General features: G+C 58.9%; 1 protein-coding gene, 1 long non-coding RNA gene and 2 pseudogenes across 2 annotated transcripts in view; 2 read left to right on the top strand and 2 right to left on the bottom strand.

The window, feature by feature from the left end:
* Nucleotides 1-12112, bottom strand: part of LOC139604551 (Fc receptor-like protein 4) — a 12509-nt gene extending 397 nt beyond the window's left edge. Inside the window, exons 1-9 of the mRNA XM_071455680.1 lie at nucleotides 12082-12112; nucleotides 11848-11868; nucleotides 11529-11759; nucleotides 11012-11269; nucleotides 5973-6242; nucleotides 5582-5884; nucleotides 5416-5502; nucleotides 1418-1675; nucleotides 519-830 (exon numbers count right to left, since the gene is read on the bottom strand). Of these exons, the coding sequence (XP_071311781.1) occupies nucleotides 519-830; nucleotides 1418-1675; nucleotides 5416-5502; nucleotides 5582-5884; nucleotides 5973-6242; nucleotides 11012-11269; nucleotides 11529-11759; nucleotides 11848-11868; nucleotides 12082-12112 (1771 nt within the window). The remainder of the gene's footprint in view (nucleotides 1-518; nucleotides 831-1417; nucleotides 1676-5415; nucleotides 5503-5581; nucleotides 5885-5972; nucleotides 6243-11011; nucleotides 11270-11528; nucleotides 11760-11847; nucleotides 11869-12081) is intronic.
* Nucleotides 12113-52276: 40164 nt separating this feature from the next.
* LOC139604519 (uncharacterized) lies at nucleotides 52277-53108 on the top strand. Its single transcript, XR_011684006.1, has 2 exons — nucleotides 52277-52394; nucleotides 52809-53108. It is a non-coding gene; the product is annotated as an uncharacterized lncRNA (long non-coding RNA).
* A 5695-nt stretch (nucleotides 53109-58803) lies between these two features.
* Nucleotides 58804-69795, top strand: LOC139604550 (Fc receptor-like protein 2; annotated as a pseudogene).
* A 2760-nt stretch (nucleotides 69796-72555) lies between these two features.
* LOC139604549 (Fc receptor-like protein 5) lies at nucleotides 72556-120618 on the bottom strand (annotated as a pseudogene).
* Between the last annotated feature and the right edge of the window lie 19944 nt (nucleotides 120619-140562).

Here is a 140562-nt window from a genome sequence, read left to right as displayed (position 1 = left end):
AGGAGGGGATGGGTGACTGTTGGGTCCCAGGGCCCTGAATATTATCAGGATTCCTAAACTCCCAAGGTACCCCCAAGAATCCCCGAAGCCCCCCAGAAATCATTAACCTCTCCCGACCCCCTGACCAAGTCAGCCTCAAGAACCCAAAGCCTGCCAAGGACAGAAAACCCATCACCCCCAGGGCCCCTGAAAGAAACCCCAACATCACTGCAGGACCTTCCAGCACCTCACCATACTCCACAGGACCCCCAGCCAAAGTCACAATTTTGGGGCTGTGGGTGCTTCCCTATTGCTTCCCAACTCTGGGGGCCTCAGGAGCTCCGTGGGACCCCCGTCCCCGTTGTCACCCACCCACACGGTGCCACCGGTGCCAGGCCACAATGACACCCACAAGCAGGAGCAGGAACAAAAGGGCCCCACCGACCCCTGCCGCCACTGCAAGAAACAGAGGGGGACACATCAGGGTCACCCATCACCCCAAGGGTCCTGCACCCTACAGTGACCCCGTGTAAACCCACCTATGTCCCTGTGTGTCCCTTTGTCCTGCGGTGTCACCTCCAGGGCCAGCTCAGGGCTGAGTGCCCGGAACACGCGGTGCCTGTCCTGTCCCAGCTGGTTGGTGGCCATGCACTGGTAGGTGCCCCAATGTCCCGCATCGATGTCCCTGAGCTCCAGGAGGGGACCCTGGGCCACCTCCTGCCTGTTGTGCAGCCAGGTGAAGGTGACAGGGGCTGAGACCACCTGCACTGAGCAGTGCAGGGTCATGTTTTCACCTGCATGCACCTGGCGTGACAGGGGACTGGGAGTGATGGTGGCATTGGCCACGGGCACTGTGGGGACAGAGACAGGGCTGAGGCCACAGGGAGGGCCTGGCAGCTGGTGTGGGGGGATAGGGACAGGGGGGATGGGTGTGGTGGGGGATTTTGGGTATGGGGTCACACCACAGAGGGGGGAGGGGACAAGGGGAGTGATGGAAGGACCCAAGAAAGGTGTCAGGGGGACATGGAGGTACCCAACCAGAAGACACAAGCAGGCCGTGGGGGCTCCCCATGCCCATCCCCACACTCACTGCGCACCGTGACACAGAGCCAGGTGCTGCTATTCCACACGGCCCCTCCTCAGAGTGCACCTGGCAGCTGTAATTCCCCAAGTGGGAGACCCCCAGGGCGGGCACCAGCACCTGCGAGAACCCCTGCAGGCCACCCACCACATGCCCGTCCCGGTAGAACACGTGCAGGAGGGGGGCTCGGGGCCACAGGGGGCTGGGGGTGCTGAGGCAGCTGAGAGTCATGGGGGACCCCAGGGTGGGCTTGGGGGGACCCTCCAGCACAGGCAGCAGAGGGGAGGGGGATTTGTGAGCCTGAGTCCCTGGGGAGGGGCTGTGGAGTTGTCAGGGTGGCAGCAGTGGGGTGCTCACCGTGCCCTGTCACTGTCACTGGCGCTGACTCCTTCCACCCCCAGGGTTTCACCCAGGCTTTGCAGCAAGAGCTGCCCCTGTGGTTCAGCTGCAGAGGGGACAGGGACAGCTCGGTCCAATTGGGGACCACCTGCAGCTCTTTCTCCTCATGGTAGAAGGACACTGAGGTGAACGTTCTCTTCTGCCAGCCCCAGCAGCGCAGTGTCACCGTGTCCCCCTCCTGCAGTGCCCATGCTGGCACCTGCAGCACCAGCCACTCTGGGGGACAGAGGGGTCCTGTCACATCTCAGGCATCTGGAGGGTCCCCATGTCACAAGGATGCCCCCACACAAGCTGGGGACAGGCTGTGGGCAGGGTGGGGACAGGATGGGGACAAGGCTTGGTGGGACACAGTGGGACATGGGGCTTCTAGGAGTGTGGGGGGCTCAGGGGGTTTGGGGATGTGGGGATGGGCGTCCAGGGGAATGGGGGGTCTCAGGGATGGGGTCCCTGGGAATGGGGGTGCTGAGGAGGGGGAGTCACTGGGAATGGGGGTCCCCAGGGCTGAGGGGACTCAGGGATGGGAGTGCCAGAGGAATGTGGGCTCCAGGGATTTGGGGTAATGGGATGGGGATGCTGGGGGAAAGGGGGATCCCGTGGCAATGGGGGTTCCTGGGAGAATCAAGATGCCAGGAGAAGGAGGATTTCAGGGGATGGAATGAACAGGAGAGGGTTCCTTGGGAATGGGGGGTCCTGGGCCATGGAGATCCTGGGGAATGTGAGTACTGGGATACGGGTTCCAGAGAGGGGGAGACATAAGAAATGGGGTACCCATGATTTGATTTCCAGGGGAATGGAGGTCCCAGGGATGGGCAATTGCTGGATGGGCCCAGAGGTCTCAGCTCCTTCCCTGGGATCCTCAGATTTTGGGTCACCCAGAGCCCAGCACAGTCCCCACAAGGTGCCGGCGGCCTGAGGGTCACCCAAAACAGATTCCGAGAGGCTCTGGGTCTGTGGAGCTGCTGCAGAGGTGAGAATTCTGTTGGTAGAAAAAGGCCTGGCTGTGGTTTGCTCAGCCCGACAAGAAGCACAAAGCCCAACGGGAGCCCAAGCAGTGGCTCTGGGAGGGCCTTTGATGGTTTTCAGAGCAGGGCTGGCTGGAAAGTGCCCCTGCAGGAGCAGCTGTGGGGGAACCAGTCCGGAAATGCAGCAATTGATCATTTGTTCCTCTTTGTAAGGGACAGAGAGAACCACAAAACTACTGCACAACCCACAACATTCTGCTCAACAACCTGACCCGGACCATCCTTCATGAACAAAACCTGCAGCATTCTGGAACCTCCTGGAAAGAATGGGTTTAGGTTTGGAATGTGTCCACCAGATAAGAGGGAAAGCTGTGGGAATACCAAGCAGGGGCTCTGCCTGCGGCCATGGTGGGGCAGTGGGGAGTGACCCTGTCTGGATTCCAGGTGTCCCCAAAGCTGCTCCATCCCTGCCCTCCTCACCTGAGTGAAAGGCTGAGGGTTTGCAGGAATTGTGGTGTAAAGCCACCAGAGGTGCTGCTGTGGACCCGAGACATGCCTGGGGTCAGGTGCTGCCTTCCTTCCATTCAGGATCATGGAGAGCGATTGTGGGTGTTGTGCAGGGAGTGTGCCTGGCCCCGGGACACTGCTACGCTGCCAGTGGGCACTGGGATCCAACCTGCTGCCTTGGCGGCTTCTGCCCACTGCCAGTGGTGGTGCCGGGACCGATTGGTGGCCGTGAGTTTGCAAAAGGAGCGATTTGCCCTCCTGCCTCCCGCCCGAGGCCGCCATGGCCCCTGAGGGGATGGAGCTGGAGCGGGGCGCCCCCTGCTGGCCGGGAGTGCTCCCTGCAGCGCCCCCTGCTGGCCGCGGTTATAACTGCCACAAAAACCAACAGCGCTGAGCGGGAGGGAAAGTTCTGGGTTTGTGTTGTTTGTTCTGTTCTGCTTTATAAATTTCCCAGTAAAGAGCTGTTATTCCTTTTCCAACACTTTTGCCTGGAAGCCCCATCATTTTTGAAATTAAAAAGATTTTTAGACATGTGTCTTCTTTCCATTCCAGGAGCATTCTCACTTTCTTTGGTAGATATTTAAATGAGTTGCCAACTCCTGGGTTCCAGTGTGGATGGGACAGACACTCCACAAGAAGACACGGTCAGGGACTTGGCCACCTCATGCTTTGTCCTTTGAGCCAGTTGGGCCACCAAGGGCCCTCTCCATAGCTGGCACTTCTGATCATGCGGCCACTCAGGAGCTGGATTTGGCAAAGCATCACACTGTCCCCAGTGTGCCACGGCTGAGAGACTGATGGACAGACAGGGCCTCATCTCACCAAAAGGAAGGCCTGACCCACCCCGGCCACATACAGCTGTTCCAAAATGTATCCTGACATCAAACTTTTCTTGTCTCTGACACCTGCCCTGTGCCATGGCCTGATCCCGACCGGGGGATCAGGGGAACAGGGCAGAGGAGGTGTTTGGGACATTGGAGAAGAGAATCCAGAGCTCCTAAAGGCTGTGTTGGCCATCAGAGCAAGGAAGCTCGAGTGCCCTGCCAGGTTCCTCTGGTGGAGGAAACGTGCTGGGGACAGCGTCTGGGCTTTGTTCCTTATTGGGGGCTTTCCCTGGAAATTGTTCCTTGTCTGACTATTTGGACACTGAACCTTGTTGCTGTTTCTGTTGGTTTTGTTCTCTCGTTGGTGATTCAGCAAATTGTTCTTCTCTCAGCCCTTTGGGATCTTTGTGCCTCCACTGGGAGGGTGAGGGGCATCAGCCCCTGGGTTTCATTGGCAGCCCAGAACTGGAGAATCCCATTCCCAAAGCCCGACAAAGCTGAACAAACACCATCTCTGCCAGTTTAACCAAAAAGCTGCATTTTGGACCAAATAAGAAGGAAATGGCTCCTGTGCCCCCTGGCACAGGGAGGAACCTGGGGGGCCATGGGTGTACTGGATGCACTGGGATAGGGAAAGGAGAGCACTGGGGGCCCTGTGCAGCCCCCCCAACTCGTGATCATCACCCCAGGCAGGATGGGCCACAACGGGAGCCATGGGATGGGGACTCCCAATGTCCCCCAGTGTCACAGCACGTTCCCATGGATGTCACTGGTGTCCTGCAGTTGCCCGTGTGGTCCTGGCAGCTCTGCCTGGGTCACCTGGGGGTCCTTGGGGGGGACAGTAAGGGACACCTGGCTGGGGGTGACACCCATGGGTGACATGTCCGTGTCCCCACCCATCCCCCATACTCACCCCCTGCCCCCTCGGTGTCCAGCCCCTCCCCCTCCTCCAGGGGATAAGAGGGTTCTGGGGGGCCCTGTGGGGATAAGGGGGGGTCTGAGGGGTGTCTGGGGAAGGGGGTCAAGGAGAGCCATGGCTGGAGCTCCCCACTCACCTGTCCTGGGATTTCCTGAGAGCTGCAAGAAAAAGAGGATGGGGTGATCATGGGGTGCCCTGGGCCCCAACCCCACCTGGGGCTTTTAATGCCCACTGGACCCCTGAGCCCCCACCAGACACTGATTTCTACTGGACTCCCAGGCCCCTGCACCCCAAACCACCCCTGAGGAGCCCCAGAACACCTGAGCCACCCAGGTACTCCAACCCCCTCCCCAGGACCCCTGAACTGCCTCAGGACCCTGATTCTTCACACAGCCCCTGAGCACCCCTCAAGCCCCCAAAAACCCCAAGAATGGAATGCAGGGAAGCCTCCAAACAGCTCCAGGATCCCTGGAGAGCTCTCAACATCCCTGCACAACTCTCCAACACCTCCCTAAAAGCCCCCAGGAGATCCCAGAGTCACCCCAATATTCCTCAAGGCCCTTCCTGGGACAGCCCAGGACCCTCCAAAATGTCCCCAAACCTGTGAGCACCCCAAGCAAAGGTCACTGGGGGCTCAGCTTCCTCCAGGTCAGGAGCTTTGGGTGATGCCCCAAGTGCCCCCCCAGTGTGTGGGGCTTCCCCCCAGTTCCTGTAGGACCTCGTGCCCCCCCCATTGTCACCCACCCCAGCGGTGCCAGCAGTGACAGCCCCCGATGACAGCCAGGAGCAGGAGCAGGAACAGGAGGGTCCTGCTGACATTCACAGCCACTGCTGGGGACAGAGGGGACACATTGGGGTCACCTGGAACCCTGGAGGTCCTGAACACCCCGGTGACCCCGTGTGACCCCACCTGTGCCCCAGGGTGAGCCAGGTGTCACCTCCAGGGCCAGCTCAGGGCTGAGTGCCCGGAACACACGGTGCCCGTCCTGTCCCAGCTGGTTGGTGGCCAAGCACTGGTAGGTGCCCCAATGTCCCACATCGATGTCACTGAGCTCCAGGAGGGGACCCCGGGCCACCTCCTGCCCATTGTGCAGCCAGGTGAAGGTGGCAGGGACTGAGCCCACCTGCACTGAGCAGTGCAGGGTCACAGGGTCACCTGCACGCACCTGGTGTGACAGGGGACCAGGGGTGATGGTGGCATTGGCCACGGGCACTGTGGGGACACAGACGGGGCTGGCACCGGGCGAGGTGGGATGAGGGTGCCATGGGGGGGTCACTCCCAGCTCGAGGGTCCCGCTCACCCAGGACGGTGACATTCAGGGGGTCACTCTTGGCCACGCTGTCCCCGTCGCTGACCCGGCACCGGTACTGGCCGCTGTCATTGTCCCCAGCCTGGCTCAGCTCCAGGCAGGGGCCGGTGCCCAGCGGTGCCCCCGAGCCCTCCCGGTACCAGGAGAAGGACAGGGGACCTGTCCCCACGGCCCCTGTGCAGCTCAGCACCAGGCTGTCCCCAAGTGCCACCTGTCCCCCGGGGGGCTGTGCTGACAGGGACACCCCCGAGAGCGGGACACCTATGGGGGGACACAGGAGGGATTGGGGACCCAGGGGAGGTGGGGGACATGGAGGGGAAAGAAGGGGATTGGAGGGGAGCAGAGAGGATCCCAGTGAGCAGAAGGGGACTCTGGGAGGCACAATGGGACCTGGGGACAATGGCGGGACCCTGTGGAAAGGGGGAGAGACCCAGGCAGGGATGGGGAACCAGATGAGAGACTGAGGAGCCTCAGGGAATGATTTGGGGTTTAGAGATGGGTGGGAGGACCCAGGGAAGGCACAGAGACCAGAGGGTAGAGCAGGGACCTTGGAAGGGGTGGGGAATCCAGGGAGGGCTGGGGAGGACAAAGAGAGGAATGAGGGATGTGCAGGGGGAACTCGGCAGTCATGGGGGAAACCAAGAGGGACTTGGGAAATTTGGGGTGACCCAGGGAGGAGTAAAGGGAGGGATGAAGGATTCAGGCAGTGCTGGGGAAACCCTCAAAGGATGTTGGGCTTCCCTCTCCCCATCCTTGCACTCACTGTGCACTGTCACTGTCACCCAGTTCGACATGCTCCACTGTGACACCACCCGGCCCGCGCAGTGGTAGAGGCCACTGTGGTGCAGTTGCAGAGGGGACAGGGACAACTCGGTCCTATCATGGAGCCCCTCCAGTTTCCTCCCCTCCTGGTAGAAGGACACCAAGGTGACCGTGCTGTTCCAAGAGCGCCGGCAGCGCAGTGTCACCGTGTCCCCCTCCAGCAGCAGCCACACAGGCACCTGCAGCACCAGCCAGTCCAGGGGACAGAGGGGTCCTGCCACACACAATGGCACCGGGACTCCCCATTCCGTGACACCCAGCACACCAGGGGTCCTCATTTCCCACATGGTTTTCCCCACTCTGGGATGCTCTGGGATGTCCCCAGAGCAGGGCACAGGCTCAGGTCACACAGGAGGTGACCCATGGAGTAGAGCCCACCCGGAGCCCTCGAGGTCCCTGCAGGTGCCAGGCTGGGGACACCCAAACCCCCCTCACGATTTAAGACTGTTACAAGGGGGCTGAGCCCGGTGCCAAGTCTGCCACACTCATAGGTGCCACTCTCAGAGACACTGAAGTTGTTGCATTGCTCCTGTCCCCAGTGCTGCCCGTCCTTGTACCAGGTGGTGGCACTGGCGGTCCCCGAGCCCTGGCAGGTCAGTGTCACCCGGTCCCACAGCACTGCCGGCCTCCAGGGGGGCTCCACCAGGAGCTGGGTGGTCTGGGCACCTGTGGGTGACAGGGGACACCAGCCTGCCAGGGCCAGCGTGGGGCTGGGGACAGCGGGGTGGGGCCATGGAATCCCCCGAGGACTCACCAGCGAGGCCGAGGGTCTGGGCTGGAAGGGAGAAGGGACAGGGCTGGGTGGGGGTGGCACTGTGGGGACAGCAGCACAAGGGCATGGGGTTTAGGGGCTGTTCCCAAAAAGTCTCAGGGGCGGGCACCTGTGAGGGAAGCAGTCCAGAAATGCAGCAATTGATCATTTGTTCCTCTTTGTAAGGGACAGAGAGAACCACAAAACTACTGCACAACCCACAACATTCTGCTCAACAACTTGACCCGGACAATCCTTCTTGAACAAAACCTGCAGCATTCTGGAACCACCTGGAAAGAATGGGTTTGGGTTTGGAATGTGTCCACCAGATAATAGGAAAGCTGTGGGAATACCAAGCAGGGGCTCTGCCTGCGGCCATGGTGGGGCAGTGGGGAGTGACCCTTGCCTGGATTCCAGGTGTCCCCAAAGCTGCTCCATCCCTGCCCTCCTCACCTGAGTGAAAGGCTGAGGGTTTGCAGGAATTGTGGCACAAAGCCACCAGAGGTGCTGCTGTAGGCCCGACACCTGCCTGGGGTCAGGTGCTGCCTTCCTCCCATTCGGGATCATGGAGAGCGGTCGCGGGTGTTGTGCAGGGCGTGTGCCTGGCCCCAGGACACTGCTACCCTGCCAGTGGGCACTGGGATCCAACCTGCTGCCTTGGCGGCTTCTGCCCGCTGCCGGTGGTGGTGCCGGGACCGATTGGTGGCTGTGAGTTTGCAAAAGGAGCGATTTCCCCTCCTCCCTCCCGCCCGAGGCCACCATGGCCCCTGAGGGGATGGAGCTGGAGCGGGGCGCCCCCTGCTGGCCGGGAGTGCTCCCTGCAGCGCCCCCTGCTGGCCGCGGTTATAACTGCCACAAAAACCAACAGCGCTGAGCGGGAGGGAAAGATCTGGGTTTCTGTTGTTGCTTCTCTTCTGGTTTATAAATTTCCTAGAAAACAGCTATTATTCCTTTTCCTACACTTTTGCCTGGAAGCCCCATCAGTTTTGAAATTAAAAAGATTTTTAGACATGTGTCTTCTTTCCATTCCAGGAACATTCTCACTTTCCTTGGTAGATATTTCTCATTTAAATGAGTTGCCAGCTGCTGGCTTCCAGCGTGGATGGGACAGACATGGTCAGGGACTTGGCCACCTCATGCTTTGTCCTTTGAGCCAGTTGGGCCAGCAACGGCCCTCGCCCAAGTTGGCACTCCTGGTCACCCGGCCACTCAGGAGTTGGCTTTTGCAGAGCATCACACTGTCCCCAGTGTGCCATGGCTGACAGACTGATGGACAGGCGGGGCCCTGTCTCACCAAAAGCAAGGCCTGACCCACCCCTGCTACACACAGGTGTTCCAAAATATCTCCAGACATCAAACTTTTCCTGTCTCTGACACCCCACCCTGTGCCATGGCCTGATCCTGACTGCCCTGGGAAAGCAGGCGGCTCCAGAATCCCCACAGGGCATTTCTGACATCCTCGTGTGGGGAACAGGGCAGAGGAGGTGTTTGGGATAGGGGAGAAGAGAATCCAGAGCCTCCTGAAGACCACTTTGACCATCAGAGCAAGGAAGGTACAGAGCCCTGCCAGGTTCCTCTGGTGGAGGAAACCTCCTGGGGGAAATGTCTGGGCTCTGTTCCTTATTGAGGGCTTTCCCTGGAAATTGTTCCTTGTGTGGCAATTTGGACACTTAACCTTGTTGCTGTTTCTGTTGGTTTTATTCTCTCTCATTGCTGTTTCAGGAAAGTATTCTTCTTTCAGCCCTTTGGGATCTTTGTGTCCCCACGGGGAGGGATTGGGGCAGTTTTTAGTGGCAACACAGACATGAGTGGGTGCCCATGGGTGGGGACCCCCAGTGCCACCAGTTCCGCCAAGTGTCACAGCACATTCCCGTAGATGTCACCGGGTTCCCGCGGTCGCCCCTGGGGTCCCCGCAGCTCCGCGTAGGTCACCTGGGGATCCTGGAGGGTGGTGGCACTGGGGGACGCTGCGAGAGACACGGGCTGTGGGATCTGGGTGGGGTGGCACTGGTGGGTGACGTGTCCCTCTGCGTCTGTCCCCCCCATACTCACGCCCTGCTCTCTTGGTGACCATGACATGGGTGTACAGCACCTCCCTCTCCTCTGGGGGGGCCGAGGGATCCGGGGGGGCGCTGAGGGAATAAAGGGGATGTGGGGGAGGAAATGGGAGGTCTTGAGGCTTGGGGAAAAAGGAGAGCGGTTGGTTTGAGCCTCCCACTCACCTTTCCTGGTTCTTCCTGGCAGCTGCAGAGGAAAGAGGGGAGGGGTGACTCTTGGGTCTCCAGGGCCCTGACTGCTTTCAGGATTCCTGAACTCCCATGGGACCCTCAGTCTTCAACAGGACCCTCATGCATCCCTGGAGCTCCCCAGAATTCATGAACATCCTCAGTGCCCCGAATCAACTCAGCCTTAAGTACCCAAAGCCCAGGAGTGACAGAGACCCCCCAAACACCCCCAGGGCCCCTGAAAGAACCCTCAACATCCCTGAACAACCCTCCTGCACCTCCCCAAGCTCTACAGCACCCCCAGCCAATGTCACAACTCTGGGATTGTGAATGCCACACTATCGTTCCCCAATTATGGGGGCCTCTTCAGTCCCCTGGGACCCCCGTCCCCCCATTGTCACCCACCCACACGGTGCCACCAGTTCCAGGCCACAATGACACCCACGAGCAGGAGCAGGAACAAAAGGGCCCCACCGACCCCTGCGGCCACTGCAAGAAACAGAGGGGGATCATTCAGGGTCACCCATCACCCCAGGGGTCCTGCACTCCCTGGTGACCCTGTGGGACCCCACCTGTGTCCCTGTGTGTCCCTGTGTCCTGCGGTGTCACGTCAAGGGCACCGGGGGTGATGGTGGCATCGGCCATGGGCACTGCGGGGACAGAGACAGGGCTGAGGGCACAGGGAGGGGCTGGAAGCCAGTGTGGGGGGACAGGGATGAGGGATGGGTGTGATGGGGGATGTCAGGAATGGGGTCATAACACAGAAGGGTGTGGGCACAAGGGGAGTAATAGAAGGAGCAAGGAAATTTTTGTTGGGGACTTGGAGATGCCCAATCAGGGGACCCCTGTGCCCATCCCGCACTCCCTGTGCACCATGACATGGAGCCAGGTGCTGCTTTTCCCCATACCCCCCCCGCTCAGGGTGCAGCTGGCAGCTGTAATTCCCGGAGTGGGAGACCCCCAGGGTGGGCACCAGCAGCTGTGGGGACCTCTGCAGGTCTCCCACCATCTTCCCATCCCGGTAGAACACGTGCAGGAGGGGGCTTGGGACTGCAGGGGGCTGGGGGTGCTGAGGCAGCTGAGAGTCAGGGGGACCCCTGGGTGGGCTGGGGGGACCCACCAGCACCAGCACCAAGAAGAGCTCAGGGAAGGAGAGGGGAGAGGGAATTTGGTCCCCGAGTCCCTAGGGGGGGGCTTTGGGGGTGTCAGGGTTGGGACTTTGTGGTGCTCACCGTGCACTGTCACTGTCACTGGTGGTGACTCCCTCCACCCCCAGGATCCCACCTTGCCCCTGCAGCTGTAGTGGCCACTGTGGCTCAGCTGCAGAGGGGACAGGGACAGCTCAGTGACATCGGGGAACACGCCCAGTTCCTTCCCCTCCTGGTAGAAGGACACCGAGGTGACCGTGCTGTTCCAATAGCCCCGGCAGCGCAGTGTCACCGTGTCCCCCTCCAGCAGCGCCTGCGCCGGCACCTGCAGCACCAGCCAGTCTGGGGGACAGAGGGGATTCATCACATCACAGGGATCTCAAGGGTCCCACTGACATCGGGACCCTCACTGAGTCACACCCAGTGCACCAGAGGTCATCAATTCCACAAACAGGGTCCTCTCGCTCCGGGATGCTCTGGGATGTCCCCAGAGCAGGGGATGGGCTCGGGTCACACAGGAGGTGACCCATGGAGCGGAGCCCACCCAGACCCCTTGGGGTCCCCATGGGTGCCAGGCTGGGGACAGCCAAAGCCCCCTCACCTTCTGAGACAATCACAGGGGGGCTGAGCCCAGTGCCAGGTCTGTCACACTGGTAGGTGCCTTTCATGATGACAGTGACATTGGTGCGTCCCTGCTGCCCCCAGCGCTGCCCGTCCTTGTACCAGGTGGTGGCACCGGTGGATCCCGAGCTTTGGCAGGTCAGTGTCACCCAGTCCCATGGAAACGGTGGTGTCCAGGGGGGCTTCACCAGGATCTGGGTGGTCTGGGCACCTGCGGGTGACAGGGGACACCAGCCTGCCAGGGCCAGTGTGGGGCTGGGTACAGAAGGGTGGGGCCATGGCATCCCCTGAGGACTCACGAGCGAGGCTGAGGGTCTGGGCTGGAAAGGAGAAGGAAGGGACAGGGCTGGGTGGGGGTGGCACTGTGCGGTCAGAGGCATGGGGGCAAGGGGCAGTGGGGGCTGGCCCTGAAAAAGGTCTCAGTGGGGGCATTGTTGTGGCACAGATGTCTCGAGGACAGGGACCCCACAGCCCCCCTGTGCCCCCTCCCCTCCCCATCCCTGGGGTGTCAGGCCCATGCTGGGGGCACTCACCCCACAGGAGCAGCACCACCTTCCCGGCCATCCCGGTGTCCCCAGCCATGTGCACTGGCTGTCACTCGCTGCTGTGGCCACCGCTCCCCTGGTTGGCGGCTCTTTGGATGAAGGGGAAGGAAGCGAGGTCACGTCCGTCCCCATGCGTAGGAGGCCCTTGGTGGGGGCAGGGTGGCCACAAGCTGGGCACAGGCTGTGGGCAGGGTGGAGACAGCCTGGGGACATGGTGGGGGATGCTATTGCCAGGAGTGGGGGGGCTCAGGGGATGTGGGGAACCCAGGATGGGTGTCCAGCAGAATGGGAGTCCACTGCAATTGGGGTTTCCATGCCTGGGGGGATTCAGGGATGGGGGTGCTGTGGGAACATGGTCCCCAGGGATTTGGGGTCATAGCATGTGGGTGCCAGGGCTGGGGGTGCAGGGGGAAAAAGGGGACCCTTGGGAATAAGGGTTCTGGGGAAGAAGCAGCCCATGGGATGGGATCAAGGCAATGGTGGTGCTGGGCAATGTCAGTCCTGGGATGAGGGTCCCCAGGGAGGAGAGACCAAGGCAATGCGGGGTCCCATGGTTGGGTTCGCAGGGGAATGGGGGTGCCAGGGATGGGCAGTGGCTGGGTGGCCACGGGGGTCACAGCTCCTTCCTGGGGTGCCTCAGATTTTGGGGTAACTCAGAGCCCAGCACAGTCCCCACCCTGGGGCACCCCATGGATCTCCTGGGAGGTTCTGTGTCTCTGCCCCACTCACCCCTGGGCTTTTTCCTGTCTCCCCACATTTCCTGGCTGAACCATCCCAGGGAACAGCTGGGAGAATCCCAGGAAGGGAAAAAAGGGGTTGGGGGGTGCAGGCAGCGGTTTCAGGGCTGTGGCGGATGGGGCTCCCTGTCTGTGACCCCCCAACTCTTTCTCTTTCCTGCAGCGGTTTGTGCTGAGGCAGGGACATGAATTCTGTCCAGGGGGCACATCCAGAGGGGTCCAGCCTTTAGGGAAAAGGGCAGCTCTGCTGTGCTGACATCCGGGTCTTGTCCCAGGCTCTTGTCCCTGGGAGCTCCTCCTCGTTCTGGGGGTGCCACATCCTTGGGGATTCCTTTCCCAGAGGTGGCACATCCTGGGGTCCTCTGTCCTGGCTGGGCCTTCAGCATTCCCGCTGTCCCCAGTGGGGCCCTGTGACCTCTGGGGTGCCCGAATTAAGGAGGCATCTTTTATGACCTTGCCCTGATGATGGTAAGTCCCAGGATCAAGCTGGTTGAATTCCCTGACGCCCAATTGCTTTGGACAATTTTGGGGTCATATTTTGGTCTCTGATTTTGAGATGACTCAGAGCCCAGCACAGACCCCACCCTGGGGCACCCCAGGCTTGTCCTGGGAGGCTCTGGGTCCCTGCTTCACAAATCCCTGGGCTTTTTCCTGTCACCCAAATTTCCTGTCTTAGCAATCTCAGGAAACACTTGATGCCCAATTGACTGTGACAAAATTATACATCCATAGAAAAAAGGCATAAATCTTTTCCTATACCATTATTTTCCCAATAAAAAACAAACTCCTCAAAAATCAAACTGACAAGGTATAAAATGCTCTGGTTTGTAGAATCCTTTTAATCATTGTTTTCCCAACAAGAGAAAATCAAAACACAATAAAAACACAAATAAGTGGACATAAAAACCACAAGAAAACCACAAACAAATCACAGTGAAATGAGACTTTTTGGTTCCCTTTAGCAGCCCCCTGCTGCATCCCACAGCAGCGTTTGCTTGTGGATAACACAGAGGGTGGAATCTCCTTGAGTGTCCAACAGCTCCATGGGATTGTTCCCTGCCTGCTGGGCAGCAACCCAGCCCCTAAGGAAGCCTTTTCTTGGGCCATATTAAGGAACTCTTCCCATTTTGCTCGTTCCCACCCTGAAACTTGATTGACTTCCCATGGAAAAAGGGGAGAAGCTCTGTCCATGCTTGGGGCAGTGCACAGGAATCTGTGGAAATGCCCCTGTGTGCCTCAGGGTCTGATTCCCTGGTAAATCCACTCCAGCCTGCCCTGAATTCCCCTGCCTGGGCACTCCCTGCTCCTGCTGTGACAGCCCTGTTCCCCAGCCCTTCGTGTGCAGCCCCTGCTCAATATTTTGACACTTTTCCCTCTCTTCTGGTGTGCACATCCAGAACACAAACATTCTTTCCATGAGGTTCCAAAGGGCTGCAGGTTTTGTTCTAGAATGAGGGTCCAGGTCAGCTTGTTGAGAAAATCGGTGTGGGATTTGCAGCAGTCCTGGGGCTCTCTCAGTCCCTTGTTGAGAGGGACAAAATGATCAATTGCGGCATTTCCGGACTGGTTGCCCCAGAGCTGCCGCTGCACGGGGGGTTTCCAGCCAGCCCTGCTCTGAAAACCATCAAAGGCCCTCACAGAGCCACTGCTTGGGCTCCCTTTGGGTTTGTGCTTCTTGCAGGCCTGAGCAAACCACAGGCAGGGCCTTTTTCCACCCACAGAATTCTCCCCTCTGCAGCAGCTCTAAAGCTGCCAGAATCAAAGCCAAGGGGACAGGGGGGACCCTCAGGTGCTGGCTGCCACCTGGGGCTGGGCAGAGCAGGGCTGGGCAATGGCCATCCCTGTGCAGTGGGGCTGGGCCATGGCTGGGCCCCAGCCTTGCATTGACAGGGGTCCCCAGGATGTGCCACCCCTGGGACAGGCACCCGGCCAGGAATGTGCAGGGACATTTCCAGAACTGCCACACCTGGGACAGGAGCCCCCCATGACTGGATGTGTCACCCCCTGGGACAGGATCCCCCCAGGACAGGAGCCTCTGGATGTGCCCCCCCAGGACAGAACCCCCCCTTTCCCATCTGACTCTCAGCACAAACGGCCTCTTCCTTCTTGTCCGGGAAAAGGAAAGTGAAAGTGTTGAGGGCGCACAGCCCAACACCTCCATCCCCCCCAGCCTCCCCACCATTCCCTGCACCTCCTTCTCCCCATTACCCCCTCCCCTGGGTCCCCCCAACCCAATCACTGCTCAGGTGCTTCCCAGGATTGCTGAGCCAGGAATCTGGGGTGAGGGGACATGGCAAAAAGTGAGGAGAATAAGCAAAAAAGAGAAATAAAGAGAGGAAAAGTCAGGGGCAGGGGAGGTCACAGAGGCTGAGCTACCCAGGACCCCCATGCAATGCCTGGCCAGGAAATGAGCACCCCAGGGGTGATTTTGCAGGGCCCTGGGTCACTCCAAAATCTGAGGCATCCAGGGAAGGAGCTCTGACCCCCAGGCCCCCCCAGCCACCGCCCATCCCTGGCACCCCCATTCCCCTGCGACCCCAACCTTGGGACCCAATTTCCTTCTGTCCCCCCTTCCCTGAGACCCCCATCCCTGGACTGCAATTCCCCAGGATCACCAACTCCAAGGAACCCCCTCCCAGTAATTCCAGTCCCTGGGACACCCCTTCCCTTGGGGATCTTGATTTCCCCTGTGCCCCCATTCTCACAGGGACCCCCTTGCCCCTGGCACCCCCATGCCATGGCCCCCATCCCATGATCACAAATCCCTGGAGGCCACGTTGTTCTGGGACCCTCATTCCCAAGTCTGAGTCCACCCAACCCTTGGGACGCCCATTTCCCTGGCACCCCATCCCTGGGCACCCCATTCCCCTGGACGCCCAACCCTGGTTCCCTACACATCCTTAGACCCCAGATTCTGGCAACACCATGTCCCCACCATGTCCCAGCATCCCCCCCATGTCCCACAGCCTCCCCACCCTGCCCCCACCAAGGGCCACCTACGCATGGGGACGGACGTGACCTCGCTTCCTTCCCCTTCATCCCAAGAGCCGCCAGCCAGGGGAGCGGTGGCCACAGCAGCGAGTGACAGCCAGTGCACATGGCTGGGGACACCGGGATGGCTGGGAAGGTGGCGCTGCTCCTGTGGGGTGAGTGCCCCGGGCATGGGCCTGACACCCCGGGGATAGGGAGGGGAGGGGGCACAGGGGGGCTGCGGGATCCCCTGAGGTCCCCAATGCCAGCAGAGCCTGAGCAGGGCATGGAGCCCAGTGTGACCAGAGTTGTGGGGTGGCTTTAGGGACAGGAACAGGGGATCTGGGATGTGGGGACAGGAACAGGGGGGTAGAGATGTGGGAACAAGGATGTGGCAGAAGGAGCCTTGGGGCTTGGGTAGCTGTGGGGACAGGGACAGGGAACAGGGATGCAGGGACAGGGACAAGGGCCATGTTGCATGGGGATGTGCCGGAAGAACAGGTGCCATTGAAATGGGATGATGGGCACAGGGCCATGGATTTATGGCTGTGGGGACAGGTGCTCTAGGGCTGGTGAAGCTGACGTGTGCAAACATGGGGTGTCCACAGTGTCCCCATGACCCTCACCCAGCCCTGTCCCTTCTCCCTTCCAGCCCAGACCCTCGGCCTCGCTGGTGAGTCCTCAGGGGATGCCATGGCCCCACCCCACTGTCCCCAGCCCCACGCTGGCCCTGGCAGGCTGGTGTCCCCTGTCACCCACAGGTGCCCAGACCACCCAGCTCCTGGTGGAGCCCCCCTGGAGGCCGGCGGTGCTGTGGGACCGGGTGACACTGACCTGCCAGGGCTCGGGGACCACCGGTGCCACCACCTGGTACAAGGACGGGCAGCACTGGGGGCAGGAGGGGCCTGAACACCTCACTATCACCGAGAGTGGCACCTACACATGTGACAGACCTGAAATCAGTCTCAGTCCCCCTGTGAGTGTCTCAGACAGTGAGGGGGGTTTGGGTGTCCCCAGCCTGGCACCCAGGGGACCCCGAGGGCTCTCAGTGGGCTCCACTCCATGGTTCACCTCCTGGTGTAACCAGAGCCTGTGCCCTGCTATGGGGACATCCCAGATTATCCTAGTGTTGGGGAAACCATGTTGGAATTGGGGACCCCTGGTGCACTGGGTGTAAATCAAATGGGGTCCCGGTGCCATCGGGTGTGACAGGACCCCTCTGTCCCCCAGGCCCGCTGGTGCTGCAGGTGCCGGCACAGGCGCTGCTGGAGGGGGACACGGTGACACTGCGCTGCCAGGGCTCTTGGAACTACACGGTCACCTCAGTGTCCTTCTACCGTGAGGAGAAGGGTCCAGGCGGGTTCCATGATGGCACCGAGCTGTCCCTGTCCCCTCTGCAGCTGCACCACAGCGGTCGCTACAGCTGCAGGGTCTGGTGAAATCCTGGAGATCAGGGAGGTCATGAAATTCAGCATTGGTGACAGTGACAGGGCACGGTGAGCACCCCACAGCTGCCACCCTGACACCCCCACAGCCCCTCCCCAGGGATTCAGGCTCACAAATTCCCCTCCCCTCTCCTTCCCAGAGCCTGGGCGGGCTCCATGATGGCACGGGGAAGGGCATGGGGAGCCCCCACAGCCTCCTCAGCTCTCCCAGGCCTTCAGGGGATGCCCAGTCCTTCCAGACACCTGCCCTGTGGCCCCAACCTTTCCCAGATCCTACCCTTGCTCCCCTGCTCCCTTCTCATGTCCCTCTCAGGGTCCCCCACCCCTAGAGGGCTACCCCCATCCTACCCCTACACATTTTATGTGTCCTGCCATCCCTGCCCTGGGTCCCTCCCCAGGTGCCCCCATTCCTGGCTTGTGCCTCCCCATCCCTCTCTGAGTCCCCTCACCCCTCCCAGCATCCCCCCCACCCCTCTCTGAGATCACCACACATTCCCCAGGTCACATCATTCCCTCCCTGAGTCCCCATACCCACCCTGGTGTCATCCGCCCCCCTCTCCAGGGGTCCCTTGGGGTTCCTTTCCAAGCCCCACCAATCTCTGCGCCCCCTCTCCCTCACTGGGGTCTCCCTGCCCTTCCCCTACCACCCCCCTGGGTCCCTCACTGTCCCTTGCTGTCCTCCCCTCCCACAGGGGTCCTGCCCTCCGGGGTGTCCCTGTCAGCACAGCCCCGCGGGGGACAGGTGGCACTCAGGGACCACCTGGTTCTGAGCTGCACGGTGGCCACGGGGACAGGTCCCCTGTCCTTCTCCTGGCACTGAGAGGGCTCGGGGGCACTGCTGGGCACTGGCTGCTGCCTGGGGCTGTGTCACACTGGGGACAATGACAGCGGCCAGTACCGGTGCCAGGTCAGCAATGGGGACAGTGTGGCCGAGAGTGACCCCCTGAATGTCACTGTCCTGGCTGAGCGGGACCCTCTGGCTGGGGATGAGTCCACCCATGGCACTCCCATCCCACTTCACCAGGTGCCAGCCACGTCTTTGTCACCACAGTGCCCGTGGCCAATGCCACCATCACCCCTGGTCCCATGGCACACCAGGTGCGTGCAGGTGGCCTGAGCCCCTGTCACCTTCATCTGTCACCTCAGCTGACCCGATGACCCTGCACTGCTCAGTGCAGGTGGGCTCAGCCCCTGTCACCTTCACCTGGCTGCAGAACAGGCTGGAGGTGCCCCCAGAGTCCCCTCCCGGAGCTTGGAGACATCAGTGTGGGACATTCAGGCACCTACCAGTGCGTGGCCACCAACCAGCTGGGACAGGACGGGCACCGCGTGTTCCGGGCACTCAGCCCTGAGCTGGCCCTGGAGGTGACACCACGGGGACACTGCAACAAAGGGGGGGTCCCACAGGGTCACCAGGGAGTGCAGGACCCCTGGGGTGATGGGTGACCCTGATGTGTCCCCCTCTGTTTCTTGCAGTGGCCGCAGGGGTCAGTGGGGCCCTTTTGTTCCTGCTTCTGCTCGTGGTGTCATTGTGGCCTACCACCGGTGGCACTGTGTGGGTAGGTGACAATGGGGGCACAGGCGTCCCAGGGAGCTGTAGAGGCACCCAATGTTGGACAATGATTGGGCAGCACCCACAGCCTCAAAACCGTGGCATTTTCTGGGGGTCCTTTAGGGTTTGGGGAGGTGCTGGAGGGTCCTGCAGGGATGCTGGGGGTTCTCTCAGAGGCCCTTGGGGCAGTTAGGAGGTCTCTGTCCCTGCTGGGCTTTGGGTTCCTGAGGCTGAGTTGGCTGGGGACACTGGGGATGTTCCTGAATTCTGGGAGCCTTCAGGAATGCTTGAGGGTTCTGTTGCAAGTTGAGCGTCCCGTGGGGGGTCAGGAATCCTGGGAGGGGTCACGTCCCTTCGATCCCATACTCACATCTCCCCTCTTTCCTCTGCAGCTGCCAGGAAGCACCAGGAAAGGTTGGTAAAGGGCTCCCGACTTCAGTCCCATTTTACCCCCACCCCCAAGATCTCCCATTCCCTCCCCCACATCCCCTTTGTTCCCTCAGGGCCCTCCCGGATCCCCCGCCCCCCCCAGAGGAGGGGGAGGTGCTGTACACCCACGTCGTGGTCACCAAGAGGGCAGGGGGTGAGTACGGGGGGGACACACGCAGAGGGACACGTCACCCACCAGTGTCACCCCACCCAGATCCCACAGCCCGTGTCTCTCGCAGCGTCCCCCCGTGCCACCACCCTCCAGGATGCCCAGGTGACCTACACGGAGCTGCAGGGACCCCAGGGGTGACCGCGGGAACCCGGTGACATCTACAGGAATGTGCTGTGACACTGGGGGTGAATTGGGGGCACTGGGGGTCCCCACCAATGGACACCCACTCGTGTCTGTGTTGCCACTAAAAACTGTCCTAATCCCTCCCCATGGGGGGACAAAGATCCCAAAAGAGCTAAAAGATGAACAATTTCCTGAAACAGCAATGAGACAGAATAAAACCAAGAGCAACAGCAACAAGGTTCAGAGTCCAAAGGATCACAGAAGGAACAATTTCCAGGGAAAGCCCCCAAAATGGAACAAAGCCCTGACATTTCCCCCAGCACATTTCCTCCACCACAGGAGTCTTGCAGGGGCCTGGACCTTGCTTGCTCTGATGGCCAAAGTGGCCTTCAGGAGGCTCGGGATTCTCTTCTCCCCTGTCCCAAACCATCCTCTGCCCTGTTCCCCCCACGAGGACGTCAGAAAGGCCCTGTGAGGGTTCCAGGGTCTCCCTCTTTTCCAGTGCAGTCGGGATCAGGCCATGGCACAGCGTGGGGTGTCAGAGACAGGAAAAGTTTGATATCTGGAGACATTTTGGAACACTTGTGTGTTGCAGGGGTGGGTCAGGCCTTGCTTTTGGTGAGACAGGGCCCCGTCTGGCCCTCAGTCTGTCAGCCATGGCACACTGGGGACAATGTGATGCTCTGCCAAAACCAGCTCCTGAATGGCCGGGTGACCAGAAGTGCCAGCTATGGAGAGGGCCCTTGGTGGCCCAACTGGCTTAAAAGGCAGAGCATGAGGCGGCCAAGTCTCAGACCGTGTGTCCTCTTGGGTTGTCTTTCCCATCCAGGCTGGAACCCAGGAGTTGGCAAATCGTTTAAATGAGAAATATCTGCAAAGTTAATGGGAGCGTTCCTGGAATGGAAAGAAGACCCCTGTCTAAAACTTTTTTTAATTTCAAAACTGATGGGGCTTCCAGGCAAAAGTGTAGGAAAAGGAATAGCAGCTCTTTACTGGGAAATTTATAAACCAGAAAAGAACCAACAACACAAACCCAGATCTTTCCCTCCCGCTCAGCGCTGTTGGTTTTTGTGGCAGTTATAACCGCGGCCAGCAGGGGGCGCTGCAGGGAGCACTCCCGGCCAGCAGGGGGCGCCCCGCTCCAGCTCCATCCCCTCAGGGGCCATGGCGGCCTCGGGCCGCAAGGGAGGAGGGGAAATCGCTCCTTTTGCAAACTCACGGCCACCAATCGGTCCCGGCACCACCACCGGCAGCGGGCAGAAGCCGCCAAGGCAGCAGGTTGGATCCCAGTGCCCACTGGCAGCGTAGCAGTGTCCCGGGGCCAGGCACACGCCCTGCACAACACCCGCGACTGCTCTCCATGATCCCGAATGGAAGGAAGGCAGAGCCTGAGCCCAGGCAGGTGTCGTGTCCACAGCAGCACCTCTGGTGGCTTTGTGCCACAATTCCTGCAAACCCTCAGCCTTTCACTCAGATGAGGAGGGCAGGGATGGAGCAGCTTTGGGGACACCTGGAATCCAGGCAAGGGTCACTCCCCACAGCCCCACCATGGCCGCGGGCAGAGCCCCTGCTCGGTATTCCCACAGCTTTCCCTCTTATCTGGTGGACACATTCCAAACCCAAACCCATTCTTTCCAGGAGGTTCCAGAAGGCTGCAGGTTTTGTTCAAGAAGGATGGTCCGGGTCAAGCTGTTGAGCAGAATGTTGTGGGTTGTGCAGTAGTTTTGTGGTTCTCTCTGTCCCTTACAAAGAGGAACAAATGAACAATTGCTGCATTTCAGGACTGGTTCCCTCACAGGTGCCCGCCCCTGCAGGGGCACTTTCCAGCCAGCCCTGCTCTGAAAACCATCAAAGGCCTTCGCTTGGGCTCCCGTTGGGCTTTGTGCTTCTTGCCGGGCTGAGCAAACCACAGCCAGGCCTTTTTCTACCAACAGAATTCTCACCTCTGCAGCAGCTCCACAGACCCAGAGCCTCTCGGAATCTGTTTTGGGTGACCCTCAGGCCGCCGGCACCTTGTGGGGACTGTGCTGGGCTCTGGGTGACCCAAAATCTGAGGATCCCAGGGAAGGAGCTGAGACCTCTGGGCCCATCCAGCAATTGCCCATCCCTGGGACCTCCATTCCCCTGGAAATCAAATCATGGGTACCCCATTTCTTATGTCTCCCCCTCTCTGGAACCCGTATCCCAGTACTCACATTCCCCAGGATCTCCATGGCCCAAGCCCCCCCATTCCCAAGGAAACCTCTCCTGTTCATTCCATCCCCTGAAATCCTCCTTCCCCTGGCACCTTGATTCTCTCAGGAACCCCCATTGCCACGGGATCCCTCTTTCCCCCAGCATCCCCATCCCATGACCCCAAATCCCTGGAGCCCACATTCCTCTTGCACTCCCATCCCTGAGTCCCCTCAGCCCTGGGGACCCCCATTCCCAGTGACTCCCCCTCCTCAGCACTCCCATTCCCAGGGACCCCATCCCTGAGACCCCCCATTCCCCTGGACACCCATCCAAACATCCCCAAACCCCCTGAGCCCTCCACAATCCTGGGAGCCCCATCTCCCACCGTGTCCCAACCAGCCTTATCCCCATCCTGTCCCCACCCTGCCCACAGCCTGTCCCCAGCTTGTGGCCACCCTGCCCCCACCAAGGGCCACCTATACATGGTGATGAGACCTGACCTTGCTTCCTTCCCCTTTGGCCAAAGAGCCACCACCCAGGGGACAACCACCCCTGGCAGCGAGTGACAGCCAGTGCACATGGCTGGGGACACCGGGATGGCCGGGAAGGTGGCACTGCTCCTGTGGGGTGAGTGCCCCGGGCACGGGCCTGACACCCCGGGTGGGAAGGGGAGGGGGCACAGGGGGGCTGCGGGGTCCCCTGATGTCCCCAATGCCAGCAGGGTATGGAGGCAGTGTGACCAGAGCTGTGGGGTAGCTTTGAGGACAGAAACAAGAGACAGGAATGTGGGGACAGGGGGATGAAGATGTGGGGACAAGGATGTGGCAGAAGGAACCTTGGGGCATGGGCAGCTGTGGGGACAGGGACACAGGGCTGCAGGGACAGGGACAAGGGGACAAGCACCATGTGTTTGGGCCATAGGGACAGGTGCCACCAAAATGGGATCATGGGCACAGGGCCATGGGCATGTTGCTGTGGGTCTGGCAGGGGTGACCTGTGGTAGCACAGGGTCCCCATGCCTGAGCAAGGGTTGGCTGCTGTGTCCCTGTCCTTGAGACCTCTGTGCCACACCAGTGCGCCCATTGAGACTGTTTGGGAACAGCCCCTAAACCCCATGTCCTCATGCTGCTTTCCCCACAGTGCCACCCCCACCCAGCCCTGTCCCTTCTCCCTTCCAGCCCAGACCCTCGGCCTCACTGGTGAGTCCTCGGGGGATGCCATGGCCCCACCCCGCTGTCCCCAGCCCCACACTGGCCCTGGCAGGCTGGTGTCCCCTGTCACCCACAGGTGCCCAGACCACCCAGCTCCTGGTGGAGCCCCCTGGAGGCCGGCGGTGCTGTGGGACCGGGTGACCCTGACCTGCCAGGGCTCGGGGACCGCCAGTGCCACCACCCGGTAGAAGGACAGGCAGCGCTGGGGGCAGGAGCAACGTGACAACTTCAGTGTCACTGAGAGTGGCACCTATGAGTGTGGCAGACCTGGCACCGGGCTCAGCTCCCCCGTAACAGTCTTAAATGGTGAGGGGGGTTTGGGTGTCCTCAGCCTGGCACCTGCAGGGACCTCGAGGGCTCCGGGTGGGCTCTACTCCATGGGTCACCTCCTGTGTGACCTGAGCCTGTGCCCTGCTCTGGGGACATCCCAGAGCATCCCAGAGTGGGGAAAACCATGTGGGAAATGAGGACCCCTGGTGTGCTGGGTGTCACCGAATGGGGAGTCTTGGTGCCATCGGGTGTGACTGGACCCCTCTGTCCCCCGGACTGGATGGTGCTGCAGGTGCCTGCGTTGCTGCTGCTGGAGGGGGACACAGTGACACTGCGCTGCCGGGGCTCTTGGAACAGCACGGTCACCTTGGTGTCCTTCTACCACGAGGGGAGGAAACTGGAGGGGCTCCATGATAGGACCGAGTTGTCCCGTCCCCCCTGCAGCTGCACCACAGTGGCCTCTACCACTGCGCGGGCCGGGTGGTGTCACAGTGGAGCATGTCGAACTGGGTGACAGTGACAGTGCACAGTGAGTGCAAGGATGGGGAGAGGGAAGCCCAACATCCTCTGAGGGTTTCCCCACCACTGCCTGAATCCTTCATCCCTCCCTTTACTCCTCCCTGGCTCACCCCACATTTCCCAAGTCCCTATTAGTTTCCCCCATGACTGCCCAGTTCCCCCTGCACATCCCTCATCCCTCTCTTTGTCCTCCCCAGCCCTCCCTGGATTCCCCACCCCTTCCAAGGTCCCTGCTCTACCCTCTGGTCTCCCTGCATTCCCTGGGTCCTCCCGCCCATCTCTTAACCCCAAATCATTCCCTGAGGCTCATTAGTCTCTCGTCTGGATCCCCATCCCTGCCTGGGTCTCTCCCTTTCCACGGGGTCTCGCCATTGTCCCCAGGTCCCAACATGACTCCCAGGGTCTCCTTCTGCTCAGTGGGATCCTCTCTGCTGCCCTCCAATCCCCTTCTTTCCCCTCCTCTGTCCCCCAACCCCCTGGGTCCCCAAACCCTCCTGTGTCCCCCCCATAGTGGTTCTGCTCTCAGGGGTGTCACTGTCAGCAGAGCCCCCGGGGGACAGGTGGCACTCGGGGACAGCCTGGTGCTGAGCTGCTCAGTGACCATGGGAACAGGTGCCCTGTCCTTCTCCTGGTACCGGGAGGGCTCGGGGGCACTGCTGGGCACTGGCTGCTGCCTGGGGCTGTGTCACACTGGGGACAATGACAGCGGCCAGTACCGGTGCCGGGTCAGCGACGGGGACAGCGTGGCCGAGTGTGACCCCATGAATGTCACTGTCCTGGGTGAGCGGGACCCTCGGGCTGGGGGTGACCCAACCGCAGCACCCCCATCCCACCTCGCCCGGTGCCAGCCCCGTCTGTGTCCCCACAGTGCCTGTGGCCAATGCCACCATCACCCCCGGTACCCAGGCACACCAGGTGCATGCAGGTGACAACGTGACCCTTCACTGCACAATGCAGGTGGGCTCAGTCCCTGTCACCTTCACCTGGCTGCACAATGGGAAGGAGGTGGCCCAGGGTGCCCTCCTGGGGCTCAGGGACATCGATGTGGGACATTAAGGCACCTACCAGTGCGTGGCCACCAACCAGCTGGGACAGGACGGGCACCGCGTGTTCCGGGCACTCAGCCCTGAGCTGGCCCTGGAGGTGACACCTGGCTCACCCTGGGGCACAGGTGGGGTCACACAGGGTCACCGGGGTGTTCAGGACCTCCAGGGTTCCAGGTGACCCCAATGTGTCCCCTCTGTCCCCAGCAGTGGCTGTGAATGTCAGCAGGACCCTCCTGTTCCTGCTCCTGCTCCTGGCTGTCATCGGGGGCTGTCACTGCTGGCACCGCCGGGGTGGGTGACAATGGGGGGTCACGAGGTCCTACAGGAACTGGGGGGAAGCCCCACACACTGGGGGGGCACTTGGGGCATCACCCAAAGCTCCTGACCTGGAGGAAGCTGAGCCCCCAGTGACCTTTGCTTGGGGTGCTCACAGGTTTGGGGACATTTTGGAGGGTCCTGGGCTGTCCCAGGAAGGGCCTTGAGGAATATTGGGGTGACTCTGGGATCTCCTGGGGGCTTTTAGGGAGGTGTTGGAGAGTTGTGCAGGGATGTTGAGAGCTCTCCAGGGATCCTGGAGCTGTTTGGAGGCTTCCCTGCATTCCATTCTTGGGGTTTTTGGGGGCTTGAGGGGTGCTCAGGGGCTGTGTGAAGAATCAGGGTCCTGAGGCAGTTCAGGGGTCCTGGGGAGGGGGTTGGAGTACCTGGGTGGCTCAGGTGTTCTGGAACTCCTCAGGGGTGGTTTGGGGTGCAGGGGCCTGGGAGTCCAGTAGAAATCAGTGTCTGGTGGGGGGTCAGGGGTCCAGTGGGCATTAAAGGCCCCAGGTGGGGTTGGGGCCCAGGGCACCCCATGATCACCCCGTCCTCTTTTTCTTGCAGCTCTCAGGAAATCCCAGGACAGGTGAGTGGGGAGCTCCAGCCATGGCTCTCCTTGACCCCCTTCCCCAGACACCCCTCAGACCCCCCCTTATCCCCACAGGGCCCCCCAGAACCCTCTTATCCCCTGGAGGAGGGGGAGGGGCTGGACACCGAGGGGGCAGGGGGTGAGTATGGGGGATGGGTGGGGACACGGACATGTCACCCATGGGTGTCACCCCCAGCCAGGTGTCCCTTGCTATCCCCCCCCAAGGACCCCCAGGTGACCCAGGCAGAGCTGCCAGGACCACACGGGCAACTGCAGGACACCAGTGACATCCATGGGAACGTGCTGTGACACTGGGGGACATTGGGAGTCCCCATCCCATGGCTCCCGTTGTGGCCCATCCTGCCTGGGGTGATGATCACGAGTTGGGGGGGCTGCACAGGGCCCCCAGTGCTCTCCTTTCCCTATCCCAGTGCATCCAGTACACCCATGGCCCCCCAGGTTCCTCCCTGTGCCAGGGGGCACAGGAGCCATTTCCTTCTTATTTGGTCCAAAATGCAGCTTTTTGGTTAAACTGGCAGAGATGGTGTTTGTTCAGCTTTGTCGGGCTTTGGGAATGGGATTCTCCAGTTCTGGGCTGCCAATGAAACCCAGGGGCTGATGCCCCTCACCCTCCCAGTGGAGGCACAAAGATCCAAAACAGCTGAGAGAAGAACAATTTGCTGAATCACCAACGAGAGAACAAAACCAACAGAAACAGCAACAAGGTTCAGCCTCCAAACAGTCACACAAGGAACGATTTCCAGGGAAAGCCCCCAATAAGGAACAAACCCCAGACGCTGTCCCCAGCACGTTTCCTCCACCAGAGGAACCTGGCAGTGCCTCAACCTTCCTTGTTCTGATGGCCAACTCAGCCTTTAGGAGGCTCTGGATCCTCTTCTCCCCTGTCCCAAACCCATCCTCTGCCCTCTTCTCCACACGAGGATGTCACAAAGGCCCCGTGGGGGTTCCGGAGCCTCCCCCTTTTCCAGGGCAGTCGGGATCAGGCCATGGCACAGGGAAGGGTGTCAGAGACAGGAAAAGTTTGATGTCTGGAGACATTTTGGAACACCTCCATGTGGCAGGGGTGGGTCAGGCCTTGCTTTTGGTGAGACAGGGCCCCGCCTGTCCATCAGTCTGTCAGCCGTGGCACACTGGGGATAGTGTGATGCTCTGCCAAATTCAGCTCCTGAGTGGCCGGGTGACCAGGAGTGCAAGCTGGGGAGATGGCCCTTGGTGGCCCAACTGGCTTAAAAGGCAGAGCATAAGGTGACCGTGTCCTTGGTCCTGTCTCCTTTTGGGGTGTCTGTCCCCAACCGAGGAGTTGGCATCTAGTTTAAATGAGAAATATCTGCCAAGGAAAGTGGGAACCTTCCTGGAATGGAAAGAAGACACGTGTGTAATATTTTCTTTAATTTCAAAAATGATGGGGCTTCCAGGCAAAAGTGTAGGAAAAGGAATAATAGCTGTTTTCTAGGAAATTTATAAACCAGAAGAGAAGCAACAACAGAAACCCAGAACTTTCCCTCCCGCTCAGCGCTGTTGGTTTTTGTGGCAGTTATAACCGCGGCCAGCAGGGGGCGCTGCAGGGAGCACTCCCGGCCAGCAGGGGGCGCCCCGCTCCAGCTCCATCCCCTCAGGGGCCATGGCGGCCTCGGCCGGGAGGCAGGAGGGCAAATCGCTCCTTTTGCAAACTCACGGCCACCAATCGGTCCCGGCACCACCACCGGCAGCGGGCAGAAGCCGCCAAGGCAGCAGGTTGGATCCCAGTGCCCACTGGCAGCGTAGCAGTGTCCTGGGGCCAGGCAAACGCCCTGCACAACACCCGCGACCGCTCTCCATGTTCCCAAATGGAAGGAAGGCAGCGCCTGACCCCAGGCAGGTGTCGTGTCCACAGCAGCACCTCTGGTGGCTTTACACCACAATTCCTGAAAATCTTCAGCCTTTCACTCAGATGAGGAGGGCAGGGATGGAGCAGCTTTGGGGACACCTGGAATCCAGACAGGGTCACTCCCCACTGCCCCACCATGGCTGTGGGTTAGAGCCCCTGCTCGGTATTCCCGCACATTTCCCTGTTGTCTTGGAGCCGAATCAGAACCCAATTTTTCTTCCCGGGCCATTCCAAAGGGCTGCAGGTTTGAGACAGGAAGGACGTGGGTCCAGGTCAGGTTTTTGAGCAGATTGTTGTCTTTGCAGGGTTTCTGGGGCTCTCTCAGATCCTTGCTGCAAGGGACCTAATGATCAGTTTGTGCATTTCCAGACTGCTTGCCTCTTAGCTGCCCCTGCACGCGGCAGTTTCCAGCCAGCCCTGCTCTGAAAACCATCAAAGACCCTCACAAAGCCACTGCTTGGGCTCCCATTGGGTTCTGTTCTTCTTGCAGGGCTGAGCAAACCACAGGCAGGGCCTTTTTCCACCCACAGAATTCTCACCTCTGCAGCAGCTCTAAAGCTGCCAGAATCAAAGCCAAGGGGGCAGGGGGGACCCTCAGGGCCTGGCTGCCACCTGGGGCTGGGCAGAGCAGGGCTGGGCAATGGCCATCCCTGTGCAGTGGGGCTGGGCCATGGCTGGGCCCCAGCCTTGCATTGACAGGGGTCCCCAGGATGTGCCACCCCTGGGACAGGCACCCGGCCAGGAATGTGCAGGGACATTTCCGGAACTGCCATACCCAGGACAGGACCCCCCCATGCTAGGCTGTGTCACCCCCTGGGACAGGATCCTCTCATGAGAGGACCCCCCCTGGATTTGCTGCTCAGGACAGAACCCTCCACCCCCATGATACTCAGCACAAACGGCCTCTTCCTTCTTCTGCAGGAGAGAGAAAGTGTTGGGGGGCACAGCTCAACACTCCCATCCCCCACAGCCTCCCCACCCTTCCCTGCACCCCCCACTTCCCCGTTTCCCCCCTCCTCTGAGTCATCCCAACTCATTCCCTGCTCAGGTGCTCTCCAGGATTGCTGAGCTGGGAACGGGGCATGATGGGACCTGGCAGAAAAGTGAGGAAAATAAGAAAAAAGTTAAATAAAGACTCAAAAAAGTCAAGGGCACAGCAGCAGAGCTACCCAGGACCCCTATGCCCAGGAAACGAGCACCCCAGGGGAGCAGTGCTAGGCCCTGAGTCACCCCAAAATCTGAGGCACCCAGGGAAGGAGCTGTGACCCACCAGCCCACCCAAGCAATTGTCCATCCCTGGCACCCCCTCCCCCTGGCACCCCAACCATATGATCCCCACTCCTTCCATCCCAACTTCCCCTGGCCACCATCCCAGGGCTGGCAGTCCCCAGGATCTTAATTTGCAAGGAACCCCAACTTGGTAATTCCGGCCTCTGGGATCCCCCTTCCCCTGGGGGCCTTGGTTCCACCAGGAATCTCATTCCCATGGCATGCCAATCCCTCGGCCCCATCCCATGATCACAAATCCCTGGAGGCCAGGTTGTTCTGGGACCCTCACCCCAAGCCTGAGTCCACCAAATCCTTGGGTCCCCCATTCCCCACAGACGCCATCCCCGGGCCTCCCATTACCCTGAACACTCATCCCTGGCCCCCTATACCGCCTCAGCCTCAAAATTCTGGCAACACCATGTCCCCACCATGTCCCACCATCACAAACATGTGCCACCATCACCCCCATGTCCCATCAGGTCCCCACCCTGCCCCCATCCTGTACCCACCCTCCTCCCACCAAGGCCCAACTACACGTGGGGACAGACGTGACCTCGCTCCTTTCCCTTCATCCAAAGAGCCACCAGCCAGGGGAGCGGTGGCCACAGCAGCGAGTGACAGCCAGTGCACATGGCTGGGGTGTCACGATCCATCCTTACGAACGAGTTTCGAGATGGTTCGTGGATTGATCTCAGAGTGGAAAAAAAAAACTGACACAGCACAGGGGATTTGCAGCAATAATCAAAACAAATGCACCTTTATTGAATGACCATAGCAAAATGCGATAGAGAGATTAAGGGAGAGAAAAAGAGAAAGAGAGAGAAAAAAGAGAGAGAAAGAGGGGGAATATAGCTACCAAACGTAGAGACGACGTCCTTTGGTGCAGTCCAGCTGAGGATCTGCCTGTTTCATCGGGGAGATCTCAGAGGTGCAATTCATCTGGACTCCAATTCTACTCTCTTTCAATGGGGGAAGGGGGAATGGTATTGTCAAAGGGTACACACAGTCCATGTTCTCAGCAGTAGGCGAGAGCCATTGTGTTCATGGTCCAATGCTCACACCTGCAACATCCATCTTGCTTTGGTCAGCTTGCCTCCCCCCGCACATCTCCACCGGGTTGGGGGTTTCAGTCCCAGTCCTTGGAAGGAGGAGAGGGGGCCTTCTCACAAAGGGGTTTCATGTCTCGGTCTTTGATGGAAAGGCTTCTTACATCTCAGTCTGTCTGTCACAGTGGTTGCAAATGAGTGAGAAGGGTCTTCTGCAGGGGACCACCCAGAACTCAGGAAAAGTCCAGCCAGGCCTAGAGGTGGGACAGCTCCCAAGGCTATTGTTGCAAAAAGGGCATGGTGCCCCCTTCTTCTTGTCATTGGGTTCAGTGTAGCATACAGCAAACAACACCTGTGAAAACAAAAACTTAGCAATGCTCTCAGGTCTCAGGGGCTTGTTGGCATGTGACTTTCTCCTTCAGAACCAGAGATTTTAGACAGGGGGGGTCTTCTCTTCAGTGGTTCCCCAATGACGATCGTGAGGCAGATGAGGGAAAATTTGGACTGACTCTCACAGGACTCCCAAAACTCCTCACCATTTAAGACTGTCCCAGGGGGGCTGAGCCCAGTTCTGGGTCTGTCACACATGTAGGTGTCACTCTCAGTGACACTGAAGGGGTCGCATCCCTCCTGCCTCTAGTGCCGCCCGTCCTTGTACCAGGTGGTGGCACCGGCGGTCCCCGAGCCCTGGCAGGTCAGGGTCACCCGGTCCCACAGCACCGCCGGCCTCCAGGGGGGCTCCACCAGGAGCTGGGTGGTCTGGGCACCTGTGGGTGACAGGGGACACCAGCCTGCCAGGGCCAGCGTGGGGCTGGGGACAGCGGGGTGGGGCCATGGCATCCCCCGAGGACTCACCAGCGAGGCCGAGGGTCTGGGCTGGAAGGGAGAAGGGACAGGGCTGGGTGAGGGTGGCACCATGGGGACAGAGGCACGATGGCACTGGGTGTGGGGGCTGTCCCCAGAAGGTCTCAGTGGGGGCACTGGTGTGGCACAGAGGTCTCGAGGACAGGGACACAGAAGCCAACCCCTGCTCAGGCATGCAGACCCTGTGCTGGCACAGCTCACCCCTGCCAGCCCCACAGCAACATCCCCATGGCCCTGTGCCCATGGTCCCATTCCAGTGGCACCTGTCCCCATGGCCCAAATACATGGTGCTTGTCCCCTTGTCCCTGTCCCTGCATGTCTGTGTCCCTGTCCCCACAGCTGCCCTGGCCCCAAGGTTCCTTCTGCCACATCATTGTCCCAAAATCTCCATCCCATGCTCCTGTGCACTCATCACAGTCCCCCTGTTCCTGTCCTCCTGTTCCTGTCCCCACGGCCATCCCACAGCTCTGGTCACACTGGGCTCCATGTCCTGGTGGCCCTGGGGATCACAAGGAACTGCGCAGCCCCCCTGTGCCCCCTACCCACTCATCTCTCCCTCACCAGAGCCCATCCCCAGGGCGTCAGATGCCTGCCCAGGGCACTCACCCCACAGGAGCAGTGCCACCTTCCCGGCCATCCCAGTGTCCCCAGCCATGTGCACTGGCTGTCACTCGCTGCCAGGGGTGGCTGTCCCCTGGGTGGTGGCTCTTTGGCCAAAGGGGAAGGAAGCAAGGTCAGGTCTCGTCCTCATGTGTAGGTGGCACCTGGTGGGGGCAGGGTGGCCACAAGCTGGGGACAGGCTGTGGGCAGGGTGGGGACAGGATGGGGACAAGGCTGGGTGGGACAAGATGGGACATGGGATTCCCAAGAGTGGGGGGCTCAGGGGGTTTGGGAATGGGGAATGGGTGTCCTGGGGTATGGGAGGTCCCAGGGATGGGGTCCCTGGGAATGGGGGTGCTGAGGAGGGAGAATCACTGGCAATGGGGGTGCCATGGGAATGGGGGTGCCATGGGCTGGGGGGACTCAGGGATGGGAGTCCCAGGGGAACATGGGCTCCAGGGATTTGGGGTCATGGGATGGGGATGCTGGGGGAATGGGGGGGTCCCATGGGAGTGGGGGTCCTGGGAGAATCAAGGTCCTGGAGGAAGGAGGATTGCAGGAGATGAAATGAACAGGAGAGGGTTCCTTGGGAATGGGGTCCTGGGCCATGGAGATCTTGGGGAATGTCAGTATTAGGATGGGGGTCCCAGGGAGGGGGGGACACAAGGAAAGGGGGTCCCATGGTTGGTTCCCATGGGAATGGAGGTCTCAGGGATGGGCAATTGCTGGGTGGGCCTGTGGGTCAAAGCGCCTTCCCTGGGTGCCTTAGATTTTGGGGTGACCCAAGCCCAGCACAGGCCTCACAAGGTGCCGGCGGCCTGGGCGTCACCCCAGACAGATTCTGAGGGGCTCTGAGTCTATGGAGGTGCCGCAGAGGTGAGAATTCTGTGGGGGAAAAAGGCCTGCCTGTGGTTTGCTCAGCCCTGCAAGAAGCACAAACCCCAAAGGGAGCCCAAGCAGTGGCTCTGTGAGGGCCTTTGGTGGTTTTCAGAGCAGGGCTGGCTGGAAACCCCCCTGCAAGGGCAGCTCTGGAGGAAGCAGTCCGGAAATGCAGCAATTGATCACTTTGTCCCTAGCAGCAAGGGTCTGAGATAGCTCCCTAACGTCTGCAAACACAATAATGTTTTGCACAACAACCTGACTGGGTCCCTCCTCCTTCCTGTCTCAAACCTGAAGCCCTATGGAATGTCCTGGGAAGAATATTTGGGTTCTTGCTTGGCTGCCAGACAAGAGGGAAAAGTGAGGGAATACAGAGCACTGGCTCTGCCGGCGGCCGTGGTGGGGCTGTGGGCAGGGACCCTGTCTGGATTCCAGGTGTTCCCAGAGCTGCTCCATCCCTGCCCTCCTCACCTGCACAGGGCACAGGGAATAGACAGGGCTCTGCCCCACCCCTGCCCCTGCCCCTTCCAGGGTACCCCTCCACTTCCCGGAGCTGTGGGGTCCTTACCCTGGCAACGCTCGGTCCCGACATATCGCGACAGTGGCTTCGGACACGCTGCCACAGTCGGTTTGGACACCCCGGGACCGTCCCGGCACTCGCAGCGCGATGGCAGCTGGGCCCCTTCCCAGTGCTCCGGGACCACCATTGCGGTCCCTCCTTTCCACAGACCCCACCGCAGGGTCTCTGCTCCCCCCTGTCCCGGGGTCTCCCCTCCGCCGTTTCGCTCCCTCCACGCTCGGGGCTCTCCAGGGGGGTCCCGGTCCCTCCATCCCGGCCTCTCCCACCCGCTGCCCCCCGGCCCCTCCGGCCGCGCCCCCCGACAGCCCCGGGGCCGGCACCGGCAGAGGCTGCCGAGCTCCTGCAGGATGAGACGTTCCTGGGGCAGTGCCGGCTGAGCGGGGCCCGGCTCCCTCACGCCGTCCTTGCCCGCAGCACTCGGGCTCCAGCAGCCCCGGGCTGCTCCTTCGGGATGTGCGGACCGCTCCTGGAGCGCTGCCCTTTGTCGGGAACGAGCCCGAGAGTGCCTAAATCATCCCCAAGGCCTGGGCTGGGACCTCCTGTGAGGCTGTGCCCGAGCCCTGAGGGGTTTGGGAGCCCCATGGGTGTCACTGCTCTGTCCCAAAGTCTGAGTGAAGCATGAATGGCAAGCGGTGCCCCACCATGGTCCAGCTCCGTGGGGCTCACCTGAGCACCCTGCGGAATTTCTGGCACTCCTGCTCCACCTACATGGCCAGGTGCTGTTCCCATGGGGCCCCTGCTCCAGCCGCTCCCACCTCAGCTGATGCTCCCGTTCGGCCTTCCTGGCTGGGAAGCAGCGGCCACATGGGACAGGCACTGAATCATCCCCAGCACCAGCAAAAACCTTCCGGGCAGTCAAAAAATCTCCTTTTGGGCAGAGCTGGCAGCATCTAACCCCCAAATGGTATCAAATACTGCCTTGTGTAGCCCAAAATCCCCAGCAGAGGCAGCGGAGCCCTATGTTTGTGCACAGGGATGCTTTAGGAGCATGGCTAAACTTTGAGAACCTCAGCCCTAATTACAACACCTCCTTAAGGGTCTGCAGCCCCCAGAGCACAACAGGGGCATTGGCCCAACCAGCTCCCATTTTGCCCCATTTTGCCCTCCCAAGGCACAGCTCCCGGCCGGAGCTGTCCCTGTGCTCCAGCTGCAGCAGCAGAGACCTTGGAACTGTGGCTCTGCTCTCCATCTCCTCCTTCACCCCCTGCAGCTGCTGTGTTGGGACCAGCAGTGGCCCAGGAAGAGCAGGAACTCCAAACGTGCTCTGGAGCCCCCTGAGGAGCCCCAGCAGAGTCAGCACTGAGCAGCAGCTTTTCTGAACATTCCAGAGCAATTCAACATTTCCAGAGCGGCTGTGACAGGGCTGAAAGAGGAAAAGGGAGAGAAAGGCTGAGAATTTTCAGGAATTGTGGGGTAAAACCACCAGAGGTGCTGCTGTGGACCCGAGACCTGCCTGGGGTCGGGTGCTGCCTTCCTTCCATTCGGGATCATGGAGAGCAGTCGCGGGTGTTGTGCAGGGCGTGTGCCTGGCCCTGGGACACTGCTACGCTGCCAGTGGGCACTGGGATCCAACCTGCTGCCTTGGCGGCTTCTGCCCACTGCCGGTGGTGGTGCCGGGACCGATTGGTGGCCGTGAGTTTGCAAAAGGAGCGATTTGCCCTCCTGCCTCCCGGCCGAGGCCGCCATGGCCCCTGAGGGGATGGAGCTGGAGCGGGGCGCCCCCTGCTGGCCGGGAGTGCTCCCTGCAGCGCCCCCTGCTGGCCGCGGTTATAACTGCCACAAAAACCAACAGCGCTGAGCAGGAGGGAAAGTTCTGCGTTTGTGTTGTTTGTTCTGTTCTGCTTTATAAATTTCCCCGTAAAGAGCTGCTATTCTTTTTCTGACACTTTTTCCTGTAAGTCCAAAGATTTTGAAATTAAAAAAAAGTTTTAAAAGTGGGTCTTCTTTCCATTCCAGCAAGGATCCTGCTGGCATTGGCAGATATTTCTCTTGTAAACAAAGACAGCTGACAACTGGGTTCCAGTGTGGATGGGACAGACAGTGGCAAAAGAAGACACGGTCAGGGACTTGGCCAGCACAGACTCTGCCTTTTAAGCCAGTTGGGCCACCAAGGGCCCTCTCCATAGGTGGCACTTCTGGTCACTTAGCCACACCAGACCTGGGTTTGGCAGAGCGTCACACTGTCCCTAATGTGCAATGGCTGACAGACTGATGGACAGACGGGGCCCTGTCTCACCATAAGCAAGGCCTGACCCACCCTTGCCACACACAGATGTTACAAAACATCTCAAGACATGAAACCTTTCTTGTCTCTGACACCCCACCCTGTGCCATGGCCTGATCCCAACTGCCCTGGAAAAGGGGAAGGCTGTGGAACACCCACAGGACCTTTGTGACATCATAATGTGGGGAATGGGGCAGAGGAGGGGTGAATCCAGGGGTGAACACAGCAGCTGCAGGGGGTGAATCCAGAGCCTCCTGAAGGCCGCTTTGGCTATCAGAGCAAGGAAGGTCCAAGGCCTTGACAGGTTCCTCTAGTGGAGGAAACCTGCAAGGGAGAGTGTCCAGGGTTTGTTCCTTTTGGGGGCATTCCCAGGAAATTGTTATTTTTGTGAAAATTTGCATTCTGAACCTTGTTGCTGTTGCTGTTGGTTTTATTCTCTCTCATTGCTGTTTCAGGAAATTGTTCTTCTTTCAGCCCTTTGGCATCTTTGTGCCTCCACAGGGAGGGAGGGAGAGGGGCAGTTTTTAGTGGCAGCACACACACGAGTGGGTGCCCATGAGTGGGGACCCCCAGTGCCCCCAGTTCCCCCCAGTGTCACGGCGCAACCTCATTGATGTCACTGGGCTTTCGTAGTCGCCCCTGGGGTCCCAGCAGCTCCATGTAGGTCACCCAGGGTTACTGGGTGTCGGTGATGCCTGGGGGCCCTACAAGACACACTGGTTGTGGGGACCAAGGTGGGGAGGTGACACTGGTAGGGGATGTGTCACCGTCCCCTCATCCACAGTACTCACACTGCGCATGTTTGGTGCTCACAACGTGTGTGTTTACAGAACCTCCCCCTCCTCTGGGGGGACTGGGGGATCCAGTGGGGGCCTGTGGGGATAAAGACAATGTGTGGGAGGTGTTGGAGATTTGTGACATGGGGGAAAAAGGGGAGCTCCAGGAGGGGACCCAGGGCCAACTCCTGCCCATTGTGCAGCCAGGTGAAGGTGACAGGGGCTGAGCCCACCTGCACCGAGCAGCGCAGGGTAACGGGGGTGCACACACCTGGTGTGACAGGGTACCAAGGGTGATGTTGGCATCAGCCACGAGCACTGTGGGGACAGAAACAGGGCTGAGGCCACAGGGAGGGGCTGGCAGCCGGTGTGGGGGGATAGGGACAAGGGGGGATGGGTGTGATGGGGGATTTCAGGGATGGGGTCACAACAGGGAGGGTTGAGAGGACACAGGGCAGAGGCAGGGGGACCCAAGAAAGGTGTCTGGGTGACATGGGGGTACCCAGAAAGGGGAGCTGAGGAGGCTGTGGGGGCTCCCCATGCCCATCCCCGCACTCACTGCGCACCGTGACACGGAGCCGGGCGCTGCTCTTTTGCACAGCACCCCCCTCGGAGTGCAGCTGGCAGCTGTAATTCCCCGAGTGGGAGACCCCCACGGAGGGCACCAGCAGCTGCAGGGACCCCTGCAGGCCCCCCACCACCTGCCTGTCCCGGTAGAACACGTGCAGGAGGGGGGCTCGGGGCCTCAGGGGGCTGGGGGTGCTGAGGCAGCTGAGAGTCAGGGGGGACCCCTGGGTGGGTTCGGGGGTACCCTCCAGCACCAGCACCCGGACAAGCTCAGGGGAGAAGATGGGGGACTGTGGGCACAGTGATCCCGAGTCCCTGGGGAAGCGCTGTGGGGCTGTCAGGGTGGTGGCTGTGAGGTGCTCACCATGCACTGTCACTGTCACTGGTGTTGACTCCTCCCATCCCCATGATACCCCGTCCTTCACCCAGATCTTGCAGCGGTAGTGGCTGCTGTGGTTCAGCTGCAGAGGGGACAGGGACAGCTCTGTCCCATTGTGGAACCCCCTCAGTTCCGTCTCCCCGCGGTAGAAGAACACCGAATCAACTGATATTTCTCGCCTGTACTGGCAGCGCAGTGTCAGCGTTTCTCCCTCCAGCAATGCCCGCGCTGGCACCTGCAGCACCACCTGGTCTGTGGAGCAGAGGGGTGCCGTCACATCACAGGGGTCTGGAGGGTCCTGATGTCACCGGGACCCCCATATTGGGTAACAGCCAGTGCACCAGGCTTCCCCAATTTCAGCACAAGGGTCCCACAACACTGGGATGCTCTGGGATGTCCCTGTGTGTAGGGCATGGGCTCTGGTCACACTAGAGGGTGACCCATGGGGTGGAGCCAACCAGAGTCCTCGGGGTTCCCGTGGGTTCCAGGCTGGGGACACAAATCGCCCTCACTGTCTGAGACAATCACGGGGTAGCTGAGCCCACTTCTGGGTCTGTCATGCCTGTAGGTGCCACTCTTGGTGACAGTGAAGTTACTGCCTCCCTCCTGACTCCAGTGCAGCCCATCCTTGTACCAGGTGGTGGTACTGGCGGTCCCCGGCATGTCAGTGTCACCCGGTCCCACAGCACCACCGGCCTCCAGGAGGGCTCCACCAGGAGCTGGGTGGTCTGGGCACCTGTGGGTGACAGGGGACACCAGCCTGCCAGGGCCAGTGTGGGGCTGGGGACAGCGGGGTGGGGCCATGGCATCCCCCGAGGACTCACCAGCGAGGCTGAGGGTCTGGGCTGGAAGGGAGAAGGGACAGGGCTGGGTGGGGGTCATGGGGACACTGTGGACACCCCATGTTTGCACTGGCCACCTCCACCAGCCCTACAGCACCTGTCCCCATGGCCAAGTCCCCATGATCCTGTGCCAACAAACCCATTCCAATGGCACCTCTCCCCATGGCCCATCTGCATGCAACGTGGCCCTTGTCCCTGTCCCTGCATCCCTGTTCCCCTGTCCCTGTCCCCACAGCTACCGCAGCCCCAAGGCTCCTTCTGCCACATCCTTGTCCCCATATGTCTATTCCCCTGTTCCTGTCTCCACATCCCAGTTCTCCAGTTCCTGTCCCCAATGCCACCCCAAAACTCTGGTCTCACTGGGCTCTATGCCCTGCTCTGGCTCTGCTGGCATTGGGGACCTCACGGCACTCCACAGGCCCCCCTGTGCCCACTCCCCTCCCCATTTCCTGGGTTTCAGTCCCATGCCCGGGGCACTCACCCCACAGCAGCGAGTGGTAGCTGTGGTCACTTGTTCCCTGGCTGGCGGCTCTTCCGATGAAGGGGAAGGAAGCGAGGTCACGTCTGTCCCCACGTGTAAGTGGCCCTTGGTGGGGGCAGGGTGGGGATAGGCCTTGGCCAGTGTGCGGACATGATGGGGTAGTCTGGGGACATGATGGGGGATGGTGTTTCCCAGAGTGGGGGGCTCAGGGGATGTGGGGAACCAAGGATGGGTGTCCAGGAGAATGGGGGTCCACTGCAATTGGGGTTTCCATGCCTGGGGGGATTCAGGGATGGGGGTGCTGTGGGAACATGGTCCCCAGGGATTTGGGGTCATGGCAAGTGGGTGCCAGGGCTGGGGGTTCAGGGGGAAAAAGGGGACCCTCGGGAATAGGGGCTCTGGGGAAGAAGCAGCCCATGGGATGGGATCAAGGCAATGGTGGTACTGGGCAAGGGCAGTCCTGGGATGGGGGTCCCCAGGGAGGAGGGACCAAGGCAATGGGGGTCCCATGGTTGGGTTCCCAGGGGAATGGGGGTGCCAGGGATGGGCAGTGGCTGGGTGGGCACGGGGGTCACAGCTCCTTTCCAGGGTGCCTCAGATTTTGGGGTGACTCAGAGCCCAGCACAGCCCCCACCCTGCAGCACCCCAGGGCTGTCCTGGTAGGCTCTGGGTGTCTGCCCCATCACCCCTGGGCTTTTTCCTGTCACCCCCAGTTTCCTGGTTCAGCCATCCTAAGGAACACCTGAGCAGGTAACAGATCAGGGGATCCCAGGAAGAGGAAAAAGGGGGTGGGAGGGGGTGCAGGCAGTGACTGGGGGCCTGCGGGGGATGGGGCTTTATGGCTGTGATCCTCCAATACTTTCACTTTCTCTTTCCTGCAGCAGAAGGCAGAGGTTGTTTTTGCTGAGGCAAGGACCTGGATTCTGTCCTGGGGGGCACATCCAGAGGGGTCCAGCCCTGAGGAAAAAGGGCAGCTCTGCTGTAGTGACACCTGGGTCTTGTCGCAGGCTCTTGTTCCAGGGGGGTTATCCTCGTTCTGTGGGAGACACGTCTTTTGAGATTCCTGTCATAGAGGTGGCACATCCTGGGGACCTCTGTCCTGGGGGGGGCCCTGAGCATTCCTGCTGTCCCTAGTAGGGCCTGTGACCTCTGGGTTGCCCAAACTTAAGGTGTGCCTGTTACAACGTTGCCCTGATGATGGTAAATCCCAGAAAAAATTTGGTTGAATTCCGTGGTGCCCAAATGCTTGAGACCAAATTATACATCCAAAAAATAAAGGCAAAAACCATTCCTACAACATTTTTCCCAATAAAAATAAACTCCGTAAAAATCAACCTGACAAGGTATAAAATGCTTTGGTTTATAGAATCTTTTTAAAAGTTGCTTTCTGAACAAGTCACTCATAATAAAATCAGAACCAAATTGCAAAGAAATGAGACTTTTTGGTTCCCTTTAAAAGCCCCCTGCTGCATCCCACAGCAGCGTTTGCTTGTGGATAACACAGAGTGGAATCTCCCTGAGTGTCCAACAGCTCCATGGGATTGTTCCCTGCCTGCTGGGCAGCAACCCAGCCCCTAAGGAAGCCTTTTCTTGGGCCATATTTAGGAACTCTCCCCATGTTTCTCATTCCCACCCTGAAACTGGATCGACTTCCCATGGATTCCGCGCCCAAAAATGGGAGAAGCTCTGTCCATGCTTGGGACAGTGCACAGGAATCTGTGGAAATGCCCCTGTGTGCCTCAGGGTCTGATTCCCTGGTAAATCCACTCCAGCCTGCCCTGAATTCCCCTGCCTGGGCACTCCCTGCTCCTGTTGTGACACCCCTGTTCCCCAGCCCCTCGTGTGCAGCCCCTGCTCAATATTTCCACATTTTCCCTCTCTTCTGGTGTGCACATCCAGAACCCAAATATTCTTTCTGGGTGGTACCAAAGGGCAGGAGGTTTTGTTCTAGAAGGAGGGTCCAGGTCAGGTTGTTGAACAGATTGTTGTTGTCTTTGCAGTAGCTCTGAGGCTCTCTCAGTCCCTTGCTGAGAGGGACAAAATGATCAATTGCTGCATTTCTGGGCTGGTTCCCTCACAGCTGCCCCTTCAGGGGCAGTTTTCAGCCAGCCCTGCTCTGAAAACAATCAAAGGCCCTCCCAGAGCCACTGCTTGGGCTCCCTTTGGGTTTGTGCTTCTTGCAGGGCTGAGCAAACCACAGGCAGGGCCTTTTTCCACCCACAGAATTCTCCCCTCTGCAGCAGCTCTAAAGCTGCCAGAATCAAAGCCAAGGGGGCAGGGGGGACCCTCAGGGCCTGGTTGCCACCTGGGGCTGGGCAGAGCAGGGCTGGGCAATGGCCATCCCTGTGCAGTGGGGCTGGGCCATGGCTGGGCCCCAGCCTTGCATTGACAGGGGTCCCCAGGATGTGCCACCCCTGGGACAGGCACCCGGCCAGGAATGTGCAGGGACATTTCTGGAACTGCCACACCTGGGACAGGACCCCCCATGCCAGGATGTGTCACCCCCTGGACTGGTGACACCCCCAGGTGAACTCCAGAACAGGAACAGAACTCCAGAACCTTAGAGGACAGAACCCTCCTGGATGTGCTCCCTCAGGAACAGAGACTGCCCCCCTTTCCCATCTGACTCTCAGCACAAATGGCCTCCCTCTCCTCCAGGACAAAGAAAGTGTTGAGGGAGCACAGCCCAACACCTCCATCCCCCAAAGATTCCCCACCCTTCCCTGCGTCCCCTGCTCCCCATTTTCCGCCTCTCCCCTGGATCCCCCAACCCCTTCCCATCTCAGGTGCCTCTCAGGATTGCTGAGCCAGGAAGTTGGGCTGATGGGATATGACAAAAAGTAACGAGAATAAGGAAAAAAGAGAAATAAGGAGAGGAAAAAGTCAGGGCCAGGGGAGGACACAAGAGGCAGAGCTACCCAGGACCCTCATGCAATACCTGGCCAGGAAATGAACACCCTAGGGGTGATTTTGTGGGGCCCCACATCACCCCAAAATCTGAGGCACCCAGGGAAGGAGCTGTGACCCCCAGGCCCCCCCAGCCAGCGCCCATCCCTGGCACCCCCATTTCCCTGCGACCCCAACCTTGGGACCTAATTTCCTTCTGTCCCCCCTTCCCTGAGACCCCCATCCCTGGACTGCAATTCCCCAGGATCTCCAACCCCAAGGAACCCCATCCCAGTAATTCCAGTCCCTGGGACACCCCTTCCCTTGGGGACCTTGATTTCCCCTGTGCCCCCATTCTCACAGGGACCCCCTTGCCCCTGGCACCCCCATGCCATTGCCCCCATTCCATGGTCACAAATCCCTGGAGGCCACGTTGTTCTGGGACCCTCATTCCCAAGTCTGAGTCCACCCAACCCTTGGGACGCCCATTTCCCTGGGACCCCATCCCTGGCTCCCTACACAGCCTTAGACTGAGATTCTGGCAACACCATGTCCCCACCATGTCCCACCCTGCCTCCCATGTCCCACAGCGTCCCCACCCTGCCCCCACCAAGGGCCACCTACACCTGGGGACAGATGTGACCTCGCTTCCTTCCCCTTCATCCCAAGAGCCGCCAGCCAGGGGAGCGGTGGCCACAGCAGCGAGTGACAGCCAGTGCACATGGCTGGGGACACCGGGATGGCCGGGAAGGTGGCGCTGCTCCTGTGGGGTGAGTGCCCCGGGCATGGGCCTGACACCCCAGGGATAGGGAGGGGAGGGGGCACAGGGGGGCTGCGGGGTCCCCTGGGGTCCCCAATGCCAGCAGAGCCAGAGCAGGACATGGAGACCAGTGCGACCAGAGTTGTGGGGTGGCTTTAGGGACAGGAACAGGGGAACTGGGATGTGGGGACAGGAACAGGGGGAAAGAGATGTGAGGACAAGGATGTGGCAGAAGGAGCCTGGGGGCTTGGGTAGCTGTGGGGACAGGGCTGCAGGGGAACAGGGATGCAGGGACAGGGACAAGGGCCACGTTGCATGGGGATGGGCCGGGAGAACAGGTGCCATTAGAATGGGATGATGGGCACAGGGCCATGGATTTATGGCTGTGGGGACAGGTGCTGTAGGGCTGGTGGAGGTGACGTGCAAACATGGGGTGTCCACAGTGTCCCCATGACCCTCACCCAGCCCTGTCCCTTCTCCCTTCCAGCCCAGACCCTCGGCCTCGCTGGTGAATCCTCAGGGGATGCCATGGTCCCACCCCGCTGTCCCCAGCCCCACACTGGCCCTGGCAGGCTGGTGTCCCCTGTCACCCACAGGTGCCCAGACCACCCAGCTCCTGGTGGAGCCCCCCTGGAGGCCGGCGGTGCTGTGGGACCGGGTGACACTGACCTGCCAGGGCTCGGGGTCCGCCAGTGCCACCACCTGGTACAAGGATGGGCAGCGCTGGGGGCAGGAGAGAGGCAACAACTTCACTGTCACCGAGAGTGGCACCTACACATGTGACAGACCTGGCAGTGGGCTCAGCCGCCCTGTGAACGTCTCAAATGGTGAGGACATTTTGCGTCCCCAGCCTGGCACCCACGGGAACCCCGAGGTCTCTGGATGGCTCCACCCCATGGGTCACCCTCTAGTGTGACCAGAGCCCATGCCCTACACACAGGGACATCCCAGATCATCCCAGTGTTGTGGGACCCTTGTGCTGAAATTGGGGAAGCCTGGTGCACTGGCTGTTACCCAATATGGGGGTCCCGGTGACATCAGGACCCTCCAGACCCCTGTGATGTGACGGCACCCCTCTGCTCCACAGACCAAGTGGTGCTGCAGGTGCCGACACGGGCACTGATGGAGGGAGAAACGCTGACACTGCGCTGCCGGACAGGCAGGACAATTTGGTCACTTCGCTGTTCTTCTACCGCGAGGAGACAGAACTTAGAGGGCTCCACAATGAGATGAAGCTGTCTCTGTCCCCTCTGCAGCTGAACCACAGTGGCCTCTACCTCTGCAAGGCCTGGGTGAACAACAGTGTATGGGAGGAATCAATGCCGGTGACAGTGACAGTGCATGGTGAGCACCTCACAGCCACCACCCTGACAGCCCCACAGCGCTTCCCCAGGGACTCAGGATCACTGTGCCCACAGTCCCCCCTCTCCTGCCCTAAGCTTGTCTGGGTGGCGGTGCTGGAGGGTCCCCTCAAACCCACCATGGGGTCCCCCCTGACTCTCAGCTGCTTCAGCACCCTCAGCCCCCTGCGGCCCAGAGCCCCCCTCCTGTACATGTTCTACCGGGACTGGCAGGTGGTGGGGGGCCTGTAGAGGTGCCTGCAGCTGCTGGTGCCCGCTGTGGGGGTCTCCCACTTGGGGAATTACAGCTGCCAGGTCTGCTCCGAGGGGGGGTCCATGCGGAAGAGCAGCACCCGGCTCTGCATCACGGTGTGCAGTGAGTGCGGGGATGGGCATGGGTAGGCCCCACAGCCTCCTCGGCTTCCATGCCTGGCTTCCTTCATGTCCTGTAGACACCTTTCTTGGGTTCCCCCTGCCTCTGCCCTGTGTCCCCTCATCCCTCCGTGCTCTGACCCCATCCCTGACATCCCCCATCACACCCATCCCCCCATCCCTATCTCTCCACACCGGCTGCCAGCACCTCCCTCCAGCCTCAGCCCTGTCTGTGTCTCCCCAGTGCCTGTGGCCAATGCCACTATCACCCTCATTCCCCTGTCACACCAGTTGCACCCAGGTGACTCCATGACCCTGCACTGCTCGGTGCAGGTGGGCTCAGCCCCTGTCAACTTCACCTGGCTGCACAACGGGCAGGAGGTGGCCCAGGGTCCCCTCATGAAACTCAGGGCCTTTGATGAAGGACATTCAGGCACCTACCAGTGCGTGGCCACCAACCAGCTGGATGGGCACCAGGCACTTAGCCCAGAGCTGACACTGAAGCCAACACCATGGAGACACAGGGATACAGGTAAGGTTACACAGGGTCACCTGTGAGTGCAGGACCCCTGGGGTGATGGGTGATTCTGATGTGTCCCCCTCTGTTTCTTGCAGTGGCCGCAGGGGTCCGTTGGACCCTTTTCTTCCTGCTCCTGCTCGTGGGTGTCATTTTGGCCTGGCACCCGTGGCACCGTGTGGGTGGGTGACAATGGGGGACGGGGGGTCCCAGGGAGCTGTAGAGGCCCCCAGAGTTGGGGAGCAATAGGGCGGAACCCACAGCACCAGAATTGTGACCTTGCCTGGGGGTCCTGTAGGGTTTGGGGAGGTGCTGGAAGGTCCTGCATGGATGTTGGGAGTTCTTTCAGGGGCCCTGGAGGCTTCTGGGGGGGTCTCTCTCCCTGGTGTGCTTTAGGTTCTGGATGCTGAGTTGGTTGGGGGCACTGGGGAGCTTCATGAGTTCTGGGGGGCTCCAGAAATGCTTGGGGCTCCTGAGGGAAATAGAGGGTTCTGTAGGGGTCAGGAATCCTGAGAGGCATCAGGGCCCTGGGGACCCTACAGTCACCCCTCCCCTCTTTCCTTTGCAGCTACAAGGAAGCACCAGGAAAGGTGAGTAGGGGTGTCCAGCCATTACTCCCCCACCCCACAACTCTCCATCCCCTCCCCTTTATCCCCTTTATCCCCACAGCCCCCCCCGCCCCCGAGCCCCTGGCCCGTTCACAGGAGGGGGAGGTGCTGTACACCCACGTTATGAGCACCAAAACGGCGCAGCATGAGTACTGTGGATGGGGGAGACAGTGACACGTCACCCACTGGTGTCACCCCCCCACCTTGGTCTCCACAACCAGTGTCTCTTCCAGGGCTCCCCCGCATCGCTGTCCCTCAGGCACCTCAGGTCACCTACACGGAGCTGCGGGGACCCCACGGGAGACAACAGGAGTCCAGTGACATCAATGAGATTGTGCCATGACACGGGGGGGGACTGGGGGGCACTGGGGGTCCCCACCCATGGGTATCCACTCGTGTCTGTGCTGGCACTAAAACTGCCCCTCCTGCTCCCCGCGGAGGCACAAAGATCCCAAAGGGCTGAGAGAAGAACAATTTCCTGAAACAACAGCCAGAGAGAATAAAACCAACAGCAACAAGGTTGAGAGTCCAGAGGGTCACAAAGGAATGATTTCCTGGGAAAGCTCCCGAAACAGAGCCAAATCCCAGATGATTCCCCCAGCATGTTTCCTCCACCAGAAAAACCTGGCAGGGGCCTGGACCTTCCTTGCTCTGATAGCCAAAGCAGCCTTCAGGAGGCTCTGGATTCTCTTGTTCCCTGTCCCAAACCCCTCGTCTGCCGTGTTCCCCACACGAGGCTCTCACAAAATCCCTGTGGCGTTTCCAGAGCCTCCCCCTTTGCCAGGGCAGTTGGGATCAGGCCATGGCACAGGGCGTGGTGTCAGAGACAAGAAAAGTTTGATGTCTGGAGACATTTTGGAACAGCTGCGTGTGGTAGGGGTGGGTCAGGCCATGCTTTTGGTGAGACAGGGCCCCGTCTGTCCATAATTGCATCAGCCATGGCACACTGGGGACAGTTTGAGGCTCTGCCAAAGGCAGCTCCTGAGTGGCCACGTGATCAGAAGTGCCAACTGGGGAGAGGATTCTTGGTGGCCGAACTGGTTTAAAAGGCAGAGCATGACATGGCCAAGTCCCTGATCCTCTCTTCATTTGGAGGGTCTGTCCCATCCCCACTGAAACCCAGGAGTTGTTAAGCGTCTTGGTTTACAAGAGAAATATCTACCAAAGAAAGTAGGAACATTGCTGGAATAAGAAGACCCATCTTTAAAGTATTTTTATTTCAAAAATGATGGGGCCTCTAGGCAAAAGAGTATGAAAATTAAAAACTGTTATTTATGAGGATAGTTATAAAATAGAAGAGAACAAACAACACAAAACCAGGATTTTCCCTTCTGCTTTTTAGCCTTTAGTGGCAGTTATAACCGCGGCCAGCAGGGGGCGCTGCAGGAGCACTCCCGGCCAGCAGGGGGCGCCCCGCTCCAGCTCCATCCCCTCAGGGGCCATGGCGGCCTCGGCCGGGAGGGAGGAGGGCAAATCGCTCCTTTTGCAAACTCACGGCCACCAATCGGTCCCGGCACCACCACCGGCAGCGGGCAGAAGCCGCCAAGGCAGCAGGTTGGATCCCAGTGCCCACTGGCAGCGTAGCAGTTTCCCGGGGCCAGGCACACGCCCTGCACAACACCCGCGACCGCTCTCCATGATCCCGAATGGAAGGAAGGCAGAGCCTGACCCCAGGCAGGTGTTGGATGCACAGCAGCACCTCTGGTGGCTTTACACCACAATTCCTGCAAACCCTCAGCCTTTCACACAGGTGAGCAGGGCAGGAATGGAGCAACTTTGGGGCCACCTGGAATCCAGACAGGGTCACTCCCCACAATGGCCAGAGTTCCTGCTCGATATTTCCACACTTTTCTCTCTTATCTGATGACCACAGCCTGAGGCCAAACATTCTTTCCATGAGGTTTCAGAAGGCCACAGGTTTTGTTTAAGAAAGAAGGCCCACTTCAGCTTGTTAAGCAGAGAGTTGTTGTCTTTGCAGTAGTTCTGGGGCTCCCTCAGTCCCTTGCCAAGAGGGACAAAATGATCAATTGCTGCATTTCTGGACTGGTTCCCTCTCAGCTGCCCCTGCAGGGGCAGTTTCCCAGCCAGCCCTGCTCTGAAAACAATCAAAGGCCCTCACAGAGCCACTGCTTGGGCTCCCTTTGGGCTTTGTGCTTCTTGCTGGGCTGAGCAAACCACAGGCAGGGCCTTTTTCCACCCACAGAATTCTCACCTCTGCAGCAGCTCTAAAGCTGCCAGAATCAAAGCCAAGGGGGCAGGGGGGACCCTCATGTCCTGGCTGCCACCTGGGTCTGGGCAGAGCAGGGCTGGGCAATGGCCATCCCTGTGCAGTGGGGCTGGGCCATGGCTGGGCCATGGCTGGGCCCCAATATTAAATGGACACCCCAACAACATCAGCTACTCCACAATACACATCACTGTCCCAACACTAAAAACATCACAATATTTAATCAACAATATCATCAATAATATCAATTCATATAATATCCAGCATAAGTCAACTTCCATTAACTTGTTTCTCACAGTACATACCAGTAAAGAACTCTTATTCCTGTTCTCACATCTTTGCCTAAAAGCCCCGTAATTTCAATGTGACAATAATTCAGAGTGATGGGGGTTGTATTTTCCATTCCAATGGCGGTTCCCACCTTGTTCAGCTTCCTTGACAGTGCAGAACAAAGAAACACCATTTCTGCCAGTTTAACCAAAGAGTTGTATTTTTGTCCCAGGAGCAGGGAACCAGGTCCTGTACCCCTTTGGAACTGGGACGGCCACCAGTAAGCCACCTTAGTGGGAGCACTGGGAGGGGGATTGCAGAGCCCCTAAGCACACTGGGGTTAAGAGGAACAAATCTGAATTTGATTTATGTCTTAACATATGCTACACATGACTGAATAATTACTCTGTGGTTGTCCATGTGCTGGGAACCCTGTCCCTGGCGAGGCTTCACACAAAGAGAATCAGGGGAGAGAAAACTTCAGTGATCGGGCTGTGAGTGACCCACACTGGCTGGTGGGACAGATGCCCGGGAAAAATGTCTGGGAAAAAATGCCCAGGAAATCGGGCTGTGGGAGGAGCCTTTGCAAATCAAAGCAGCAAACTGTGACACAACAGGAGCGTTTTGCTTTGGGTTTCTTGGAGGGATCAGGGGCTTGCTCGGAGGGTCAGCTTGGCCCTCCTCCCCTGTGGGATTGACATTCTCTGAACGTGGGAGAAGCAGTGAGAGAAGCAAAGAATGATCCAAAGAGTTCTTATCTCAGTTACTGCTCCTGTGATTTTCACAAGTGGAATGCATTGTGGAAGATTGTTTACCTGAAGGGAATTGGTAACTGGATTCTGGTGTGTGTGTTTTGATTCATTGACCAATTGAGTCCAGGTGTGTGCGTGTCAGGACTGTTGGCTGACAGTCATGAGATTGTGTGCAGTGGAGTGCAGTTGAGTGCTTGGCAGATTCAGTTTACATGTAATGTAATATGGCATAGAATAATAGAGTATAATATAGTAAATAATTAGCCTTCTGAAAAGATGGAGTCAGATGCATCATTCCTCCCAGTTGTCAGGCAAAAATATCACCAATACTCCCCCCCCTCACCTTTTCCTCCCGGTGGTCCTTCTTCCCTGTCCGCACCCGTTCTTCCCTGCTTCGCTGCTTCCACGAGGCAGCTCATTCCTGCTCCTCCTGGACGTTCTTTCATTGCTTCCCCGATGGAGCGGATGCTGCCTGCACCCACCCGCCGCCTCTGCCGCGTTTCCCACGCTGCCCACAGCCCCGAGCCTGCTGCACCTGCCCACGGCAGCCCCAGCCTGCAGCAGCCAGCCCAGAGCCACCAGTGCCCAGCACCAGCCCGCAGCCAGCCCGCAGCAGCCCCTGCAGCCATCGCTCGCAATGCCAGAGACACGCAGGTGCCATCTGTAATGAGTTAATGTCTTAGTTTGTTCATCAAAATTATAGAAGCGGGAAAAGCCAATAATAGAAAAACCGCAAGAATAGATGTGACCAACTAATATGTTGCAAGATGAATATAACGGGCTAATATATTGCAAAATAACTGTCATAAGGCTTAAACCACAAACTGTCAGAAGCTAATATGTTGAAAGGCTAAGCAAATGTGTAACTATATGTAGCTATGTGCCTATATATGGTAAAGGCTATTGTAAGACCTCGAGGGAGAGGACGGGAGCCTTCGTCCAGGCGACCACCACAAGGCAGAATAAGACCCCCTAGCAACTATCGGCGCAGACGCAGAGAACACCAGAAGGACACCCAACAACAACAGATAAAAGGGAGGACTGAACTGCCAAGTGGCGTGGGCCGATGGTGGAGCGGTGACTCCCCGGCTACACCCACTTCTCCCGGGTGGGTGCAAGCCTTTTGTTGGCTGCACCCAGTGCTGTAATTTGCCTATTATCGCTTGCTCTATCAATTAATAAATTACATTTTATTGGGACTCTCTTGTCGGTGGTTGGTTCCTCACCGCAACTTATAACAAATTGGTGCCGTGACTCGGATCGGGAAAATTCGTGGAGAAGAGAACCTGTCGGGGAAGCGCCCCACGTCACGGTGGCCCCAAGGTTGCCATTCTCCAGGACCCCCGACCAACAAACCCAAATTCGATGATAGGCAAACTGAGGCCGGTAACCCCATAATCTTTGTGCACAAATTCTGGACAGGATGCGGCGAGGAGCGTGAGTATAAGCCCTGGGTAGATCCAGTTGGGGTTGGGATCCTGGAGTGTGGCACTCCCAGAGCGCAGTGTTTGAGACGTCCTCTGGACGGTGTGAGTGCGGACCCCTTATAGTGCGGTTCCCAAGTACCCGCGAGGGACTGGGCCACGAACGGGGGGAAGCGAGAGAGTGTGTGAAAGAAGACGCTCCGGGAGGGGATAAGGGGAGAGTAAACCTTCTAAAGATACTCCGGAAGATGGGACAGGGGAAGAGCAAGCCCTCTAATCCCATAAAGAAAAGACCTTGTATAGGGCTCCCCTCAATACCTCCAGATAGCCCTTTAGGCTTGATAATTAAGTATGATCCATTATTGTATGGAGGTTTGGGGAGGGAAACAGATCAGGGCAGATAGCTTTTACTGGCCTGTGTTTGGAGCATTTGAGGATTGGATCTGTCAAGCCCTGAACACATATGTTAATTCAAAGGAACCATTTAGTGCGGAGGGAAGTGAATATGCTGCCCTATGGATTGTTGGTGAGACATGTTTCTCCCTATTTGTATTGAAATCTGAGAAAAAGAAGAAGAGATCAGGAGATAATTGGGAAATGCCTGATCCTTCTCCCCCACCTTATTTACCACCCCCAGAAAATCCTGATGCACCACCCCCTCCTGTTGGGCAAGCTTTGCTGAAAGTGCAATTTGTAGCCGAGGCATGGGTGGATATTAGAAGAAAGTTAGGGAAGATGGAGGATTGGCAGGACAGAGGCTTAGATGAATTGTTAAGGGAAGCCCAGAAGGTGTATGTCAGAAGGGAAGATGAAAGTCACAAGCAAATGAGGATAATGGTGGAAGCAGTACGAGAGGGTCAAGAGAGGGGGCAAATGAGTCAGAGGGTTCCAGGTATGCAAAAGAAAGATCCAGCAAGAGAAAAGGGGGGTGGGGTCGTTTGCTATTACTGCGGGAAGAAAGGACACGTGAGACAGGAATGCCACGAAAGGCAAGCAGATGAGAAACAGTTTCGGGACTAGGGGTGTCAGGGGCTCTACTTGCTGGGAAAAGAGAAACAACGGAGCCCCTGGTAAAGCTTAAAATAGGTCCCCAGCAACAGGTATACGAATTCCTTGTGGATTCGGGTGCCGAACGATCTACGGTATAAACTCTCCCTAAAGGATGTAATCTGTCTGCAGAAGTAGTGCAGGTAGTGGGAGCTAAGGGGGAACCCTTTGGTGTACCTATGATAAAAGATATGGTAATTGAAGGGCCTTCTAAAATAGGAATAGGGTCCTTATTGTTGGTCCCAGAAGCCGATTATAATCTTTTGGGGCGGGACCTTATGATTGAATTAGGAATAGGGATAGAGATAATTGAAGATAAATTAAGCGTAAAATTATGCCCTTTAAGGATCAGTGATGAAGAAGAAATTAACCCAGAAGTTTGGTACGCTCCAGACACTGTGGGCAGATTGGATATTCCTCCTTTTGAGGTAACCATTAAAAATCCCAAAATTCCTATCAGGGTAAAGCAATACCCTCTATCCAGCGAAGGGAGGAAGGGATTAAAACCAGAAATTGAACTGCTATTGCGGCAGGGGTTGCTTGAACCCTGTATGTCACCCTTCAATACTCCCATACTACCTGTTAGAAAATCAGATGGGAGCTATAGGTTAGTACATGATTTGAGAGAAATTAATAAAAGAACAGTTGAAAGGTTCCCTGTGGTAGCTAATCCATATACCTTACTCAGTAAATTGGGGCCTGAGGACAGGTATTACACAGTGGTAGATCTTCAGGACGAATTTTGGGCTTGCCCACTTAAGGAAACATCACGAGATTATTTTGCATTTGAATGGGAAGACCCAGACACAAACCGCAAGCAACAACTTCGATGGACAGTATTGCCCCAGGGATTTACAGAATCCCCTAAGCTGTTCAGACAAGCGTTAGAACAGATCCTGCAGGAATATCACCCCGAGGAAGGGACCACCTTAATTTAGTATGTGGACGACTTGCTAATAGCAGGAAAAGAGGAAGAATCAGTTAGAAAGGGAAGTATAAAGTTGTTAAATTTCCTTAGTCCCAAAGGGCTAAAAGTTTCGAAATCTAAATTGCAGTTTGTAGAAAAAGAGGTAAAATAGTTAGGACACAGGCTAATTGAGGGAACAAAAAAAGTTGGATCCTGCTCGAATGTGGTAAATGTAAAACACTAAAATGGATTTATGCTAGACGTTTATTTTAAAATTTATGTGCAGAATGTTATCATGAAAACCAGAAGAACTCTATGTGGGAAAGACAATTAGAGGCGTTTATTGGTGGGCCCAGGTCTATTCAGAATATACATCAATTACTCGAGAACAGAGAACAAGCTTTCTGGGCAATCAACGCCAGTGAAATCTGCACATATGTTACTCTTTTAGCTTATTGTAAAAAATCACGTATAATCACTTTTGAGTGTGATAAAAATGTATTTGTGCTTATCCTCATTCTGTACTTAGCATTAAGTGGTATGCCGAGAACGAATATTGGCGCCATCGTCGCCTATGGGTTTATTCCTAAAGACCAACAAAAAACCATGGATGCTAGACGCAATGACAAAGGATTGTATAATCTATTGCAGAATTGAGAGGTGGGAATGTTATCCTTTTGTATGCTTTTTTTTTGCAGGATTTGCCAAAAATGGTGGTGGTGGGTCCAATACTGCCGAGAAAGACCTCCGGCTGGTATTTATAGAGGGTGTTAAAAGGGGAATTAACAGAAACCATTCTAAAATTAGGGGAGCTTTTGGGGAAGTGGGTAAGACATGAATTTTTACAGGCAATAGGGAATCTTTACTAAGGGTCTAAATTCAGAGGCATGTTTTTCTCATGCTAGTAAACCCACTCCCTTCGTAAAAAGGAATACTACTGGAAATGGATGCCCGGTGTTATTGCAGTTCTCCTTTGGAAAAGGAATTGGGAACCATATCGAGAAAGGCAAAAACAAAAGAGATCCCTGAGCAAATACCTCTGCTGCCGAGAAGATGGTTCACCCCGTGGCCCGATGCAACTGGATCGACGGGTGAGGCAGAGAGGAAAAGGCAAAGGGATCTGCGACCCACAGTGGAGCATGCTTACTGCCTCGCAAATACTGAAGTTCCCTTGAGGACTAACACACTCCGGGAATCTGAAAAGACAGCTCCCCAGGGAAATCAAAGAGTATGTAAGATCTTTAAGGTAGGACCCCACCCTCTTTGGCAAATCTGTGATAGGGGACATAGGAATAAGTAACTAGAAATATAGAGGGGGGGAGAACATCTAATTCAAGTAGATATGAGATTCACTTAAATCTATTATAAGGGTTTTGTTTGCATTAAAACGATTTGATGAACAAAATGGGTAAAAGGGGGGAATTGTAATGAGTTAATGTCTTAGTTTGTTCATCAAAACTATAGAAGGGGGAAAAGCCAATAATAGAAAAACGGCAAGAATAGATGTGACCAACTAATATGTTGCAAGATGAATATAACGGGCTAATATATTGCAAAATAACTGTCATAAGGCTTAAACCACAAACTGTCAGAAGCTAATATGTTGAAAGGCTAAGCAAATGTGTAACTATATGTAGCTATGTGCCTATATATGGTAAAGGCTATTGTAAGACCTCGAGGGAGAGGACGGGAGCCTTCGTCCAGGCGACCACCACAAGGCAGAATAAGACCCCCTAGCAACTATCGGCGCAGACGCAGAGAACACCGGAAGGCCACCCAACAACAACAGATAAAAAGGAGGACTGAACTGCCAAGTGGCGTGGGCCGATGGTGGAGCGGTGACTCCCGGGCTACACCCAGCGCTCCCGGGTGGGTGCAAGCCTTTTGTTGGCTGCACCCAGCGCTGTAATTTGCCTATTATCTCTTGCTCTATCAATTAATAAATTACAATTTATTTGGACTCACTTGTCGGTGGTTGGTTCTTCACCGCAACTTATAACACCGTCCTTGGAAATCACCCCCAGCCACTCACAAAAGCCATGTGGGCTCGCCCTGGCTTGCAGCACACACACTCCATCTGCCGAGCTGATGCCCACAGAGCGCCCGGGCTTCTTGCGGTAACACTGTCCCTGTCTTCTTTTCTCTCTCTGTCCTTTTCCCTTTCTACTCCCTTCTCTCCCCCTTTGGTAAGAACCCTTAACCTCCTTTTTCAATAAACAGTTCTCAGATATAATATTGCCGTGTTTGTGCTTCATTTTCATCTGAGAAACTTTTCAGCAAGAATCCTCCCTGACTCCCCCTTTTACAGTGGGATGGGACAGGGGTAGTGGGAGGGGGAATGGGGAAGCCCTGGGTGTACAGCAAGCACTGTGGGGAGAGAATGGGGCAGTCCCTGAGGGTACTTGGACACTTGGATGGGGCTGGGGAGCCCCTGCAGGTACGAGCAAAAGGGATGGGGGAGCCCTTGGGGGTAGTGGGAGAGGAAATGGAGAGCACAGGGTGCCCTGTGTAGCCTCCCCCTGACCCATGACCACCTCCCTTGGAAGGATGGGCAATCACAGGAGCCACGGAGGGAGCACCCCCAGTGTCAGCCAGTGCCTCCCGCTTCCCAGAGCATCACAACTTTTGGTGTAGATTGTCATAGATGTCACTGGGCTCCCACGGTTGCCTTTGCAGTTCCATGTACGTCGCCTGAGGATCCTCCAGCGGGTCTTGAGGGGCCCTGTGGGAATAAGAGGGTGTGTGGAAGGGGATGGGAAGTGCTGGGGGTTTGGGTAAAAGGTGTATCATGGCTGGAGCCTGCCCTCACCTTTCCTGGTGCTTCCTGGCATCTGCAGAGGAAAGAGGGGAGGGGTGACTGTGGGGACCCCAGGGCCATGACTGCTCTCAGGATTCCTGAACTCCTATGGGACCCTCAATCTTCAACAGGACCCTCATGCATCCCTGGAGCCACCCAGAATTCATGAACATCCTCAGTGCCCCGAATCAACTCAGCCTTTAGTACCCAAAGCCCAGGAGGGACAGAGACCCCCCCCCAAACACACCCAGGGTCCCTGAAAGAACCCCCAGCATCCCTGAACAACCCTCCAGCACCTCCCAAAGCTCTACAGCACTCCCAGCCAATGTCACAACTCTGGGATTGTGAATGCCCCCCATTGTCACCCACCCACATGGTGCCACCAGTTCCAGGCCACAATGATACCCACGAGCAGGAGCAGGAAGAAAAGGGCCCCACCGACCCCTGCGGCCACTGCAAGAAACAGAGGGGGATCATTCAGGGTCACCCATGACCCCAGGGGTCCTGCACTCCCTGGTGACCTCGTGGGACCCCACCTGTGTCCCTGTGTGTCCCTCTGTTCTGCGGTGTCACGTCCAGGGCACCGGGGGTGATGGTGGCATTGGCCACGGGCACTGTGGGGACAGAGACTGGGCTGAGGGCACAGGGAGGGGCTGGCAGCCGGTGTGGAGGGACAGGGATGGGGGATGGGTGTGATGGGGGATGTCAGGAATGGGGTCATAACACAGAAGGGTGTGGGCACAAGGGGAGTAATGGAAGGACCAAGGAAATTTTTGTTGGGGACTTGGAGATGCCCAATCAGGGGACCCGAGGTATCTGTGGGGGCTCCCTGTGCCCATCCCACACTCCCTGTGCACCATGACATGGAGCCAGGTGCTGCTTTTCCCCACAACCCCCCCTCAGGGCTCATCTGGCAGCTGTAATTCCCCGAGTGGGAGACCCCCAGGGCGGGCACCAGCAGCTGTGGGGACCCCTGCGGGTCTCCCACCATCTTCCCATCCCGGTAGAACACGTGCAGGAGGGGGGCTCGGGGCCGCAGGGGGCTGGGGGTGCTGAGGCAGCTGAGAGTCAGGGGGGCCCCCAGGGTGGGCTCGGGGGGATCCTGCAGCACTGGCACTGAGAAGAGCTCAGGGAAGGAGAGGGGAGAGGGAATTTTGGCCCCGAGTCCCTGGGGAGGGGCTGTGGGGGTGTCGGGGTGGGGACTTTTTGGTGCTTACCGTGCACTGTCACTGTCACTGGTGGTGACTCCCTCCACCCCCAGGATCCCACCTTGCCCCTGCAGCTGTAGTGGCCACTGTGGCTCAGCTGCAGAGGGGACAGGGACAGCTCAGTGACATTGGGGAACACGTCCAGTTCCTTACCCTCGTGGAAGAAGGACACCGAGGTGACCGTGCTGTTCCGCCAGCCCCAGCAGCGCAGTGTCACCGTGTCCCCCTCCAGCAGCGCCCGCGCCGGCACCTGCAGCACCAGATCATCTGGGGGACAGAGGGGATTCATCACATCACAGGGATCGGAAGGGTCCCGCTGACATCGGGACCCTCACTGAGTCACACCCAATGCACCAGAGCTCATCAATTCCACAAACAGGGTCCTCTTGCTCTGGGATGCTCTGGATGTCCCCAGGGCAGGGGATGGGCTCTGGTCACACAGGAGGTGACCCATGGAGCGGAGCCCACCCAGAGTCCTTGGGGTGCCTGTGGGTGCAAGGCTGGGGACACCCAAAGCCCCCTCACCTTCTGAGACAATCACAGGGGGGCTGAGCCCAGTGCCAGGTCTGTCACAGCGGTAAATGCCTTTCATAGTGACAGTGACATTGGTGCGTCCCTGCTGCCCCCAGCGCTGCCCGTTTCTGTACCAGGTGGTGGCACCGGCGGTCCCCGAGCCCTGGCAGGCCAGTGTCACCCGGTCCCACAGCACCGCCGGCCTCCAGGGGGGCTCCACCAGGAGCTGGGTGGTCTGGGCACCTGTGGGTGACAGGGGACACCAGCCTGCCAGGGCCAGTGAGGGGCTGGGGACAGTGGGGTGGGGCCATGGCATCCCCCGAGGACTCACCAGCGAGGCCGAGGGTCTGGGCTGGAAGGGAGAAGGGACAGGGCTGGGTGGGGGTGGCACCATGGGGACAGAGGCACGGGGGCAGGGGGGGTGGGGGCTGTCCCTGAAAAAGGTCTCAGTTGGGGTATTGGTGTGGCACAGATGTCTCGAGGACAGGGACACAGCAGCCAACTCATGGTCAGGCATGGGGACCCCTGTGCTGGCACAGGTCATCCCTGCCAGACCCATAGCCACATTCCCATGACCCTGTGCCCATGGTCCCATTTTGGTGGCACCTGTCCCCATGGCTCAAGCACATGGTGCTTGTCCCCTTGTTCCTGTCCCTGCATCCCTGTGTCCCTCTTCCCCCGTCTCTGTACCCACAGCTGCCCCAGCCCCAAGTTTCCTTCTGTAGCATCCTTGTCCCTACAACTCCATCCTCCTGTCCCTGTCCCCACATCCCAGTTCCGCTGTGTGTGTCCCGTGTTCCTGTCCCCATGGCCACCCCACAACTCTGGTCACACTGGGCTCCATGTCCTGCTGGCCTTGAGGACCCCAGGAGACCTCGCAGCCCCCCTGTGCCCCCTCCCCTCCCCATCCCCAGGGTGTCAGGCCCGTGCCCGGGGCACTCAGCCCACAGGAGCAGCGCCACCTTCCCGGCCATCCCGGTGTCCCCAGCCATGTGCACTGGCTGTCACTCGCTGCTGTGGCCACCGCTCCCCTGGCTGGCGGCTCTTTGGATGAAGGGGAAGGAAGCGAGGTCACGTCCGTCCCCATGTGTAGGTGGCCCTTCGTGGGGGCAGGGTGGCCACAAGCTGGGCACAGGCTGTGGGCAGGGTGGGGACAGGATGGGGACATGGTGGGGGATGCTGTTGCCAGGAGTGGGGGGCTCAGAGGATGTGGGGAACCAAGGATGGGTGTCCAGGAGAATGAGGGTCCACTGGAATTGGGGTTTCCATGCCTGGGGGCATTCAGGGATGGGGGTGCTGTGGGAACATGGTCCCCAGGGATTTGGGGTCATGGTGTGTGGGTGCCAGGGCTGGGGGTTCAGGGGGAAAAAGGGGACCCTCGGGAATAGGGGTTCTGGGGGAAGAAGCAGCCCATGGGATGGGATCAAGTCAATGGTGGGGCTGGGCAATGTCAGTCCTGGCATGGGGGTCCCCAGGGAGGAGGGACCAAGGCAATGCGGGGTCCCATGGTTGGGTTCCCAGGGGAATGGGGGTGCCAGGGATGGGCAGTGGCTGGGTGGCAACAGGGGTCACAGCTCCTTTCCAGGGTGCCTCAGATTTTGGGGTGACTCAGAGCCCAGCACTGTCCCCACCCTGGGGCACCCCATGGCTCTTCTGGGAGGTTCTGTGTCTCTGCCCCACTCACTCCTGGGCTTTTTCCTGTCTCCCCACATTTCCTGGCTGAACCATCCCAGGGAACAGCTGGGAGAATCCCAGGAAGGGAAAAAAGGGGTTGGGGGGTGCAGGCAGTGGTTTCGGGGCTGTGGGGGATGGGGCTCTCTGTCTGTGACCCCCCAACTCTTTCTCTTTCCTGCAGCGGTTTGTGCTGAGGCAAGGACATGAATTCTGTCCAGAGGGCACATCCAGAGGGGTCCAGCCTTTAGGGAAAAGGGCAGCTCTGCTGTGCTGACTCCCGGGTCTTGTCCCAGGCTCTTGTCCCTGGGAGCTCCTCCTCGTTCTGGGGGTGCCACATCCTTGGGGATTCCTTTCCCAGAGGTGGCACATCCTGGGGTCCTCTGTCCTGGGTGGGCCTTGAGCATTCCCGCTGTCCCCAGTGGGTTCCTGTGACCTCTGGGGTGCCCAAACTTAAGGAGGCATCTTTTATGACCTTGCCCTGATGATGGTAAATCCCAGGATCAAGTTGGTTGAATTCCCCAATGCCCAATTGCTATGGACTGTTTTGGGGTCATATTTTGGTCTCAGATTTTGAGATGACTCAGAGCCCAGCACAGACCCCACCCTGGGGCAACCCAGGCTTGTCCTGGGAGGCTCTGGGTCTCTGCCCCACACACCCCTGGGCTTTTTCCTGTCACTCAAATTTCCTGTCTTAGCAATCTCAGGAAACACTTGATGCCCAATTGACTGTGACAAAATTATACAGCCATAGAAAAAAGGCATACATCTTTTCCTATACCATTATTTTCCCAATAAAAAACAAACTCCTGAAAAACCATACTGACAAGGTATAAAATGCTCTGGTTTATAGAATCCTTTTAATCATTGCTTTCCCAACAAGAGTGGGAAATTATTATTCCCAAATAAGTGGATATAAAAACCACAAGAAAACCACAAACAAATCACAGTGAAATGAGACTTTTTGGTTCCTTTTAGAAGACCCCTGCTGCATCCCACAGCAGCGTTTGCTTGTGGATAACACAGAGGGTGGAATCTCCCTGAGTGTCCAACAGCTCCATGGGATTGTTCCCTGCCTGCTGGGCAGCAACCCAGCCCCTAAGGAAGCCTTTTCTTGGGCCATATTAAGGAACTCTTCCCATTTTGCTCGTTCCCACCCTGAAACTTGATTGACTTCCCATGGAGGAAGGGATCAAGCTCTGTCCATGCTTGGGACAGTGCACAGGAATCTGTGGAAATGCCCCTGTGTGCCTCAGGGTCTGATTCCCTGGTAAATCCACTCCAGCCTGCCCTGAATTCCCCTGCCTGGGCACTCCCTGCTCCTGCTGTGACACCCCTGTTCCACAGCCCCTCGTGTGCAGCCCCTGCTCAATATTTCCACACTTTTCCCTCTCTTCAGGTGTGCACATCCAGAACACAAACATTCTTTCCATGAGGTTCCAAAGGGCTGCAGGTTTTGTTCTAGAATGAGGGTCCAGGTCAGCTTGTTGAGAAAATCGGTGTGGGATTTGCAGCAGTCCTGGGGCTCTCTCAGTCCCTTGCTGAGAGGGACAAAATGATCAATTCCTGCATTTCCGGACTGGTTCCCCCACAGCTGAACCTGCAGGGGCAGTTTCCAGCCAGCCCTGCTCTGAAAACCATTAAAGGCCCTCACAGAGCCACTGCTTGGGCTCCCTTTGGGTTTGTGCTTCTTGCAGGGCTGAACAAACCACAGACAGGGCCTTTTTCCATCCACAGAATTCTCACCTCTGCAGCAGCTCTAAAGCTGCCAGAATCAAAGCCAAGGGGGCAGAAGGACCCTCAGGGCCTGTCTGCCACCTGGGGCTGGGCAGAGCAGGGCTGGGCAATGGCCATCCCTGTGCAGTGGGGCTGGGCCATGGCTGGGCCCCAGCCTTGCATTGACAGGGGTCCCCAGGATGTGCCACCCCTGGGACAGGCACCCGGCCAGGAATGTGCAGGGACATTTCCAGAACTGCCACACCAGGGACAGGAGCCCCCATGCCAGGATGTGTCACCCCCTGGGACAGGATCCCCCAGGACAGGAGCCTCTGGATGTGCCACCCCAGGACAGAACCCCCCCTTTCCCATCTGACTCTCAGCACAAACGGCCTCTTCCTTCTTGTCCAGGAAAAAGAAAGTGAAAGTGTTGAGGGGGCACAGCCCAACACCTCCATCCCCCACAGCCTCCCCACCATTCCCTGCACCTCCTTCTCCCCATTTCCCCCTCCCCTGGGTCCCCCCAACCCATTCACTGCTCAGGTGCTCCCCGGGATTGCTGAGCCAGGAACCAGGGGTGAGGGACATGGCAAAAAGTAAGGAGAATAAGGAAAAAAAGAGAAATAAAGAGAGGAAAACGTCAGGGGCAGGGGAGGACACAGAGGCTTAACTACCCAAGACCCCCATGCAATGCCTGACCAGGACAGAAGCACCCCAGGGCTGATTTTGCAGGGCCCTGGGTCACTCCAAAATCTGAGGCATCCAGGGAGGGAGCTGTGACCCCCAGGCCCCCCCAGCCACCGCCCATCCCTGGCACCCCCATTCCCCTGGGACCCCAACATTGGGACCCAATTTCCTTCTGTCTTCCCTTCCCTGAGACCCCCATCCCTGGACTGCAATTCCCCAGGATCTCCAACCCCAAGGAACCCCATCCCAGTAATTCCAGTCCCTGGGACACCCCTTCCCTTGGGGACCTTGATTTCCCCTGTGCCCCCATTCTCACGCGGACCCCCTTGCCCCTGGCATCCCCATGCCGTGGCCCCCATCCCATGATCACAAATCCCTGGAGGCCACGTTGTTCTGGGACCCTCATTCCCAAGTCTGAGTCCACCCAACCCTTGGGACGCCCATTTCCCTGGGACCCCATCCCTGGGCACCCCATTCCCCTGGACACCCATCCCTGGCTCCCTACACAGCCTTAGACTGAGATTCTGGCAACACCATGTCCCCACCATGTCCCACCATCCCCCTCATGTCCCACAGCGTCCCCACCCTGCCCCCACCAAGGGCCACCTACACCTGGGGACAGATGTGACCTCGCTTCCTTCCCCTTCATCCCAAGAGCCGCCAGCCAGGGGAGCGGTGGCCACAGCAGCGAGTGACAGCCAGTGCACATGGCTGGGGACACCGGGATGGCCGGGAAGGTGGCGCTGCTCCTGTGGGGTGAGTGCCCTAGGCAGGGACCTGACACCCCGGGGATGGGGAGGGGAGGGGGCACAGGGGGGCTGTGGGGTCCCCTGAGGTCCCCAAGGCCAGCAGAGCCAGAGCAGGGCATGGAGCCCAGTGTGACCAGAGTTGTGGGGTGGCTTTAGGGACAGGAACAGGGGAACTGGGATGTGGGGACAGGAACAGGGGGATAGAGATGTGGGAACAAGGATGTGGCAGAAGGAGCCTTGGGGCGTGGGTAGCTGTGGGGACAGGGACAGGGGAACAGGGATGCAGGGGCAGGGACAAGGGCCATGATGTATGGGGATGGGCCGGGAGAACAGGTGCCATTGGAATGGGATGATGGGCACAGGGCCATGGATTTATGGCTGTGGGGACAGGTGCTGTAGGGCTGGTGGAGGTGACGTGTGCAAACATGGGGTGTCCACAGTGTCCCCATGACCCCCACCCAGCCCTGTCCCTTCTCCCTTCCAGCCCAGACCCTCAGCCTCGCTGGTGAGTCCTCAGGGGATGCCATGGCCCCACCCCACTGTCCCCAGCCCCACACTGGCCCTGGCAGGCTGATGTCCCCTGTCACCCACAGGTGCCCAGACCACCCAGCTCCTGGTGGAGCCCCCCTGGAGGCCGGCGGTGCTGTGGGACCGGGTGACCCTGACCTGCCAGGGCTCGGGGACCGCCGGTGCCACCACCTGGTACAAGGACGGGCAGCACTGGGGGCAGGAGGGACCTGAACACCTCAGTGTCACCATGAGTGGCACCTACACATGTGACAGACCTGGCATCAGTCTCAGTCCCCCTGTGACTGTCTCAGACAGTGAGGGGGGTTTGGGTGTCCCCAGCCTGGCACCCAGCGGACCCCGAGGGCTCTCAGTGGGCTCCACTCCATGGTTCACCTCCTGGTGTAATCAGAGCCTGTCCCCTGCTATGGGGACATCCCAGAGTATCCTAGTGTCAGGGAAACCTTGAGGGAATTGGGGACCCCTGGTGCACTGGGTGTAACACAGATGGGGTCCCGGTGCCATCGGGTGTGACAGGACCCCTCTGTCCCCCAGGCCCACTGGTGCTGCAGGTGCCGGCACAGGCGCTGCTGGAGGGGACACGGTGACACTGCACTGCCAGGGCTGGTGGAACTGCACGGTCACCTCGGTGTCCTTCTACCGTGAGGAGAAGCGTCCGGGGGGGCTCCGTGATGGCACCGAGCTGTCCCTGTCCCCTCTGCATCTGCACCTCAGCAGTCACTACAGCTGCAGGGTCTGGTGAAATCCTGGTGGTCAGGGAGGTCATGAAATTCGGCACCGGTGACAGTGACAGGGCACAGTGAGCACCCCACAGCTGCCACCCTGACACCCCCACAGCCCCTCCCCAGGGATTCAGGCTCACAAATCCCCCTCCCCTCTCCTTCCCAGAGCTCTTCTTGTTGCCGGTGCTGGAGGGTCCCCCCGAGCCCACCCAGGGGTCCCCCTGACTCTCAGTGGCCTCAGCACCCCCAGCCCCCTGTGGCCCCAAGCCCCCCTCCTGCACGTGTTCTACTGGGACGGGCAGGTGGTGGGGGGCCTGCAGGGGTCCCTGCAGCTGCTGGTGCCCGCCGTGGGGGTCTCCCAATTGGGGAATTACAGCTGCCAGCTGCACTCCGAGGGGGGTGCTGTGCAAAGGATCAGCGCCCGGCTCCGCGTCACGGTGCACAGTGAGTGCAGGGACGGGCACGGGGAGCCCCCACAGCCTCCTCAGCTCTCCCAGGCCTTCAGGGGATGCCCAGTCCTTCCAGACACCTGCCCTGTCACCCCAACATTTCCCGGATCCTACCCTTGCTCCCCTGCTCCCTTCTCATGTCCCTCTCACCGTCCCCCACCCCTAGAGGGCTGCCCCCATCCTACCCCTACACATTTTCCCTGTCCTGCCATCCCTGCCCCGGGTCTGTCCCCACGTCCCCCCATTCCTGGCTTGTGTCTCCCCATCCCTCTCTGAGTCCCCTCACACCTCCCAGCATCCCCCCCATCTCACTCTGAGGTCACCACACATTCCCCAGGTCACATCATTCCCTCCCTGAGTCCCCATACCCACCCTGGTGTCATCCCCCCACCCCTCCAAGTGTCCCTTGGAGTTCTTTTCCAAGCCCCACCAATCTCTGCGCCCCCTCTCCCTCACTGGGGTCTCCCTGCCCCTCCCCTACCACCCCCCCGGGTCCCTCACTGTCACTTGCTATCCTCCCCTCCCGCAGGGGTCCTGCTTCCGGGGTGTCCCTGTCAGCACAGCCCCCCGGGGGACAGATGGCACTCAGAGACAGCCTGGTGCTGAGCTGCATGGTGGCCGTGGGGACAGGTCGCCTGTCCTTTTCCTGGCACCAGGAGGGCTCGGGGGCACCACCGGGCACCGGCCCCTGCCTGGAGCTGTGCCACATTGGGGACAATGACAGCGGCCAGTACCGGTGCGGGGCCAGTGATGGGGACAGCGTGGCCAAGAGTGACCCCATGAATGTCACCGTCCTGGGTGAGCGGGACCCTCGGGCTGGGAGTGACCCCACCTATGGCACTCCCATCCCACTTCACCAGGTGCCAGCCCTGTCTTTGTCCCCACAGTGCCCGTGGCCAATGCCACCATCACCCCTTGTCCCCTGTCACACCAGGTGCGTGCAGGTGACCCTGTGACCCTGCACTGCTCAGTGCAGGTGGGCTCAGCCCCTGTCACCTTCACCTGGCTGCAGAACAGGCTGGAGGTGCCCCAGGGTCCCCTCCTGGAGCTTGGAGACATCAGTGTGGGACATTGGGGCACCTACCAGTGCGTGGCCACCAACCAGCTGGGACAGGAGGGGCACCGCGTGTTCTGGGCACTCAGCCCTGAGCTGGCCCTGGAGGTGACACCAGGGGACACTGCAACAAAGGTGGGGTCCCACAGGGTCACCAGGGAGTGCAGGACCCCTGGGGTGATGGGTGACCCTGATGTGTCCCCCTCTGTTTCTTGCAGTGGCCGCAGGGGTCAGTGGGGCCCTTTTGTTCCTGCTCCTGCTCGTGGGTGTCATTGTGGCCTGGCACCGCTGGCACTGTGTGGGTGGGTGACAATGGGGGTACAAGTGTCCCAGGGAGCTCTAGAGGCCTCCAGTGTTGGACAATGATTGGGCAGCACCCACAGCCCCAAAACTGTGGCATTGTCTGGGGGTCCTTTAGGGTTTGGGGAGGTGCTGGAGGGTCCTGCAGGGATGCTGGGGGTTCTCTCAGAGGCCCCTGGGGAAGTTAGGAGGTCTCTGTCCCTGCTGGGCTTTGGGTTCTTGAGGCTGAGTTGGCTGGGGACACTGGGGATGTTCCTGAATTCTGGGAGGCTTCAGGGATGCTTGAGGGTTTGTTGTAAATTGAGCGTCCCAAGGGGGGTCAGGAATCCTGGGAGGGTTCACGGCCCTACGATCCCACAGTCACAACTCCCCTCTTTCCTCTGCAGCTGCCAGGAAGCAGCAGGAAAGGTTGGTGAAGGGCTCCCAACATGAGTCCCATTTTACCCCCGCCCCAGAGCTCTCCATACTCTCCCCCACATCCCCTTTATTCCCTCAGCGCCCCCCCGGATCCCCCGGCCCCCCCAGAGCAGGGGGAGGTGCTGTACACCCACGTCGTGGTCACCAAGAGGGCAGGGGGTGAGTACAGGGGGGACACACGCAGAGGGACACGTCACCCACCAGTGTCACCCCACCCAGATCCCACAGCCCGTGTCTCTCACAGCGTCCCACCGTGCCACCACCCTCCAGCATCCCCAGGTGACCAATGCGGAGCTGCGGGGACCCCAGGGGCGACCGCAGGAACCCGGTGACATCTAAGGGAATGTGCTGTGACACTGGGGGGAACTGGGGGCACTTGGGGGTCCCCACCCATGGGAACCCACTCGTGTCTGTGCTGCCACTAAAAACTGCCCCTCCTGCACCCCATCGAGGCACAAAGATCCCAAAGGGCTGAGAGAAGAATAATTTCCTGAAACAGCAATGAGAGAGAATGAAACCAACAGCAACAGCAACAAGATTCAGTGTCCAAGTGGTCACACAAGGAACAATTTCCAGGGAAAGCCCCCAAAATGGAACAAAGCCCTGACATTTCCCCCAGCACATATCCTCCACCACAGGAGTCTTGCAGGGGCCTGGACCTTTCCTTTCTCTGATGGCGAAAGTGGCCTTCAGGGGGCTCTGGATTCTCTTCTCCCCTATCCCAAACACCTCCTCTGCCCTGTTCCCCCCACGAGGATGTCACAAAGGGCCTGTGGGGGTTCTGGACCCTCCCCCTTTTCCAGAGCAGTCGGGATCAGGCCATGGCACAGCGTGGGGTGTCAGAGACAGGAAAAGTTTGATGTCTGGAGACATTTTGGAACACCTGTGTGTGGCAGGGATGGGTCAGGCCTTGCTTTTGGTGAGACAGGGCCCCGTCTGTCCATCAGTCTGTCAGCCGTGGCGCATTGGGGACAGTGGGATGCTCTGCCAAAGCCAGCTCCTGAGTTGCCAGGTGACCAGAAGTGCCAGCTGGGGAGAGGGCCCTTGGTTGCCCAACTGGCTTAAAAGGCAGAGCATGAGGTAGCCAAGTCCCTGACTATGTCTCCTCTTGGGTTGTCTTTCCCATCCAGGCTGGAACCCCGGAGTGGGCCACTCATTTAAATGAGAAATATCTACCCAGGAAATTGGGAATGTTTCTGGAATGGAAAGAAGACCCATCTCTAAAACATTTTTTAGTTTCAAAAATGATGAGGCTTCCAGGCAAAAGTGTAGGAAATGAATAACAGCTCTTTACTGAGAAATTAATAAAGCAGGACAGAAGAAACAACACAAACCCAGAACTTTCGCTCCCGCTCAGCGCTGTTGGTTTTTGTGGCAGTTATAACCGCGGCCAGCAGGGGGCGCTGCAGGGAGCACTCCCGGCCAGCAGGGGGCGCCCCGCTCCAGCTCCATCCCCTCAGGGGCCATGGCAGCCTCGGGCGGGAGGCAGGAGGGCAAATCGCTCCTTTTGCAAACTCACGGCCACCAATCGGTCCCGGCACCACCACCGGCAGCGGGCAGAAGCCGCCAAGGCAGCAGGTTGGATCCCAGTGCCCACTGGCAGCGTAGCAGTGTCCCAGGGCCGGGCACACGCCCTGCACAACACCCGCGACCGCTCTCCATGATCCCGAATGGAAGGAAGGCAGCGCCTTACCCCAGGCAGGTGTCGTGTCCACAGCAGCACCTCTGGTGGCTTTGAGCCACAATTCCTGCAAACCCTCAGCCTTTCACACAGGTGAGCAGGGCGGGGATGGAGCAGCTTTGGGGACACCTGGAATCCAGATCGGGTCACTCCCCACAGCCCCACCAGGGCCGCGGGCAGAGCCCCTGCTCGGTATTCCCACAGCTTTCCCTCTTATCTGGTGGACACATTCCAAACCAAAACCCATTCTTTCCAGGAGGTTCCAGAATGCTGCAGGTTTTGTTCAAGAAGGATGGTCCGGGTCAGGTTGTTGAGCAGAATGTTGTGGGTTGTGCAGTAGTTTTGTGGTTCTCTCTGTCCCTTACAAAGAGGAACAAATGATCAATTGCTGCATTTCAGGACTGGTTCCCTCACAGGTGCCCGCCCCTGCAGGGGCACTTTCCAGCCAGCCCTGCTCTGAAAACCATCAAAGGCCCTCGCAGAGCCACTGCTTGGGCTCTCTTTGGGCTTTGTGCTTCTTGCTGGGCTGAGCAAACCACAGGCAGGCCTTTTTCTACCAACAGAATTCTCACCTCTACAGCAGCTCCACAGACCCAGAGCCTCTCGGAATCTGTTTTGGGTGACCCCCAGTCTGCCGGCACCTTGTGGGGGCTGTGCTGGGCTCTGGGTGACCCAAAATCTGAGGATCCCAGGGAAGGAGCTGAGACCTATTGGCCCATCCAGCAATTGCCCATCCCTGGGACCTCCATTCCCCTGGAAATCAAATCATGGGTATCCCATTTCTTATGTCCCCCCCTCTCTGGAACCCGTATCCCAGTACTCACATTCCCCAGGATCTCCATGGCCCAAGACCCCTCATTCTCAAGCAACCCTCTCCTGTTTATTCCATCCCCTGAAATCCTCCTTCCCCTGGCACCTTGATTCTTCCAGGAACCCCCATTGCCACGGGATCCCCCATTCCCCCAGTATCCCCATCCCATGACCCCAAATCCCTGGAGCCCACATTCCTCTGGCACTCCCATCCCTGAGTCCCCTCAGCCCTGGGGACCCCCATTCCCAGTGACTCCCCCTCCTCAGCACCCCCATTCCCAGGGACCCCATCCCTGAGACACCCCCCATTCCCCTGGACACCCATCCCCACATCCCCAAACCCCCTGAGCCCCCCACACTCCTGGGAGCCCCATGTCCCACTGTGTCCCACCCAGCCTTATCCCCATCCTGTCCCCACCCTGCCCACAGCCTGTCCCCAGCTTGTGGCCACCCTGCCCGCACCAGGTGCCACCTATACATGGGGATGAAACCTGACCTCGCTTCCTTCCCCTCTGGCCAAAGAGCCACCAGCCAGGGGACAGCCACCCTCGGCAGCAAGTGACAGCCAGTGCACCTGCCTGGGGACACCGGGATGGCCAGGAAGGTGGCACTGCTCCTGTGGGGTGAGTGCCCCGGGCACGGGCCTGACACCCCAGGGATGGGGAGGGGAGGGGGCACAGGGGGGCTGCGGGGTACCCTGATGTCCCCAATGCCAGCAGGGTATGGAGGCAGTGTGACCAGAGCTGTGGGGTACCTTTGGGGACAGAAACAGGAGACAGGAATGTGGGGACAGGGACAGGGGGATGAAGACGCGGGGACAAGGATGTGGCAGAAGGAACCTTGGGGCTGGGGCAGCTGTGGGGACAGGGACACAGGGCTGCAGGGACAGGGACAAGGAGACAAGAACCAGGTATTTGGGCCATGGGGACAGGTGCCACCGGAATGGGACCATGGGCACAGGGTCTTGGGTATGTGTCTGTGGGGCTGGCAGGGGTGACCTGTGCTAGGACAGGGTCCCCATGCCTGTGCATGGGTTGGCTGCTGTGTCCCTGTCCTCGAGACCTCTGTGCCACACCAGTGCCCCCACTGAGACTTTTTGGGATCAGCCCCTAAACCCCATGCCCTTGTGCTGCTTTCCCCGCAGTGCCACCCCCACCCAGCCCTGTCCCTTCTCCCTTCCAGCCCAGACCCTCAGACTCACTGGTGAGTCCTCGGGGGATGCCATGGCCCCACCCCACTGTCCCCAGCCCCACACTGGCCCTAGCAGGCTGGTGTCCCCTGTCACCCACAGGTGCCCAGACCACCCAGCTCCTGGTGGAGCCCCCTGGAGGCCGGCGGTGCTGTGGGACCGGGTGACCCTGACCTGCCAGGGCTCGGGGACCGCCGGTGCCACCACCTGGTACAAGGACGGGCATTGCCTGGGACAGGAGCAATGCGACAACTTCAGTGTCACTGAGAGTGGCACCTATGAGTGTGGCAGACCTGGCACCGGGCTCAGCCCCGCCGTAACAGTCTTAAATGGTGAGGGGTGTCCGGGTGTCCCCAGCCTGGCACCTGCAGGGACCTCGAGGGCTCTGGGTGGTCTCCGCTCCATGGGTCACCTGCTGTGTGACCTGAGCCTGTGCCCTGCTCTGGGGAAATCCCAGAGCACCCCAGAGTGGCGAAAACCATGTGGGAAATGAGGACCCCTGGTGTGCTGGGTGTCTCCGAATGGGGAGTCCTGGTGCCACCGGGTGTAACAGGACCCCTCTGTCCCTCGGACTGGCTGGTGCTGCAGGTGCCGGCGTGGCTGCTGCTGGAGGGGGACACAGTGACACTGCGCTGCCGGGGCTCTTGGAACAGCACGGTCACCTCGGTCTCCTTCTACCACGAGGTGAGGAAACTGGAGGGGCTCCATGATAGGACTGATTTGTCCCGTCCCCCCTGCGGCTGCACCACAGTGGCCTCTACCACTGCGCGGGCCGGGTGGTGTCACAGTGGAGCATGTCGAACAGGGTGACAGTGACAGTGCACAGTACAAGGATGGGGACAGGGAAGCCCGACATCCTCTGAGGGTTTCCCCACCACTGCCTGAATCCTTCATCCCTCCCTTTACTCCTCTCTGGGTCACCCCAAATTTCCCAAGTCCCTCTTGGTTTCCCCCATGACTGCCCAGTTCCCACTGCAGATCCCTCATCCCTCTCTTTGTCCTCCCCAGCCCTCCCTGGATTCCCCACCCCTTCCAAGGTCCCTGCTCCACCCTCTGGTCTCTGTGCCTTCCCTGGGTCCTCCCGCCCATCTCTAAACCCCAAATCATTCCCTAAGGCTCCTCAGTCTCTTGTCTCGTTCCCCATCCCTGCCTGGGTCTCTCCCTTTCCACGGGGTCTCGCCATTGTCCCCAGGTCCCAACGTGCCTCCCAGGGTCCCCTTCTGCTCACTGGGATCCTCTCTGCTCCCCTCCAATCCCCTTCTTTCCCCTCCTGTGTCCCCCACCTCCCCTTAGTCCCCAAACCCTCCTGTGTCCCCCCATTGTGGTTCCTCTCTCGGGGGTGTCCCTGTCAGCACAGCCCCCGGGGGACAGGTGACACTTGGGGACAGCCTGGTGCTGAGCTGCACGGAGGCTGTGGGGACAGGTCCCCTGTCCTTCTCCTGGCACCGGAAGGTCTCGGGGGCACTGCTGGGCACCGGTCCCTGCCTGGAGCTGAGCTACACTGGGGACAATGACAGCGGCCAGTACCGGTGCCGGGTCAGTGATGGGGACAGCGTGGCCGAGAGTGACCCCATGAATGTCACCGTCCTGGGTGAGCAGGACCCTCGGTCTGGGAGTGACCCCCCCATGGCACCCCCATCCCACCTCGCCCGGTGCCAGCCCTGTCTGTGTCCCCACAGTGCCCGTGGCCAATGCCACCATCATCCCCGGTCCCCTGGCACACCAGGGGTATGCAGGTGACAACGTGACCCTGCACTGCTCAGTGCAGGTGGGCTCAGCCCCTGTCACCTTCACCTGGCTGCACAACAGGCAGGAGGTGGCCCGGGGTCCCCTGATGGAGCTTGGAGTCATAAATGTGGGACATTCTGGCACCTTCCAGTGCGTGGCCACCAACCAGCTGGGACAGGACGGGCACCGCGTGTTCCGGGCACTCAGCCCTGAGCTGGCCCTGGAGGTGACACCTGGCTCACCCTGGGTCACAGGTGGGGTCACACAGGGTCACCGGGGTGTTCAGGACCTCCAGGGTTCCAGGTGACCCCAATGTGTCCCCTCTGTCCCCAGCAGTGGCTGTGAATGTCGGCAGGACCCTCCTGTTCCTGCTCCTGCTCCTGGCTGTCATCGGGGGCTGTCACTGCTGGCACCGCCGGGGTGGGTGACAATGGGGGGGCCCGAGGTCCTACAGGAACTGGGGAGAAGCCCCACACTCTGGGGGGGGGCACTTGAGGCATCACCCAAAGCTCCTGACCTGGAGGAAGCTGAGCCCCCAGTGAGCTTTGCTTGGGGTGCTCACAGGTTTGGGGACATTTTGGAGGGTCCTGGGCTGTCCCAGGAAGGGCCTTGAGGAATATTGGGGTGACTCTGGGATCTCCTGGGGGCTTTTAGGGAGGTGTTGGAGAGTTGTGCAGGGATGTTGAGAGCTCTCCAGGGATCCTGGAGCTGTTTGGATGGGTGGGGACACAGACATGTCACCCATGGGTGTCACCCCCAGCTAGGTGTCCCTTACTGTCCCTCCCAAGGACCCCCAGGTGACCCAGGCAGAGCTGCCAGGACCACACGGGCGACTGCAGGACACCAGTGACATCCATGGGAACGTGCTGTGACACTGGGGGACACTGGGAGTCCCCATCCCATGGCTCCCGTTGTGGCCCTGCCTGGGGTGATGATCACGAGTCAGGGGGGCAGCACAGGGCACCCAGTGCTCCCCTTTCCCCTCCCAGTTCCCCCAGTACACCCATGGCCCCCCAGGCTCCTCCCAGTTCCAGGGGGCACAGGAGCCATTTCCTTCTTATTTGGTCCAAAATGCAGCTTTTTGGTTAAACTGGCAGAGATGGTGTTTGTTCAGCTTTGTTGGGCTTTGGGAATGGGATTCTCCAGTTCTGGGCTGCCACTGAAACCCAGGGGCTGATGCCCCTCACCCTCCCAGTGGAGGCACAAAGATCCCAAAGGGCTGAGAGAAGAACAATTTGCTGAATCAGCAACAAGAGAACAAAACCAACAGCAACAGCAACAAGGTTCAGCCTCCAAACAGTCACACAAGGAACGATTTCCAGGGAAAGCCCCCAATAAGGAACAAAGCCCAGACACTGTCCTCAGCACGTTTCCTCCACCAGAGGAACCTGGCAGTGCCTCAACCTTCCTTGCTCTGATGGCCAACACAGCCTTTAGGAGGCTCTGGATCCTCTTCTCCCCTGTCCCAAACCCATCCCAAACCCACCCAAGCCCAGTTCCACACACGAGGATGTCACAAAGGCCTTGTGGGGGTTCTGGAGCCTTCCCCTTTTCCAGGGCAGTCGGGATCAGGCCATGGCACAGGGCGGGGTGTCAGAGACAGGAAAAGTTTGATGTCTGGAGACATTTTGGAGCACCTCCATCTGGCTGGGGTGGGTCAGGCCTTGCTTTTGGTGAGACAGGGCCCCATCTGTCCCTCAGTCCGTCAGCCATGGCACATTGGGGACAGTGTGATGCTCTGCCAAAGTCAGCTCCTGAGTGGCCAGGTGACCAGGAGTGCTAGCTGGGGAGATGGCCCTTGGTGGCCCAACTGGCTCAAAAGGCAGAGCATAAGGTGACCAAGTCCTTGATCCTGTCTCCTTTTGGGGTGTCTGTCCCCAACCGAGGAGTTGGCATCTCGTTTAAATGAGAAATATCTACCAAGGAAAGTGGGAACCTTCCTGGAATGGAAAAAAGACACGTGTGTAATATTTTCTTTAATTTCAAAAATGATGGGGCTTCCAGGCAAAAATGTTGGAAAAGCAATAATAGCTCTGTAGTAGGAGCGATTTCCCCTCTTCCCTCCTGCCCGAGGCCGCCATGGCCCCTGAGGGGATGGAGCTGGAGCGGGGCGCCCCCTGCTGGCCGGGAGTGCTCCCTGCAGCGCCCCCTGCTGGCCGCGGTTATAACTGCCACAAAAACCAACAGTGCTGAGTGGGTAGGAAAGTTCTGGGTTTGTGTTGTTGGTTCTGTTCTGCTTTATAAATTTCCTAGGAAACAGCTGTTATTCCTTTTCCTACCTTTTGGTCTGAAAGCCAAATCATTTTGAAATGAAAAAAGAGTTTTAGATGTGGGTCTTCTTTCCATTCCAGGAATGTTCCCACGTTCCTTGGTAGAGGTTTCTCATTTAAATGAGTTGCCAACCCCTGGGTTCCAGACTGGATGGGACAGACACTCTCAAGAGGAGACACCGTCAGGGACTTGGTCACCTCATGGTCTGCCTTTTAAGCCAGTTGGGCCACCAAGGGCCCTCTCCCCAGCTGGCACTCCTGGTCACCCGGCCACTCAGGAGCTGGCTTTGGCAGAGCATCCCACTGTCCCCAGTGTGCCATGGCTGACAGACTGATGGACAGATGGGGCCCTGTCTCACCCAAAGCAAGGCCTGACCCACCCGGGCCACATGGAGGTGTTCCAAAATGTCTCCAGACATCAAACTTTTCCTGTCTCTGACACCCGCCCTGTGCCATGGCCTGATGCCAACTGCCCTGGAAAAGGGGAAGGCTCCAGAACCCCCACAAGGCCTTTGTGACATCCTGGTATAGGGAATAGGGAAGAGGAGGGCTTTGGGACAGGAAACAAGAGAATCCAGAGCCTCCTGGAGGCCGCTTTGGCCACCAGAGCAAGGAAGGTCCAGGGCCCTGCCAGTTCCTCTGGTGGAGAAATGTGCTGAGGGAAACATCTGGGGTTTGTTCCTTGTTGTGGCTTTCCCTGGAAATTGTTCCTTCTGCGATCCTTTGGACTCTGCACCTTGTTGCTGTTGCTGTTGGTTTTATTCTCTCTCATTGCTGTTTCCGGAAATTCTTCTTCTCTCAGCCCTTTGGGATCTTTGTGCCTCGATGGGGTGCAGGAGGGGCAGTTTTTAGTGGCAGCACAGACATGAGTGGGTGCCTATGGGTGGGGACCCCCAGTGCCCCCAGTTCCCCCCAGTGTCACAGCACATTCCCGTAGATGTCACCGGGTTCCCGCGGTCGCCCCTGGGGTCCCCGTAGCTCCGCGTTGGTCACCTGGGGATGCTGGAGGGTGGTGGCACGGGGGGACGCTGCGAGAGACACGGGCTGTGGGATCTGGGTGGGGTGACACTGGTGGGTGACGTGTCCCTCTGCGTGTGTCCCCCCCCATACTCATCCCCTGCCCTCTTGGTGACCACGACGTGGGTGTACAGCACCTCCCCCTCCTCTGGGGGGGCCGGGGGATCCGGGGGGGCCCTGAGGGAACAAAGGGGATGTGGGGGGAGGGGGGGTGAATGGGAGGTCTTGGGGGTTGGGGAAAAAGGAGAGCGGTTGGTTTGAGCCTCCCACTCACCTTTCCTGCTGCTTCCTGGCAGCTTCAAAGGAAGGAGGGGATGGGTGACGGTGGGGTCCCAGGACCCTGAATATTATCAGGATTCCTAAACTCCCAAGGTACCCCCAAGAATCCCCGAAGCCCCCCAGAAATTATTAACCTCTCCCAACCCCCTGACCAAGTCAGCCTCAAGAACCCAAAGCCTGCCAGGGACAGAAAAACCCATCACCCCCAGGGCCCCTGAAAGAAACCCCAACATCCCTGCAGGACCTTCCAGCACCTCACCATACTCCACAGGACCCCCAAACAAGGTCACAATTTTGGGGCTGTGGGTGCTTCCCTATTGCTTCCCAACTCTGGGGGCCTCAGGAGCTCCCTGGGACCCCCATCCACCCACTGTCACCCACCCACACAGTGCCACCAGTGCCAGGCCACAATGACACCCACGAGCAGGAGCTGGAACAAAAGGGGCCCACCGACCCCTGCGGCCACTGCAAGAAACAGAGGGGGACCCATCAGGGTCACCCATGACCCCAGGGGTCCTGCACCCTACAGTGACCCCTTGTAAACCCACCTATGTCCCTGTGTGTCTCTTTGTCCCGCGGTGTCACCTCCAGGGCCAGCTCAGGACTGAGTGCCCGGAACACGCGGTGCCCCTCCTGTCCCAGCTGGTTGCTGGCCATGCACTGGTAGGTGCCCCAATGTCCCACATCGATGTCCCTGAGCTCCAGGAGGGGACCCTGGGCCACCTCCTGCCTGTTGTGCAGCCAGGTGAAGGTGACAGGGGCTGAGCCCACCTGCACTGAGCAGTGCAGGGTCATGTTGTCACCTGCATGCACCTGGCGTGACAGGGGACTGGGAGTGATGGTGGCATTGGCCACGGGCACTGTGGGGACAGAGACAGGGCTGAGGCCACAGGGAGGGGCTGGCAGCCGGTGTGGGGGGATAGGGACAGGGGGGATGGGTGTGGTGGGGGATTTTGTGTATGGGGTCACACCACAGAGGGGCGAGGGGACAAGGGGAGTGATGGAAGGACCCAAGAAAGGTGTCAGGGGGACATGGAGGTACCCAACCAGAAGACACAAGCAGGCCGTGGGGGCTCCCCATGCCCATCCCCACACTCACTGCGCACTGTGACCTGGAGCCAGGTGCTGAGCCAGGTGCTGCTATTCCACACGGCCCCTCAGAGTGCACCTGGCAGCTGTAATTCCCCGAGTGCGAGACCCCCATGGCGGGCACCAGCAGCTGCGGGGACCCCTGCGGGCCCCGCACCACCTGCCCGTCCCGGTAGAACACGTGCAGGAGGGGGGCTCGGGGCCTCCGGGGGCTGGGGGTGCTGAGGCAGCTGAGAGTCAGGGGGGACCCCAGGGTGGGCTTGGGGGGACCCTCCAGCACAGGCACCAGAGGGGAGGGGGATTTGTGAGCCTGAGTCCCTGGGGAGGGGCTGTGGAGTTGTCAGGGTGGCAGCTGTCGGGTGCTCACCGTGCACTGTCACTGTCACTGGTGCTGACTCCTTCCACCCCCAGGGTTTCACCCAGGCTTTGCAGCAAGAGCTGCCACTGTGGTTCAACTGCAGAGGGGACAGGGACAGCTCGGTCCAATTGGGGACCACCTGCAGCTCTTTCTCCTCATGGTAGAAGGACACCGAGTTGACCGTTCTGTTCCGCCAGCCCCAGCAGCGCAGTGTCACCGTGTCCCCCTCCTGCAGTGCCCATGCTGGCACCTGCAGTCTGGGGGACAGAGGGGTCCTGTCACATCTCAGGCATCTGGAGGGTCCCCATGTCACAAGGATCCCCGCACTGGGTGACACCCAGCGCACCAGGTGTCCCCAGCACCCACATGGTTTTCCGCACACTGGATGCTCTGGGATGTCCTCAAAGCAGGGGATGGGCTCTGGTAACACAGGAGGTGACCCATGGTGCGGAGCCCACCCAGAGGCCTCGGGCTCTAGAGGGTGCTGGGCTGGGGACACCCAAACCCCCCTCACCATCTGAGATGTTCACAGGCAGGTTGAACACACTGTCAGGTCTGCCACAGGTGCAGCTGCCACTCAGGGTTACAGTGAGGAGGTCGAGTCCCTCCTGCCCCCAGTGCTTCCCGTCCTTGTACCAGGTGGTGGCACCGGTGGTCCCCGAGCCCTGGCAGGTCAGTGTCACCCGGTCCCACAGCACCGCCGGCCTCCGGGGGGCTCCACCAGGAGCTGGGTGGTCTGGGCACCTGAGGGTGACAGGGGACACCAGACTGCCAGGGCCAGTGTGGGGCTGGGGACAGCGGGGTGGGGCCATGGCATCCCCTGAGGACTCACCAGCGAGGCCGAGGGTCTGGGCTGGAAGGGAGAAGGGACAGGGCTGTGTGGGGGTGGCACTGTAGGGACAGCAGCATGAGGGCACAGGGTGTGGTGTCTGTCCCCAAAAGGTCTCAGTGGGGGCACTGGGGTGGCAAATATGTCTCGAGGACAGGGACACAGCAGCCCAGCACAGTCCCCACCCTGGGGCACCCCATGGCTGTCCTGGGAGTCTCTGTGTCCCTTCCCCACTCACCCCTGGGTCAGGTGCCCCATTTCCTGGCTCAGCCATCCCAGGCAACACTTGATACCCAATTGGTTCAGACAAAATTACACATCCATAGAATAAAACCAAAAATCTTCTCCACACCTTTTTTTTTTTTTCCCAATAAAGTACAAACTCAGCAAAAATCAATCTGGCAAGGTATATAATACTCTGGTTTATAGAATCCATTGCTTTCTCAACAAGAACCTCACAATAAAACACAAATCACAATGAAATGAGACTTTTTGGTTCCCTTTAGGAGCCCCTTGGTGCATCCCACAGCAGTGTTTGCTTGTGGATAACAGAGAGTGTGGAATCTCCCTGAGTGTCCAACAGCTCCATGGGATTGTTCCCTGCCTGCTGGGCAGCAACCCAGCCCCTAAAGAAACCTTTTCTTGGACCATATTAAGGAACTCTTCCCATTTTTCTCGTTCCCACCCTGAAACTGGATCGACTTCCCATGGAGGAAGGGGAGAAGCTCTGTCCATGCTTGGGACAGTGCACAGGAATCTGTGGAAATGCCCCTGTGTTCCTCAGGGTCTGATTCCCTGGTAAATCCACTCCAGCCTGCCCTGAATTCCCCTGCCTGGGCACTCCCTGCTCCTGCTGTGACACCCCTGTTCCCCAGCACCTTTTGTGCAGCCCCTGCTCAATATTTCCACACTTTTCCCTCTTATTTGGTGGCCAGAGCCCAAACCCAAATATTAATTCCATGATGTTCCAGAAGTCTGCAGATTTTCTTCAAGAAGGAGCGTTCCAGTCAGGTTGTTGAGCAGATTGTTGTTGTCTTTACAGTAGTTTTGTGGTTTTCTCAGTCCCTTGGGGCAAGGGACAAAATGATCAATTGCTGCATTTCCGGACTGGTTCCCCCACAGCTGAACCTGCAGTGGGGGTTTCCAGCCAGCCCTGCTCTGAAAACCATGAGAGGCCCTCCCAGAGCCACTGCTTTGGCTCCCTTTGGGGTTTGTGCTTCTTGCAGGGCTGAGCAAACCACAGGCAGGGCCTTTTTCCACCCACAGAATTCTCACCTCTGCAGCAGCTCTAAAGCTGCCAGAATCAAAGCCAAGGGGGCAGGGGGGACCCTCAGGTGCTGGCTGCCACCTGGGGCTGGCAGAGCAGGGCTGGGCAATGGCCATCCCTGTGCAGTGGGGCTGGGCCATGGCTGGGCCCCAGCCTTGCATTGACAGGGGTCCCCAGGATGTGCCACCCCTGGGACAGGCACCCGGCCAGGAATGTGCAGGGACATTTCCGGAACTGCCATCCCTGGGACAGGAGCCCCCATGCCAGGATGTGTCACCCCCTGGGACAGGATCCCCCCAGGACAGGAGCCTCTGGATGTGTCCCCCGAGGACAGAACCCCCCCCTTTTCCCATCTGACTCTCAGCACAAACGGCCTCTTCCTTCTTGTCCAGGAAAAGGAAAGTGAAAGTGTTGAGGGGGCACAGCCCAACACCTCCATCCCCCCCAGCCTCCCCACCCTTCCCTGCACCCCCTGCTCCCCATTTTCCCCCTCCCCTGGCTCCCCCCAACCCATTCCCTGCTCAGGTGCTCCCCGGGATTGCTGAGCCAGGAACGGGGGCAGAGGGCACCTGGCACAAAAGTGAGGAAAATAAGGAAAAAAAAGCAATAAAAACACAAAAAAGTCAAAGACATTGGAGGGCACAGAGGCCAAGCTACCCAGGACCCCCATGTGATGCCTGCCCAGGAAACAAGCATCCCAGGGGGGCTTTGCTTGCTCTGGGTCACCCCAAATCTGAGGCACACAGGGAAGGAGCTGAGACTCCTGAGCCCATCCAGCAACTGCTCATCCCTGGCACCCTCATTCCTCCTGGAATCTAAACATGGGATCCCCATTCCTTATGTCCCCTCATCCCTGGGACCCCCATCCCAGTACTTACATTCCCCAGGATCTCCATGGCCCAGCACCCCTTTCTCACGGAACCCTCTCCTGTTCATTCCATCCCCTGAAACCCTCCTTCCCTCAGGACCTGACTGGCCAGGGCTCGGGGACCGCCGGTGCCACCACCTGGTACAAGGATGGGCAGCGCTGGGGGCAGTAGGGAAGTGACCGCCTGAGTGTCACCGAGAGTGGCACCTACACATGTGTCAGACCCGGAACCGGGCACAGCCCCCCCGTTAGGATCTTAGATGGTGAGAGTGGATCTTTAATGATCAGGGTGGCCCCTGAGAGGTCAGGGTGGGCTCCACTCCATGAGTGTCCTCACACCCCTCGTGTGGCGAGAGCCTGTGCCCTGCACACAGAGACATGCCAGTGCAGCCCAGTGCACTCCAGAGCACCCAGATGTCCCTGGTGCTATGGGCACCCACCTCAGAATGGTCTCATCAGTGAGATGTGACCTTTCTGTCCCACAGACCCACTGGTGCTGCAGGTGCCAGCGCGGGCACTGCTGGAGGGGGACACAGTGACACTGTGCTGCCGGTGCCGGCAGGAAAACCATCTCAGCAGGGTGCGATTTTACCGGGATGAGAAGGATCTCGGGGGGTCCCTCAGGGGAACCGAGCTGTCCCTGTCCCCCCTGCAGCTGCACCACAGCGGCCGCTACCGATGTGAGGGCTTGGTGGGGTCCTGGCAGCCACGGGCAGCAGCAGTGACAGTGACAGTGCAGGGTGAGCACCACCACGGCCGGAACTCCAATCTCCTGACACCCCCAAAAGTACAGCCCGGTAGATTCAGAGCCACCACCCAGGGGACAGCCATCCCTGGCAGGGACGTGACCGCCTCATTGTCACCAGGAGTGGCACCTACACATGTGACAGACCTGGCACCGGGCACAGCCCTACGGTGACAGTCTTACATGATGAGGGGGGTTTGGTTGACCCCAGCCTGGCTTCTATGGGGACCCCAAGGGCTCTGGGTGGGCTCTGCTCCATGGGTCACCTCCTGGTGTGACCAGAGCCCGTCCCCTCCTCTGGGGACATCCCAGACCATCCCTGTGCAAGGAGACTTCTCTCTCACAATGGGTGGCTCCTGGTGCCTCCTGGTGCCATCATGACCCTCCTGATGGCCCTGGTGTGACAGGACCCCTCTGTCCCCCAGACTGGCTGGTGCTGCAGGTGCCAGCACGGGCGCTGCTGGAGGGGGACACGGTGACACTGCGCTGCCGGAGCTGGCAGAACAAACCACTCACAGATGTGTACTTCTACCACGATGGGAAGAAACTGCAGGGGCTCCATGATGGGAGTGAGTTGTCCCTGTCCCCTCTGCGGCTGCACCACAGTGGCCGCTACCACTGCACGGGCCGGGTGGTGTCACAGTGGAGAGAGTCAGAGCAGGTGACAGTGACAGTGCACAGTGAGTGCAGGGATGGGGACAGGGAAGCCCAACAACCTCTGAGGGTTTCCTCAGCACTGCCTGAATCCTTCATCCCTCCCTTTACTCCTCTCTGGGTCACCCCAAATTTCCCAAGTCCCTCTTGGTTTCCCCCATGACTGCCCAGTTCCCCCTGCACATCCCTCATCCCTCTCTTTGTCCTCCCCAGCCCTCCCTGGATTCCCCACCCCTTCCAAGGTCCCTGCTCCACCCTCTGGTCTCTGTGCCTTCCCTGGGTCCTCCCGCCCATCTCTAAACCCCAAATCATTCTCTGAGGCTCCTCAGTCTCTCGTCTGGTTCCCCATCCCTGCCTGGGTCTCTCCCCCTTTCCACGGGGTCTTGCCATTGTCCCCAGGTCCCAACATGCCTCCCAGGGTCCCCTTCTGCTCACTGGGATCCTCTCTGCTCCCCTCCAATAACCTTCTTTCCCCTCCTGTGTCCCCCACCTCCCCTGGGTCCCCAATCCCTCCTGTGTCCCCCCATAGGGGTCCCGCTCTTGGGGGTGTCCCTGTCAGCGCAGCCCCCCGGGGGACAGGTGGCACTTGGGGACAGCCTGGTGCTGAGCTGCACGGTGGCCGTGGGGACAGGTGTCCTGTCCTTCTCCTGGCACGAGCAGGGCTCATGGGCACCTCTGGGCTCCCGCCCCCTGCCTGGAGCTGCACCACGTTGGGGACAATGACAGCGGCCAGTACCGGTGCCGGGTCAGCGACGGGGACAGCGTGGCCGAGAGTGACCCCCTGAATGTCACTGTCCTGGCTGAGCAGGACCCTGGGGATGGAGGTGACCCCACCCATGGCACTCCCATCCCACCTTTCTTTGTGCCAGCCCTGTCTTTGTCCCCACAGTGCCCATGGCCAATGCCACCATCACTCCCGGTCCCCTGTCACACCAGGTGCATGCAGGTGACAACGTGACCCTGCACTGCTCAGTGCAGGTGGGCTCAGCCCCTGTCACCCTCACCTGGCTGCACAACGGGCAGGAGGTGGCCCAGGGTCCCCTCCGGGAGATTGGGGATGTCAATGTGGGACATTCGGGCACCTACCAGTGTGTGGCCACCAACCAGCTGGGACAGGACGGGCACGGCGTGTTCCGGGCACTCAGCCCAGAGCTGGCCCTGGAGGTGACACCCTGGGTCTCAGGGTGGGTCCCACAGGGTCACCAGGGAGAGCAGGACCCCCGGGGTTCCAGGTGACCCTAATGTGTCCCCTCTGTCCCCAGCAGTGGCTGTGAATGTCGGCAGGAACCTCCTGTTCCTGCTCCTGCTCCTGGCTGTCATCGGGGGCTGTCACTGGTGGCACCACCGGGGTGGGTGACGATGGGGGGGGATGGGGGTTCTGGAGTGAGGGGAAGCCCCAGTGTGGGGGCAGAGATTGGCAGCACCCAGGGCCCCTGAGCTGGGGGACACTGAGCCTACAGTGACCTCGGCTGGGGGTCCTGGGGGATGTGGGGGCAATTTGGAGGGTCTTGGTTGGGCTTCAGGGTCATTGCTGGGTGGGCTTTGTGGCACATTGGGGTGGCACTGGGAACTCCTGAAGGGTTTGGGGAGCTCCTGGATGTCTGTGCAGGGATGTTGGGGGATCTTTCTGGCGTCCTGGGGGAGATCCACTGTGCCCCTCCCTGCCAGGCTTGGGGTTCTGGGGGCTCAGAGGGTTGCGGACACCGGGGGTGTTGGGCGCACTGCAGTGGTGCAGAAGTTCCAGAGGGTTCAGGGGTGCTCAGAGTGTCTGGGGAGAATCAGGGATCTGGTGGGAATCAGGGCTGCAGTGGGGATTTGGGGGTCCCGTGGGTGGTTGGAGCTGCAAGGTCCCAGGAAGGTTCAGGGGTCCCGGTGTCCCCTCGGTCACCCCCTCCCCTTTCCCTTGCAGAACCCAGGAAGCTCCAGGACAGGTGAGTCGGGGCTTGGGCTGGGACTCCCCTTTTCCCTTCCCCAGACTACTGAGATCCCCCCTTATCCCCACAGGACCCCCCGTGGAGGAGGGGGCTGTGCTCAACACCCACATCATGGGCACCGAGTGGGCAGAGGGAGAATTCGGGGGGGACAGGGACACGTCACCCACGGGTGTCCCCCCCCCCCCCTCACCCAGGTCCCAACAACTGGAGTCACTCTCACAGCCCCCACGGGTGTCCCCCAGCCCTGCCCCACCTCGGGATCCACAAGTGGCCAACGTGGAGCTGTCGGGACCCCATGAGGGACAGTGGGACCCCCATGACGACGAGAGCGTGCTGTGACACTGGGCGAACTGGGGGCACTGGGGGCACTGGGGGTCCCTGCCTCAGGGTACTCCCCGTGTGTTCCCCCCCCAGATCCTGTGCTCCCATACTCAGGGGTTGCCCACAAGTGGGGGCTCCCATGTGGGGCTGCCCAGAGCTCCTCATTCCAGTGCTCTCAGTACCCCCAGGGGCTCCCCATTCCCTCCCCCAGTGCCAGGGGGCACAGGATCCTTGTCCCTCTTATTGGACCAAAAATGCAGCTTTGTGATTAAACTGGGAGAAATGGTTTTTGTTTGTTCAGCTCTGCCTGACGAGCTCGGGAATGAGGAGGGTCCTGGTCAGGTTGTTGAGCAGATCCTTGTGGGATTTTCAGGATTTTTGGGGCTCCCTCAGTCCGTTGGGGACAGGAACAAAATGATCAATTGCTGCATTTCCGAACTGGTTCCCTCACCCCTGCCCTGGAGCGGGGAAGGAGCTGCCGCTCCCTGTTTGTCCCCTCTCGGGGTGACACAGACCAAGGGCTCGGGCACCTGTGGCGGTGCTGCCCCGTTACCTCGGGCACCGATCCGGCAGCTGCCGAGCCCCTCGGGCCCACCCCAGCTCAGCCCATCCCTGCCCGGTGCCCAAAGCCCGCACCTGGCGCTCCCCGAGCGGCGTCTGAGCCCTGGAGCTGCTGCGGAGCCCAGGCCAGGGGCATCGGGAGGGCGGAGGGGCCCGGGGACCCCGGGGAGGAGCCCCCGGCGCTGCGGGAGCGGAGTCCCGGCCTCGGGTCACTGTCGCCGGTCGCGGCTGCCATCGCACTGCGAGAGCCGGGACTGTCCCGGGCTGCGGGGACCGACGGTGTCGCTGTGTCCCGAGGGGGGATTTTGGGGTCTCACCCCGTCCTTTCCGGGACCCCCCGATCCCCCATCCCCCCGTGGCTCCGGGGCTGTTGGGGACGTTGGGGACAGCACCGCTCGCGCCGAGGGCCATTGGGGCCATCTCGCGACAGCCGCTGCCGCTGCCCACGGCTGGGCCTGGCGACAATCGCGACATCTGCATCCCCCAATGGCGACACGCGACAGCCGCCCCTGCCTGGGATCCGCCTCCCTCCATGCCGGGGACACCCCGGGGTCCCGGGTCCCCAAAACCCTCCTGGGGACACCTCGGGCCCCCCTGACCCGCCTCGGTCCCTCCCGGGCTCGGCGGAGGCTCCACAGAAGCTTCGGGCCTCGGAGCCTACGCGGGAAGTGCCGGGTGCGGGGTCGGGCACCGAGGGGGCACCGGGAGGGGAACCGGGCAGGGCTGGGGAGGGGGGATCTGGGCACCGGAGCGATTTTGGGAGGATCTGGGCAGATTTTAGGGTGATTTGGGGGATATGGAGGGCATTTTGAGGTGATTTGGGATTATTTTGGCGGCCATTTGGGGGATTAGGAGGGGTTTTAGGGTGATTTTAAGGGATTTTGGGGGTGATTCAGAGGTGATTTTTGGGAAGTCAGGTGAGATTTGGGGTGATTTTGGGGCAGATTTTGGAGAGTTTGGGGTGATTTGGGGGATTTAGGGGATATTTGGATATTTTGTGCAGAATTTGGAGGATGTTGGGGTGATTTGGAGGATTTTGGGGCAATTTGGGTTGTAGGCATTTTGAGGAGTTTGGGGTTGGTTTTGGGTTGATTTTGGTGGATTTTCAGGGGATTTTTATGGTATTTTGGGGGCAATTTTTATGGGAGTTCTTTGTGGGATTTTGGAGAATTTGGGGGGGATTTTGGAGTCTCACCCCATCCTTTCCCGCAGCCCAAGGGCCGCTCCAGCCCCATCGTGCTGCTCCATGATGTCACCAATGTCACCGCCGCCCCCAGAGCACTGCCCTCGCTCTGGGACAAACCCAAAAGTATCCGAGTCATCATCAGGGACCTGATCCAGGAGCTCATGTGAGGCTCCCAAAATCCAACATTTTCCCCCCAACATCTGCTATTTCCCCCCTCCCCCGCCAAAATCTGGGATTTTTTGCCCCAAAATTCGTGATTCTTTCACTGAAAAGTCAGGATTTTTTCACTGAAATTTCAGGATATTTTGCCCCAAAATTTAGGAATTTTTTGCCCAAAATTCAGGATTTTTTCATTGAAAAGTCAGGGGTTTTTTCCTCCAAAATTCAGGATATTAAAAAAACCCGGATTTTTTGGCTGAAAATCTGGTGTTTTTTCCCCCCCAAAATCTGGGATATTTTTCCCCTGTCACTGATCTTGGCCCATGTCCCCCAGAATTACCAGGGATCGACCCCTGGCCTCGCTCATCATCGGCATCGATGAATTTCAGCGGATCCAGGAGGAGGCTCAGCCTCCGTGGCAGCTCGCGGATCGGCTGTGGATCCTCAAATCCCACCAGGACGCAGCTTTTGAGGGCATCTCCTGATTCCCTGAGCCCCAATTTCCCAATCCTAAATTTCCTGATCCCCCTTTCCTTATCCCAAATTTCCCAATCCCAAATTTCCCAATCCCACTTTTCCTGATCTTGATTTTCCCAATCCCGCTATTCCTGGTCCCAAATTTCCTGAGCCCAATTTTCCCTATCCCAAATTTCCCAATCTCGATCTTCCCAATCATAAATTTTCTGATCCCGCTTTTCGCTTTTCCTGATCCTGCTTTTCCTGACCCCATTTTCCCTGATCCCACTTTTCTGATCCCAACTTTCTCCCAATCCTGATTTTCCCAATCCCACTTTTCCTGATCCTGCTTTTCCTGACCCCATTTTCCCTGATCCCACTTTTCTGATCCCAACTTTCTCCCAATCCCTATTTTCCCAATCCCACTTTTCCTGATCCTGATTTTCTGGATCCCGTTGTTCCTGATCCTGATTTTACTGATCCACGGAATGCCCTGGGATGTCCCTGGGAATGTTGCCAAGAATGGCTCTGGGAATGTCCCCGGGAATGCCTTGGGATGTCCCAGGGATGTCCCCAAAATGTCCGCGGGCTGTCCCAGGGACATCCCTGGGAATGACTCCCAGGAAGACACCGGGAATGCCCTGGGCTGTCCCTGCGATGTCCCCAGGCTGTATTAACATTGTTTGTGATTCTCTTTATGGTACAGGAATCATTGAGAGAATTCAGCACTCATTCCTGAAGGAAGTCTCTAACAAAGTTCTTTTTCTGTTATTACCCTCTCTGTACAACTTTTCACTTCCCAGGTCTCAGCAATACAACCTTCTGCACTTTGGATCACACACCCCTCTGCCTGGACCTGCACTGGAAGGTGATGTGAAGGCGGATAGCCTCGCCATGACAGTCACTATACCACAAAAGTTAGGGCAGGCCAAACTTTCTCATGATTTCTACCATCAAAATGCCCGAGCACTGGGAAAACAATTCCACCTGACTTTGCCACAAGCACGGGATGTAGGGAATCCTTGCTCACAGTGTCAGCAGACTCTTTCTTTGCCACAAATGTTAGGTACAAACTCACAAGGGTTGAAACCTAATGACATCTGGCAAACAGATGTAACACACTTTTCGAGCTTTGGGACTTTTAAATATGTCCATGTTTCTCCTGATACCTTTTCTGGATTCATAGAAGCGACAGTACACAAGGGTGAGAAATCCATGGGAATTTGATGGGAATTTCCCATGCCATGGGAATTTGATAGAAATTTGGGAAGGGAACTGAAGGATTCTAAATGCCTGGAATGCTTTCATTCCTTGGGAATATTGGAGGGGAGCTGCAGGATTCAAAATTCCCAACGTCCAGAATGCCAGTATTCCATGGGAGTTCCATGGGGAATTTGGGAAAGGGAGCTGAATCATTTGAAATTCCTGATGTCCAGAATGCAATTATTCCATAGTTTTGGTGGGAATCTGGGAGGAGAACTGGAGCATTCTAAATTCCCAACACTCAGAATACCCTTATTCCTCGGGAATTTGGAAGGGGAACTGAAGGATTCCAAATTCTGTATGCCCCAAATGCCATTATTTCATGGGAATTTGGGAAGGGAGCCACAGGATTCAAAATTCCCAATGCCCAGAAGGCAATTATTCCATAGTTTGGGGGGAATTTTGGATGGGAACCGGAGGATTTGAAATTCCCAATGCCTGGAATGCAGTTATTTCATGGGAATTTGGGAAGGGAACTGGACGATTCTCAATTTCTGATGCTCAGAATGCAATTATTTCATAGGAATTTGGGAAGGGAACTGAAGGATTCAAACTTCCTGATGCCCAGAATGCCGTTTTTCCATGGGAATTTGGGAGGGGAGCTGGAGGATTTGGGATTCCTGGTGCCCGGAATGCAGTCATCCCATTCTCCAGTTTTGGTGGGAATATGACATTGGAGCTGGAGGATTCAAACTTCCTGACACCCAGAATGCTGTTATTCCATGGGAATTTGGGAGAGGAATGGGAGGATTTGAAATTCCTGACACCCAGAATGCTGTTATTCCATGGGAATTTGGTGGGAATTTGGGAGAGGAGCTGGAGGATTTGAAATTCCCAACACTTGGAATGCCATTATTCCGTGAGCATTTGGGAGAGGAGCTGGAACATTCAAAAATTCCTATGCCCGGAATGCCATTATTCCATAGTTTTGGGGGAAATTTTGGAGGCGAACTGGAGGATTTGATGCCTGGAATGCCATTATTCCATGGGAATTTGGAGGGAGAGCTGGAGGATTCAAATTCCTCATGGCCGGAAAGCCATTATCTAATGGGAATTGGGGAGAGCAGTTGGAGCATTCAAAATTCCCAATGCCTGGAATGCCGTTATTCCATGAGAAATTGGAAGGTAAATGGGGGGATTGAAAATTCCTGACGTCTGTGCCTCTCATGTGCCTTTGCAGCTGCCAAAAGTGCAATTTTGATCTGTGCTAATCATGCTCGTGCCAAACATTGGCACCAGTGCTTGTGCATTTTGATGGGAAAAAGCATGACTCAGTTTTGCTTGTTCAAAATGTTTGGCAAAGTGTTTGAAAAAACCATTGTCAGTTTGTCGGCTCTCGCATTTCCTTCTGCCTGCCATGAATCCTGGAAGTGAGGAATGAACCCTGATATGAGAGACAAAATATTGGTTAGTTCTGAGTGTCAAAATTGTAGAAAGACATGAAAGCCAACAATATCATTTGTAACATCCTTTAAAACTGATCCTTCTATTCTTTTAACAATACTAGCAACATAAGATAAATCTGTAATTAAATTCAAAAGTTCTGAAAAGAGCTGAAATGCTCTAAACTACTGCAGCCAGTTCAGCAATCTGAGGAGAGCCCTCTATTGTTTGAACATCTGACTTTCATGTTTGTGTTGTTTGATTTTGCCATACTATTACTGATTTGTGTGTTTTCCCTGCTCCATCAGTGAGGAGAGTTATAGCACTTAAAGGCTCCTCACTTAGAATGGGTTTTTCTCTAAAACTTGCAACAATTTGTGGCCTGGGTAATGAATAGAACAAACACCTGAATAATTTAGCGATGCAATTTGCAAGTCTGAATTTTGCAAAGCCCAATCAACCCTTTTCACAGGTAAATAAATAAATACAAAATCTTGGCTTGCCATCGTTAGCAATCTCGTTCTGGCTCTAATTATGATTTCAGCTGTCATCTCCATGGTTGTAAAAATTGTTTTTGGAGACCTATAAGGAAGAAAAACCCACTGTTTTATTACAAAGGCTCTTTCTCAGAAGTATTCCATTGAAAAATGAGACCATAAAGTTGCATTTTTTCTCCTAACACTGCAAGAAATGCAGTGTCTATGGAATTCTACAAGATTCCCTTACTTTTATTTCTAGCTTTACAAGAAAAGAGTAAGATGTTGGAGTCAACCAAACTAAGGCATAGGGTCAGCTGGACTTCACACCAAACAAACCAAGCCTGATCTTCAAGGTCTGGGAAACATTCATCTAAATCAGGGCAAGCCTCAGATCTCCTCCCAAGAGCCTTTGGAGTAGTTATGCTCATTAGTCCAAGTTCCACTCCCCTATTGGTTACATGTGTTCCATATATAGTATGGTTTCTAGAATGTTCCACCCCCAAGACTATATATTCTTACCTCTTCCTTGTTTGTGGCCCTTGGAGCTTCTCCCTATGTTGTGTTCTGTTCCTAAGCATAGTTCCCATTTTTATTTCTCATTAAAAGTAATTTCCTTGTTGGGCACTCCATTGTTCCCTCTCCTTCTCTCCTATTTTGCACCACGTTCACCCTGAAGTCAGGGGACCCAAAGGTTTGTCACAGCCACCCTCACTGTGACAGGCAGTGCCCGGAGCGCTGTCAGGCAGTGCCGGGATCCCGGCTGTGGTTCTGGTCCCCACAAGTGAGGAATGGCAGCCCCAGGCTCAGACCCAGGCAGAAAGCCAACCAAGGGAGAGCAGAGGGAGGGCACCCTTCCAGTCTCTCTTGGGCATGGCTGCAAAACAGCCCCTGCTGCTTCTTCCTCCACCTGTGTTTGGGCTGTGCAGGTGGCAGAGCCAGCCAGGTTGTGCTCTGTGTTCCAAAGCCTGTTGGGAGTGGGCATGAAAAGCACTGTGTGCACAGCACAGAGTCCTGGAAGGTGCTGGCAAGAGCATCCTGCAGGAACAGGGCTCTGGTCCCTGGCCAGGAACAGCCTGGTTTTGGTGCTGTGAGCGCAGGCAGGAGCTGAGGCAGGTGAAGAGGCAGCGGGCAGCTTGTGTTTGTAGAGGACCTGGGGCTGCACGTCTGAACCTGCACCTGGAAACTCACTTGGGGGAATAGGAGCTAGAGCTGGAGTGCCTGTCCTGAAAGGACCTGAAGTCATTCAGCCTTGCCAGCTTTTCTTAAGGGTGTGTTGGTGTTCCCTAGGAAAGCTGCACATTTGGGGAAACGCCTTTGGAGGAAAGGGGCTTGCTTCTCAAGGAAAGAGCTTCCCAGGGAGCTCCCAGTGAGGCAAGTGTGAGTATCCCCCTCTGGCTCTCTTCTGTGCTCCTTTCAGTCCTTGAGGCCTGTTGAACTTGGCAGAGGGGCAGGGAAAAGGCAGTGAAGTGTAGGTTTGGCATCTGCCTGGACCTGTGGAAACCAACCCAAGCACCTGCAGCAGGGTGTGCTACCCCCTTTGGACAAAGGTGTGAGCAGGAGCATCTCTGTCCAGCCATGAGCCCCAAAGCCCTCTGTGAGAGCTGTGAATTAAAAGGCCTTTACACACACACTTTTCACATCTTTCCTGTCTGCTGTGTTTCAACTCTTGGCAATATGCATTTGCCTCCTGCTTGGTGGGAGCTGCTGTGACCCAGGGCAAGCACAGAGCTCCGATGTATGGGCCAGGGAGCGCGGAGAGTCTTGGCTGCTCTTGGTGTGTCCCTGGCCTAGGAAAAGGCCTCCCAAGGTGTCCTGCTCATTGGCTCACCCTGTGCATCTTGGAGAGAACAAGGCAGGGATTTCTGGCAGCTGGGCATCAGCCAGCCTTAAAATGGGGGTGTGTGGTGGAGTGAGCCCAGCTGAGACAGGCTGAGAGAAGTCCAGTGCTCCTTGCTCCTCTCTGCTGAGCCGGGAGCGTTTGTCTGCTTTCGGCATGGCCCTGGCTGTGTGTCAGGGGTGCTGCGTGGACACGAGACAGCCGGTCCTGTCCCGCTGGGTGCCAGCGGTGCCTGGCAGCAGCCCTGCATCCACATCAGAATGCTGGCCAAGAGAGGCCCTGGAAGCTGAGGCAGCTGATTTGAAGCTTTTGCGGAGACGCACAGGGGATGGCCAGCAGCGTTCCCTCAGGATACAGCAGTGCTGAGGGGTCTCCCCAGAGCTGCCTGATGCCCCCCAGTTCTTGTGGCAGCAGTGTCTTTCCTGTGGGATGTTCTAGCTCCCCTAAGAGTGAAGAAGGAGCGGGAGAAAGAGCTTGCCAGGCTGCTCTGGATCCTTTCCCAGCAGGCCTGCCAGAGTGGAGAAGTGCGAGCTGAGCGCAGATGTGCCCATGGAAGAGCCGTGCACAGGAAGGCTGGCTGGGAAGGATGACCCAGGAACCATAGGCCTGGCAGGCTGGCTTTGCTCCAAGCCAGGGAAGGCCTTGGAGCAGATCCTCCTGAGTGCCATCCCACAGCAGGTGCAGGGAAGCAGGGGCCCTGCTGGAGGCTGGGAAAGCTCTGTGGAGGGACGGGCAGAGCTGGGGGTCCTGGCGGGCTGTTGAGGGCTTCTCTGGGGGTGTTTGGGGGCTGGGTGTTGGGGAAGGAGTTTTCTGGAAGGTGAGAGATCTGGGCTGGAATTTGAGTCCCTTTGAAGGCAGCATCTGTGCTTTGGCACAGCTTTGGTTCTGGAGGGCAGAAAAAATCTCTGTGACTATTTCTTTTCCTGGTCCTGTTTCTCCTGCAGGGAACAAGAGGGGAGAGCTGTACTTTCTTGGCCACTTAGATATCTGTACTGGGGGAGGATTAGCCCTTTTGCCATCTACTCATTTGTTTGGGTTACTCTTGTAACGCTGAGTGGTCTTTCATTTCTTGAGAGCTTTTATTCCTTTAAGAGAATGAGGAGATAATAATCCCTTCTTGGAAAGCACTTGCCAATCAAAGAACGGCCTTCTTTTTGGCTCTGTGTAGTGTTATGTTTGGTCAAGTGACTTGCAGTGGATGATAAGGCAAAGGAGTTGCTGCTTTGAGAAGGGAAGAAACTTCCAAAGCATTCCCATTCTCATGGCTATTAATTGGAGAAGTTTGCAACTTTTGGAAGTACTTGAGTTGCTGATGTTTGGAGCAGTTGCAAGAGATCCTGTGGGGCTGCCTGAGACACCTGGGTGCAGGGATTGCTTCCAGCCTGGGCCACTTTGGCCGGGCTGGGGGTGGCCCCAGGGCAGGCGGCAGTGTGTGCAAGGGCCCTGGCTGGCACGCTGCAGCAGGGTCAGCGTTGCATGGAATTGAAGCCGGTGACCAAGGGCCCTTTGTGACACGTGGGAAATAGAAGCTTGCCCGGGTGCTCGGAACAGGTGACGGGACAGAAGGGGACAGAGCGGTGCCGTGAGGAGCCCCCGCCCAGCTCGCTCGTTCCCGTCTCAGCCGGAGCTTTTCCGCAGCGTCATTCCCGCAGCTGAGCTCGAGGCCAGCCTGCGGGACTCTGTGACTCGGAGCTTTCCCGAGGCGTCTGCCATTCCTGCGGCCAGCGCCATCAAGTCCAGACGGTGGGATTTGGTCACCTGAATGGCTTAGGAGGAGACTCCTGTCATTGTGGCAGGAGCCCTCAAGAGCAGAGTGCAGGACTTGCTGTCCTGCAGCCTTCCTGAGGCTTGTCTGTCACAGGTGCCTGGAAGGCACAAGTGCAGTTGTTGACTTGGCGATATCCTGTGGCATCTCTCTTGAAGGTGCCCTTAAGAACAGACTCTGGCATGGCAGCCAGATTGCCCGGCTTGTTGAAAGTGTTCAGGGGGGGAAAAAAAGAGAATCCCTGGAGCCGCCCCAGCACAAGAGCCTGAAGACCCGGAGCAGATCCAGACGCTGCAGGATGGTGAGTAGCAGAGCTGGGCCGCAGGGCTGATGGCTACAGCCAGCGTGGCCCCATGCCATCCCATCCCATGCCCTGGGGACATGCCCATGGACAGGATGGACAAGGGGCAGAGCAGACAGCCCGCAGTGGCCGCGCTCCATCACCTGGGTCATGCCGAGGCTCTCCATGCCTGGGGAGCGCAGGGCTGGGCTGTGTTCTCCGGCCTCTCCTGCAGCCCCTCAGCTCTGGCTGTGCTCGCTCTTTGCCAGGTGCAGCCCTGGAGAAGACACAAGAGCAGGAAGCCGGCCACGGCCGCTTGCGCAAAACCCTGAAAATACCTGCAGCCACCCCAAGCTGGGCTGGGCCTGCTGTCCCTGCTGAGCCCAGCAGCACGCTTGGAGCATGCCACGGAGCATGCCTGGCTTCCCTGCCCTTTATTCTCCTGCAGATGTTTGGGAAATTGCTGCGCATTCGACGACATAGAAAGGTGGGCCCCACAGCAGCTGAGGGCACAGCCCAGCCTGCCTCGGGGCTGACCGAGCTCCAGGCAGAGCCTGATGCCAGCCCAGATTGGGCTGAGCGCTCAGAAGACTCTGAGGCTGCAATGAACGAGGACAGGGCAAAGGCAGACAAGGCAGCAAGTGAGGATGTGGCCGTGACAAAGAGCAACACCGCCGAGACTGAGGACATCTCAAATACTGGCAGCAGGCCCACTCTCACTGGGATTCATGCTCCCACTAAGGATCTTTTGGAGGACAGTGCTGCTCCTTCTCAGGAGCAGGTAAGCAGCCTGGGGCCGGGCCTGGAGGCCTGCCAGGACGGTGTGTCCCCTCAAGCCGTGGTCCCTGGGCCCCCTCAGCCTTTGAGGCCAGCAGAGTGTGGCGGGAAGGGAAGCACTTCTTGGGGGAAGCTGGGCAAGTTGCTCCCTTGGACAGCACTCCAAATCTCCCCCATGCCTCCTCCAGGTGCCGGCCATGGTAAGAAACATCCACCAGACTCTACTGTCCCATGGCACTGTGGATGCCACGCTGCACAGCCACATTGTGAGGCTGGCTGAAGAGCACCCTGCCAACGTGGTGCTGACCCTCCTGCGCTGTGCCCCAACATGTGACAGGTGCGGGGCCCACGTGCCTGGAGAGCTCAGGGCTCAGCAGCCTTTAGGGCCCGTGGCCCTGCGCAGCCTGTGCTATGGGGTCTGCCGGACAGGCAGAGAGGTCCAGGAGCCTCGGGCCCCTCTGTTTCCCGAGCCTGCTGCCAATGCTCCCCCCTGCCCCCCAAGGCACTGGGGCTCTTTCACCTGCACTCGCACAGCTGCACAGGGCACGGTACTATGATTGAGATACCCCTGACACAGAGATCTGATCCCACAGAGCTGCTGCGAGGATATGGAGAAGCATTGGCTCGTCAGGAGTAACAATGGAGAAAGTGCTGCCAACACTGCTCCGTGTAATGGAGGATTGGCCACTGCACAGCGTATGCGCCTCTGCTGGGGACGACAGGGACGTTTTTGCCCTGGCTGTGAGTTTCTGGGCCCATGCTCAGGGCCGCCAGGTGGCCTCTGCAGTAGCTCTCAGTGCTCTCAGTGCCGGAGTCACTGGGCTGAAAGCTGGGCTAGGGGCAGGCTCAGGGGGCACCAGGCCCGCTGCTCCTCCTGCATCTGCCCTTGGGCCCTGCCCCATGGACACCTTGGCACTGAGCGCTGTCTCTGGCTGCTTCTTTTGCAGGCAGCTCTGGTGACTGTGCAGATGCCCGGGTGGCTCAAGGCCATGATCCCTTATTCTGAGCAACTCTTTCTGGCACTGCTCTTCCATATTGTCATCACTACGCAGCAGCCGCCAGCAGAGGAAGTTGATAGCTTCTGGGGAGTGTGCCAGGAGGAGCAGCGCCTTCCCATCATGCTTAACAGGTGCCAGTCCTCCTGTCCTTGCCATGCCCTTGTGGCCAGCGCCAGCGCTCCTAGTGTGACCTGGGCTTTGCTCTGCACACAGGTTTGCAGTGCAGGCCATGAAGGTTCTGCTCTGCCGACTGCGGTGTGAGCACGTGGTGATGTCTATGGAGCGCAAGTGTGCCTGGGAGACGCTGCTGTGTGCTGACAGCCAGCACTATGCCATGGCTCTGCTGGCCAGGTGAGACCCCCTTGTCCCTGCTGTCCCCGGCATTTGTGCCCTGTGCTCCAGGCAGTGCCTGTGGTCATGGGTCACAGAGACTCGTCACTGAGGGACGGCCAAGGAGGCTGAAAAAGGCTGGGATAGGAGAGTGCCCAGAAGGGGCCACCTCCCAGAGCAGCCACATCCCCTGCAGCGATGCTGGGAAAAGACCAAGCCTCTGTGAGTCAGTTCTGGGAGAGGTTTGTCCCCCACCTCAGGCTCTCGGTGCCTTTTTTCCCCCTGCCAGGGAGATGCGTTATGACTTGAGCCCACTGTGTTCCCATGTGGCATATGGCCTTCTCCTGCTGCTCAGCAGTGAAAAGCCAAGCTGGGATCTGCCCTTGCTGGCATTCTGTAGAGAGCTTTTTGGATAATTGGTTAGCTGAGAAAGGACATTCTGATGTGATACTGATGGATAAGGGTAAGAGAAACAAGCTGAGAACTGAGCAACCGGTGCCCAATTACTGACGAAGGTCACAGTGACCTTCTCTAAAACGGGAAGACGGGGGAGAAAATTGCTTGCCAGAAAATGTAGCTATCCCAAGGTAGAGAAATTAGAAGAATGTACACATAGAAGCAAAATAATTGTTAAGAGATAGAAGTAGGTGTGTTTGATCTAAGTGTGCTTTAACCAATAATGAGCTCGGCTTTTGCAATATGTATAAGCTTCATTAACACTAATATAAATATGTGTAGAGTTTCAATAAACCTCGAAATTTGCTATTCATTGCATATGGTGTGTTGCACCTCTCCCGCCGCTACGACAGCATCCCTTGTGGAGGTGAGCCTGGTGGCCAGCAGTGCCTGGCTGAGCTGCCTCGCAGCTCTCTGGCCTCTCAGAGCCACAGCTGCCTGGGCCAGTGCCCACGCCCTGTGCTGCTGCCTGGGCCTGGCCCTGTGTGGTTCTGGGCTCCCGCTGGATGGCTCCCCTGTCACTGCCCCGTGCCTTTCAGGTCCTCGAGTGCCTGCACTTGAGGAAATGTGCTGGCACTCTTGTGAAGATGATGTCAAGGTGCCTGCAGATGGAGTGCAGGGAGCGGCGGCGCCTGGCGCTCAGAGGCCTGGTGGTGCTCAGCAGGGAGCCCTGGATGGTGAGAAGGGGGCTGCGGCTGAAGCTGCACTGTGCAAAGCAGCCCCTTGGGCGTGCAGGGCTTCAGGAGCTGAGGCAGCTGCTCCCAGCTCTCCTGCCTCACCTGCCCCAGTGCTTTGGCTCAGGCCTTTGGCCTGTGGGCCCTGCAGCAGCAGCAGCAGCAGCAGCAGCAGCAGCAGCAGCAGCAGCAGCAGCAGCAGCAGCAGGGTGGGCTTGCAGTGCCAGGGCGGTGTTGGCGGTGCAGCCGTCCATGGCTTTGCAGCGCAGCCTTGTGTTCCACCCAGGCCAGGAGAATGTGCAGCCTGTCTGCGAGCCTTCTGGAGCTGCTGGCTGAGGCCGATGGAAAGGTGGTCAGCATGTCCATGCATGTGTTGACAAATGTGCTCCAGGCAGACATGCTGGTATCCAGCTCCACTGCCCCCAAGCTGGCTGAGGCACTGCTGCTGCTCTTTGACCACGTAAGGCTCTGTGTCCCCAGCTGCGGGCACTGGCTGCTGCCCAGAAACTTTGGCCAGGTGAGCGTGGAGAATTTGGTGTAAAGGCCTGATCCTCTTGCATTCCTCCAGGACAACAGCTATGTGCACGTGCTCTCCCTTGAGCTCTTCTTCAGGGTGATAGAGTCGGTAGTGGAGGAGGGAAAAAAAAACCCTTGCGAAGATTTTGAGCCAAAGCCTCCTTCCACTCTTTTTCCAGTGCCATGATGAGAAGCAGTGTGTGGCAAAGGTGAGGTTTTGTGTGATGCTGGTGGATCTTGGGGAGGGGGCTGGGCTTCCTCCTGCCCTGGCACCTCCAGGAGTGCAGCCTGGTGGAGGCCTTGGCACAGGGATGTGGGTCCTGTGCCTTGGCCCGTGGGGCCATCTGTGGGTGTCTGGTGCCCTGCAGGCCGCTCGGGAAACGCTGCTTGGTGTGGCCAAGTTCCTGAAGAGGAGGAAGCTGAAGCAGCTGGTGAAGAAGAGGCAGCTGTCAAAGTTCAGCGAGGTGCTGGTAAGGAGGGCCTGGAAGGCCCAGGCTGAGGCTGGAGAAGGCCCCTGAGGGCGGTGCTCAGGGTGCGGGGCCAGGCAGCTGTGCCCCTGGCGGCTGCTGAAGGCAGAGGCCGCGCGGGCTCTTCTCCAGGCTCCCGTGGGCCCGAGGCGGGTGCCCATGGAGCCCCGGCCCGGCGGGGCTGCGGGGCGGCACGGCGGCTCCCCGGGCAGCAGCCGTCCCTCTGCCCCCTCCCCTCGGGAGCCCTTGGCCAGCGGCTGCTGTGGCCGCGCCTCAGGGCTGTGCGGGCAGGGGAGGCCGGGGCTGGGCGTAGGCAGCGCCCGGCCCAGGGGCTGAGCCCGTGCCAACGCTTCCCTCCTGCCAAAAGTGCTCTGGAGCCCCCGGACGAGCTCTGGCAGAGTCAGCACAGAGCACCAGCTTTCCTCAACATCGCAGGGCAATTCAACATTCCCAGAGCTGCTGTACGAGGGCTGGAAAAGGAAAGAGGAGTGAAAGGATGAGGGTTGGAAGGAATTGTGGCACAAAGCCACCAGAGATGCTCCTGTGGACCCAAGACCTGCCTGAGCTCGGGTGCTGCCTTCCTCCCATTCGGGATCATGGAGAGCGGTCGCGGGTGTTGTGCAGGGCATGTGCCTGGCCCCGGGAAACTGCTACGCTGCCAGTGGGCACCGGGATCCAACCTGCTGCCTTGGCGGCTTCTGCCCACAGCCGGTGGTGGTGCCGGGACCGATTGGTGGCCGTGAGTTTGCAGAAGGAGCGATTTCCCCTCCTCCCTCGCGGCCAAGGCCGCCATGGCCCCTGAGGGGATGGAGCTGGAGCGGGTCGCCCCCTGCTGGCCGGGAGTGCTCCCTGCAGCGCCCCCTGCTGGCCGCGGTTATAACTGCCACAAAAACCAACAGCGCTGAGCGGGAGGGAAAGTTCTGGGGTTCTGGGTTTGTGTTGTTGGTTCTGTTCTGCTTTATAAATTTCCTACTAAAGAGCCCTATTACTTTTCTTACACTTTTGCCTGGAAGCCTTATCATTTTTGAAATTAAAACAAATTTTAGACATGTGTCTTCTTTCGATTCCAGGAATGTTCCTACTTTCTATGGCAGATATTTCTCATTTAAATGAGTTGCCAACTCCTGGGTTCCAGCGTGGATGAGACAGACAACCCAAGAGCAGACACGGTCAGGGAGTGTGCCACCTCATGGTCTGCCTTAGAGCCATTAGGGCCACCAAGGGCCCTCTCCCCAGGTGGCACTTCTGGTCATGTGGACACTCAGGAGCTGGCTTTGGCAGAGTGTCACACTGTCCCCAATGTGCCAAGGCTGACAGACTGATGGACAGACGGGGCCCTGTCTCACCAAAAGCAAGGCCTGACCCACCCCTGCCACATGGAGGTGTTCCAAAATGTCTCCAGACATCAAACTTTTCCTGTCTCTGACACCTCACCCTGTGCCATGGCCTGATCCTGACTGCCCTGGGACAGGGAGAGGCTCTGGAACCCCCCCAGGGCCTTTGTGACATCATGGTGTGGGGAACACAACAGAGGAGGGGTTTGGGACAGAGAATCCAGAGCCACCTGAAGGCCACTTCAGAACAAGGAAGGTCCAGGGCCCTGCCAGGTTCCCCTAGTGGAGAAAATGTGCTGGGGCAATCATCTGGGATTTGCCTCTATTTTGGGGGCTTTCCCAGGAAATCATTCGTTTTCTGATCCTTTGGACTCTGAACCTTGTTGCTGTTTCTGTTGGTTTAATTCTCTCTCATTGCTGTTTCAGCAAATTGTTCTTCTCTCAGCCCTTTGGGATGTTTGTTCCCCCACGGGGAGCAGGAGGGGCAGTTTTTAGTGGCAGCACAGACACGAGTGGGTGCCCATGGGTGGGGACCCCCAGTGCCCCCAGTTCCCCCCAGTGTCACAGCACATTCCCGTAGATGTCACCGGGTTCCCGCGGTCGCCCCTGGGGTCCCCGCAGCTCCGCGTTGGTCACCTGGGGATGCTGGAGGGTGGTGGCACGGGGGGACACCGCGAGAGACATGGGCTGGGTGGGGTGGGTGGGGTGACACTGGTGGGTGACGTGTCCCTCTGCGTGTGTCCCCCCCGTACTCACCCCCTGCCCTCTTGGTGACCACGACGTGGGTGTACAGCACCTCCCCCTGCTCTGGGGGGGCCGGGGGATCCGGGGGGGCCCTAAGGGAATAAAGGGGATGTGGGGGAGGAAATGGGAGGTCTTGGGGCGTTCGGGTAAAAGGGGAGAGTGTGGTTTGAGCCCCGCACTCACCTTTCCTGCTGCTTCCTGGCAGCTGCAAAAGAAAGAGAGGAGGAGTCACTGTGGGGTCCCAGGGCCCTGACCCCTGTCAGGATTGCTGAACCCCCATGGGATGCCCAAGCGTCCCTGAAACCCCCCAGAATCTGTGAACCTCTCCAGTGGTCCCAACCAAGTCAGCCTCAAACACCCAAACCCAGCTGGGACAAAGACCACCCAAATACCCCCAGGGCCCCTGAAAGAACCCTCAACATCCCTGCAGGACCATCCAGACACTGCCCAAACCCTACAGGACTCCCAGCCAAAGTCACATTTCTGGGGCTGTGGGTGCCGCCCTATCGCTCCCCAACTCTGGGGGCCTCTACAGCTCCCTGGGACCCCCATCCCCCATTGTCACCCACCCAGGCGGTGCCACCTGTGCCAGGCAACAATGACACCCACGAGCAGGACCAGGAACAAAAGAGCCGCACTGACCCCTGCAGCCACTGCAAGAAAAAGAGGGGGACACATCAGGGTCACCCATCACCCCCGGGGTCTTGCATCCCTGAGTAACCCTGTGTGAATCCACCTGTGACCCTGTGTTTCTCTGTGTCCTACGCTGTCGCCTCCAGGGCCAGCTCAGGGCTGAGTGCCCGGAACACACGGTGCCCGTCCTGTCCCAGCTGATTGGTGGCCATGCACTGGTAGGTGCCCGAATGTCCCACATCGATGTCCCTGAGCTCCAGGAGGGGACCCTGAGCCACCTCCTTCCCGTTGTGCAGCCAGATGAAGGTGACAGGGGCTGAGCCCACCTGCACTGAGCAGTGCAGGGTCACAGGGTCACCTGCACGCACCTGGTGTGATGGGGGGCTGGGGATGATGGTGGCATTGGCCACAGGCACTGTGGGGACATAAAGAAGGCTGGCACTGGGTGAGGTGGGATGGGGGTGCTGCGGTTGGGTCACCCCCAGCCCGAGGGTCCCACTCACCCAGGACGGTGACATTCATGGGGTCACTCTCGGCCACGCTGTCCCCATTGCTGACCCGGCACCGGTACTGGCCGCTGTCATTGTCCCCAACGTGGTGCAGCTCCAGGTGGGGGCCGGTGCCCAGCAGTGCCCCCGAGCCCTTCCAGTGCCAGGAGAAGGACAGGGGACCTGTCCCTGCAGCCACCATGCAGCTCAGCACCAGGCGGTCCCTGAGTGCCACCTGTCCCCTGGGGGGCTGTGCTGACAGGGACACCCCCGAGAGCGGGACCCCTGTGGGAGGGGGTGACAGAAGGGGACAGTGAGGGACCTGGGGGGTAAGGGAGGGGAAGAGGGATCCCAGTGAGGGAAAGGCTGCGAAGAGACTGGGGGGTCTTGAAAGGGACTCCAAGGAAGGATGGGGGGTCAGGGAAGGGACACCTGGTGAGGGAGGGGGCTGAATCCAGGGAGGGTACAGGGACCCAAGGGAGGGGATGGTGAGACCTGGGGAATGTGATGGGACTTCAGAGAGGGGGGAGGGGACCTAGGGAGGGGTGAAGGGACCCAGTGAGGGATGGGGTCTCCTGGCACTGATGGAGGTCCCCAGACAGTAATGGGGGACCCGAGCAGACCATGAGGGCTCCCCGTGCCCATCCCCGCACTCACTGTGCACCGTGACATGGAGCCGGGCTCTGCTATTCTGCACGACCCCCCTTCAGAGCGCACCTGGCAGCTGTAGTTCCCCGAGTGGGAGACCCCCAGGGCAGGCACCAGCAGCTGCAGGGACCCCTGCAGGCCCCCCACCACCTGCCCGTCCCGGTAGAACACGTGCAGGAGGGGGGCTCAGGGCTGCAGGGGGCTGGGGGTGCTGAGGCAGCTGAGAGTCAGGGGGGACCCCAGGGTGGGCTTGGGGGGACCCTCCAGCACCAGCACCGAGAAGAGCTCAGGGAAGGAGAGGGGAGGTGAGGACTGTGACTCTGAGTCTGCTGGGAAGGGGCTTTGGAGGTGTCAGGAGATCAGAATTCCAACTGTGGGGGTGCTCACCGTGCACTGTCACTGGCACTGCTGCTGACCATGAATGAAAGGCCCTCACCAAGCCGCTGCAGCTGTAGTGACCGCTGTGGTGCAGCTGCAGAGGGGACAGGGACAGCTCAGTTCCCCTGAGGGACCCCCACAGATCCTTCTCCTCCCGGTAAAATCGCACCCTGGTGTCTGGGTTGTCCTGCCAGCCCCGGCAGCGCAGTGTCACTGTGTCCCCCTCCAGCAGTGCCCGTGCTGGCACCTGCAGCCCCAGCTCATCTGTGGGACAGGAGGGTCCCATCTCACTGAGAGGCTTGAGACAGGTGCAAGGAGGGTCCCCATGGCACTGGGGACATGTGGGTGCACTGGGATGAACTGGGATGTTCCTGTGTGCAGGGCACCACACAAGGGGTGTGAGGCCACCCACAGAGTGGAGCTCACCCAGATCTATCAGCGGCCACCCAGATGATTTAAGATCCCCACTCACCATCTAAGACCCTAACGGGGGGGCTGTGCCCACTGCCAGGTCTGTCACACGTGTAGGTGCCACTCTCAGTGACACTCAGGTGGTCGAGTCCCTGCTGCTCCCAGCGCTGCCCATCCTTGTACCAAGTTGTGGCACCGGCGTTCCCCAAGCCCTGGCAGGTCAGTGTCACCCGGTCCCACAGCACCGCCGGCCTCCAGGGGGCTCCACCAGGAGCTGGGTGGTCTGGGCACCTGTGGGTGACAGGGGACACCAGCCTGCCAGGGCCAGTGTGGGGCTGGGGACAGTGGGGTGGGGCCATGGCATCCCCTGAGGACTCACCAGCGAGGCCGAGGGTCTGGGCTGGAAGGGAGAAGGGACAGGGCTGGGTGGGGGTGGCACCATGGGGACAGAGGCACCGGGGGCACAGGGTGTGGGAGATGTCCCCAAACTGTCCCCGTAGGGGACAGCAGTACATTCCTGTCCCCCTTCCTCTATCCCCACAGCCACCCCATGGCTCTGGTGACCTCATGCTCTGGCTCTGCTTGCATTGGAGACCTCAGGGGACCCTGCAGCCCCCCTGTGCCCCCTCCCCTCACCATCCCCAGGGTGTCAGGGCCGTGCCCGGGGCACTCACCCCACAGGAGCAGCGCCACCTTCCCGGCCATCCCGGTGTCCCCAGCCATGTGCACTGGCTGTCACTCGCTGCCATGGCCACCGCTCCCCTGGCTGGCGGCTCTTGGGATGAAGGGGAAGGAAGTGAGGTCACGTCCATCCCCATGTGTAGGTGGCCCTTGGTGGGGGCAGGGTGGCCACAAACTGGGGACAGCCTGGGGACAAGGCTGGGTGGGACAAGGTGGGACATGGAGTTCCCAGGAGGGGGGGGCTCAATGGGTTTGGGGAGCCAGGGATGGGTGTCCAGGAGAATGGGGGGTCCCAGGGATGGGGTCCCTGAACAATGGGGGTCCTGAAGAGGTGGAGTCACCTAGGATTGGGGTGGGGGGCATGGAAATCCCTCTCCCCCAGGGCTGGGGAGACTCAGGGATAGGAATCCTAATGGAACGTGGGCTCCAGGGATTTGGAGTCATGGGATGGGGGTTCTTTGGATGTGGATGATGGGAGAATGGGGGAGCTGAGAGGATGAAGGTCCTGGGGGATGGGAGATTTCAGGGCGTGGAATGAACAGGACAGGGTTCCTTGGGAATGGGTTCCTGGGCCATTGAGATCGTGGGGAATGTCAGTACAGGGATGGGGCTCCCAGGCAATGTGGGACATATGGAATGGGGGTGCCATGGTTGGGTTCCCAGGGGAACGGAGGTGCCAGGGATGGGCAGTGGCTTGATGGACACAGGGATCTCAGCTCCTTCCCTGGGTGCCTCAGATTTTGGTGTGACCCAGGGCCCAGCACTGCCCCCCCTGGGGTGCTCATTTCCTGTGCAGGCATCACATGGGGGTCCTGGGTAGCTCTGCCTCTGTGCCCTCCCCTGCCCTTGACTTTTTCCTCTCTTTATTTCTCTTTTTTCCTTATTTTCCTCACTTTTGTGCCAGGTGCCCTCTGCCCCCGTTCCTGGCTCAGCAATCCCGGGGAGCACCTGAGCAAGAATGGATTGGGGGGAGCCAGGGGAGGAGAAAAATGGGGAGCAGGGGGTGCAGGGAAGGGTTGGGAGGCTGTGGGGGATGGAGGTGTTGGGCTGTGCCCCCTCAACACTTTCACTTTCTTTTTCCTGGGCAAGAAGGAAGAGGCCGTTTGTGCTGAGAGTCAGATGGGAAAGGGGGGGGGTTCTGTCCTGGGGGGGCACATCCAGAGGCTCCTGTCCTGGGGGGATCCTGTCCCAGGGGGGTGACACATCCTGGCATGGGGGGTCCTGTCCCAGGGTGTGGCAGTTCCAGAAATGTCCCTGCACATTCCTGGCCGGGTGCCTGTCCCAGGGGTGGCACATCCTGGGGACCCCTGTCAATGCAAGGCTGGGGCCCAGCCATGGCCCAGCCCCACTGCACAGGGATGGCCATTGCCCAGCCCTGCTCTGCCCAGCCCCAGGTGGCAGCCAGCACCTGAGGGTCCCCCCTGCCCCCTTGGCTTTGATTCTGGCAGCTTTAGAGCTGCTGCAGAGGTGAGAATTCTGTGGGTGAAAAAGGCCCTGTCTGTGGTTTGTTCAGCCCTGCAAGAAGCACAAACCCAAAGGGAGCCCAAGCAGTGGCTCTGTGAGGGCCTTTAATGGTTTTCAGAGCAGGGCTGGCTAGAAACTGCCCCTGCAGGGGCAGCTGTGAGGGAACCAGTCCGGAAATGCAGCAACTGATTATTTGTTCCTGTCCCCAAGGGACTGAGAATACCACAAAACAACTGCAAATCCCACACCAATCTGCTCAACAAGCTGACCTGGACCCTCCTTCTTGAACAAAACCTCCTGCCCTTTGGAACCTCATGGAAAGAATGTTTGTGTTCTGGATGTGCACACCTGAAGAGAGGGAAAAGTGTCAAAATATTGAGCAGGGGCTGCACACAAGGTGCTGGGGAACAGGGGTGTCACAGCAGGAGCAGGGAGTGCCCAGGCAGGGGAATTCAGGGCAAGCTGGAGTGGATTTACCAGGGAATCAGACCCTGAGGCACACAGGGGCATTTCCACAGCTTCTTGTGCACTGTCCCAAGCATGGACAGAGCTTCTACCCTTCCTCCATGGGAAATCAATCAATTTTCAGGGTGGGAACGAGCAAAATAGGAAGAGTTCCTAAATATGGTCCAAGAAAAGATTTCCTTAGGGGCTGGGTTGCTGCCCGGTAGGCAGGGAACAATCCCATGGAGCTGTTGGACACTCAGGGAGATTCCACCCTCTGTGTTATCCACAAGCAAACCCTGCTGTGGGATGCACCAAGGGGCTCCTAAAGGGAGCAAAAAAGTCTCATTTCTTTGTGATTTGTTTGTGTTTTTATTGTGAGGGACTTGTTGGGACAGAAAGAGTTATAAGGATTCTACAAACCAGAGCATTTTATACCTTGCCAGTTTGATTTTTGCTGAGTTTGTTCTTTATTAGGAAAATAACGGTGTGGGAAAGATTTTTGCTTTTATCCTATGGATGTGTAATTTTGTCTGAACCAATTGGGCATCAAGTGTTGCCTGGGATGGCTGAGCCAGGAAATGGGGGGACCTGACCCTGGGGTGAGTGTGGCAGGGACACAGAGACTCCCAGGACAGCCATGGGGTGCCCCAGGGTGGGGACTGTGCTGGGCTCTGGGTCACCCCAAAATCTGAGGCACCCCAGGATGGAGCTGTGACCCCCATGGCCACGCAGCCACTGCCCATCCCTGGCACCCCCATTCCCCTGGGAACCCAACCATGGGACCCCCATTGCCTTGGTCTCTCCTCCCTGGGGACCCCCATCCCAGGACTGACATTGCCCAGCCCCACCATTGCCTTGATCCCATCCCATGGGCTGCTTCTTCCCCCAGAACCCCTATTCCCGAGGGTCCCCTTTTTCCCCCTGCACCCCCAGCCCTGGCACCCACTTGCCATGACCCCAAATCCCTGGGGACCATGTTCCCACAGCACCCCCATCCCTGAATGCCCCCAGGCATGGAAACCCCAATTCCACTGGACCCCCATTCTGCTGGACACCCATCCTTGGTTCCCCACATCCCCTGAGCCCTCCAGTCCTGGAAAGACCATCCCCCACCATGTCCCCAGGCTGTCCCACCATGTCCCCAGGCTGTGCCCATCTTGTGGCCACCCTGCCCCCACCAAGGGCCACCTCCATGTTGGGACAAGATGTGACCTCGCTTCCTTCCCCTTCATCCGAAATGCCGCCAGCCAGGGGAGCGGTGGCCACAGCAGTGAGTGACAGCCAGTTGTCACAAGCCGTCCTCATGGATGGGTTTCGTGATGGTTTGTGATCTCAGAGTGCAAGAAGAACCAACACGGTCGAAGGGGGTTTGCAGTGATAATCAAAACAAATCACCTTTATTGAAATAACCACAGTTAAAATGCCTTGGGGAGGAATTGGGGGAAAGGGAAAAATAAAAGAGAAAAGAGGGAGGAAAAAGAAAAAGGTATGTAGCTACCAAACGTAGTACTGCGGTGTCCTTTGGTGTCCAGCCGATGGAGTTCACCAGGTCACGTCCAGGGAGATCTCAGGGGTGCAGTCCATCTGCACTCTAATAATACCCTTTTTTGATGGGGGAAGGGGAATAGATCTTGAAACCGAATCAAAGGTAGTCTATTGTATCCTTGGGGAAAAGAATGGTATTTGGAAAGGGTACACACAGTCCATATTCTCTGTAGTGGGCAAGAGCCATTGTCTTCATGGTCCAATGCTCCCACCTGCAACATCCATCTTGCTTTGGTCACCTTGCCTCCCCTTGCACACCTCCCTGGTTGGGGGTTTCAGTCCCAGGCCTTGGAAAGTATGAGAGGGGGCCTTCTCACATAGGGGTTTCATGTCTGGGTTTTTCTCTGCTGAAGAGGCTTCTTACATTTCAGTTTGTCTGTCACGGTGATTGCAAACGAGCCAGAGGGGTCTTCTTAGGAGGACCACCCAGAGCTCAGGAGAAGTTCAGCCAGGCCAAGAGAAAAATCCCACAGCTATTGTTGCAAAAGGTCAGAATGTCCTTCTTTCTTCTTGTTGAGCTCAGTGTAGCATATAGTAAATACACCTGTGAAAACAAAACTTTGACAATGCTCTCAGGTCTTATGGCCTGGCTGACATATGACTTTCTCCTACAGGGATAGACAGGGGGGTCTTTTCTTCAGTGTTCCCCTAATGATGATCATGTGGCAGATGAGGGATATTTCAGACAGACTCTCACACCAGTCCACATGGCTGGCAACACTGGGATGGCTGGGATGGTGATGCTGTTCCTTTGGGGTGAGTGCCCTGGGCATGGGCCTGAAAGCCTGGGGATGAGGAGGGGAGGGAGCAAAGGGGGGCAGCAGGGTCCCCTGAGGTCCCAAGTGCCAGCAGTGCCAGTCCGTGTTAGCCACAGTGGACATTGGTTGGACTGGGGATGTAGGGTGACTTTGGGGACAAGAACAGGGGGCCAGAATTTGGGGATGGGGATGTGGGGACAGGAATGTGGGGACTGGCACCTTTGGGCTCCGGTAGCTGTGGGGATAGGGTGGGGGACAAGGGAACTGGGATGCAGGGACAGAAGGGGACAAGTTCCTGTTCCCAAGGTATCTGTGCCACACAGATGTGGTGCACAGGTGGCTGTGACACAGAAATCTCCCCCTGCTTTGCCAAATCTTTTGGTGGCCACCCCCACACACTTTCTCACAAGAACGGCTGTCCCCATGGGGACACTTTGGGGACAGCCCCCACACCCCGTGACCCATGAGCCTCTGTCCCTGCAATGCCACCCCCACCCAGCCCTGTCCCTTCTCCCTTCCAGCCCAGACCCTCGGCCTCACTGGTGAGTCCTCGGGGGATGCCATGGCCCCACCCCACTGTCCCCAGCCCCACACTGGCCCTGGCAGGCTGGTGTCCCCTGTCACCCACAGGTGCCCAGACCACCCAGCTCCTCGTGGAGCCGCCTTGGAGACCTGTGATGCTGTGGGACCGGGTGACACTGACCTGCCAGGGTTTGGAGACCGCTGGTGCCACGACCTGGTACAAGGACAGGAAGCGATGGGGGCATCAGGGACCTGACCATTTCACTTTCACCGAGAGTGGCACCTGTGAGTGTGACAGACCTGGCACCAGGTTCAGCCCCCCTGTGACTGTCTTATATGGTTAGGGAGGTTTGGGTGTCCCCCAGCCTGGCACCCACAGTGACTCCAAGGGGTCTGGGTGGGCTCTGCTCCATGGGTCACCTCCTGTGTGACCAGAGCCCATCCCCTGCTCTGGGGACATTCCAGAGCATCCCAGACCGGGGGGATCCCAGTGTTGGCATTGGGAACCCCTGGTGCACTGGGTGTGACCCAGTGGGGAGGTCTTGGTGCCATGGGATGTGACAGGATCCCTCTGTCCCCCAGACGGGCTGGTGCTGCAGGTGCCTGCGCAGGCGCTGCTGGAGGGGGACACGGTGACCCTGCGCTGCTCGGTGCAGGTGGGCTCAACACCTCTCACCTTCACCTGGTTGCACAATGGCCAGGAGGTGGCCCGGGGTCCCCTCCTGGAGCTCAGGGACATCAATGTGGGACATTTGGGCACCTACTGGTGTGTGGCCACCAACCAGCTGGACCTGCACTGCGTGTTCCAGGCACCCAGCACTGAGCTGGTCGTGGCTGTGACACTGCAACAAAGGTGGGGCCACACGGGGTCATCAGGGAGTGCAGGACACCCAGGGTTCAGGGTAACCCTGATGTGTCCCCTTCTGTTACTTGCAGTGGCCACAAGGGTCGGTGGGGCCCTTTTGTTCCTAGTCCTGCTCATGGGTGTCATTGTAGCCTGGCGCCCGTGGCACCACCTAGGTGGGTGACAATGGGGGGACAGGGGTCCCAGGGAGCTGTAGAGACCCCCAAAGTTGGGGAGCAATAGGGCAGCACGCACAGCCCCATATTTGTGACCTTTGCTGGGGGTGCTGATGGGGTTTGGGGAGGTGCTGGAGGGTCCTGTGGGGATGTTGGGGGTTCTTTCAGGGGCCCTGGGGGTAATTGGGGGGGTCTCTATCCCTGCTGGGCTTTGGATATTGAGGCTGAGTTGGTAGGGGGCACTGGGGAGGTTCATGGATTCTGGGAGCTCCAGAGATGTTTGGGGGTCCTGAGGAAAATTGAGGGTCCTGTGGGGGTTCAGCAATCCTGACAGGGGTCAGAGCCCTGGGAACCCCCACAGTCACCCCTCCCCTCTTTGCTTTGAAGCTGCCAGGAAGCAGCAAGAACGGTGAGTGGGGGTCTCAAACCACACTCTCCCCTTTTACCACAACCCCCAAGACCTCCCATTCCCTCCCCCACATCCCTTTTATTGTCTCAGGGCCCCCCCCGGATCACCCGGCCCCACCAGAGCAGGGGGAGGTGCTGTACACCCACGTCGTGGTCACCAAGAGGGCAGGGGGTGAGTACGGGGGGGACACACGCAGAGGGACACGTCACCCACCAGTGTCACCCCACCCAGATCCCACAGCCTGTGTCTCTCGCAGCATCCCACTGTGCCACCACCCTCCAGGATCCCCAGGTGACCAACGCGGAGCTACGGGGACCCCAGGGGCAAACATGAGAACCCGGTGACATCTATGGGAATATGCTGTGACACTGGGGGGAACTGGGGGCACTGGGGGTCCCCACCCATGGGCACCCTCTCGTGTCTGTGCTGCCACTAAAAGCTGCCCCTCCTGCTCCCCGTGGGGGCACAAAGATGCCAAAGAGCTGAGAGAAGAACAATTTGCTGAAACAGCAATGAGAGAGAATGAAACCAACAGCAACTGCAACAAGGCTGAGAGTCCAAATGGTCACGCAAGGACCGATTTCCAGGGAAAGCCACAACGAGGAACAAACCCCAGATGTTTCCCTCAGCACGTTTCTCCACCAGAGGAACTGGTAGGGCCCTGGACCTTGCTTGCTCTGGTGGCCAAAGCGGCCTTCAGGAGGCTCTGGATTCTCTTGTTCCCGGTCCCTAACACTCTCCTCTGCTGTGTTCCCCTCACGATGATCTCACAAAGGCCCAAGGGGCGTTCTGGAGTCTCCCCTATTGCCAGGGTAGTCGGGATCAAGCCATGGTACAGGGCGGATTGTCAGAGACAGGAAAATTTGATGACTGGAGACATTTTGGGACAACTGTGTTTGGCAGGGGTGGGTCAAGGCTTTCATTTAAATGAGAAATCTCTGTCAAGGAAAGAGGGAATTTTCTCGGAATGGAAAGAAGACCCATGTCTAAAATTTTTTAAATTTGAAAAATGATGAGGCTTGCAGGCCAAAATGTGGGAAAAGGAATAATAGCTCTTTACCGGGAAATTTATAAAGCAGAACAGAAGAAAACAACACAAGCCCAGAACTTTCCCTCCCGCTCAGCGCTGTTGGTTTTTGTGGCAGTTATAACCGCGGCCAGCAGGGGGCGCTGCAGGGAGCACTCCCGGCCAGCAGGGGGCGCCCTGCTCCAGCTCCATCCCCTCAGGGGCCATGGCGGCCTCGGCCGGGAGGGAGGAGGGCAAATCGCTCCTTTTGCAAACTCACGGCCACCAATCGGTCCCGGCACCACCACCGGCAGCGGGCAGAAGCCGCCAAGGCAGCAGGTTGGATCCCAGTGCCCACTGGCAGCGTAGCAGTGTCCCGGGGCAGGCAGACGCCCTGTGAAACACCCGCGACCGCTCTCCATGATCCGGAATGGAAGGAAGGCAGAGCCTGACCCCAGGCAGGTCTCGGGTCCACAGCAGCACCTCTGGTGGCTTTACACCACAATTCCTGCAAACCCTCAGCCTTTCACACAGGTGAGGAGGGCAGGGATGGAGCAGCTTTGGGGACACCTGGAATCCAGACAGGGTCACTCCCCACAATGGCCAGAGTTCCTGCTTGATATTTCCACACTTTTCTCTCTTATCTGATGACCACAGCCTGAGGCCAAACATTCTTTCCATCAGGTTTCAGAAGGCCACCGGTTTTGTTCAAAATGAAGGCCCACTTCAGCTTGTTAAGCAGAGAGTTGTTGTCTTTGCAGTAGTTCTGGGGCTCCCTTAGTCCCTTGCCAAGAGGGACAAAATGATCAATTGCTGCATTTCTGGACTGGTTCCCTCTCAGCTACCCCTGCAGGGGCAGTTTCCAGCCAGCCCTGCTCTGAAAACCATCAAAGGTCCTCGCAGAGCCACTGCTTGAGCTCCCTTTGGGCTTTGTGCTTCTTGCAGGGCTGAGCAAACCACAGGCAGGGCCTTTTTCCACCCACAGAATTCTCACCTTGCAGCAGCTCTAAAGCTGCCAGAATCAAAGCCAAGGGGGCAGGGGAGATCCTCATGTCCTGGCTGCCACCTGGGGCTGGGCAGAGCAGGGCTGGCCAATGGCCATCCCTGTGCAGTGGGGCTGGGCCATGGCTGGGCCCCGGCTGGGCCCCAGTATTAAATGGACACCCCAACAACATCAGCCACTCCACAATACACATCACTGTCCCAACACTAAAAACATCACAATATTTAATCAACAATATCATCAATAATGTAATATCAATTCATATAATACCCAGCATAAGTCAGCTTCCATTAACTTGTTTCTCACAGTACATACCAGTAAAGAACTCCTCTTCCTGTTCCCACATCTTTGCCTAAAAGCCCTGTAATTTCAATGTTACAATAATTCAGAGTGAGGGGGGTTGTATTTTCCATTCCAATGGAGGTTCCCACCTTGTTCAGCTTCCTTGACAGAGCAGAACAAAGAAACATCATTTCTGCCTGTTTAACAAAAGAGTTGCATTTTTATCCCAGGAGCAGGGAACCACGTCCTGCACCCCTTTGGAACTGGGACGGGCACCAGTAAGCCACCTTAGTGGGAGCACTGGGAGGGGGATTGCAGAGCCACTAAGCACACTGGGGTTAAGAGGAACAAATCTGAATTTTATTTATGTCTTAACATATGCTACACATGACTGAATAATTACTCTGTGGTTGTCCATGTGCTGGGAGCCCTGTCCCTGGCGAGGCATCACACAAAAGAGAATCAGGGGAGAGAAAGCTTCAGTGATCTGGCTGTGAGTGACCCACACTGGCTGGTGGGACAGATGCCCGGGAAAAATGTCTGTGAAAAAATGCCCAGGAAATCCGGCTGTGGGAGGAGCCTTTGCAAATCAAAGCAGCAAACTGTGACACAAAAGGAGCGTTTTGCTTTGGGTTTCTTGGAGGGATCAGGGGCTTGCTCAGAGGGTCAGCTTGGCCCTCCTCCCCTGTGGGATTGACATTCTCTGAACGTGGGAGAAGCAGTGAGAGAAGCAAAGAATGATCCAAAGAGTTCTTATCTCAGTTACTGCTCCTGTGTTTTTCACAAGTGGAATGCATTGTGGAAGATTGTTTACCTGAAGGGAATTGGTAATTGGATTCTGGTGTGAGTGTTTTGATTCACTGACCAATTGAATCCAGGTGTGTGTGTGTGGGGACTGTTGGCTGACAGTCATGAGATTGTGTGCAGTGGAGTGCAGTTGAGTGCTTGGCAGATTCAGTTTAGATGTAATGTAATATGGCATAGAATAATAGAGTATAATAAAGTAAACAATTAGCCTTCTGAAAAGATGGAGTCAGATGCATCACTCCTCCCAGTTGTCAGGCAAAAATATCACGATACTCCCCCTCCTCACCTTTTCCTCCCGGTGGTCCTTCTTCCCTGTCCGCACCTGTTCTTCCCTGCTTCACTGCTTCCCCGAGGCAGCTCATTCCTGCTCCTCCTGGACGTTCCTTCATTGCTTCCCCGATGGAGCGGATGCTGCCTGCGCCCACCCGCCGCCCCTGCCGCGTTTCCCACGCTGCCCACAGCCCCGAGCCTGCTGCACCTGCCCAGGGCAGCCCCAGCCCGCGGCAGCCAGCCCAGAGCCACCAGTGCCCAGCACCAGCCCGCAGCCAGCCCGCAGCAGCCCCTGCAGCCATCGCTCGCAATGCCAGAGACACGCAGGTGCCGTCCTTGGAAATCACGCCCAGCCACTCACAAAAGCCATGTGGGCTCGCCCTGGCTTGCAGCACACACGCTCCATCTGCCGAGCTGATGCCCACAGAGCGCCCGGGCTTCTTGCGGTAACGCTGTCCCTGTCTTCTGTTTCTCTCTCTGTCCTTTTCCCTTTCTACTGCCTTCTCTTCCCCTTTGGTAAGAACCCTTACCCTCCTTTATCAATAAACAGTTCTCAGATATAATATTGCCGTGTTTGTGCTTCATTTTCATCTGAGAAACCTTTCAGCAAGAATCCTCCCCGACTCCACCTTTTAGAGTGGGATGGGAGAGGGGTAGTGGGAGGGGGAATGGGGAGCACAGGGTGCCCTGTGTAGCCTCCCCCTGACCCATGACCACCTCCCTTGGAAGGATGGGCAACCACAGGAGCCATGGAGGGAGCACCCCCAGTGTCACCCAGTGCCTCCCGCTTCCCAGAGCATCACAACTTTTGGTGTAGATTGTCATAGATGTCACTGGGCTCCCACGGTTGCCTTTGCAGCTCCATGTACGTCGCCTGAGGATCCTCCACTGAGAGTGCCAGGGGGTCTTGGGGAGCCCTGTGGGAATAAGGGGATGTGTGGAAGGGGATGGGAGGTGCTGGGGGTTTGGGTAAAAGGTGTATCATGGCTGGAGCCTGCACCCACCTTTCCTGGTGCTTCCTGGTATCTGCAAAGGAAAACTGGAGAGGTGACTTTGGAGACCCAGGGGCCCCCATCCGCCCCTGGGAATGCTGAACCACAACCAGACACACAATCCTCCCCAGGCCCCCCAGTATCCCTGATGCGCCCCCACTTGCACCAGCAGCCTGAGCCCCCAGAACCCCGAGCCTGGCAGGGAGGGGAACCCCTGATAGAACCCCCAACATCCCTGCAGGACCCTCCAACAGCTCCCAGGGATCTGAGCCATGGACACTGGGGGCTCAGCCCCTCCCAAGTCAGGGGCTGTGGGTGCCGCCCTATGGCCCCCCTTCTGTGGGGCCCTTCCCACCTCTCTACATGACCCCCGTCGCCCCCATTGTCACCCACCCACACAGTGCCAGCGGTGCCAGGCCACAATGACACCCATGAGAAGGAGCAGGAACAAAAGGGCCCCACCGACCCCTGCAGCCACTGCAAGAAACAGAGGGGGACACATCAGGGTCACCAATCCCCCCAGGGGTCCTGCACTCCCTGGTGACCCTGTGGGACCCCACCTGTGACCCAGGGTGAGCCAGGTGTCACCTCCAGGGCCACCTCTGGGCTGAGTGCCTGGAACACGCGGTGCCTGTCCTGTCCCAGCTGGTTGGTGGCCATGCACTGGTAGGTGCCCGAATGTCCCACATCGATGTCCCTGAGCTCCAGCAGGGGACCCTGGGCCACCTCCTGCCCATTGTGCAGCCAGGTGAAGGTGACAGGGGCTGAGCCCACCTGCACCGAGCAGTGCAGGGTCACGTTGTCACCTGCATGCACCTGGTGTGCCAGGGGACCAGGGGTGATGGTGGCATTGGCCACGGGCACTGTGGGGACAGAGAATGGGCTGGCACAAAGAAAGGTGGGATGAGGGTGTAATGGGTGTGGTGATCCCCAGCCCGAGGGTCCCGCTCACCCAGGACAGTGACATTCATGGGGTCACTCTCGGCCATGCTGTCCCCGTCGCTGACCCGGCACCGGTACTGGCCGCTGTCATTGTCCCCAATGTGGTGCAGCTCCAGGCGGGGTGAAATGCCCAGCGGTGCCCCCGAGCCCTCCCGGTGCCAGGAGAAGGACAGGACACCTGTCCCCACGGCCACCGTGCAGCTCAGCACCAGGCTGTCCCCAAGTGCCACCTGTCCCCCGGGGGCCTGTGCTGACAGGGACACCCCCGAGAGCAGGACCCCTGCAGGGGGACAGTGAGGGACTGGGGACCCCGGAGGGGTGGAGGACATGGAGGGGAAAGAAGGGGATTGGAGGGGAGCAGGGAGGATCCCAGTGAGCAGAAGGGGACCCTGGGAGGCACGTTGGGACCTGGGGACAATGGCGAGACCCTGTGGAAAGGGGGAGAGACCCAGGCAGGGATGGGGAACCAGACGAGAGACTGAGGAGCCTCAGAGAATGATTTGGGGTTTAGAGATGGGCGGGAGGACCCAGGGAAGGCACAGAGACCAGAGGGTAGAGCAGGGACCTTGGAAGGGGTGGGGAATCCAGGGAGGGCTGGGGAGGACAAAGAGAGGGATGAGGGATGTGCAGGGGGAACTGGGCAGTCATGGGGGAAACCAAGAGGGACTTGGGAAATTTGGGGTGACCCAGAGAGGAGTAAAGGGAGGGATGAAGGATTCAGGCAGTGCTGGGGAAACCCTCAGAGGATGTTGGGCTTCCCTGTCCCCATCCTTGCACTCATTGTGCACTGTCACTGTCACCGTCTCTGAATCTCTCCTCTGTGACGCCACCCAGCCCGTGCAGTGGTAGCGGCCACTGTGGTGCAGCCGCAGAGGGAACAGGGAGAGCTCAGTCCCATCATGGAGCCCCTCCAGCTTCTTCCCATCGTGGTAGAAGTACACATCCGTGAGTGGTTTGTTCTGCCAGCTCCGGCATCGCAGTGTCACCGTGTCCCCCTCCAGCAGCGTCCGTGCTGGCACCTGCAGCACCAGCCAGCCTGAGGGACAGAGGGGTCCTGTCACACCAGGGCCATCAGGAGGGTCATGAATGCACCAGGAGGCACCAGGAGCCGCCCATTGTGAGAGAGAAGTCTCCTTGCAAAGGGATGGTCTGGGTTGTCCCCAGAGGAGGGGATGGGCTCTGGTCACACCAGGAGGTGACCCATGGAGCGGAGCCCAACCAGAACTGTCGGGGTCCCTGTGGGTGCCAGGCTGGGGACATCCAAACCCCCCTCACCATGTAAGACTGTCACCGTAGGGCTGTGCCCGGTGCCAGGTCTGTCACACGTGTAGGTGCCACCTTCGGTGACAATGAGGCGGTCACGTCCCTGCTGCCACCAGCGCTGCCCGTCCTTGTACCAGGTGGTGGCACCAGCGGTCCCCAAGCCCTGACAGATCAGTGTCACCCGTTCCCACAGCAATGCTGGTCTCCAGGGGGGCACCACGAGGAGCTGGGTGGTCTGGGCACCTGTGGGTGACAGGGGACACCAGCCTGCCAGGGCCAGCGTGGGGCTGGGGACAGTGGGGTGGGGCCATGGCATCCCCTGAGGACTCACCAGCGATGCCGAGGGTCTGGGCTGGAAGGGAGAAGGGACAGGGCTGGGTGGGGGTGGAACCATGGGGACAGAGGCACAGGGATAGGGGGCGTGGGGGATGTGCCCAAAGTGTCCTTGTGTGACATGGACCCCTTGGGGACAGGGACACTGCGGCCACCCCTTGCTCAGGCAGGACATGGGGCACTGTGGGCACCCCTGAACTGGGGATGTCACAGCCACCCCGTGCTGGCACAGGTCACCCCCACCTGCCCCATGTTGCCTCCCCGAATCCCTGACCCCCTGTTATTGTCCCCACAGTCCTGTCCCCCTTCCCCTGTCCCCCAGCCACCCCATGGCTCCAGTGACCTCATGCTCTGGCTCTGCTGGCCTTGGGGACCTCAGAGGACACCACAGCCCCCCTGTGCCCCCTCCCCTCCCTATCCCTGGGGTGTCAGGCCCGTGCCTGGGGCACTCACCCCACAGGAGCAGCGCCACCTTCCCAGCCATCCTGGTGTCCCCAGCCATGTGCACTGGCTGTCACTCGCTGCCGGGGGTGGCTGTCCCTGTCCCCCCGGTGGTGGCTCTTTGGCCAAAGGGGAAGCAAGTGAGGTCAGGTCTTGTCCTCATGTGTTGGTGGCCTCTGGTGGGGGCTGGGTGGCCACAAGCACAGGATCATGGGGATGTGGCCATGGGGACAGCTGTGGGAAGGGTGCAAACAGTCTGGGGACAAGGCTGGGTGGACAAAGTGGGACATGGGTTTCTCACGAGTGGGGAGCTCAGGGGTTTGGGGAGCCAGGGATGGGGTGCCAGGGAATGGCGGTCCTGAACTGGGGGAGTTACTGGGAATGGGGGTGCCATGGGAATGGGGGTGCCCAGAGCTGGGGGGAGTCAGGGATGGGAGTCCCAGGGGGACGTGGGCTCCAGGGATTTTGGGTCATGGGATGGGGATGCTGGGGGAATAGTGGATCCTGTGGGAATGGAGGTCCTGGAAGAATCAAGGTCCTGGGGAAAGGAGGATTTCAGGGGATGGAATGAACTGGAGAGGGTTCCTTGGGAGTAGGGTGCTGGGCCATGGAGATCCTGGGGAATGTCAGTACTGGGATGGGGGTTGCAGAGGGGAGAGACACAAGAAATGGGGGTCCCATGATTTGATTTCCAGGGGAATGGAGGTCACGGGGATGGGCAGTGGCTTGGTGAGCCCGTGGTTCACAGCTCCTTCCCTGGGTGCCTCAGATTTTGGGGTGACCCAGGGCCCCGTCCTGCCCCCACAAGGTGCTGGCAGCCCGGGGGTCACTCCAGACAGACTCTGAGGTGCTCTGGGTCTGTGTCCCCCCAGCCCCCAGGGACTTTTCCCTCTCTTTTTTTCCATTTCCATCATTTTACCCCTCAATTTCACAAGTCCCCAGTTTGTGCCCTGATGATCCTGGTGGGTACCTGAGCAGGGAAGGCGTTGGGGAAAGCCCAGGGTGGGGGAAGCAGGGGTGAGGGGTCTGCAGGGAGGGCTGGGGAGGCTGTGGGGGATGGGGGTGTCCAACTGTGCCCTCCCCAACACTTTCACTTTCTCTCTGCTGCAGAAAAAGGAAGAGGCCGTTTGTGCTGAGTGTCACACGGGGGGGAGAGGGGGGGCAGGTTCTGTCCTGGGGGGGCACATCCAGGGGGCTCCTGTCCTGGGGGGATCCTGTCCCAGGGGACACATGCTGGGCAAGGGGCTCCTGTCCTGGGGGATGACAGCTCTGGAGGGGTCCAGACTTCTCCTTTCTTGCTCGTCCCCTGCTGAATCTGAGCCAGCAAGAGCAGCTGGGGAATGGAGCCCCAGGCAGGAAGGAGCTCCCAGACTCCTGCTCCTTGAAGGCACTGGCCATCCAAGGGTGGGGCCCAGCCATGGCCCAGCCCCACTGCACAGGGATGGCCATTGCCCAGCCCTGCTCTGCCCAGCCCCAGGTGGCAGCCAGCACCTGAGGGTCCCCTCCGCCCTCTTGGCTTTGATTCTGGCAGCTTTAGAGCTGCTGCAGAGGTGAGAATTCTGTGGGTGGAAAAAGGCCCTGCCTGGGGTTTGTTCAGCCCTGCAAGAAGCACAGAACCCAAAGGGAGCCCAAGCAGTGCCTCTGGGAGGGCCTTTGATGGTTTCCAGAGCAGGGCTGGCTAGAAACCGCCCCTGCAGGGGCATCTGAAAGGGAACCAGTCTGGAAATGCAGCAATTGATCACTTTGTCCCTGTCCCCAAGGGTCTGGGAGAGCCCCAGAACTACTGCCAATCCCACACCAAGCTGCTCAACAACCTGGCCTGGACCCTCCTCCTCCTCCCTGCCTTGCCATGGATGGACAGTGCCCGGATGCCCCGCACCCACCACAGCTGCTCTCTCACTGCCCTCCACACCTGGATGGGGAGAGAAAATTGAATGAAAGGTTCCTGGGTTGAGACAAGGACCAGGAGAGATCACTCATCAAATCCTGTCATGGGCAAAACTGCCTCGGAATTAGAGATATGAATTGAATTTATTGCTGACAAAATCAGAACAGGATAAGAAGAAATCAAATAAACCCTTCCATACACCTTCTCCCTGTTATGAATAACTATGTAGTCATTGGTTTTCACTACTATATTGGTTTTTCCAAATTATTTTGGTATAATACAGTTTGTAATCACTTTTTAACTGCTTTTGATACACTACAATTTTTGTCAGCCTTTTACCCTAATCCCTGTGTAAAATATATATTTATAGTGTAATAAATATATTCTAGTTTAGGCACTCACAAAGTATCAAGATAAAGACAATGGGCTGTGTTTTACAACATTAACTGTTGCAGAAGTAGCTAATACCTTTCTTTGTGTAACTGACAATGGTGAGAATAACTCAGATAATTTTGTGAAATAACTAATGTTAATTTAATGTACTAGTGGATTATCTTATCTGTATGAGAAGAACACATTGAAAAGTAGTGAGTAAATAAACATCAAAAAAGAGAATGCAAAGAGGAATTTAGCACTGACCCTTCATTTATCAAGAACTGTCAAACCACAGAACAGGGGGGACTTGTGAGAATAGAAAATATTTAAATTTAATCTACAGTATGGTGTGTACTTTATGAAAATTAATCAAGGGTGAAACTAAGCAAAAGAATTCCCAGAACATGTAAACTGGAAAGAGTGTTTAAATATGTATAACCCTCCTGAGTATGTATTTATCCAATACAATGAAAAGGTATGTAAGGAGCATTGTTGTAGTTAACTGTAGGCCTCTGGCAGTTGCCAAGCACCCAGCCCGCTGTTTACTGTCCCTTTTATCCCTTATTAAACATTTACAAATTTTAAAGAGTGAGCCTTGTTTCTCACACAGTTTAATCAAACGTGTCATTTTGTGCACAATAAGAGGGAAAAACATTGTGTGCCCCCCTGGCTCTGGGAGGGGGAATGAGGAGCCCTGTGGGTGCTGTGAAGAGGAAGAAGAGACCCCTGAGGGGAATCGATGCCCCCAGTGTCCCCAGTGTCACAGCACATCATCGTAGTCACAGGGGTCCCACTGTCCCTCGTGGGGTCCCAACAGCTCCGTGTTGGTCACTTGTGGATCCTGAGGTGGGGCAGGGCTGGGGGACACCCGTGGGGGCCCTGAGAGAGACACCGGTTGTGGGGATCTGGTTGGGGGGGTGACACCTGTGGGTGACGTGTCCCTGTCCCCCCCTGTACTCACCCTCTGCCCACTTGGTGCCCCTGATGTGGGTGTTGAGCACAGCCCCCTCCTCCACAGGGGTGTCCTGTGGGGATAAGGGGGGGTGTGGGTGGTGTCTGGGGAGGGGGAAAGGGGAGTTCCAGCCTGAGCCCCCCACTCACCTGTCCTGGAGCTTCCTGGAAGCTGCAAGGGAAAGGGGAGGGGGTGACCTTCCTGAGACCTTGCAGCTCCAACCACCCACGGGACCCGCAAATCCCCACTGCAGCCCCAATTCCCGATGGATCCCTGACTCCCTCCGGAGACTCTGAGCACCACTGAACACCCCAGAACTTCTGCATCACTGCAGTGCCTCCAGTCCTCCTGGTGCCCCCAACCCTCTGAGCCCCTAGAACCCCAAGCCTGGCAGGGATGGGCACCCCCAAACTCCCATAGGACCCCAGAAAGATCCCCCAACATCCCTGCACAGACATCCAGGAGCTCCCCAAATCCTTCAGGAGCTCCCAGTGCCACCCCAATGTGCCACAAAGCCCACCCAGCAATGATCCTGGAGCCCAACCAAGACCCTCCAAATTGCTCCCACATCCCCCAGGACCCCCAGCTGAGGTCACTGCAGTCTCAGTGTCCCCCAGCTCAGGGGCCCTGGGTGCTGCCGATCTCTGCCACCATTCTGGGGCTTCCCCTCACTCCAGGACCCCCATCCCCCCCATTGTCACCAACCTGGCGGTGCCAGCAGTGACAGCCCCCGATGACAGCCAGGAGCAGGAGCAGGAACAGGAGGGTCCTGCCGACATTCACAGCCACTGCTGGGGACAGAGGGGACACATTGGGGTCACCCTGAACCCAGGGGGTCTTGAACATACTGGTGACCATATGTGACCCCACCTGTGACCCAGGGTGAGCCAGGTGTCACCTCCAGGGCCACCTCTGGGCTGAGTGCCCGGAACACGCGGTGCCCGTCCTGTCCCAGCTGGTTGGTGGCCATGCACTGGTAGGTGCCCGAATGTCCCACATCGATGTCCCTGAGCTCCAGGAGGGGACCCCAGGACACCTCCTGTCCATTGTGCAGCCAGGTGAAGATGACAGGGGCTGAGCCCACCTGCACCGAGCAGTGCTGGGTCACGTTGTCACCTGCATGCACCTGGTGTGACAGGGGACTGGGGGTGATGGTGGCATTGGCCACAGGCATAGTGGGGACACAGACAGGGCTGACAAATGGCAGGGTGGGATGGGAGTGCTCTGGGTGCGGTCATCCCCAGTTCGAGTGTCCCGCTCACCCAGGACGGTGACATTCAGGGGGTCACTCTCAGCCGTGCTGTCCCCGTCGCTGACCCGGCACCGGTACTGGCTGCTGTCATTGTCCCTAATGTGGCGCAGCTCCAGGTGGGGGCTGGTGCCAGGCAGTGCCCCCGAGCCCTCCCGGTGCCAGGAGAAGGACAGGGCACCTGTCCCCATGGTCACTGAGCAGTTCAGCACCAGGCTGTCCCCGAGTGCCACCTGTGCCCCAGGGGGCTGCACTGACAGGGACACCCCCGAGAGCGGGACCCCTGCAGGAGAGGGGGACACCAGGGAACAGTTAGGGACCCAGGGGGTTCAGGGAGGGGCAGGGGAACTCCAGTGATGGAGAGCGGGCGCAGACATGGGGGGCCGGGGGGGGGCGGGGGGCAGTGCTTAGAAAGGAACCCTGAGGGATGGGGGGGGTCCGGGAGGGAACACCAGGAGAGGGAGGTGGGCAACACCAGGGCAGGTATGGGGACCCTGGGAGGGGAGGGTGTGATCTGGGGAATGTGCGGAGAACTCAGAGAGGGGTGATGGGACCCAGGGAGGGGTGAAGGGACCCAATGTGGGATGGAGGGAAACACGAGCCAGGAATGGGGGGATTGGGGGAAGGACCCGGGGCAGCAATGGCAGGACACAGAACCGGTGCCAGGGAAGGATGGGGGTACCCATGTACGTGCAGTGAACCTGGTGAGGGACCCAAGAAAGGATGGTGGGAGCCAGGGAGGGATCCGGGAAAGGTTGGGTACCCCAGAGCAGGCATCAGGGAGGGCTGGGCGATGCCAGGCACTGTGGGGGACCCAAGGAGGCTGTGGGGGCTCCCCGTGCCCATCCCCGCACTCACTGTGCACCGTGACGCGGAGCCGGGTGCTGCTCTTCCTCACGGCCCCACCCTGGGAGTGCACCTCACAGCCATAATTCCCCGAGTGGGAGACCCCCACGGCAGGCACCAGCAGCTGCGGGGACCCCTGCGGGCCCCCCACCACCTGCCTGTCCTGGCAGAACACGTGCAGGAGGGGGGCTTGGGGCCGCAGGGGGCTGGGGTTGCTGAGGCAGCTGAGAGTCAGAGGGGACCCCTGGGTGGGCTTGGGGGAACCCCGCAGCACCAGCACCGAGAAGAGCTCTGGGAAGGAGAGGGGAGGTGAGGACTGTGGCTCTGAATCCACTGGGAAGTGGCTTTGGGGTTGTCAAGATATTGGAGTTCCAGCCATGGGGTTGCTCACCATGCACTGTCACTGGCACTGCTGCTGACCGGGACTGCCAAGACCCCACCAAGCCCTCACATCGGTAGCGGCCGCTGTGGTGCAGCTGCAGGGGGGACAGGGACAGCTCAGTTCCCCTGAGGGACCCCCCCGAGATCCTTCTCATCCCGGTAAAATCGCACCCTGCTGAGATGGTTTTCCTGCCGGCCCCGGCAGCACAGTGTCACTGTGTCCCCCTCCAGCAGTGCCCGTGCTGGCACCTGCAGCACCAGTGGGTCTGTGGGACAGGAAGGTCACATCTCTCTGATGAGGCCATTCTGAGGTGGGTGCCCATAGCACCAGGGACATCTGGGTGCTCTGGAGTGCACTGGGCTGCACTGGGATGTCCCTGTGTGCAGGGCACAGGCTCTCGCCACATGAGGGGTGTGAGGCCTCCCATGGAGTGGAGCCCACCCTGACCTCTCATGGGCCACCCTGATCATTAAAGATCCACCCTCACCATCTAAGACTGTCACGGAGGGGCTGTGCCTGGTGCCGGGTCTGTCACATGTGTAGGTGCCACTCTCGGTGACAGTGAGGTGTTCAGGTCCTTCCTGCCACCAGTGCTGCCCATCCTTGTACCAGGTGGTGGCACCGGCGGTCCCCGAGCCCTGGCAGGTCAGGGTCACCCGGTCCCACAGCACCGCCAGCCTCCAGGGGGGCTCCACCAGGAGCTGGGTGGTCTGGGCACCTGTGGGTGACAGGGGACTCCAGCCTGCCAGGGCCAGCGTGGGGCTGGGGACAGTGGGGTGGGGCCATGGCATCCCCTGAGGACTCACCAGCGAGGCCGAGGGTCTGGGCTGGAAGGGAGAAGGGACAGGGCTGGGTGGGGGTGGCACTGCAGGGAAGGAGGCACCAGGGTACAGGGTGTGGTGGCTGTCCCGAAAAACTGTCCCTGTTGGGACAGCATTTCTTGTGGGAAAGTGTGTGTGGGTGGTCTCAAAAAGATTTGGAGAGGCAGGGGGACATGTCTGTGTCACAGCCACCTGTGCACCAAATCCCTGTGGCACAGACACCTTGGGAACAGGGACACTGAGGCCACCCTGGGCTGAGGCAGAACATGGGGACACTGTGGACACCCCTGGCACGAGGACACCACAGAAACAGCCCATGCTGGTTCAGGTCACCCCCACCAGCTCATGATCCCATCCCCATGGCCACATCCTCGCGGTGCTTGTCGCTTTCTGTCCCTGCATCCCAGTTCCCTTGTCCCTATCCCCAGAGCTACCCAAACCCAAAGGTGCCAGTCCCCTCATTCATGTGCCCACATCCCCATCCCCAAATTCCTGCCCCCCTATTCCTGTCCCCAAAGCTGCCCTACATCCCCAGTCCCACCAAGGTCCACTGTGGGTAACATGGACTGGCACTGCTGCCATTGGGGACCCCAGAGTACCCTGCAGCCCCCCTGTGCCCCCTCCCCTTCCCATCCCCGGGGTGTCAGGCCCATGTCCGGGGCACTCACCCCACAGGAGCAGCGCCACTTTCCCGGCCATCCCGGTGTCCCCAGCCATGTGCACTGGCTGTCACTCGCTGCTGTGGCCACCGCTCCCCTGGCTGGCGGCTCTTTGGATGAAGGGGAAGGAAGCGAGGTCAGGTCCCGCCCTCATGCGTAGGTGGCACCTGGAGGGGTGGGGAGAGTGGGGACAGGCTGGGGACACGGGTGGGTGGGACAAAGTAGGACATGGGGTTCCCAGGAGTGGGGGGCTCGGTGGGTTTGGGGAGGCAGGAATGGGGTCACTGGGAAATGGGGTGGTGAGGAGGGGGAATGTCCGGCGATGGGTCTGCCATGGGAATGAGCGTCCCCATAGCTGGGGGGACTCAGGGATGGGAGTCCCAGGAGAATATGGGCTCCAGGGAATTGAGTTCATGGGATGGGGGAATAGTGGGTCCTAGGAGGATTTCAGGGGATGGAATGAATGGGAGGGGTTTCCTTGGAAATGGGGTCCCGGGCCATGGAGATCCTGGGGAATGTCAGTATTGGGATGGGGGTTGCAGAGAAGGTGGAACATAAGGAATGGGGGTCCCATGTTTCGGTTCCCAGAGAATGGGGGTGCCAGGGATGGGCAGCGGCTGGGTGAGCCCATGGGTTGCAGCTCCTTCCCTGGGTGCTTCAGATTTTGGGGTGATCCAGAGCTTAACATAGCCCCCACAAGGTGCCGGCGGCGTGGGGATTACCACAGACAGATCCCGAGGGGCTCTGGGTCTGTGCCCCTCCAGACCCCAGTGACTTTTCCCTCTCTTTATTCCATTTTCACCATTTTACCCCTCAATTTCAGAAACCCCCAGTTTGTGCCTTGATGATCCTGGGGGGCACCTGAGCAGGGAATGGGCTGGGGAGGCTGTGGGAGATGGGGGAGTGCAGCTTTTACCGCCCCAACGCTTTCACTTTCTCTGTACTGCGGCAGAAGGAAGAGGCTGTTTGACACGTTTGTCACATGGAGGGGGGGTTCTGTCCTGGGGGGGGCACATCCAGGGGGCTCCTGTCCTGGGGGGATCCTGTCCCAGGGGGACACATGCTGGACAAGGGGCTCCTGTCCTGGAGCATGGCAGATTCGGAGGGGTCCAGACTTCTCCATTCTTGCTCGTCCCCTGCAGGATCTGAGCCAGCAAAAGCAGCTGGGGAATGGAGCCCCTGGGCAGGAAGGAACTCCCAGACTCCTGCTCCTTGAAGCCAGAGGCCACCCAAGGGTGGGGCCCAACCATGGCCCAGCCCCACTGCACAGGGATGGCCATTGCCCAGCCCTGCTCTGCCCAGCCCCAGGTGGCAGCCAGCACCTGAGGGTCCCCCCTGCCCCCTTGGCTTTGATTCTGGCAGCTTTAGAGCTGCTGCAGAGGTGAGAATTCTGTGGGGGGAAAAAGGCCCTGCCTGGGGTTTGTTCAGCCCTGCAAGAAGCACAGAACCCAAAGAGAGTACAAGCAGTGGCTCTGCTAGGGCCTTTGATATTTTTCATAGAAGGGCTGGCTAGAAACCGCCCCTGCAGGGGCAGCTGAGAGGGAACCAGTCCAGCAATTGATCATTTCTTCCTCTTGGGAAGGGACTGACAGAGGCCCAGAACAACTGCAAATCCTACAACAATCTGCTCAAGAAGTGGAGCTTGACCATTGTCCTTGAACCAAACCTGCAGCCCTCAGGATCCGCATGGAAAGAATGCTTGGATTTGGATTGTAGTGGGCAGATAAGAGAGAAATGTATGGAAATATAAGTCAGTGGATCTGCCTGTGGTCATGGAAAGGCTGTGGGGAGTGTCCCTTGCCTGGATTCCAGGTGTCCCCAAAGCTGCTCCATCCCTGCCCTCCTCACCTGAGTGAAAGGCTGAAGGTTTGCAGGAATTGTGGTGTAAAGCCACCAGAGGTGCTGTTGTGGACCCGAGACCTGCCTGGGGTCAGGTGCTGCCTTCCTTCCATTCGAGATCATGGAGAGCGGTCGCGGGTGTTGTGCACGGCGTGTGCCTGGCCCCGGGACACTGCTATGCTGCCAGTGGGCACTGGGATCCAACCTGCTGCCTTGGCGGCTTCTGCCCGCTGCCGGTGGTGGTGCCGCGACCGATTGGTGGCCGTGAGTTTGCAAAAGGAGCGATTTGCCCTCCTCCCTCCCGCCCGAGGCCGCCATGGCCCCTGAGGGGATGGAGCTGGAGCGGGGCGCCCCCTGCTGGCCGGGAGTGCTCCCTGCAGCGCCCCCTGCTGGCCGCGGTTATAACTGCCACAAAAACCAACAGCGCTGAGCGGGAGGGAAAGTTCTGGGTTTGTGTTGTTTGTTCTCTTCTGGTTTATAAATTTCCCAGTAAAGAGCTGTTATTCCTTTTCCTACACTTTTGCCTGGAAGACCCATCATTTTTCAAATTAAAAAGATTTTTAGACATGGGTCTTCCTACCATTCCAGGAACATCCTCACTTTCCTTGGTAGATATTTCTCATTTAAATGAGTTGCCAGCTGCTGGGTTCCAGTGTGGTTGGGACAGACACCCCAAGAGAAGACACGGTCAGGGACTTGGCCACCTCATGCTTTGTCCTTTAAGGCAGCTGGGCCACCAAGGGCCCTCTCCATAGCTGGCACTCCTGGTCACACGGCCACTCAGGAGGTGGCTTTGCCAGAGCATCCCACTGTCCCCAGTGTGACATGGCTGACAGACTGAGGGACAGACGGGGCCCTGTCTCACCAAAAGCAAGGCCTGACCCACCCCTGCTACACACAGGTGTTCCAAAATATCTCCAGACATCAAACTTTTCCTGTCTCTGACACCCCGCCCTGTGCCATGACCTGATCCCGACTGCCCTGGGAATGGAGGGGGTTCTGGAATTCCCACACGGCCTTGGTGACATCCTCGTGTGGGGAACAGGGCAGAGGACGGTTTTGGACAGGGAACAAGAGAATCCAGAGCCTCCTGAAGGCCACTTTGGCCATCAGAGCAAGGAAGGTCCAGAGCCCTGCCAGGTTCCTCTGGTGGAGGAAACGTGCTGGCGGGAACTGTCTGGCATTTGTTCCTTTTTGGGGGCTTTCCCTGAAAATTGTTCCTTGTGTGACAATTTGGACTCTGAACCTTATTGCTGTTGCTGTTGGTTTTATTCTCTCTCATTGCTGTTTCAGGAAATTGTTCTTCTCTCAGCCCTTTGGCATCTTTGTGCCCCCACAGGGAGGGATTGGGGCAGTTTTTTAGTGGCAGCACAGACACGAGAGGGTGCCCATGGGTGGGGACCCCCAGTGCCCCCAGTTCCCCCCAGTGTCACAGCACATTCCCGTAGATGTCACCGGGTTCCCGCGGTCGCCCCTGGGGTCCCTGCAGCTCCGCGTTGGTCACCTGGGGATGCTGGAGGGTGGTGGCACGGGGGGACACTGCGAGAGACACGGGCTGTGGGATCTGGGTGGGGTGACGCTCATTGGTGACGTGTCCCTCTGCGTGTGTCCCCCCCGTACTCACCCCCTGCCCTCTTGGTGACCACGACGTGGGTGTACAGCACCTCCCCCTGCTCTGGTGGGGCCGGGTGATCCGGGGGGGCCCTGAGGGAACAAAGGGGTTTTGAGGGAGGGAATGGGAGGTCTTGGGGGTTGTGGAAAATAGGGAGCGCGTGGTTTGAGCTCCCCACTCACCTTTCCTGGTTCTTCCTGGCAGCTGCAGAGGAAAGAGGGGAGGGGTGACTGTGGGGTCCCCAGGGCCCTGACTGCTCTCAGGATTCCTGAACTCCCATGGGACCCTCAATCTTCAACAGGACCCCCATGCATTCCTAGAGCCCCCCAGAATTCATGAACATCCTCCGTACCCCAAATCAACTCAGGCTTAAGTACCCAAAGCCCAAGAGGGACAGAGACCCCCCAAACACCCCCAAGGCCCCTGAAAGAACCCTCAACATCCCTGAACAACCCTCCTGCACCTCCCCAAGCTCTACAGCACCCCCAGCCAATGTCACAACACTGGGATTGTGAATGCCACTCTCTTGTTTCCCAATTATGGGGGCCTCTACAGTCGCCTGGGACCCCCGTCCCCCCATTGTCACCCACCCACACGGTGCCACCAGTTCCAGGCCACAATGACACCCACTAGCAGGAGCAGGAACAAAAGGGCCCCACCAACCCCTGCGGCCACTGCAAGAAAAAGAGGGGGACACATCAGGGTCACCCATCAGCCCAGGGGTTCTGCACTCCCTGGTTACCCTGTGGGACCCCACCTGTGTCCCTGTGTGTCCCTGTGTCCTGCTGTGTCACGTCCAGGACACCGGGGGTGATGGTGGCATTGGCCACGGGCACTGCGGGGACAGAGACAGGGCTGAGGGCACAGGGTGGGGCTGGCAGCCGGTGTGGGGGGACAGGGATGGGGGACTGGTGTGATGGGGGATGTCAGGAATGGGGTCATAACACAGAAGGGTGTGGGCACAAGGGGAGTAATAGAAGGACCAAGGAAATTTTTGTTGGGGACTTGGAGATGCCCAAACAGGGGACCCGAGGTGTCTGTGGGGGCTCCCTGTGCCCATCCCGCACTCCCTGTGCACCATGACATGGAGCCTGGTGCTGCTTTTCCCCACATCCCCCCACCTCAGGGTGCAGCTAGCAGCTGTAATTCCCCGAGTGGGAGACCCCCACAGCAGGCACCAGCAGCTGTGGGGACCCCTGCGGGTCTCCCACCATCTTTCCATCCCGGTAGAACACGTGCAGGAGGGGGGCTCGGGGCCGCAGGGGGCTGGGGGTGCTGAGGCAGCTGAGAGTCAGGGGGGCCCCCAGGATGGGCTCGGGGGGACCCTCCAGCACTGGCACTGAGAAGAGCTCAGGGAAGGAGAGGGGAGAGGGAATTTTGGCCCCGAGTCCCTGGGGAGGGGCTGTGGGGGCGTTGGGGTGGGGACTTTGTGGTGCTCACCGTGCACTGTCACTGTCACTGGTGGTGACTCCCTCCACCCCCAGGATCCCACCTTGCCCCTGCAGCTGTAGTGGCCACTGTGGCTCAGCTGCAGAGGGGACAGGGACAGCTCAGTGACATTGGGGAACACCCCCAGTTCCTTCCCCTCCTGGTAGAAGGACACCGAGGTGACCGTGCTGTTCCGCCAGCCCCGGCAGCGCAGTGTCACCGTGTCCCCCTCCAGCAGCGCCCGCGCCGGCACCTGCAGCACCAGATCATCTGGGGGACAGAGGGGATTCATCACATCACAGGGATGTCAAGGGTCCCGCTGACATCGGGACCCTCACTGAGTCACACCCAGTGCACCGGAGGTCATCAATTCCACAAACAGGGTCCTCTCGCTCTGGGGTGCTCTGGATGTCCCCAGGGCAGGGGATGGGCTCTGGTCACACAGGAGGTGACCCATGGAGCAGAGCCCACCCAGAGTCCTTGGGGTGCCTGTGGGTGCAAGGCTGGGGACACCGAAACCCCCCCTCACCTTCTGAGACAATCACAGGGGGGCTGAGCCCAGTGCCAGGTCTGTCACAGCGGTAAATGCCTTTCATGGTGACAGTGACATTGGTGCGTCCCTGCTGCCCCCAGCGCTGCCCATTTCTGTACCAGGTGGTGGCACCGGCAGTCCCCGAGCCCTGGCAGGCCAGTGTCACCCGGTCCCACAGCACCGCCGGCCTCCAGGGGGGCTCCACCAGGAGCTGGGTGGTCTGGGCACCTGTGGGTGACAGGGGACACCAGCCTGCCAGGGCCAGTGTGGGGCTGGGGACAGCGGGGTGGGGCCATGGCATCCCCTGAGGACTCACCAGCGAGGCCGAGGGTCTGGGCTGGAAGGGAGAAGGGACAGGGCTGGGTGGTGGTGGCACCGTGGGGACAGAGGCACAGGGGTAGGGTGGGAGGGGGCTGCCCTGAAAAAGGTCTCAGTGGGGGCATTGGTGTGGCACAGATGTCTCGAGGACAGGGACACAGCAGCCAACTCATGGTCAGGCATGGGGACCCCTGTGCTGGCACAGGTCATCCCTGCCAGACCCATAGCCACATTCCCATGACCCTGTGCCCATGGTCCCATTTTGGTGGCACCTGTCCCCATGGCTCAAGCACATGGTGCTTGTCCCCTTGTTCCTGTCCCTGCATCCCTTGTCCCTCTTCCCCCGTCTCTATACCCACAGCTGCCCAAGCCCCAAGTTTCCTTCTGTAGCATCCTTGTCCCCACAACTCCATCCTCCTGTCCCTGTCCCCACATCCCAGTTCCCCTGTGTGTGTCCCGTGTTCCTGTCCCCATGGCCACCCCACAACTCTGGTCACACTGGGCTCCATGTCCTGCTGGCCTTGAGGACCCCAGGAGACCTCACAGCCCCCCTGTGCCCCCTCCCCTCCCCATTCCCAGGGTGTCAGGCCCGTGCCCGGGGCACTCACCCCACAGGAGCAGCGCCACCTTCCCGGCCATCCCGGTGTCCCCAGCCATGTGCACTGGTTGTCACTCGCTGCTGTGGCCACCGCTCCCCTGATTCGCGGCTCTTTGGATGAAGGGGAAGGAAGCGAGGTCACGTCCGTCCCCATGTGTAGGTGGCCCTTGGTGGGGGCAGGGTGGCCACAAGCTGGGCACAGGCTGTGGGCAGGGTGGGGACAGCCTGGGGACATGGTGGGGGATGCTGTTGCCAGGAGTGGGGGGCTCAAGGGATGTGGGGAACCAAGGATGGGTGTCCAGGAGAATGGGAGTCCACTGCAATTGGGGTTTCCATGCCTGGGGGGATTCAGGGATGGGGGTGCTGTGGGAACATGGTCCCCAGGGATTTGGGGTCATGGCAAGTGGGTGCCATGGCTGGGGGTGCAGGGGGAAAAAGGGGACCCTCGGGAATAGGGGTTCTGGGGGAAGAAGCAGCCCATGGGATGGGATCAAGGCAATGGTGGGGCTGGGCAATGTCAGTCCTGGGATGGGGGTCCCCAGGGAGGAGAGACCAAGGCAATGGGGGTCCCATGGTTGGGTTCCCAGGGGAATGGGGGTGCCAGGGATGGGCAGTGGCTGGGTGGGCACGGGGGTCACAGCTCTTTCATGGGGTGCCTCAGATTTTAGGGGTGACTCGGAGCCCAGCACAGTCCCCACCCTGGGGCAACGCATGGCTCTCCTGGGAGGTTCTGTGTCTCTGCCCCACTCACTCCTGGACTTTTTCCTGTCTCCCCGCATTTCCAGGCTGAACCATCCCAGGGAACAGCTGGGAGAATCCCAGGAAGGGAAAAAAGGGGTTGGGGGGTGCAGGCAGTGGTTTCAGGGCTGTGGGGGATGGGGCTCCCTGTCTGTGACCCCCCAACTCTTTCTCTTTCCTGCAGCGGTTTGTGCTGAGGCAAGGACATGAATTCTGTCCAGGGGGCACATCCAGAGGGGTCCAGCCTTTAGGGAAAAGGGCAGCTCTGCTGTGCTGACTCCCGGGTCTTGTCCCAGGCTCTTGTCCCTGGGTGCTCCTCCTCGTTCTGGGGGTGCCACATCCTTGGGGATTCCTTTCCCAGAGGTGGCACATCCTGGGGTCCTCTGTCCTGGGTGGGCCTTGAGCATTCCCGCTGTCCCCAGCGGGGCCCTGTGACCTCTGGGGTGCCCAAACTTAAGGAGGCATCTTTTATGACCTTGCCCTGATGATGGTAAATCCCAGGATCAAGCTGGTTGAATTCCCTGATGCCCAATTGCTTTGGACAATTTTGGGGTCATATTTTGGTCTCAGATTTTGAGATGACTCAGAGCCCAGCACAGACCCCACCCTGGGGCACCCCAGGCTTGTCCTGGGAGGCTCTGGGTCTCTGCCCCACACACCCCTGGGCTTTTTCCTGTCACCCAAATTTCCTGTCTTAGCAATCTCAGGAAACACTTGATGCCCAATTGACTGTGACAAAATTATACAGCCATAGAAAAAAGGCATACATCTTTTCCTATACCATTATTTTCCCAATAAAAAACAAACTCCTCAAAAATCAAACTGACAAGGTATAAAATGCTCTGGTTTGTAGAATCCTTTTAATCATTGCTTTCCCAACAAGAGTGGGAAATTATTATTCCCAAATAAGTGGATATAAAAACCACAAGAAAACCACAAACAAATCACAGTGAAATGAGACTTTTTGGTTCCTTTTGCTCCATCCCACAGCAGCGTTTGCTTGTGGATAACAGAGAGTGTGGAATCTCCCTGAGTGTCCAACAGCTCCATGGGATTGTTCCCTGCCTGCTGGGCAGCAACCCAGCCCTAAGGAAGCCTTTTCTTGGGCCATATTAAGGAACTCTTCCCATTTTGCTCGTTCCCACCCTGAAACTTGATTGACTTCCCATGGAGGAAGGGATCAAGCTCTGTCCATGCTTGGGACAGTGCACAGGAATCTGTGGAAATGCCCCTGTGTGCCTCAGGGTCTGATTCCCTGGTAAATCCACTCCAGCCTGCCCTGAATTCCCCTCCCTGGGCACTTCCTGCTCCTGCTGTGACACCCCTGTTCCCGAGCCCCTCGTGTGCAGCCCCTGCTCAATATTTCCACACTTTTCCCTCTCTTCTGGTGTGCAGATCCGGAACACAAACATTCTTTCCATGAGGTTCCAAAGGGCTGCAGGTTTTGTTCCAGAAGGAGGGTCCAGGTCAGCTTGTTGAGAAAATCAGTGTTGGATTTGCAGCAGTACTGGGGCTCTCTCAGTCCCTTGTTGAGAGGGACAAAATGATCAATTCCTGCATTTCCAGACTGGTTCCCCCACAGCTGAACCTGCAGGGGCAGTTTCCAGCCAGCCCTGCTCTGAAAACCATCAAAGGCCCTCTCAGAGCCACTGCTTGGGCTCCCTTTGGGTTCTGTGCTTCTTGCAGGGCTGAGCAAACCACAGACAGGGCCTTTTTCCACCCACAGAATTCTCCCCTCTGCAGCAGCTCTAAAGCTGCCAGAATCAAAGCCAAGGGGGCAGGGGGGACCCTCAGGTGCTGGCTGCCACCTGGGGCTGGGCAGAGCAGGGCTGGGCAATGGCCATCCCTGTGCAGTGGGGCTGGGCCATGGCTGGGCCCCAGCCTTGCATTGACAGGGGTCCCCAGGATGTGCCACCCCTGGGACAGGCACCCGGCCAGGAATGTGCAGGGACATTTCCAGAACTGCCACACCCTGGGACAGGACCCCCCATGCCAGGATGTGTCACCCCCTGGGACAGGATCCCCCAGGACAGGAGCCTCTGGATGTGCCACCCCAGGACAGAATCCCCCCTTTCCCATCTGACTCTCAGCACAAACGGCCTCTTCCTTCTTGCCCAGGAAAAAGAAACTGAAAGTGTTGAGGGGGCACTGCCCAACCCCTCCATCCCCCACAGCCTCCCCACCATTCCCTGCACCTCCTTCTCCCCATTTTCCCCCTCCCCTGGGTCCCCCCAACGCATTCCCTGCTCAGGTGCTCCCTGGGATTGCTGAGCCAGGAACCGTGGGTGCGGGACATGGTAAAAAGTAAGGAGAATAAGGAAAAAAAGAGAAATAAAGAGAGAAAGAAGTCAGGGGCAGGGGAGGTCACAGAGGCTGAACTACCCAAGACCCCCATGCAATGCCTGACCAGGACACAAGCATTCCAGGGGTGATTTTGCAGTGCCCTGGGTCACTCCAAAATCTGAGGCATCCAGGGAAGGAGCTGTGACCCCCAGGCCCCCCCAGCCACCGCCCATCCCTGGCACCCCCATTTCCCTGCGACCCCAACCTTGGGACCCAATTTCCTTCTGTCTTCCCTTCCCTGAGACCCCCATCCGTGGACTGCAATTTCCCAGGATCTCCAACCCCAAGGAACCGCATCCCAGTAATTCCAGTCCCTGGGACACCCCTTCCCTTGGGGACATTGATTTCCCCAGGGCCCCCATTCTCACGTGGACCCCCTTGCCCCTGGCATCCCCATGCCATGGCCCCCATCCCATGATCACAAATCCCAGGAGGCCACGTTGTTCTGGGACCCTCATTCCCAAGTCTGAGTCCACCCAACCCTTGGGAAGCCCATTTCCCTGGGACCCCATCCCTGGGCACCCCATTCCCCTGGACACCCATCCCTGGCTCCCAACACAGCCTTAGACTGAGATTCTGGCAAGACCATGTCCCCACCATGTCCCACCCTGCCTCCCATGTCCCACAGCCTCCCCACCCTGCCCCCACCAAGGGCCACCTACACATGGGGACGGACGTGACCTCGCTTCCTTCCCCTTCATCCCAAGAGCCGCCAGCCAGGGGAGCGGTGGCCACAGCAGCGAGTGACAGCCAGTGCACATGGCTGGGGACACTGGGATGGCCGGGAAGGTGGTGCTGCTCCTGTGGGGTGAGTGCCCCGGGCTTGGGCCTGACACCCAGGGGATGGGGAGGGGAGGGGGCACAGGGGGGCTGTGGGGTCCCCTGAGGTCCCCAAGGCCAGCAGAGCCAGAGCAGGGCATGGAGCCCAGTGTGACCAGAGTTGTGGGGTGGCTTTAGGGACAGGAACAGGGGAACTGGGATGTGGGGACAGGAACAGGGGGATAGAGATGTGGGAACAAGGATGTGGCAGAAGGAGCCTTGGGGCTTGGGTAGCTGTGGGGACAGGGCTGCAGGGGAACAGGGATGCAGGGACAGGGACAAGGGCCACATTGCATGGGGATGGGCCAGGAGAACAGGTGCCATTGGAATGGGATGATGGGCACAGGGCCATGGATTTATAGCTGTGGGGACAGGTGCTGTAGGGCTGGTGGAGGTGACGTGTGCAAACATGGGGTGTCCACAGTGTCCCCATGACCCCCACCCAGCCCTGTCCCTTCTCCCTTCCAGCCCAGACCCTCGGCCTCGCTGGTGAGTCCTCAGGGATGCCATGGCCCCACCCCGCTCTCCCCAGCCCCACACTGGCCCTGGCAGGCTGGTGTCCCCTGTCACCCACAGGTGCCCAGACCACCCAGCTCCTGGTGGAGCCCCCCTGGAGGCCGGTGGTGCTGTGGGACCGGGTGACCCTGACCTGCCAGGGCTCGGGCACCACATTGGGGACAATGACAGCGGCCAGTACCGGTGCCGGGTCAGTGACGGGGACAGCGTGGCCAAGAGTGACCCCATGAATGTCACCGTCCTGGGTGAGCGGGACCCTCGGGCTGGGAGTGACCCCACCTATGGCACTCCCATCCCACTTCACCAGGTGCCAGCCCTGTCTGTGTCCCCACAGTGCCCGTGGCCAATGCCACCATCACCCCTGGTCCCCTGTCACACCAGGTGCTTGCAGGTGACCCTGTGACCCTGCACTGCTCAGTGCAGGTGGGATCAGCCCCTGTCACCTTCACCTGGCTGCAGAACAGGCTGGAGGTGCCCCAGGGTCCCCTCCCGGAGCTTGGAGACATCAATGTGGGACATTCAGGCACCTACAAGTGCGTGGCCACCAACCAGCTGGGACAGGACGGGCACCACGTGTTCCAGGCACTCAGCCCTGAGCTGGCCCTGGAGGTGACACCAGGGGACACTGCAACAAAGGTGGGGTCCCACAGGGTCACCAGGGAGTGCAGGACCCCTGGGGTGATGGGTGACCCTGATGTGTCCCCCTCTGTTTCTTGCAGTGGCCGCAGGGGTCAGTGGGGCCCTTTTGTTCCTGCTCCTGCTCGTGGGTGTCATTGTGGCCTGGCACCAGTGGCACCGTGTGGGTGGGTGACAATGGAGGCACAGGCGTCCCAGGGAGCTGTAGAGGCACCCAGTGTTGGACAATAATTGGGCAGCACCCACAGCCCCAAAATTGTGGCATTGTCTGGGGGTCCTTTAGGGTTTGGGGAGGTGCTGGAGGGTCCTGCAGGGATGCTGGGGGTTCTCTCAGAGGCCCTTGGGGAAGTTAGGAGGTCTCTGTCCTGCTGGGCTTTGGGTTCTTGAGGCTGAGTTGGCTGGGGACACTGGGGAGGTTCCTGAATTCTGGGAGGCTTCAGGGATGCTTGAGGGTTCTGTTGTAAATTGAGCGTCCCGTGGGAGGTCAGGAATCCTGGGAGGGTTCAGGGCCCTGCGATCCCACAGTCACATCTCCCCTCTTTCCTCTGCAGCTGCCAGGAAGCAGCAGGAAAGGTTGGTGAAGGGCTTCCGACATGTGTCCCCTTTTACCCCCACCTCACAGCTCTCCATTCCCTCCCCCACATCCCCTTTATTGCCTCAGGGCCCCCCCGGATCCCCCAGCCCCCCCAGAGGAGGGGGAGGTGCTGTACACCCACGTCGTGGTCACCAAGAGGGCAGGGGGTGAGTACGGGGGGGACACACGCAGAGGGACACGTCACCCACCAGTGTCACCCCACCCAGATCCCACAGCCCGTGTCTCTCGCAGCATCCCACTGTGCCACCACCCTCCAGGATCCCCAGGTGACCAACGCGGAGCTACGGGGACCCCAGGGGCAAACATGAGAACCCGGTGACATCTATGGGAATGTGCTGTGACGCTGGGGGCAACTGGGGGCACTGGGGGTCCCCACCCATGGGCACCCACTCGTGTCTGTGCTGCCACTAAAAACTGCCCCACTTGCTCCCCGTGGGGGCACAAAGATCCCAAAAGAGCTAAAAGATGAACAATTTGCTGAAACAGCAACGAGAGAGAATAAAACAAACAGCAACAAGGTTGAGAGTCCAAAGGATCACAGAAGGAGCAATTTCCAGGGAAAGCCCCCAATAAGGAACAAAGCCCAGACATTTCCCCCAGCACATTTCCTCCACCACAGGAATCTTGCAGAGCCCTGGACCATCCTTGCTCTGATGGCCAAAGTGGCGTTCAGGAGGCTCTGGATTCTCTTGTCCCCTGTCCCCAATCCTCCTCTGCCCTGTTCCCCCCACGAGGATGTCAGAAAGGCCCTGTGGGGGTTCCAGAGTCTCCCTCCTTCCCAGGGCAGTCAGGATCAGGCCATGGCACAGGGTGGGTGTCAGAGACAGGAAAAGTTTGATGTCTGGAGGTATTTTGGAACAGCTCCATGTGGCAGGGGTGGGTCAGGCCTTGCTTATGGTGAGACAGGGCCCCGTCTGTCCATCAGTCTGTCAGACTTGGCACATTGGGGACAGTGTGACGCTCTGCCAAAGCCAGCTCCTGAGTAGCCGGGTGAAAGGAAGTGCCAGCTACTGAGAGGGCCCTTGGTGGCCCAACTGGCTTAAAAGGCAGAGCATGAGGTGGCCAAGTCCCTGACCGTTTCTGCTCTTGGGTTGTCTTTCCCATCCAGGCTGGAATCCTGGCTGGAGTTGGCAACTCGTTTAAATGAGAAATATCTGCCAAGGTAAATGGGAGCATTCCTGGAATGGAAGGAAGACCCATGTCTAAAAATCTTTTTAATTTCAAAACTGATGGGGCTTCCAGGCAAAAGTGTAGGAAAAGGAATACCAGCTCTTTACTGGGAAATTTATAAAGCAGGACAGAACCAACAACACAAACCCAGAACTTTCCCTCCCGCTCAGCGCTGTTGGTTTTTGTGGCAGTTATAACCGCGGCCAGCAGGGGGCGCTGCAGGGAGCACTCCCGGCCAGCAGGGGGCGCCCCGCTCCAGCTCCATCCCCTCAGGGGCCATGGCGGCCTCGGGCGGGAGGGAGGAGGGCAAATCGCTCCTTTTGCAAACTTGCAGATTGTTGTTGTCTTTGCAGTAGTTCTTGGGTCTCTCATTCCCTTACCAAGAGGAACACATGATCACCTAATGGACTGGTTGCCTCAGAGCGGCCCCTGCAGGGGGCGTTTCCAGCTAGCCCCACTCTGAAAAACCATCAAAAGCCCTCTCATGTTGTCATCTTATTGCAAAGGTTTCCATACCTTCTTGGTGATTTCTTATGGGCACCTCCTAGCAGCACTGAATCTTTCATCTTCACAAGACAGCTAAAAAACACCAACTCTCTTTACCCACCGAACTCACTCTTTTGTAGCACTCGTCTTCTCATTAGACAGAGCTGTGGCCTGTTAAGGGCAGGCTTGTTCTTAATCTTTGGTGATTAGTACAGCTGCAACTCTTCAGGTGTGAGGCTACTTTCTGCAGTATCTTTATTTTCTTACATTCTATCCTTCCACACTCTCAGAGCCACTGCTTGGGCTCTCTTTGTGTTTTGTGCTTCTTCAGATCCTGCAGGGGAGGATCAAGAATGGAGAAGTCTGGAGTCCCCCAGAGCTGCCATGCCCCAGGACAGGACACCCATGTCCAGCCCATGTCCCCCCTGGGACAGGATCCCCCCCAGCACAGGACAGGAGCCCCCTGGATGTGCCCCCAGGAGAGAACCCACCCCCGTGTGAGAAAGGTGTCAAACGGCCTCTTCCTTCTTCTGCAGGAGAGAGAAGGTGAATGTGGTTTGAGGGGGGGGGGGTAAAAACTGGACCTCCCCATCCCCCATAGCCTCCCCAGCCCTCCCTGCAGACCCCTCACCCCTGCTTCCCCCACCCTGGGCTTCCCCAGCCCATTCCCTGCTCAGGTGTCCCCTAGGATCATCAAGGCATGAACTGAGGTCTTGTGAAATTGAGGGATAAAATGATGGAAATGGAAATAAAGAGAGGAAAAGTCACTGGGAGCTGTGGGGGCACAGACCCAGAGCCCCTCGAAATCTTTCTGGGGTGACCCCCAGGCTGCTGGCACCTTGTGGGGCCTGTGCTGGCTCTGGGTCACCCAAAAATCTGAAGCACCCAGGGAAGGAGCTGCAACCCATGGGCTCACCCAGCCACTGCCCATCCCTGGCACCCTCATTCCCCTTGAAATCAAACATGGAAGCACCATTCCTTATGTCCCACCTTGCCTGGGACCCCCATCCCAGTAATGCCATTCCCCAGGATCTCCATGGCCCAGGACCCCATTCCCAAGGAACCCTCTCCAGTTCATTCCATCCCCTGAAACCCTCCTTCCCCCAGGACCTTGATTCTCCCAGGACCCCCATTCCCCCAGCGTCCCCATCCCATGGCCCCAAATCCCTGGAGCCCACGTTCCCCTGGGACTCCCATCCCTGAGTGCCCTCCCATCCCTGGGACCCCCCCATTCCCTTGGACACCCATACCTGGGTCCCCAAACCCACCAAATCCCCCACTCGTGGGAACGCCATGTCCCGCTGTGTCCCACCCAGCCTTGTCCCCATCCCGTTCCCAACCTGCCCACAGACTGTCCCCACAGCCACATCCCCATGATCCTGTGCTTGTGGCCACCCTGTCCCCACCAGGAGCCACCAACACATGAGGACAAGACCTGACCTTGCTTCATTCCCCTTCATCCAAAGAGCCATCACCCAGGGGACAGCCACCCCCGGCAGTGAGTGACAGCCAGTGCACATGGCTGGGGACACCAGGATGGCCGGGAAGCTGGCGCTGCTCCTGTGGGGTGAGTGCCCTGGGCATGGGCCTGACACCCCAGGGATAGGGAGGGGAGGGGGCACAGGGGGGCTGTGGGGTCCCCAGAGGTCCCAAGGCCATCAGAACCAGCGCATGAGGTGACTGGGGTCGTGGGGTGGCTTTGGGGACAGGGGAAGGGAGACAGGAATGTGGGGACAATAACAGGGGGTCAGGGATTTGGGGAGGCAACATGGGGCAGGTGGGGGTGACCTGTGCCAGCATGGGGTGGCTGTGACATCCCCAGTGCAGGGGTGTCCACAGTGTCCCCATGTCCTTCCTGAGCAAGGGGTGGCCGCAGTGTCCCTGTCCCCAAGGGGTCCATGTCACACAAGGACACTTTGGGCACATCCCCCACACCCCATGCCCCTGTGCCTCTGTCCCCATGGTTCCACCCCCACCCAGCCCTGTCCCTTCTCCCTTCCAGCCCAGACCCTCGGCCTCGCTGGTGAGTCCTCGGGGGATGCCATGGCCCCACCCCACTGTCCCCAGCCCCACACTGGCCCTGGCAGGCTGGTGTCCCCTGTCACCCACAGGTGCCCAGACCACCCAGCTCCTGGTGGAGCCCCCCTGGAGGCCGGCGGTGCTGTGGGACTGGGTGACCCTGACCTGCCAGGGCTCGGGGACCGCCGGTGCCACCACCTGGTACAAGGACGGGCAGCGCTGGGGACAGCAGGGACGTGACCGCCTCATTGTCACCGAAGGTGGCACCTACACGTGTGACAGACCTGGCACCGGGCACAGCCCTACGGTGACAGTCTTACATGGTGAGGGGGGTTTGGATGTCCCCAGCCTGGCACCCACAGGGACCCCGACAGTTCTGGTTGGGCTCCGCTCCATGGGTCACCTCCTGGTGTGACCAGAGCCCATCCCCTCCTCTGGGGACAACCCAGACCATCCCTTTGCAAGGAGACTTCTCTCTCACAATGGGCGGCTCCTGGTGCCTCCTGGTGCATTCATGACCCTCCTGATGGCCCTGGTGTGACAGGACCCCTCTGTCCCTCAGGCTGGCTGGTGCTGCAGGTGCCAGCACGGGCGCTGCTGGAGGGGGACACGGTGACACTGCGCTGCCGGAGCTGGCAGAACAAACCACTCACGGATGTGTACTTCTACCATGATGGGAAGAAGCTGGAGGGGCTCCATGATGGGACTGAGCTCTCCCTGTCCCCCCTGCGGCTGCACCACAGCGGCCGCTACCTCTGCGGGGGCTGGGTGGTGTCACACTGGAGAGAGTCACAGCAGGTGACAGTGACAGTGCACAGTGAGTGCAAGGATGGGGACAGGGAAGCCCAACATCCTCTGAGGGTTTCCCCAGCACTGCCTGAATCCTTCATCCCTCCCTTTACTCCTCCCTGGGTCACCCCAAATTTCCCAAGTCCCTCTTGGTTTCCCCCATGACTGCCCAGTTCCCCCTGCACATCCCTCATTCCTCTCTTTGTCCTCCCCAGCCCTCCCTGGATTCCCCACCCCTTCCAAGGTCCCTGCTCCACCCTCTGGTCTCTGTGCCTTCCCTGGGTCCTCCCACCCATCTCTAAACCCCAAATCATTCCCTGAGGCTCCTCAGTCTCTCGTCTGGTTCCCCATCCCTGCCTGGGTCTCTCCCCCTTTCCATGGGGTCTTGCCATTGTCCCCAGGTCCCAACGTGCCTCCTAGGGTCCCCTTCTGCTCACTGGGATCCTCTCTGCTCCCCTCCAATCCCCCTCTTTCCCCTCCCGTGTTTCCTACCTCCCCTGGGTCCCCAATGCCTCCTGTGTCCCCCCATAGTGGTTCTGCTCTCGGGGGTGTCCCTGTCAGCACAGCCCCCCCCTGTCCTTCTCCGGGCACAAGCAGGGCTCATGGGCACCTCTGGGCTCCTGCCCCCTGCCTGGAGCTGCACCATATTGGGGACAATGACAGCGGCCAGTACCAGTGCCAGGTCAGTGACAGGGACAGAGAGGCCAAGAGTGACCCCATGAATGTCACTGTCCTGGGTGAGCAGGACCCTCGGGCTGGAGATGACCCAACCCACGGCACCCCCATCCCACCTTTCTTTGTGCCAGCCCTGTCTCTGTCCCCACAGTGCCCGTGGCCAATGCCACCATCACCCCTGGTCCCCTGTCACACCAGGTGCATGCAGGTGACAACGTGACCCTGCACTGCTCGGTGCAGGTGGGCTCAGCCCCTGCCACCTTCACCTGGCTGCACAACAGGCAGGAGGTGGCCCAGGGTCTCCTCCTGGAGCTCAGGGACTTCGATGTGGGACATTCGGGCACCTACCAGTGCATGGCCACCAACCAGCTGGGACAGGACGGGCACCGCGTGTTCCGGGCACTCAGCCCTGAGCTGGCCCTGGGAGTGACACCCTGGGTCACAGGTGGGGTCACACGGGGTCACCAGGGTTTTCAGGACCCCCGGACTTCCAGGTGACCCCAATGTGTCCCCTCTGTCCCCAGTAGTGGCTGTGAATGTCGGCAGGAACCTCCTGTTCCTGCTCCTGCTCCTGGCTGTCATCGGGGGCTGTCACTGGTGGCACCGCCAGGTTGGTGACAATGGGGGGGGATGGGGGTCCTGGAGTGAGGGGAAGCCCCGGAATGGTGGCAGAGATTGGCAGCACCCAGGGCCCCTGAGCTGGGGGACACTGAGCCTGCAGTGACCTCGGCTGGGGATCCTGGGGGATGTGGGAGCAATTTGGAGGGTCTTGGTTGGGCTCCAGGGTCATCGCTGGGTGGGCTTTGTGGCACATTGGGGTGGCACTGGGAGCTCCTGAAGGATTTGGGGAGCTCCTGGATGTCTGTGCAGGGATGTTGGGGGATCTTTCTGGCGTCCTGGGGGAGTTTTGGGGTGCTCCTCCCTGCTAGGCTTGGGGTTCTGGGGGCTCAGAGGGTTGCAGACACCGGGGGTGTTGGGGGCCCTGTGGTGGTGCAGAAGTTCCAGAGGGTTCAGGGGTGCTCAGAGTGTCTGGGGAGAATCAGGGATCTGGTGGGAATCAGGGCTGCGGTGGGGATTTGGGGGACCCCTGGGTGGTTGGAGCTGCAAGGTCCCAGGAAGGTTCAGGGGTCCCGGTGTCCCCTCGGTCACCCCCTCCCCTTTCCCTTGCAGAACCCAGGAAGCTCCAGGACAGGTGAGTCGGGGCTTGGGCTGGGACTCCCCTTTTCCCTTCCCCAGACTACTGAGACCCCCCCTTATCCCCACAGGACCCCCCACTGGAGGAGAGGGCTGTGCTCAACACCCACATCATGGGCACCGAGTGGGCAGAGGGAGAATTTGGGGGGGACAGGGACACGTCACCCATGGGTGTCACCCCCCCCCTCACCCAGGTCCCCACAACCGGAGTCACTCTCACAGCCCCCACGGGTGTCCCCCAGCCCTGCCCCACCTCGGGATCCACAAGTGGCCAACGTGGAGCTGTCGGGACCCCATGAGGGACAGTGGGACCCCCATGACGACGAGAGCGTGCTGTGACACTGGGCGAACTGGGGGCACTGGGGGCACTGGGGGTCCCTGCCTCAGGGTACTCCCCGTGTGTTCCCCCCCCAGATCCTGTGCTCCCATACTCAGGGGTTGCCCACAAGTGGGGGCTCCCATGTGGGGCTGCCCAGAGCTCCTCATTCCAGTGCTCTCAGTACCCCCAGGGGCTCCCCATTCCCTCCCCCAGTGCCAGGGGGCACAGGATCCTTGTCCCTCTTATTGGACCAAAAATGCAGCTTTGTGATTAAACTGGGAGAAATGGTTTTTGTTTGTTCAGCTCTGCCTGACGAGCTCGGGAATGAGGAGGGTCCTGGTCAGGTTGTTGAGCAGATCCTTGTGGGATTTTCAGGATTTTTGGGGCTCCCTCAGTCCGTTGGGGACAGGAACAAAATGATCAATTGCTGCATTTCCGAACTGGTTCCCTCACCCCTGCCCTGGAGCGGGGAAGGAGCTGCCGCTCCCTGTTTGTCCCCTCTCGGGGTGACACAGACCAAGGGCTCAGGCACCTGTGGCGGTGCTGCCCCGTTACCTCGGGCACCGATCCGGCAGCTGCCGAGCCCCTCGGGCCCACCCCAGCTCAGCCCATCCCTGCCCGGTGCCCAAAGCCCGCACCTGGCGCTCCCCGAGCGGCGTCTGAGCCCTGGAGCTGCTGCGGAGCCCAGGCCGGGGGCATCGGGAGGGCGGAGGGGACCGGGGACCCCGGGGAGGAGCCCCCGGCGCTGCGGGAGCGGAGTCCCGGCCTCGGGTCACTGTCGCCGGTCGCGGCTGCCATCGCACTGCGAGAGCCGGGACTGTCCCGGGCTGCGGGGACCGACGGTGTCGCTGTGTCCCGAGGGGGGATTTTGGGGTCTCACCCCGTCCTTTCCGGGACCCCCCGATCCCCCATCCCCCCGTGGCTCCGGGGCTGTTGGGGACGTTGGGGACAGCGCCGCTCGTGCCGGGGGCCGTTGGGGACATCTCGCGACAGCCGCTGCCGCTGCCCACGGCCGGGCCTGGCGACAATCGCGACATCCGCATCCCCCAATGGCGACACGCGACAGCCGCCCCTGCCTGGGATCCGCCTCCCTCCATGCCGGGGACACCCCGGGGTCCCGGGTCCCCCAAAACCCTCCTGGGGACACCTCGGGCCCCCCTCCCCCCCTCGGTCCCTCCCGGGCTCGGCGGAGGCTCCGCAGAAGCTCCGGGGCTCGGAGCCCACGCGGGAAGTGCCGGGTGCGGGGTCGGGCACCGAGGGGGCACCGGGAGGGGAACCGGGCAGGGCTGGGGAGGGGGGATCTGGGCACCGGAGCGATTTTGGGAGGATCTGGGCAGATTTTAGGGTGATTTGGGGGA

This window comes from Agelaius tricolor, unplaced genomic scaffold (genome assembly GCF_023055355.1).
Source record: "Agelaius tricolor isolate 1412-34295 unplaced genomic scaffold, bAgeTri1.0.p SCAF_52, whole genome shotgun sequence".
Lineage (NCBI taxonomy): Eukaryota > Metazoa > Chordata > Aves > Passeriformes > Icteridae > Agelaius > Agelaius tricolor.
Note: the sequence above shows the minus strand (reverse complement) of the source record. Positions and strands in the feature narration are given on the sequence as shown.